The sequence below is a fragment of the Lathyrus oleraceus genome, chromosome 5, assembly GCF_024323335.1.
Source record: "Lathyrus oleraceus cultivar Zhongwan6 chromosome 5, CAAS_Psat_ZW6_1.0, whole genome shotgun sequence".
Taxonomy (NCBI): Eukaryota; Viridiplantae; Streptophyta; class Magnoliopsida; order Fabales; family Fabaceae; genus Lathyrus; species Lathyrus oleraceus.
Genome location: NC_066583.1, coordinates 134,929,136 through 135,073,314, shown reverse-complemented (window position 1 = coordinate 135,073,314; position 144,179 = coordinate 134,929,136). Strand labels below are relative to the sequence as shown.

Below are 144,179 nucleotides of genomic sequence, written 5' to 3'. Positions count from 1 at the left end.
TGAGAAGGCTAGCTGGAAGCTTTTACTTGAATAAGGATGATGTGTTGTACAAGAGGAACTTTGATATGGTTCTGCTCAGATGCGTGGTTAGACACGAAGCAGACATGTTAATGCAGGAAGTACACGAGGGATCTTTCGGTACCCATGCTGGTGGTCATGCAATGGCCAAGAAGTTGTTAAGAGCCGGTTATTACTGGATAACCATGGAATCTGATTATTTCAAATACGCTCGAAAGTGCCGCAAATGTCAGATCTATGCAGATAAAGTGCATGTACCACCAAACCCTCTGAATATTATGAATTCTCCTTGGCCATTCGCGATGTGGGGCATCGATATGATTGGAAAGATTGAACCTGCTGCTTCTAATGGACATCGCTTCATCCTAGTCGCGATTGATTACTTTACCAAGTGGGTGGAAGCAGCTTCTTATGCCAGTGTTACCAGACAAGTGGTTGCTCGATTCATTAAGAAAGAAATTATCTGTCGTTATGGGGTCCCTGAGAGAATCATCACTGATAATGGTTCGAATCTCAATAACAAGATGATGAAAGAGCTTTGCAAAGACTTTAAGATCGAACACCACAATTCTTCTCCTTACAGACCAAAGATGAATGGTGTTGTAGAGGCGGCAAACAAGAATATTAAGAAGATTGTGCAAAAGATGGTTGTGACGTACAAGGATTGGCATGAGATGTTGCCTTTCGCATTGCATGGGTACCGTACCTCAGTACGTACGTCAACCGGGGCAACTCCGTTTTCACTTGTGTATGGCATGGAGGCAGTCTTGCCAGTAGAAGTTGAAATCCCTTCTTTGAGGGTGATGATGGATGTAAAACTTGACGAGGCTGAGTGGGTTCAAGCCAGGTTTGATGAGTTAAATTTAATTGAGGAAAAGCGATTAGCAGCTGTGTGCCATGGACAACTATATCAGAGAAGGATGAAGAAGGCCTTTGATCAGAAAGTACGTCCTCGAAGCTATCACATAGGTGACTTAGTTTTGAAGAGGATCCTTCCTCCCGGTACAGATAACAGGGGCAAGTGGACTCCGAATTATGAAGGTCCATATGTTGTTAAAAAGGTCTTTTCTGGTGGAGCCTTGATGCTTACAACTATGGATGGTGAAGATTTTCCGTCTCCTGTGAATTCAGATGTAGTAAAAAAATACTTCGCATAAACTGACCCGCTGGACAAAGAAAGAAAGTCCAGGCAAAAAAGGGCATCTCGGCGAACCAAGAGAAAAAGAGAAGAAAAGGTTCGGGCAAAAGTTAGGGATAAAGATTAAAAAAATAATATGTACACCCGGTAAGTCGAAAACCTGCAAAGGCGGCTTATGCAAAAATGGGTATCCCGGTGGATTGAAAACCGGAAAAGGTGGTCCAGGCAAAAGAGGGATTAAAGCGAAGACTACAGTCTGAGTTATTTGTACTTCATCGCGTTTCAGTGTCTACCATCTTGAAGGATATGATCGGTCCAATCACTCTTCTCAGAAAGCAAAGAATTTGGGGAAAAGTGAAGATCTATGAGTCATAACAGAATTGGAAAATAGTGGAATGTCGTGTTCACATTGCCAATAGGATAGTTTATTTCCTCTTTTGGCGCAATTACCTCTTCCTAGGAATTCCTTCCTGACGTATTTGCCTTTATAGGCCATTTTCAATCAATAAAAGTCGTTATTCAGTCAAATTGCTCTCTTGTTTTTTTTTTATTCTACTATTTTGTTTGCAAAAAAAGTCCGAATTTTTGATAAACATTGCATCTAAAAACATGAAGGCTAGACAATGACGTGCGGAAAGATAAAACATCTGAAAATCATTTTGAATGTTGAGTACACTTGAGTATATTTTGTCCATACGATCCCCTGGGGCATGTATGTCTTGCCGTTTTGCAGGTTACTATCTTTGATTGATGGCTAAAGCAGATGAGCCAAGGTTTGTTCGAAGGAAGACCCTGTTGTTTCAACACTGTCCAGTCGTGTAAGAAGTTGGGTCGTCTAAGTCGAGTTCAGAATTTATTTCCCCAGTATGGTCGAGAGGTTGGTGTTTTCCCAGCAAATGACTCCCCAGTTGAGTTGGTTTCTCTACCGTTCCGAGAATGGCAGATCAGTAAGTATCCTCAGCAGAGTTGTTGTATGTCCCCACAGAGTTGGAAGATCGAATCAGAAATTGTGTGCTCAGTAAAGTGATCATTTGCTTTCCCAGCAGGAGTTTTCCTCCCTTTGCATCTTGCATGTAGTAATCATCATTTGCATTCGCATTCTCAAGTTGCGTAGCATTTCCATTCAGTATGGAGCATTACGCCATAAAAAACTCACACATATGCATACATGTATTAAACCAGATTGGATCATATCTCCGGAAAAGGCAGATCATTTTTCAACATCAGTGTAGCACGTTTGCAGCAGTTGCTCTTGGCAACATTCAGAATCGATGATCCCAGTGAGATTTATTTTCTCACCAGTCCGTGAAAGGAAAGCTTGATTCTCTTCCGATTTAGTCACCAGTAAGTGTCTGCCTTATTTTGACATATGTAAATATCATCCTTGTGATACCGGTAAGTGTCGTGTTGATCACCGTAAATGTTTGTGCTTTTCTTTGATGTCGGCGAACATCATTGTTCGATGTCGGTAAACGTCGAATTCCAATCGTTGGCCATCAGTAAGTGGCATGTCTCTCATGGTGTCTACAAAAAAAATCGCTTTGTCAACACTCGTGTGTGTCCTTTCCTTTTTTTTTGGTGTCGGTAAACATCATTGTTCGATGTCGGTAAAAATCAGCCGCTTGCTAACCATCGGTAAATGGTTTTGTCTTTTAAGCAACTGTGTGTTTTCGATATCCGTAAATATCGAGTGTTCCATTTTCGCCATCGGTAAATGGTTTCGTTTCATAAATGTGTTCTTTCCTTGGTGTCTGTAAACATCTTTGTTCGATGGCGGTAAACATCGAGTTCATTCCCAGTCATCGGTAAATGTCTGGTCTTGTTTCACTTATAAACATCATTGTTCGATGTCCGTAAACATCAGCCGCTTGCTAACCATCGATAAATGGTTTTATCGTTTAAACAACAGTGTGTTTTTGATATCCGTAAATATCGAGTGTTCCATTTTCGCCATCGGTAAATGGTTTCGTTTCATAAATGTGTTCTTTCCTTGGTGTCTGTAAACATCTTTGTTCGATGTCGGTAAACATCGAGTTCATTCCCAGTCATCGGTAAATGTCTGGTCTTGTTTCACTTATAAACATCATTGTTCAATGTCGGTAAACATGAAGTTCCTTCCCAGTCATCGGTAAATGTCTGGTCTTGTCTCGCTTTCTTTGATATCGGTAAATATCAAATTTGTTTTGAAGCCGCCATCGGTAAATGGCCTCGCTTTCTTTGATATCGGTAAATATCAAATTTGTTTTGAAGCCGCCATCGGTAAATGGCCTCGCTTTCTTTGATATCGGTAAATATCAAATTTGTTTTGAAGCCGCCATCGGTAAATGGCCCCGCTTTCTTTGATATCGGTAAATATCAAATTTGTTTTGAAGCTGCCATCGGTAAATGGCCCCACTTTCCTTGATTCGTCACCTACAAAGTGCAAATTCTCCGTTTCTTTTGGTATTCAATCCCTATTTACCTTGAAAGTCTGATAGCCGCTGCTTTCATCCGTTCAGGTTCACAGTTGATTGAATAGGGGCAGCTGTAGCACCTCAAATTTGCCCTCCTCATTCATGCATTCATTTTAGGTCATTTTACATTTCATATTGCATTTCATCATGTCAATCAGAATTAGCTCCAAGAGCTTATCTTCCAAGAAGCTTGGATATCATCTGAGTCACTTTGTGGGTTCTATCTGAATGATCGGTCAACTTTGGTCTACTGAAGCGGTCAAAGTAGGGATCCTCAAGGATTGAGATGCATTCTTGGTTTGAAGGTCTCGTGGATGTTGTGTAGAGCTCTTGGGAGCTAGGGTTTCATTTTCAGAGGTTTTCTTCAAAGGATCAAGCTTAATGAGCTCAGTACAGTTCAAAATTCAACTGTGAAGTCGAAAGTCAACTGTTGGTCAACGGAGGGTCAAATGGCTAGGGAATGACTTGAGATACTTCCAACATGTTCAAATGGAATCTATTCATCATTCAAAACATTAATCTTGAAGGAACAAAGGTCTGTTCCTGAGCTGTCATGTTCGCTAGGCGAGCAGAATGGTTCGCCTAGCGAGTCCCAAGATAAGCCACCAGAGTCACCTGCGCCCAGAAGGAACTTCCTGAATTGTCATGCTCGCTAGGCGAGCAACCCTTCGCTAGGCGAAGCCCACGCTTCCTCCTTCGCTCCAGCGAACCTTGATGATGTTGCTACTAGAATTGCTCGCTACCTGCTCGTTGGATACTCGCCGAGCGAGTAAGTGCTAGTTGTGTTTTTATCCATGTCTGGGAGTGTTCGCTGGAACCTCGCTGAGTGCTCTCCTAGCGAACCCTTCGCTACCTCACTCGCCTAGCGAGCTTACTGATATACCAAAAAATCATGGGCCTGAATTGCCTTCATTCTGAGCCCACCAAGCCACCAAAATCAGAGTATAAATTCTAAAAAAATTCATTGGAGTAAAACCCTATATATTATTCCTAATTTGTGCAACCTCCATACACACTGAAGAACTCACTGGCACAAAATCACCTTTATCCATCCCATCTCACATAAACCCTAACATTGCTTTGCAAACCCAACCGTTACATTTCAATTTCAATCGATCTCTCCAATCCGGTTTGCCATCTTTCCATTACTTTATGCTTTCAATGTGAAATTTCTGAAGTATGAAACAGTATGGGTGAATTTGGGAGAGTGGGTATCATTAGGTTTTGCATGTGGGTTTAGATGTGCATGAATGTGTAGAACAATACCTTGAATGTTTAATCACTCAGTTTCTGAAATGGGTACCATAGGATTTAGGGTTTTCTGAAATGTGGACTGTTGTCAAGGAAGAACCCAGAACCCGTAGGCATTCGCTAGCACCTCGCTAGGCAAACATGTAGCGAAGCTTCGCTAAGTCTTCGCTAAGTGAAGCAGTAGTGATCATGACAGTAGTTGGTTTTTCTGTTTGCTCTATAATCTGTTTTGTGTGACATGTTTTCTATCGTATCCGTGCACTGTTTACCTGACATTGTGGTTGCTATGATTCTTTTGTTTGGTGCGACTCTTGATTGTACCCCATCTTGTCTTTCTAACTTGTTTGGTGAGTTTTTGTGAGGGCTCACATGACTCTTGAAGAGATAGCTTGCTTGGTATTCCACTTTATTTGTGGGATACCATTTGGAGATTTATCCTGATTGCTTTGTTGACTTTCTTTCTTTGATGGTGCTAGCTTTAGAGATATCTGGGTTTCTTATTTCTTTAGTTGCTGTTACTTTGGATCTTTATCTGTGTGGTAGATCTTTCGATCCCTTTTACCTCTTTCCCACATTTTACTGCTTTCTTAGCTGGAAGACCTCGATATGAGGCAATATTTTTGTGTGTTTACTTTTGTGCCCAATGACCTCCAAGAAGAGGCACCAGTGCTAAAGACCTCCATAAAGAGGCAATTGACGGATAAAAGGGATTAGTAGTCAATCCCCCGTTATTCAGTGTTTCGTTCTTTATGCTCGCACTACGTGTCGATGCTTCAGAACAAAAGCCCAAGATCTTTTGTCCGGTCAGTCAGTGGAGAGGGTTCCATCTTTCTGAACCCCCACGCTTTGTCATGAGCTCACCCTGTCCAGGGTTAAGAGATATGAGGTCTTATCCTCATTACCCTTTTGATCTGCTCACCCTGACGTTCAATGTCAGTGGTTAAGAGCCCATTTGATTACCTTTCCATGGCTTGTTTGTCGAGGTTGATATGACCCCTCTTGACTAAAGCCCTACCCATGTATGTTTGAGCCCCCTTGTTGGTATGTTTACTTTATGCTATATGTGTGGTGTGATCGTCTCCCCATAGGATTGTTAGGCTTCGTATAGTCTCTCGTTTGCATGTCAGTTAAGGTAGCACGGTTCCTTCGTCTAGGACTTCCTTTTTGCATGAGCATTCCTAAAACACAAACAAACTCATTGATTTTTCTTCTCCTAAGAACACGTTAACTCCTTCTACTACAGGTGATTAAGTCTCCAAAGGTCTAGCATCCGGTAGATTGCGCAGTAATGTCGTTCATCTAAAAAACACAAAACAAACAAAAATAGGTTAGCCGAGCTACGGTGCTCTGATTCTCAATTCTTCCTGAGATACGTATGCAGCAGGGTAGGGCCTGTGCGAGCAATAACTCTTTCTTTTCCCTACATTGATTTTCTCTCTTTCGCATCGCATATAGGACTTTTTATACACACACTTTAGACATAAATAGCAAGTGTGGATCCTGTGGAGTACCACAGACGTGAAGGGGTGCGATAACCTTCCCTTCACGTAATCGGCCCCCTTACTCAGTTTTCTTTGGTTCGAGACTTTGTTTTATCCGTTCCCTCTTGGTTATGCAGTACTACCTTTCCCTCCTCTTGGGACAAAAGTACATAGCTGGCGACTCTACTCTTCTTCCGCGCCACTCTTTTCGCGTTTGTACTTGGATTCGGGAAATCCGGGGAGCGACAGCAACATCACTCAATATTTAAGATATCTTCAAGTTTACTCAAGCCCTAATCAATATTTCATCAAGGGACGCTCATTCTATCATCATTTTGGCCTAAGATGCAAGAAAACCTCAAGTATACACAAAGTGTGCAAGCTGGTTTAACCTAATGCCATGCCTTTTGTCCAAACTCCATAACTCCTTCAATTTTCATTCAAATGCCATGATTCTTTGATCCAAATATGCCTTTTGGGATCCTATACAACTTTGATTCAAGGGTCAAACATCAATTCATCCATTTAAGACTTCATTTGTATGCAAAGGACCAAGTTGCCAAAATAGGCCAAAACCTTGTCATGGCCGCTACTTTCCACCCTAGCCATTTCCAGCTCAAACATTCTTTTGATCCCATTTATTTTGAATTTTGTTAATCTTATGTCAAAGATAAATTGGTCCAAGTTTTGCTCAAAATGCATGAGGGAATCAAAAGTTATGGCATCATGAACACTAGACCTCAAAAGGACCTAGCATGCTGCAATGTGCTTGACCAATTGTCCAACCCAATTTTCAGGTTACGACATCAACTTCACAAGACCACAACTTTAAACTCAAATCTCCTCTTGGATTGATTCTTTTTGCATCTTATTCCACTCCATGAAGTGATCATTTGTCTCAAAGAAAATCACAAAACACGCGAGTGGATTGGATTTAGCCTAAGCTTGAACTTGGTGACCTAACTCTGTTTTGGTCTGTGACCTATAATGTTGAAACTTGCACAAATCACTTTGGTACCACTTCTCACACATGCAAACCAATTACCCATGACCAAATGCATATGAAGACAACTTGAAACGACCTGAAAAACTCCAAATGCACGAGTTTGGCACCAATTTTCCCACACTCGAGATCTGAAATTTTTCAACTCAATTCACACGAATTCAAGCCAATTTCACATGTATTTGGATCCCATTTCATTCCCTATAAGTAGCGGAAGATATTGCATTCATTTTCAAGCTTTGAAATCCAAAGAAACCCTGCCACCATTGAAGCCTGATACCTCCAAAAACCAATCAAGCTACTTTTCGATTCAAGCTCTTTTCCTTACATTTCTTTGCCCAAAATCCTTCATTGGAATCCTCTGAAGGTGTTTGAATATTTGATTTAGTTTGAATCCTTATGCAACTTAGCTTCTGGATCCACCATTGTTGACTTCGGAAGCTTCCTTCGAACATGTAGATACGAGTTACAATCTTGAGCAAACAAGTTACCATTCATTTCGTGAGGTTTCACTGATCAAAAGCCCTAACCTACTTGTCATTTATTTTCAGTATTAACCATTTAATTTTACTTTGAAGAACTAGGGTTCTTCGAGTTTTTGGGAAAATTCTCCCTGCTCAGGGCAAGGAGTTCATGATGAAGTGTTTCGCATCTGAATCCATGTTTGATTCATGTTAAAAACACGAGTTCATGATGTTGCAAAATCATAAGTTCTGAGATTGAAGATGAAGTGCTTCGCGCGTGTTGGAGCCTAATTCAAATGATTCACCCAATCAGAATGCGCCACCTTGCTAGTCGTTGCATTTGAATTGTTTTTTACTTTCTTTTTTATTTCATTCTATTTCATTTTATTCTAAAATTAATTTTAAATAGTTCCCTTATTATTTTTTAATCCAAATGTTTTCCATAATTCCATAAAAATATTTTCTACCTCATACCATTTTTTGCATTTTTAAAAAAAAATCATTTTTGCATTAAATTCTTATTTTCTTTTGTTTTTCATTTAATTTTCTTTTGCATTTTTTATTTTAATTATTTTTAAATACTTTTGACCGCAACTTTTGAGGTCAAACTCCTCCCATTTGTGTTGACCTTCCACATTTTTCTTGGACTTGTATTTGATGCTTTGTTCTCTCTTTGAGATTTTTTTCCTTTTATTTTATTTATTTAATCAATATTAAATCCTTTTAATTCATTTTATTTTGATTTGTGTTGACCAGTTGATATTTTGAGTTAACTTGATTACTTTGTTAATGATTTCTTCCTCATCTAAAATCATTGATAGATGAACTTGGGATTGATCAACCTCCTTTGATCCAAAACTGTTGATCGATGATTATAAATCATCTTCAATACTTTGCATCAATGATAGTGTCATACCCCAAAATTTGCCCATTAATATTTCAAGACATTTTTCAGGGCACTCCGACTCATTTTATGACACTGATCTTAAAGGAACGAAGGCCCAGCTCACGAATGACCCAAACTGGCCTGTTCGCTACACACTCGCCTAGTGATAACATGAAATTATATCATATTTTAGGATTTGATTCAATTAAATTTTATCATTATTTATTTCAGTTCACTTTATGTTGTTAGATATTACGCGGTATTTTCTTCCTATTTGTCTCAGGTGGCTTATTTGGAAGCACAAGTAAAAATGGAGGAAAAGAGGTGCAAAAAGGAGAGAAAGCGAACCAAATAGCAAAGCCCAGCCCAAAGCGCAAGACACAAATGTTGTGCTTGTGACGGACGTCACAGAGGGCGTGACGAGCGTCACGCAAAACAGCCTTGTGACGGACGTCACACATGGTGTGACGAGCGTCACACCACTCCCCTACTTTTTGGGCGCAAGTAACGCCTCAGAGACTTGAAGAGACGTTGAGGAGTGTTGGGCCCTATATCCACGCCATGAAATTAGCCACGTTGAAGACCTCTTGGCAGCAAGTAGTTACTTAATGGTACCAATATAAATAGCCACAAGAAAACCTAAAGTGGGGGGGGGGGGGGGGTTTCCACATTTTTTCCCTTTTGCCGTTTTCGCTTTTGCATAGTTTCTTTTCCAGCAGCTTAGGCATTGTTTATTACGAGTTCTACACTACTTCCCTTGCAATTTCCCATTTCCTTTTAGCATTTGGTTAATTCTTTTCGCACAATAGTTTCTACAACGGAAACTATTGTGTACCTTTTTACCGAATCTAACCTTACGTTAGGATCTAGTTTATTTCCTTCGTTTTAATTTGTTGTTTAATTGAAAAATCCAAAAACAAATCCTACCGGCTTGTGGTGGAGTGTTCAGGACTACTGTTTAACTTACTCCGGGTAACCCTAAAGGAAACCCTGAAGGAAAAGCCGGCGGCTCCGCCCAACTCAATCCGGCATCAACCCTAAGAGTGCCAATTCAAGGTTGCAATTCAATTGCAAACAGGTTTGCGTTACTATCGCCGCTTTATGTTCCGAATTCACATGTGATACCATAATTGAATTCATAAATATATTTGAGGTTTTGCATGTGGACTTAAGTATGCCTGGATACCTTGAATTGTTGTAATGGATGCCGCTGTTTTTCGCTCTGTTTTGATCTTTGCCCATCTGACCTGTTTTATTATAACCATGCTTTGTTTACCTGATACTATTACTGCTTTGGTGCAACTCTTGATTGCACCCCATCTGGTATTCTGACCTGTTTGCGGAATTTTGTAAGGGCTCACATACTCCCGAAGAAGGTGGCTTGCTAGGTATTCCACTTTATTTGAGGGATACCCTTATGGAGATGGATTCCGAACTAATTAATTTTAATGGGGAGATTCATCCTAATTGCCTAATTAATTTTAATGTGGAAATTCATCTTAAATACTTAATTGTAAAACATGGCCTTTGAATATGTGACCTTGGACCTCTCTTTGTTGCCTTACGGTATTACGGTCATGTCCCGCGAACGTGGGGATACACTTAGCAAAGACCCTTCGATTAAATCATCATAACATAAATCATAGTCCCTCGGATGTTGCCCTCGAATGATTTTGCCCCTCGATGACCCTTCGGTGTAGCCTACGGTTAAATGATGATCGTCCCTCTGAATGCTAAGGTATCCTTACAAATGTTGCCTTCAATGACCAAGCGATGACCCTACGATGTCCCTTTATATCCAAAGGATAAAATTACTTACTTCTCAATAGTAAGGACAGTTTTACCCTCCTCAGGATAGGAAATGCCCACAAAGACCTTAGGAAGGTATAACTCTCAATTGCTGGATCATAACCTAAAACATTCCCCACCCCTCACACTTCGCAAATCCTAGAAAATCACCACTTGGTATACATTCATACTAGAATCATTACCAAGTTACATTTTTCTAAACTGTTTTTTTCTAAATCAAACGAGATAAATACTTTGTATACATTCATACGAGAATCATTACAAAGTTAAACTCTCTTTTCGAAACATTTTAAAACAATTCACCAACACTTTTCAGACAAAAATATAAGTGATCCAGCAATTAAGAGCCCATGGATAACCATGGATACAAAGGGTGCTAATACCTTCCCTTTGTATAATGTACCTCCCGAACCTAAGAATCTAAATTAAGGTCTTTCCTGTTCTTTTCCACCTTTCCTTATTGGATAAAAGAAAAGTCGGTGGCGACTCTTGCTATCCGCGACATTGCGATAAAAAGCAAAATACCCCAAGTCAGTTCACCGTATGACAGAACTGGCGACTCTGCTGGGGACGATTACAAGAGAGGTTACCTTAAAAAACAAGATCACTTATTTAAAATTGTCTGATTTACTTTTAAGGGATTGCTTGGGTATTCTTGAGTGAAAGATCCTACACCCGGATCTAGTGTACCTTAGGTAAGTAGCAATAGATCATCGCGACTATCCGGCGTATACTGGAATGGTTAAAATGATGGCTACGGTTAATGTGACACTTTGGATGTCCTGATGTTCCTCATGTTTACTTGAGGAAAAATTTGGCATCTGCGTGGTGTCATTAAAGCATTAACCAGACTTTTAGAACCCTAATTGACTCATCCTGGCCATTAGAAAGTAGTGAGATAACTGACTTCGGTTCCGACTGGGGTTGGTTGAGACTCGATACTACTCTCCTTGAGATTGGACTTTAGGGAAGCTTCGGTCAACCACTTGGTGTTGCACTGAAGTGGACTTAAAGGAAGGTCAATGATTGGAGATCCTTCTAGAACCCGGTTACTATTCTAGGACAGGTTGAACCAACCAAACTTCAGTGGGGAGGGTACTTACCTATAGAACTCATGCAAGCCTTAAAACCTAGGAATGATGGTTGTGTGACTTGCTTGTGCTTGTTATTTATTTAACCTCATAACATCATAACATCATGACATCATAACATTGTACTAACCATTTCAAGGACTTAGGGATTTAACTTTGCTCTGTTTTGAAAAAAAAAAAAAAAAAAAAAAAAAAAAAAAGTCTCCTTTTTTGGTAGTCTATACAAAGTTAAATTCCAAAAGGCCTTGAAAACATTTCATACATTGCATAGCATGACATAACATTGCATAACAGGTACTCTAAAGGGATCAATGTTCTCACGGTTTTCCTCCACACAGAAAAATGGACCTCGAACGAGTTGTCAAAGATCTCCAGGCTCAGAATGCTCAACTCCAGAGGATGATCTTGAACTTATCCAGGGGGCAGGAGGAACTGAAGGCTCTCTTGCTCGAAAAGGAAAAAGACAAGAAACCTGTGAGTCACATTAACCCGGGAAGAAGGCAGTTTACGAAGATCAATATGACTTTAGCACAAGCACTGCAGGGTATGCTAAAAGCAAATTTAATTACCCTCAGAGATCCTCCTGCAAAACCCAACACTACTTCTCCTCGTTATAATCCCAATGCCAGGTGTGCATATCACTCCGATAGCCCCGGGCATGATACAAACAATTGTTGGTCGTTGAAGAACAAAATTCAGGATATGATCGACACCGGAGAATTTGAATTTGATCCGCCTGAGACTCCTAATGTCATCACTGCTCCTCTGCCTAATCCGGACGAGACTGTCAATGCTGTGGAAGATACTGATGACGATTATGACTTGGATAGCTGGATTTCCCCAACAATTAGTGACGGACTCGACAATTGGAAGGCTGAAGACACTATCCCGATTTCCTTTAGTCAGGAGTAATTGTTATTGTCTATTTTAGTGTTGCAAATTTTTGTTTTTTTTTACAATTGAACTTCTCCAAGCGTTGTGTCTATGCCCGGGGCACAATAGCTAATTTGTTAAGGGTTTTGTCATCTTCATAAGCATATTCATATTCAATAAATCAATGGACTTTTTGCATTCAAATATTGCGCTCTTTATCTTTTCTATCATCTTCCAAACGAGCTATGTTTTCTTGCACACACTCACGTAACAATTTGCCGATCCATATCCACTCTGAATCCTGTTGGTAATGACTCTGCTACTGTTCATTATGACTTTGAAAATCCAATCTACCAAGCCAAGGATGGAAGCGAGGAAGATTGTGAAGTCCCTGGAGAACTTGCCCGACTACTGCAAGAAGAAAAGACTATACAGCCGCATGAGGAATCAACTGAAATTGTAAATCTGGGTACTGAAATAAACAAGAAAGAAGTCAGAGGTTTCTTGGGGCACTCGAATTACATTGCCCGATTCATTCCACACTTGACTGCTACCTGCAAACCCATCTTCAAATTACTGAGAAAAAAATCAAGAGATGGTATGGAATGATGAATGCCAAGAAGCTTTTGACAAAATCAAGAAGTATCTCCAAGAACCTCCAATTCTGATACCACCAGTTGAAGAAAGACCTCTCATCATGTATTTGACCGTGTTAGAAAATTCAATGAGGTGTGTTGGGGCAACATGACGAGTCTGGTCGAAAAGGGCATGCCATATATTGCCTTAGCAAAAGGTACCGACTGTGAAACAAGATACTCACAGCTCGAGAAAGCTTGCTGTGCTTTGGCTTGGGCTGCTCGCCGACTAAGACAGTATATGTTGAATCATACCACTTTATTGACTTCTAAGATGGATTCTATCAAATATCTATTTGAGAAACCTGCTGTCTCCTGAAAGAGTTATCACTGACAATGGTACTAAACTGAATTCTGCATGCAGTTCAAAATAAAACACCATAACTCTTCTCCGTACCGGCCAAAGACGAACGACGCCGTGGAGGCTGCTAACAATATCAAGAATATAACAGTAACGTACAAAGACTGGCACGAGATGTTACCTCTTGCTCTTCATGGTTACCGCACTTCGACAGGGGCAACCCCTTTCTCTTTAGTCTATGGAATGGAAGCCGTTTTACTAGTGGAAGTTCAGATTCCCTCTCTAAGAATCATGAAAGAGGCGGGCTTAGATGAGGATGAATGGATTCAAGCTCGACTCGATCAGATAAATTTGATTGATGAAAAGAGACTTGCGGCTGTTTGTCATGGGCAGATATATCAGAAGCGCATGATCCAGGCATTTAACAAAAAGGTCAAGAGACAGGTATATCAAATTGGCGACTTGGTGATCAAGCGTATCATTCTACCACAAGGTGATCCCAGAGGCAAATGGACTCCCACATACGAAGGGCCGTTTGTGGTTAAGAAAGTATTCTCTGGTGGAGCCATGATACTTGCTACAATGGACGGCGAAGAGTCCCCGCATCCTGTGAACGCTGACATAGTTAAAAAATACTACGCATAAAAGAGACCCGCTAGGTCGACGTACCTTGGCAAAAGTAAGGGCATCCCGGCGAACCAAAAGGGTTCGGGCAAAAATTAGGGATAAACATATAAAATGTACACCCGACAAGTCGAAAACCTGAAAAGGCGGCTTGGGCAAAAAAGGGTATCCTGGTGGACTGAAAACCTGAAAAGGCGGTCCAGGCAAAAATTAGGGATTAAAGCGTAAGACTATGTCCCATTCTCAGGCAGCTTCATCCAAGTTCAAAGGACTGAACAAGCTAATCACCTCTATCCGACAGCAGGAGATGAGAGGCTTGAAGACATAATGGCAGTAGGGGAGTTAAAGTCAATAGGACGTTTTCGGCATAGCTTTCTCTTTGTTTTCTTGACAATTTCCTCTTACTAGGATTTCTGTCTCCTTGTACACAAATTGCCTGTTTATAGGCCCTCTTTCAAAATCAATACAATTTCATTTCCAAAAAGATGCTTTTGTTTTACCTTTTCTGTTTTGTTTGCGTAAACGTCCATTGATTTACTTTGAATTGATTTATGCATTTGAATATGATCAATGTTTACAAAAAAATGCATGCCTAAAATGGCAATAGCAATTACGAAAGGACTTTAGGATCGAGGAGAAGGTCTAATCACGCTTCCCAATGAACCCGTTGCCAATTCTATTCCCCGGCTAAGCCAGCTATTCCCCAGAAGAACTTGGCATCACTAGACTGGTCATCTCTTCTACCCCCAGCCAGGCTCTGTTGAATATCTCTGCCATCAGATAAAGGTCAAATACCCCTAGCTAAGGAAGGGTCATCAATACAAATATCTCCGACCAGAGGACTGAGATTTATTTCCCCAGTAGAGTCCCCTAGAAGAACGTTTCAGACACATAGTGCATTCATTACATCATTTCACATCACATACCTACATACAATTTTCGTTCCGCATCATATACATTACATCATTTCATAACATATACATGTATACAATGCTCTCATTTATTCCAGACGCATAATTCACTCATTACATCATTTCACAGCACACGCATGCATACAACATTTGCATCTCATGCATCATGACATGGCATGAAGCTAACTTTATTTTTTAGGTTAATTATCCTCTTGATACAGTCAAAACAAAGGTCCATTCAGACGGACGTCTTTATCAATTACATTCAAGAGTCAACTATAACCCTCAGATACCGCCTAGCGTACGGTATATTCCGAGGTGTAGTCTAGCGTACGACTACTTTCTTCTTCAGATATATCTTTCAGATATACTCCATGTCGACATTCATTCTGACATCCTCCTAACGATGGCATCTATAAGCCCATCCCAAATATTCATTGCCAATACAACATATACAAATACTAGCAGATATAGCCTAGCGTACGGTTCATTCTGATTCAGCCCAACATAGGACTCCTTCAACTCAGATGCGATCTAATGTACGGTCCATTCTGACCTTCAACAACTCCAATACAGTCTAATGTACGACCAAGTTAGACCGTCAAGTCCTCGGATTCTGCCCAGATACAGTCTAATGTACGATCAAGTTAGACCAGATTCTGCTCAGTGACAGTCTAATGTACGACCAAGTTAGACCTTCAAGTCCTTAGATTCTGCTCAGTGACAGTCTAATGTACGACCAAGTTAGACCTTTAAGTCCTCAGATTCTGCTCAGTGACAGTCTAATGTACGACCAAGTTAGACCTTCAAGTCCTCAGATTCTGCTCAGTGACAGTCTAATGTACGACCAAGTTAGACCCTTAAGTCAGATTCTGCAAATATAGTCTAATGTACGACCAAGTTAGACCTTCAAGTCAGATTCTGCAAATATAGTCTAATGTACGACCAAGTTAGACCTTTAAGTCAGATTCTGCAAATACAGTCTAATGTACGACCAAGTTAGACCAGATGCTGCTCAAATACAGTCTAATGTACAACCAAGTTAGACCAGATGCTGCTCGAATACAGTCTAATGTACGACCAAGTTAGACCAGATGCTGCTCAAATACAGTCTAATGTACGACCAAGTTAGACCAGATGCTGCTCAAATACAGTCTAATGTACGACCAAGTTAGACCAGATGCTGCTCGAATACAGTCTAATATACGACCAAGTTAGACCTTCATCTCCTCAGATGCTACCTAGTGACAGGTACATTTCTGAATTGTAGTCTAGCGTACGACTACCCCCTTTTATCATCAAATTCAGCCTAATGGACGGCTCATTCGGCTCAGACACGGTTTAATGTACGACCCAGTTAGACCTTCATCTACTCAGATGCTACCTAGTGTACGGTACATTTCTGAAGTATAGTCTAGCGTACGACTACCCCCTTTCATCATCAGACACAGCCTAACGGACGACTCATCCTGCAACTCCAATACGGTCTAGCATAAGACCCATTTGGATCTTCAACTCAGATACGATCTAGCATACGATCCGGTCTGATCTTCTATCCCCAGCGAAATCACCCGCTTAATGGAGGTTTCGTTCCGCAACTCAGAAACGATCTAGCGTACGATCCATTCTGATTTTTCATCCTCAGCGAAGTCATCCGCCCAATGAACAACTCACTCTGGTATTCAGATGCGGTCCAGCGTATGATCCATTCTGATCCTTTATCCCCAGCAGTGTATGACTCATTCAGATTCTTATCTCATCTTGATTCGGCACAGCATACGACTCCTCCAACAAAGTCCGATACGGTCTAGCATACGACCCATTCGGATCTTCATTCCTCAGATACTATCTAGCGTACGGTACATCCCGAGGTGTAGTCTAGCGTACGACTACTTTTCGTCAGATACAGCCTAACAGACGGCCCGTTCTGCAACTCAGATACGATCTAGCGTAGGATCCATTCTGATCTGTTATTCCCATCGGTGTATGACCCATCCTAACTCCCCAGTGAAGTCGACGGCCTAATGAATGACTCACTATACGGTCCAGAGTATGACCCAGTGACACCCATGACTTCAGATATCTTCTAACGTACGACGCACTCTGAAGCTCTCATCATCAAACTTCCTGGATGGCATCTTTAAGCCCATCTCCATCAAGACTAACTAATTGACAAGTGCAAATTTTTGGGGCGTTCTAAGTGTTCAATAATCTTCCACCTCCAGACCACGAATGGCGTACATACCATTCTGACTCTCTCGGTTCAAGAATATTGAACAGGGGCAGCTGTCATACCCCAAAATTTGCCCATTAATATTTCAAGACATTTTTCAGGGCACTCCGACTCATTTTATGACACTGATCTTAAAGGAACGAAGGCCCAGCTCACGAATGACCCAAACTGGCCTGTTCGCTACACACTCGCCTAGTGATAACATGAAATTATATCATATTTTAGGACTTGATTCAATTAAATTTTATCATTATTTATTTCAGTTCACTTTATGTTGTTAGATATTACGCGGTATTTTCTTCCTATTTGTCTCAGGTGGCTTATTTGGAAGCACAAGTAAAAATGGAGGAAAAGAGGTGCAAAAAGGAGAGAAAGCGAACCAAATAGCAAAGCCCAGCCCAAAGCGCAAGACACAAATGTTGTGCTTGTGACGGACGTCACAGAGGGCGTGACGAGCGTCACGCAAAACAGCCTTGTGACGGACGTCACACATGGTGTGACGAGCGTCACACCACTCCCCTACTTTTTGGGCGCAAGTAACGCCTCAGAGACTTGAAGAGACGTTGAGGAGTGTTGGGCCCTATATCCACGCCATGAAATTAGCCACGTTGAAGACCTCTTGGCAGCAAGTAGTTACTTAATGGTACCAATATAAATAGCCACAAGAAAACCTAAAGTGGGGGGGGGGGGGGGGGGGCTTTTCCACATTTTTTCCCTTTTGCCGTTTTCGCTTTTGCATAGTTTCTTTTCCAGCAGCTTAGGCATTGTTTATTACGAGTTCTACACTACTTCCCTTGCAATTTCCCATTTCCTTTTAGCATTTGGTTAATTCTTTTCGCACAATAGTTTCTACAACGGAAACTATTGTGTACCTTTTTACCGAATCTAACCTTACGTTAGGATCTAGTTTATTTCCTTCGTTTTAATTTGTTGTTTAATTGAAAAATCCAAAAACAAATCCTACCGGCTTGTGGTGGAGTGTTCAGGACTACTGTTTAACTTACTCCGGGTAACCCTAAAGGAAACCCTGAAGGAAAAGCCGGCGGCTCCGCCCAACTCAATCCGGCATCAACCCTAAGAGTGCCAATTCAAGGTTGCAATTCAATTGCAAACAGGTTTGCGTTACTATCGCCGCTTTATGTTCCGAATTCACATGTGATACCATAATTGAATTCATAAATATATTTGAGGTTTTGCATGTGGACTTAAGTATGCCTGGATACCTTGAATTGTTGTAATGGATGCCGCTGTTTTTCGCTCTGTTTTGATCTTTGCCCATCTGACCTGTTTTATTATAACCATGCTTTGTTTACCTGATACTATTACTGCTTTGGTGCAACTCTTGATTGCACCCCATCTGGTATTCTGACCTGTTTGCGGAATTTTGTAAGGGCTCACATACTCCCGAAGAAGGTGGCTTGCTAGGTATTCCACTTTATTTGAGGGATACCCTTATGGAGATGGATTCCGAACTAATTAATTTTAATGGGGAGATTCATCCTAATTGCCTAATTAATTTTAATGTGGAAATTCATCTTAAATACTTAATTGTAAAACATGGCCTTTGAATATGTGACCTTGGACCTCTCTTTGTTGCCTTACGGTATTACGGTATTACGGTCATGTCCCGCGAACGTGGGGATACACTTAGCAAAGACCCTTCGATTAAATCATCATAACATAAATCATAGTCCCTCGGATGTTGCCCTCGAATGATTTTGCCCCTCGATGACCCTTCGGTGTAGCCTACGGTTAAATGATGATCGTCCCTCTGAATGCTAAGGTATCCTTACAAATGTTGCCTTCAATGACCAAGCGATGACCCTACGATGTCCCTTTATATCCAAAGGATAAAATTACTTACTTCTCAATAGTAAGGACAGTTTTACCCTCCTCAGGATAGGAAATGCCCACAAAGACCTTAGGAAGGTATAACTCTCAATTGCTGGATCATAACCTAAAACATTCCCCACCCCTCACACTTCGCAAATCCTAGAAAATCACCACTTGGTATACATTCATACTAGAATCATTACCAAGTTACATTTTTCTAAACTGTTTTTTTCTAAATCAAACGAGATAAATACTTTGTATACATTCATACGAGAATCATTACAAAGTTAAACTCTCTTTTCGAAACATTTTTAAACAATTCACCAACACTTTTCAGACAAAAATATAAGTGATCCAGCAATTAAGAGCCCATGGATAACCATGGATACAAAGGGTGCTAATACCTTCCCTTTGTATAATGTACCTCCCGAACCTAAGAATCTAAATTAAGGTCTTTCCTGTTCTTTTCCACCTTTCCTTATTGGATAAAAGAAAAGTCGGTGGCGACTCTTGCTATCCGCGACATTGCGATAAAAAGCAAAATACCCCAAGTCAGTTCACCGTATGACAGATAGGTTAGCCCTTGATGCTCCATATTTTCAGTCCTTTGATTTAAGGATAGAATGATCCCTATGTAATTGGCTTGATTATCCCTTTCATTTATTTCCATCTTCATCTCTTTATTTTACTTTGATTATTATGTGACATGTTGTTTGAGAATAACTTTGTGTTATTTCTCTAACTTGTCTGACACATACATTGTTATTGACCAGCCTCAGGTAGGTATGGCTTCTACATAAGCCTACTTACAATTGCTTAACATAACACTAAATTGTCCTGACATCATTGACTAACCATTGACTCCTAACATTAATCATTGATCTCTACATTATTTCAATTTAATTCAAGTCATTTAATTTTATGTCATTTATTTAATGCACTTTAATTTCATGTCCCATTATCATCATATCACTTCATCTTAACATATTCATCTTTTGTTCTTATTTTATTTGATTGCTTACTTGTTAATCTTAATGAGTTCAAACATGATAAAGTAACTTGGACCTAATCTTAATCATATGCTTGATCTGGAGTATTGAAGACCTTTTGGACTTTGGACTTTGACCTAAGATTTAGGTAATTTGCTTGACTTGGAGTGACCTTGGCCCTGAGACCTTGTGGACACTTTGACTTACTTTTGTTCTTGGTGAACCCTTGGGCTTATGTGTTGTTTCATCTACTTTATGACTCTTGCCTCTTGTATTCATCTGCTTATGTTTAGCACACCCATACACCCACATGACTTTCTCTTGGGCTACCTAACAATGAGACCTAGGACAAACACTTAGAACCTACATGGCTTTCTCTTGGGCTACCTAAAAATGATACCCTAGGTTAGTTTTGTATGTCCATGCATCCTTATTTGTTCATCAATCCTACTCCCTTTGATTTAGCTTGATCAAATTCATTTTCATCAACTAAATCCCTTTATCTTCTACACTTCCCCTTTGTCTTTGTCAAGTGACCATAAGTCCCTTGGCCACTTGATAGGACTTGCTTATGTTACTTTGGAGCATCAACCTCTTAACAAGTTCAATCCCCTCAATGGACTACAACTTTCATCGACAATCTTTCATCTGACTCATCCCCCACAAGCATCTTTGGAACTTGCTTCAACAACTTATCAGTCATTGACTAGGCTTACATGCCATGATCCTTAAGCAATAGAGAATTATGAGAGGGGATTTTCCCTATACTTTTCTAGAATATCTGTGAGTACGGGACGAATGACCCAGTTGCTCATAGTACTTGCCTCTATTCATAGACTTTAGTGCAATTCTAGTTAATTCACTGTCAAGTCTGCAACTGGCCTTTGTGGCTTATCTCTTCAGATCCTTTTGGTTTAAACACCATTACGAATTTCCTTTTAGGGTTGACACCTTCATGTTTATTCCCTGGGTTGACACCTTTATAGTTATTCCCTCCTTTTAGTTTAAACACCATTGCAATTTCCTTTTTAGGGTTGACACCTTCATGGTTATTCCCTGGGTTGACACCTTCATGGTTATTCCCCTCTCTTGGTTTAAACACCTTTTCCTTACCATGTTAGACCCGATACTTTGGTAAGACCCTTGTCATGTGAGTCTCCGGCTTTGACAAGTTCCTATTTTTTCCTTACCATATTAGACTCAGTTCTTTGGTAAGACCCTGTCATGTGAGTCTCCGGCTTTGACAAGTTCCTGCTTTCCTTCCTTACCATGTTAAACCCAGTGCTTTGGTAAGACCCTTGTCATGTGAGTCCCCGGCTTTGACAAGTTCCATTTTTGTTGGTTTAAACACCACTGTGATTCCTTTCTTTTTGGGACACACCTTTATGGTTAACCCCATATCCTTTTCCTTTGGCTTAAACACCACTCTCAATCTTATCTTTTTCTAAGTCTTTGTCTTCCAAACTACTGAGCTCTGACTTTCTCATTGCACTATGAGAATACATAGGCACGAGGATGCGAATCCTTGGCGACCAATGTTCTTTCTTTTCCCCTTTTCTCTCTGGTTCTCTGAACTACGAGGCTCTGAATTTCTCATTGCACCATGAGAATACGTAGGCATGAGGGAAACAATCCTCCTCGAGCACCCTTTTTCTAACCCTTTTCTATTTTGCAGGTACATGGAGGTAGAAACACCCCTCCAAGCAAGAGCATTCAGGATGGGTCCCATGGAGTACCATGGATATGAGGGGTGCTAATACGTATGAAGATAAGAAGCATAAGGAGTGTTGTCTTTGATGAAGAAACTGTTTCTCACAATGATCAAGTCTTTGTACCTATCTTTGTTCCATAAATAAATCATGAAATAAACAATGATGTTATTCCTAACACCCTTTAAGAACAAGACAATACTGAGTTTTTTCCCCAAGCACCACCTATAGTTCAAACTCAACAAACTCAAGAGCCATCATTAAGAAGATCAAGTAGAGAGAGAAAGAGTGCAATTTCAGATGATTATATTGTATTTCTTTAGGAATGTGAGGATGGAATTGGTTTGACTCAGGAAGATCCTATCAACTTTAGTTAAGCTATGTGGAGTCCAAACTCTCTTAAGTGGGTTGATTCTATGAAGGATGAGATGAAGTCGATGGCTGACAATGATGTTTGGGATCTCGTTAAATTACCTGAAGAAAAGAAACCCATTGGTTGTAAATGGATATTTAAAACCAAAAGGGATTCAAAGGGTAACATTGAGAGATATAAAGCTTGTCTTGTCGCAAAAGGATTTACTCAAAAGGAAGGAATTGATTATAAAGAGACTTTCTCTCCATTTTCTTCGAAAGAATCTCATAGGATCATGATGGCATTGGTAGTTCATTTTTATTTAGAGTTGCATCAGATGGATGTAAAGACCATGTTTCTAAATGGAAACACTAAAGAGACAATATATATGGTGTAACTAGAAAACTTTGTATCAAGAGACCCAAAGTCTATAGATTGCAAACTTAAGAAATCCATATATGGCCTTAAACAGGCTTCCCGTTAATGGTATTACAAATTTCATCAAGTAATATCCTCATTTGATTTTGAGGCTAGTCCAGTTGATAATTGTGTATACCAAAAGTTCAGTGGGAGTAAATTCGTTTTCTTGGTATTATATGTAGATGATATCCTTTTGGCAAGCAACGATATAGGCTCATTGCACGAAACCAAGAGATTCCTCACAAATAAATTTGAGATGAAAGATCTTGGGGACGCCTCCTTTGTCTTAGGAATTCAAATACTTAGAGACCATTCTCGAGGCATTTTAGGATTATCACAAAGGAGCTATATTTATACAGTTCTGGAAAGGTTCTCCATGAAAGATAGTAAACCAGGAGACACACATATTTTTAAAGGAGGCAAGTTTTGTCCCAAATAGTGCCCCACTACGGATCTTGAAAAGGAATAGATGCATAAGGTTCCATATGCTTCAGCTGTGGGAAGTCTTATGTATGCTCAAGTATGCACCCGTCCCGACTTAGAATTCATTTTAGGAGTTCTTGACATATATCTAAGCAACCATGGTATGCAACACTGGATAGCAGTAAATCGTGTAATGGGCTATCTGAAGAGAACAAAAGACTTCGTGCTCACTTATCGGAAGTCAGATAACTTGGAAATCAGTGGATATTTTGACTTAGATTTTGCAAGATGCTCGGATAGCTGACGTTCCACATCTGGTTACATCTTTCTCTTGGCTGGAGGAGCCATCTCTTGGAAGTCTTCCAAACAGACTTTAGTGGCTCCCTCCATCATGGCAGTAGAGTTTGTGGCTTGCTTTGAGGCATCAAATCATGCAATCTGGTTGCGAAACTTTGTCACAAGCCTGCATATTATTGGGAGCATTGAAAAGCCTTCGAAGGTTTATTGTGACAATAGTGCAACTGTGCTCTACTCCGATAACAATATAAGTTCTACAAAATCAAAATGTATTGATATCAAGTATCTTATTGTGAAAGAAAAAGTTCAGGAGAAACAAATTTTGATAAAACATATAGGGACAAACTTAATGCTAGTTGGCCCACTAACCAAAGGTTTGACACCTAAGGCTTTTCATGGGCATGTTGGCCACATGGGTCTTGGTTTTGAGATTGTCTTTGATTAGTGGGAGTTTTTTTTTCTTTCTTATTTTTCTATGTTCTATGTTTTTGTTTTGTTTTGGTACAAACTTTATGTTATGTTTAATTTTCTGCAGAAATAAAAACTTATGAGATACTATTGTTATAACAATATCATATTTTTTGTTATGTGCAAATATTGTAATTTTGAATTGCACTTAAGGAACTTTAGTTTGATCTCACTAAAGAATCCAGTAGGACTAGTTGGAAATATGCATGATTTAGATATCACATTGAAGGTGTGAAAAACACAAGAAATGGAGGTTTGAATTGGATTTTTAAAAGCAAAAGATTTTTCCAAAATAAAAACTCTACTAACAAGTTAAATAATGAAGAGATAAAAACACAATGATTTTTATCCTGGTTCGCTTGAAACTCAAAGTTAATCCAGTCCATCCGCTAATGTGATTTGCCTTATACACAAGGACTTAATCCACTATAATCAACATATTACAATAAACACAAAGAATACCCTTCTTTGTCTTCTCAACAATCCAACTAAACCTTAGTCTCCTAAAGGATTCACAAAAAATAACTTTCTTTGTCTTCTCAAGGATAACCTCCTTAAGGAATCAAATAAATAGTTTGAATAAAAGTTTATGTGTTACAAGATGCTTCTTCAAAAGCAGATTTACACAAATGAATAATAAATACTTAAAGCACATTGTATACAAGAGATGATAGCTTTTCACTCATAAAATTAGCTTGTCAAAATACTTGTGTAGATCAATATTTTCTTCAAGTCTCTAATGCATGCTTATATAGTGTAAGCATGTGATCGTTGAAGGGCAAAATGGGGAAAACTCTTTGAGTGGCTGTCCACTAATGGATGAGAAAGGAATTATATCACATATTGTCCTTTCGCCCACATATTCAGTGACATGTGTGATGAATAGTACAATCCTTGTCCACGAAATCAGGTAGTGGAAAGGTTGTACGATTTGTACTATGTACTATTTGATCACGTTCCTATTTAATCTTATCTTCAGATTCATTGGCTTCTGATAAAAGATGATTGAAGCATGAAGTGAAGAAATAAAGAGTTGGATTCAAAAACTTCAGAACCTTGACAGTGTCAGTAGTCTGACTTGAGTTCTTCAGAATCTTCAGAGTCATCAGAAACCTCAGTCAGAACCTTGATAACTTCAATCGTCTGTCTTGAGATCTTCAGAATCTTCAGCTACATAACACAACTTCAAAAGCTTGTCATTCTTCAGAAGCTTGTTGATCAAAGTCACGTCCAGAAGCAAAACAACTGAGAGAATATTGCAACAACAATACAGAGTCTCCTCAGGAGCTTCTGATGGGTGAGATAACGCAGAAGTAGAAAGAACATTGCAACAATAATATTGACGTCTTTCAGAACTTCTAATTGCAACGCAAAAGCGAATTTTGGAACGCAAAGTTCAAAAATTGATGATGTTACACATCATGTGATCAGAATCAGAATTGTTTGTTAAAGCTACACAATAACAAACCATTAGGGTACCAAAATTGTTCTCACATAAATACAACATTGTTATCATTAAAATTCAAGGTATAGATGCAGAACCAAATCTTGTTCTAACACACATTGCATGAAATTTTCATGCCACTCATCCATATCGATCTATGTTATCAAGTACGTTGATGTGGTGGTCGTCGGGGTTCTATCACGTTATACGTTAGTGACGACAACCGCGATGGTCTCATGTATGAGGTGTGCCAGATTGTAAAGTTGAAATCTAAGGATGAATAGCATTTGGATGCGCGCCTAAAGAATTGTGATATAATTATTAAGATATATCGCCCAAGTGGGAGATTGTTGGAATATTTTATTTTAATATCCCAATGATTATTATATGAGCGTATATATATTTTAATTATATTAGCTATTTTATCAAATAAAGTGCCTTAAATAATTCAGTGATTAAATAATGTTAAAAGACTGTTTAGATTCATTTAGAAATTATTTAATTAAATAATTAGGTTTGGGCTCAAATATGAGTGTGTCAGGATGACCCATTTGGGAATAATGGGTACCCTAATTGACCATCACACTATATGTAGGCTATGGTCACAATATACCGTGCACAAGTAAATTATCTATTCTCCTCATCTGAAGAGAATTTGAGGCATAAGAAGTACTGATTTTAGGATTATCGGCAAAGAGATTTTTCTCAATGGGTCCAGGTATTCTCAATGGATCCAGGTATTTCAAAATTATTTTTATCGATCCTTTGATTTTATACATGATTGATTTCCACACCTAAATTATATATTATAATTTCTTAAGCATGTATGCTTTGATTAGTCATTATTAATCTAATTTCAACAGAAAAATGTAAAAAAGCGGAAGAGAACTCAAAAAGTTCAAGCAACTATAAAAAGAAGCACACTTCAAGCCTTTTTGATAAATAGCAAGGACACTTTAAGTTTTGGAATATGACGCCCTTATTCCTATTTTGATTAATTAAAAAGTTATTATGTTATTTAATACATGCATGTTTTGAGAAAATAAATAGGAAAATAATTTTAACTAATTAAGTCTTTTATCAGTATAAATTTTGAGTTTTAACAAAAAAAAAATTCTAAAGTAAGAAACGGTTGAAAAATGTAGAAGTAAAAAAAATAATTAGTTTATTAAATAATTTGTATTATTTTCAATTGTGGAATAAGCTTGGATGTAAGATTTAATTTAGAAGAGGAAACAATAATAAATTTGGATGTAAATTGTCATGTATGCATAATTTAACTTTTTTTCACACAATCTAATAATAAAAAAAACTAAGTAGTCTAACAGAATAATTTTTAAAAGACTAAGAGACTAAAGTAAAATATTTCATTAACTTAAGTGAAAATTAACTCATTAGATTGAATCAATGATTATCTTCTACTTAATTTAACAATATGAAAATTAATATAGATTGATATATTTTTGTTGTTGTTATTTTTATGGAAATTACTAACATGTATCATGTTAATTTAAAATTTTCATTGTTTTAAAATAAAGTTGGTAAGTTAAGTACAATATACTTTTTATTTAGAATTTTTATATTTAATTGTTATATTAATTTAGTTTTTTTTTCATATATTAATCTAGCTATAGATTTTTTTTTAAAAATAACCGTGTTTTTCGAAAAAAATACGAAAATAATCAAGTTTTCAAAAAAAAATCCAAAATAATCATGTTTGGGAGAGGATGCGCCAGGGGAGTTGGCACACCCCTTAAAATTTTAGAGGAGACGCCAATTGTATTGGCGTCAATGCATTGAGCTTCTAAAGGAGGAATCAATGCATGTGACGCCTGCTTGGCCTCCTAAAGGAGGCGCCAAGGGCAGTGGCGCCTGTGTGTGGTGGGTGTATGCGCCACCACATCTGGTGCATACATCCCCTCCTGTTATTTTTTTTTATTTTTTATTTTTTTATTTTTTTTAATTATATTTTTTTATAATATTTTTTGTTTTTAATATTTAAAATTTATTATTTAATACATAATAAATAATAAATAAAAATAAAATAACTTCATTAAATATATAATAATTGATTACATTAGAAAGACCAAAAACCTAATGACCCGCCCGATTATAACGTTCCACGGTTCCACATCCCGGTGCGTTAGGTTGTCTCCGAGGTCTCCCACGATTTTCTTGAGGTGTTTGTGGTCTTTGGGTGCTGACCTGATCGAGCGATGGCTGGTTGGAAGGTCCGGCAGAAGTTCCGGCGGTATTTGACAGATGTGTCATCATTTGCTCCCAATATCCGGAGGGACTGTGGCGAACGGCGCTTCCGTAATGGAGTTCGGTGCCCATGTCATCGTAGTTAGGGCGTTGGGGTTGGGTGAATTGGGGACGGTATAGTTGCCCAAATTGGGCGATTGAGTCGTTTTGAAAACGAAGCAATGGTTCTTGGGGCGTACTATAGTTAAATAGTGGTTGGGTGTTAAATGGTGGGGGGCTACGATAACGTGACCCATATGAATCATCTGTGCTATAGACGGTTGTGGTTGCGGGGTTTGGTTTTTGGTTTTGTGTTTGGGTGGGTGGTATGAATGGATTGCGACGTTGGATGGTTCGTTGTTAGGTGGTTGGCATGAACGGGTTGCGATGTTGGGTGTGTGGTTGTTTTGTGTATGTGGTCGGTTGATGTTGTGTGGTTGGTTGTTGGGTTTGGGTGGGTTCACATTGGTGTTGGGTGGTGAATTGATGTGGGACATAAGATGACGAAGCAAGTTGGCGCGGATCCATCAAATACCGCGGCTCAGATACGAATTGCTGAGTTGTTACAGACCTAAACCATGCCATATATTGTTGAGTCGGTCTTGCACCTTGGATGACTGGTTCGTTCAGGATGTGTTGTCGTCGATTCCTCCATTGACGACACATGTCTTTTGCAAAGTCTCTCCAGTCAGAATAATCCCACTGTGCATCGACCCTTTTTTTATGCCAATTCCCCAAACACATGGGAGATTCTGGAATATGTTGTAGCATTCCGAACTGCAGTTTGACCCGGTCATTTTGGTGCATTTCAATTGTAGTGAATTGGATAATCGATGTCTTCGCTGTCCAAACTGCAGCATCGTCATGGTTCACATCATGATTCAGACCCAGATATGGCCTCCAAACAAACTGGAAAAAAATACCAAATCGTTAGATGGAAAATAATTTGAGTAGTATTTTTAGATTAACTATAGTTTGGTAGGAGTATTACATCATCATGTCCAATGTGATCCAATAGATTTCGATAGACTACAATAGCGTGTTTCGGACACCTATTGTAGTTCATTCCCCTTACTGACCACCTAAGATAATAAAAAGAAGTGAAAAATATTATTTACTGTTAATTTAAATAATAGATATAATTAACTAAATGGTGAATGGTAAAATGCTAGACTTACTTGGTTGCAAAGGGGAACACGAATGAACACTCATTTATCGGGGCGAGCGACGGCATCCTAGACCACCCCCAAGCTTGAAGCAAATAAGCACATGAAAAAAAGTACATGTATTCTTTTTTGCAGTTCTACACATTGCACTATATAGATGGGCCAACACAGCTGAACCCCAACTATAAGTGTTTACCTTATTGATGTTGCGTAATAAAGGTAAATACATTATATTCACAGAATTACCTGTACTTTCTGGAAACAAAAAGTTACCAAATAAAATCATAATATAACACCGAGCTTTTATTATTTTCTCATACTCGGTTGAATCTTCGGACAGTACTATACTGGCATAATATTGTTTAAGGTATTTTAAATTTATACCTTGCCCCCTTGCTTGACTGGATGTGTCTCCCTCAGTTTCGTCGTCTAACAAAGGGGCACCCAGTAATTCATTGCATATATTGTTGTCTTGGTTAACTTGCCCATTCACTGCCTTTCCATCTATACGAAGACCCAACAACATGTACACGTCCTCAAGTGTGATGGTACACTCACCAATCGGAAGGTGAAATGTGTGGGTCTCGGGTCTCCACCTCTCCAACAAAGCCAGAATGAACTTGTAGTCCACCGAGTACGAAACAATGTTTAGTAGATTTCCAAATCCACATCCTCTAATATATGGTTCTATTAAAGGATCGTGGGGTACATATTCATGTACACGGCATCTAAACCGCTTCGGGTCCTAATAACAAAACAAAAACGAAAATACAATTAGAAGAAGAAATACATACTCAAGAAATATGTATTAGATGTAATCCAGAAATAGAAACTAAAAAGAGAGAGATTTCAAAGGTATAACACAAAGAAGATATGTATTAGAAGTAATCCAGAAATAGTAACTAAAAGAGAGAGATAACATACAAATGCCAAGATATTCTCGATTGTGCCTCTATGTTCATCGCCCATAGTTAACAAAGACATGATTCAATTTTGCAAAGCTTGAGTTTGTTAGATGAAAGAAATATGGTAGAAGAAAAGAGTGTGATGAAGATAATTTGATATTGTTGATATGAGAGACTATTTATAGATGAATGAGTGAGTAGGTTTAGAAACCAAAAAGAGTGTGATTGGTTGCATGCAAAGGCAAGAGGAGACAAGTGAATGACAAAATTCAGCATGGAAGGTCATGTGAGGAATCTACTAGGCGCATGTGAAGAAATCACGTGCAAGGGAAAGAGGAGCCCTTGACTTTGGCGCCTACATGTGATTTTTCACATGCAAGGAAGAGGCGCCCTTCCTCTTGGCGCCTTTGTGTAAGGCATTTGGAAGGGGCGCCCTTCCTAGTGGCGCCTATGTTAAATTTTGTGAAGAGGCGCCCAACCCTTTGGCGCCCATGTTACTTTATGGTGCCAAGGGAATGGGCGCCTATGTTTACTTTATGTTTAATCTTATGGCACATTAGGGCACAGAGAACTCAAAGATTCTTTGATTCCCTGGCTATTGAGTATTCTTTTCAGTCTTCCCTCTGTGTATTCTTTTCAGTCTTTCCTCTGTGTGATAGATTCCTTCAACTGCATGTATTCTTTTCACTCTTTTCTCTGCGTGCTGGATTCCTTCAACTGCAAGTATAGTCTAGTCTGTACAGACAATTATCAATTTATTAATGCATTGGCCAACTATTTATGTTGTGCAGTTGAACAACTTAGCAATGCATTCAGTTTCAATTCCATTCAACACAATGTCTTCCACACAACATTATATGATCAGTGCACATGTTGAAGGTGAAATATTTGATCATCAGTTGTTCGGTTTTTATTTTCGAGACACACAGGTGACTCGTTTTACAATAAATCGGCGATCAAATTTTTCACACCTAAAACAAAGAATAGAAAAGAAATTACAGTGCAATAATGTGGGTCAGATCATCTATAAAAATCCAGTTTGTTTTGCAGAAAACCAGGTAAAATTTTATCAGAAGAAGATTCGAGATGATGATGATGTTCAACATATGTTTGGCAGTCACGAACAATCCGGTTACAACGATATAGAGTTGTATATATTACCACATCAACAACAGGAGTCCCAGTACATTGATCAGTCACAAGTGTTTTGTGAGACTGATGACGAACAAGCTGAGGTGAATGTTCCAGACAATGAAGAAGAGGAACCTGAGATCATCGTTGATTCGATGGTGAACGCTGAAGAGGAAGAGGAGCCAATACCAGCAGGTCATGTATATTGCCCATCCTAACACATGACAAGGTTAAATTTGGGTTCAGATGAACCTTCGGGAGATGTATGGTACAATCCTTACGTGCAAATGCAAGGATCTCTGAAACAAGGAGACACATTTCGCACAAAAGAGGAATGTGTAAAAGCCATTAAAAATTCCACATGGAACTATCAGCAGATTTCAGAGTTGACAGAACTGACGCATTGAGGTATAAAGTTTATTGTCCGAATGAGCACTGCCTTTTTAAGTTGTCAGCTTCGTACAGGAAGAGGAAGGAGTCTTGGGAGATTGGATCAATGGGTCCAGATCACACATGCATGCTGACAAACCCAATGCAGGATCATCGTAAATTAAGCTCTCAACTAATATACGATGAAATATTGTCTGTCATTGGCGATAATCTGTCTTTAAAGGTGAGTACAATAATCTCGCATATTAGGGCAGAGTACAACTACACACCATCATATAGGAAGGCATGGATAGTTAGAACAAAAGCTGTTGAAAAAGTGTTTGGAAATTGGGAGGAATCTTACAAACAACTTCCAAAATACATGTTCGCTCTAAAACACTATGCTCCCGGTACAATTTTCAAGATAGAAACATTGCCCGCATATACACCAGATGGTACGTGTGTTGTTGGAAATAGAATATTTCACCGTCTATTTTGGGCGTATCAACCGTGTATCATAGGTTTTTCTTTCTGTAAACCAATTATACGAATTGATGGTACATGGTTGTATGGAAAATACAAAGGAACGTTACTGATGGCAGTGGCACAAGATGGGAACATCAATATTTTTCCGATCGCCTTTGCCTTAGTTGAAGGGGAGACTGCTGAGGAATGGAGTTTTTTCCTAAGAAATCTCCGATTGCACGTTGAACCTCAACCTAACTTATGTTTGATCTCTGATAGACACCCCTCAATCATCAGTGCATATAATAACATTGACAATGGCTGGCAAAATCCTCATTCAACGCATGTGTTTTGTATTAGACATATTGCTCAGAATTTCATGCGAGAAATCAAAGATAAGACGTTGCGTAAGAAGGTTGTCAATGCAGGTTACGCATTGACAGAACCTTCTTTCAAACACTACCGCGAGGAAATAAGATTGTCGAACGAAGATGCGGTTCAGTGGATCGATAGTATTCCGTTGGAGAAGTGGACTAGGGCATACGACGGCGGACAACGTTGGGGCCACATGACAACAAATCTTGTGGAGTCAATGAACTTTGTCTTCAAAGGAATTTGTAACCTACCAATAACCGCTTTGGTGCAAGCTACATATTTCAGGCTAGGGGCGTTGTTTGAAACCAGACGCTCAAAATGGAGTTCCGTGTTGCAATCTGGACAGTTGTTCAGTGATGCTTCAATGAAATTCATCAGACATGAAGCTGCCAAAGCAAACACACACGTGGTTACGGTATTTGACCGAACAAAAGGTTGGTTTAGTGTTGTCGAGTCCATGGATCACAATGAGGGCATGCCAATGGGACAGTACATAGTCGAATTAGATAGAGGTTGGTGCAACTGCAGAAGGTTCCAAGCCTTTCGTACCCCCTGCTCCCATGTCATAGCGGCGTGCTCAAAGGTTCGAAGGGATCCATCCTACTTGCTATCTGAAGTTTACAAAGTCGCCAACCTTTCAAATATTTATAAAATTAGTTTTTCAGTAGTGGCAAAAGAGGATTATTGGCCAGAATATCAAGGGGACATCGTCTGGCACAACGTTATGCGAAGGAAGAAAAAGGGTCGCCCTAACAGCACCCGGATTCGAACCGAAATGGATACGGCGAACAAAATGGTTAGACTATGTAGTTCATGCCGTCAACCAGGTCACAATCGTAATAACTGTCCTAGTGTTGAATCGAGCACAACCAGATAAATTCAGATGTACCTCTGTTGCTATATATGGAAACTTAAATTTATTTCAAAGTACCTCTGTTGCAATATATGGAAAATTAATTTTACTTCATAGTAGACGTCTGTGACGAAAAGACAGTTGTTCATAAAAAATAACACAAACAATAAAAACAACTAGAATACAAAAACTATGCGATTACAACCATCAAAACAATTTTGAACATGTACTGCATCATCCTACGAGCATCTTGGTCGGTCTTAATATCCACTCATTCACACACTTCTCCGTTTTGGTTGAACGTGGACACAAGCCATTGTATTCTTCTAATCCGTTCACCCTCTCCAATTTCTCCCTCTGACCAACTATACAACATCCGATTAAAACGTTCAAACGTATCTGTGTTCCAAAGTCGAACCTGTATCGGAGCCGCAACGGCAGAAAATATTACATCAGCATTTCGTTTCTGAATGTATGTAGACATTGTTAAAACAAAGAAAATTAAAATTGATGGTTGGACTAGACTAGGAGATGAATTTAAGTGAAAATAATTGTATGCAGGGTGATGGTATTTATAGAGGCGAAAGATGAATTGGACAAAACACGTAGGCGCCGGTTGAAGTGGCAACCACATGACACACACACAGGCGCCACAAAAAGTGGCACCTTGCATACACACAGGCGCCACTGCCCTTGATGCCTCCTTTAGGAGGGCCATGTAGGCGCCACTACCCTTGGCGCCTCCTTTAGGAGGCCCAAGCAGGCTCCACATGCATTGGCTCCTCCTTTAGGATTCCAATGCATTGACGCCAATACAACTGGCGCCTCCTCTAAAATTTTAAGGGGTGCGCCAACTCCTTTGACGGAACCTCTCACAAACATGGTTATTTTGAAAAAAAATTTAAAAACTTAATTGTTTTCGTAGTTTTTTTAAAAAACATGATTATTTTTAAAAAAAATCCTAGCTATAAGTTGGCCAAGTCTTTTTGTACTGTGAAAACAAATATCTAAAAAGTAAATTAACACGTGACTATCACGCGGCGAGATTCATACCACAAAGTGAAACCCCAACAGCTGCAGTGACTATTTTGCCCACTACACACCAATGCATTAGAAAAACAGACAAGGGCAAAAAAGTAAAGAATGAAGCAAAACATCCTCAGTCACATACTAATAACAAGACAAGACACATGAATATTCTTATTATCGCACTAGCAAACTCAAACTCTACTTGCATTCAACCATGGCCGCCGCCGCCGCCGCCACCACCACCACCACTTCCAGATCTCCGTTCACTTCATCTTCTTCGTATTCCACTTTCCTTAAACGAAACTCCAAACTCACATTCCCTTTCTCTCCCATTTTCAACAAGCCACAGTCCATTCACACTCGTCCCCTCACTATCTCATCCTCCCTCTCCAACTCCCCCGCCGCACCACCTTCCACCACCACCACCACGACCTCCGATGATCAATACATCTCTCGTTTCTCCTCCACCGAGCCAAGAAAAGGAGCCGACATTCTCGTCGAAGCTCTCGAGCGTCAAGGCGTCACCAACGTATTCGCTTACCCCGGCGGAGCTTCCATGGAGATCCACCAAGCTCTTACACGCTCTAGAACAATCCGAAACATACTTCCCCGCCACGAACAAGGTGGAGTCTTTGCCGCCGAAGGCTACGCACGCTCCTCCGGTCTCCCCGGTGTCTGCATCGCCACTTCCGGTCCCGGTGCCACCAACTTAGTCAGCGGACTTGCTGATGCTTTGATGGACAGTGTCCCTCTCATAGCCATTACCGGTCAAGTTCCCCGGAGGATGATTGGAACCGATGCTTTTCAAGAAACCCCAATCGTTGAAGTAACGAGATCCATCACAAAGCATAACTACCTCATTCTCGATGTTGATGACATTCCTAGGGTTGTGAAAGAGGCTTTTTTTCTTGCAACTTCAGGCAGGCCCGGCCCGGTTCTCATCGACCTACCCAAAGACATTCAACAACAGTTAGCAGTTCCTAATTGGGCCGAGCCCATCAGGCTCACTGGGTATGTTTCCAGGTTACCCAAAATTCCTAGCGAGGCCCAACTTGAACAGGTTCTGAGGTTGTTATTAGAATCTAAAAAACCAGTTTTGTATGTTGGAGGTGGATGTTTGAATTCCAGTGAGGAATTGAACCGGTTTGTTGAACTGACCGGTATTCCTGTTGCTAGTACTTTAATGGGACTTGGTAGTTACCCTATTGGAGCTGAACATTCCCTTCACATGTTGGGCATGCATGGTACTGTTTATGCTAATTATGCTGTTGATAGTAGTGATCTGTTGCTTGCTTTCGGGGTTAGGTTTGACGATCGTGTAACCGGAAAGTTAGAAGCGTTTGCTAGTAGGGCTAAGATTGTTCATATAGATATTGATTCTGCTGAGATTGGGAAGAATAAGATTCCACATTTGTCGATCTGTGCTGATATGAAGGTGGCATTGGAAGGTCTTAATAGGGTTTTGGAGAGTAAAGGAGTTAAGGGTAAACTTGATTTTGAAGCATGGAGGCAGGAGTTGAATGTTCAGAAATTGAAATTTCCTCTTGGGTTTAAGACGTTTGAGAATGCGATTTCTCCGCAGTATGCTATTCAGGTACTTGATGAATTGACTAATGGAGATGCTATTATTAGTACTGGTGTTGGACAGCATCAAATGTGGGCTGCTCAGTTTTATGAGTATAAGAGACCTAGGCAGTGGTTAACTTCCGGTGGACTTGGTGCTATGGGTTTTGGATTACCAGCTGCTATTGGTGCTGCTGTTGCTAACCCTGATGCGATCGTTGTTGATATTGATGGGGATGGTAGCTTTATCATGAATGTTCAAGAGTTGGCTACTATAAGAGTGGAGAATCTTCCAATTAAGATATTGTTGTTGAATAATCAACATTTGGGTATGGTTGTTCAATGGGAGGATAGATTCTATAAGTCAAATAGAGGTCATACTTATCTTGGTGACCCTTCTAAGGAGGATGAGATTTTCCCTAACATGCTTGGATTTGCTGATGCTTGTGGAATACCGGCGGCTCGTGTGACCAAAAAGGAAGAGCTTCGAGAAGCTATTCAGAAAATGTTGGACACTCCTGGCCCTTATCTTCTTGATGTCATTACACCTCATCAAGAACATGTATTGCCAATGATTCCAAGTAATGGATCTTTCAAGGATGTGATCACGGAGGGTGATGGCAGAACGAGCTACTGATTTCTTGGTTCAAAATAAGATATGATATTCCTTCATGTTTGTTTTGTACAATATAGTTGCAGGATTTTCCATGTGGTAAGTTAAGCATTGTATTTTGTTGTAATTTTTGGTGGTATGTGTTTTTATAGAGTGAATATTATGGTGAAAGTTGATCTATGTAGTTGATTCCATTTAGTAGGATAAGACTCGGATGTTGTTGCTAATGTGTTTTTATAGAGCGTTATTTCTCTCGTTGCACCGATCTTATTTGCAGTAGTGAGATTGAGGCTGAAGTGATTGATAGTAACAACTCTTCAACTCTTAGAATTCGAATAAAATCTGATTTCATTTTTAGCATATAGCATTCACACAATCTAGCTAACATAATTGGACATGTTTGGTCTCAATGCCTTCATAAACAACATTAAGCATAAAAGGAAAGATCATACCAAAACAGAATAAGAGATCTTTGTGGCTGAGCCTATAGGGGAACATGCAATTTGGTACCTTCCAAATTGCGCTAAGATGTTTATATTAAGACATAAAATAAAAAGTCTTGAAAACCATTTATCTGATAAGAAATTATGGGTTTTGGTTAAAATAGACAAACCAAAACCTCGTTTAAACATAAAATTACAAATAACCCAGATGATTTAGGTATACATATGGATCCAAACCAGTAACCAATAAGTAGTATTCTATTTGTATGTACTAATTTATTCATTCTACATAGAAAGCCAGGAAAATTCACGGTTCCTTTCTGCATTGCAAACTTCATCTGTCACCCAAATAACATTCATTCAACTACCTGAGACGAAGCGGCTGAGGTGTCAAAGGATTCCTTTCTGATTAAAAGACAGGTGATTCTTGAAGGATTGGAATGAGTGTTGTTGGAATGAGTATTGTTGTCAAGACTACATATCACAAAATCGGGACGGTGAAGCGCGAGATGGAGCCGATCCTTTCCAACTACATAGGCAGATGCATCAAGTAGCACATGCCAATGGTTCCTATGAGCCTCTGAGATCCAATGCATTGTTCCACTAGCATCTGCTGGATAAGTGAATAGCCCTTTGGGGCTGATTTTACACCTTCTCCTAAAGTTTTGGCTCAGTTGAGACCCTTTAATCCTCAAGTCCAACCAAGTCTTTGGTGCAGGGATCACCTTTGACTCCTTAAAAAAAGCAAATTCCTTTATATAATCTTCTTCTTGATCAAGAATGGTCATGTAGTAGTTTCCCTTAACAAAAGGGTAACTTTCTCCTACCAACATCATCGCATCCTTGTAGCCCGGAGTGAAGAGAACAAGATACTCATCATCTGTCAAACCGTAATGTTTCAAAACCTTATTTTGAGCTTGGATTTCTGGGATCGAGATGAAGCTTCCGGGAAAAGAGGATTTCTTGTTGAGAATATCAAGTAACCTTGATGATTCCAATTGTATCTTGGCCCTATCAGATTCAGGTAAACTACTGCCAAATGAATATACAGAAGAATCTCTGGGACTAGGAGTTCCTCTTGGTGACTTTCCCTTTTCATCTAAAGGCTCCTCATTGATGATAAAGGTAGACATGTCTATCCCATTTCCATCTCCTTCAATCAACCTTGAATATTCTGGATACTTTGCTAGAACATACTGTTCAACATATTCCATTTCTTTCGGTGTGATTGGACCGGACCATCTAAGATCAATTTCGCGGATAGTTGATATTGCTTCAGCTATGATGTGAGCAGGAATCATTGCATGACCTTTCTGTTTTCATACCAGTTCACACCACTTTTTCAGCTTCAATTCAATGATACATAACACAAAGAAGTAAAAGTTGGAATGTCGTATTTACCTTTATGACCATACTGGTTGATTTGCAACTTTCTGCTGTAAATTTGTGGGTTGCACCTTTCCTACCGTCACTGACTTCATTTTCCACCATCTGATATGTTACCTAACATAGATTACCATAGATTAGAGTGTCTAGTTCAGAATTTTTGAAGCTTTAGAGGTTAGAAATTGAAATATAACTCGCATATAAGTACAAACTTTACCTCAGATCCTGCTTCTGAAATTTCATGCTCCTGGCTATTTGTTCCCATATCAATCTATTTTATCTTCACCACTTCAAAAACAAAAAAGATATCTACTTTTCAGTGCCTAATACCATATAAAATCTTTGGTATATATGGCAGAAAGATGACCCACAAAAAAAAAGGTCAAAATTTTCAAAAACTCTGTTGAAATGGGAAGTGGGTTTTGGAAGATTAAAAGAATGATGCAAGGATCACAGAATTGAACCAAACAAATACAATATCAGAATCAAACCCACTTCATAAACGTGTCTTAGTGAAGATGTGAATCCTATGATTACACAAACAAAGACAATAGCAATGGTTTTGATGATGAAATGGTGTTGTGTTTCTCTTTACTTATCCATGGTTTGCACAATATTCTCCAGATTATTCGTTTGGAGTTATTATTAATCAATTTCAACACTCAAAAACTAAAGCTTAATTAATATTTGAAGCTATTATTCTTAATTATGTTAGGGGAAGATTATTATTGAGGTGCAGCTTTCGAGTGGCAACAGCATCACCGTATTTGTTTATTGGATATGCAACGTCCCTCTGGGAATTATATATTCTTGATGGAAAATGACCATTATAGAATCTTGATGAAATGTCAACATAGGCTTGGCCTCATTTTGATAATTTATACTTAGCATAATTTCTAAGCATATTTTGGTGTCATTTTTTAAATTAAAATTTAATAACTGTGAACTGATTTAGATGTAGGAGAAACAATTCTAACAATAATAATCATCTAATAATTATGCCATATAAAGATGCCTTAAAAAGAATAGTGGATATGGACAAGGACAAGATGATCACAATAAAGTTTAGTATAATTAAACAAACATTGACATAAGGAAAGGAGTGAGTGCACAGTGGAATCATATATATTAATGGGATTGTTGAAGATCCCCATTAAAATATGACTTGCATGCTGGAATTGTTTAATTTTTTCAGAACTCTTTATCTCTTCTAAAAGTAATATTAAAAACTTTCAGAATATTTTCAAATTTTGGAGGGGGAAATCAGTTTTTCAAGAAAATAACTATTTTTTGCGAAAAACTATTGAGTAGTTTTTTTAAAAAAAAATTTATAATTGTAACTATTTAAAGTCAAAGTGGCTTTAATAATTATAATTAAACGAAGAATTTCATCAGATGCTTTCCTGAGCAAACTTCGTGATCAGTTTTAGAAGCTTGCAAATGGAAAATAACAACAATTCATGAATAACATGGATTGAAGTTTGAAAATTACCTAGTAACCCTCAATGATGAAACAAAATGCTGAATAATTTTTAGAATTAACCGATCTTCAAGATCCGAGGCAAGGCCCGGAAAAAGTATTACAGAAAAGGAACAACTTCAAAGAAAGACAAATGCAGCTTAACTTCTCGAAGCTAGGTACTGCACACTACTATGGATACATAAACGGGTTTAAAAACTAATTAAACATTTAGCAATTGCTCAAAAATTGTGCTTAATCATCTGGGTGCTATAAAGCTACCGTCATGGCAGGATTCAGACAGCACTCAACCTATTGCAGGTTATTTATAAGCAAACTTTACCTCCACAACCTTCTAGTCCCACTAGTTGACAGTGAATAAAAAGGATATCACTTAAAATGTACAATGGATTCCCTATGATCACAGTCATTGATGTAGAGCAACATCTCTCAGTAAATGCTTAATGCATGTACTGATGATGTACATATTTTTACTGAACCATTGTTGAAGTGGTGGGTCAATCTGCAGAGTGTAAGAGATGCTAAATGCATCGTGTTTCATTGTGTTAAGTCTCCAATGTAAAAGATACTAAATGCATATATACATTAAAGATGATTCCCCCAACATGTTTGCTCAACAGAAATTTCACCCACTTGCATGCTCAACGTCACTATCCATCCGCTGCAAAGTACAAACAAAAGGAACATGTTTAAATACTTATAGATTGACGAGTGAAAACAATTTTAATGTGCATTGCAGAAGGAAGGGCCTAGATAACAGATTAGCAATTTGGATTGGTGCTACAGCTGCAAATTCATTTTCTCATTTGCAGATTTTCTTTCAAATTTCACCCTTGCCAAGGCTATAGGACATTGTGTACTGTTTCCATGAAGCCATTCTAGAGATAGGCAACAAACAAAGAGAATGAGTCACAAACACTGTGTCTAGTTATGGCAATTTTAAGTTGAGTTAAAAAAAATGAAGAATCCATAGAAATAACTAATTACTCATCAAACAAACACATACTAATTAAGTTTGTTAAGAGTCCCACATTGGACAATATATGCCCTGAACATGTGTTTATGTGTTTATAAGATGGGACAATCCTCACTCTACCAACCGGTTTAAACCGGTCTTATAGGGTTGAGTTAGCCCCAACCACATTTCTTAACATGGTATCAGAGTCTCGATTAATATCCGGTGGACCACCTACTATGGTTTCCGTTATCAAGTCACCCACCATTTATTTCCACACTCCAGATGTCCAGTCCTGGGCGTGTGGGAGTGTGTTAAGAGTCCCACATCGGACAACATATGACCTGAACATGTATTTATAAGATGGGGCAATCCTCACTCTACCAACCGGTTTTGTAGGATTGAGTTAGGTCCAACCACATTTCTTAATAAAGTTAAAATTCATTAGAAAAGAATCTGTAGTTAATTGAACCGTTACACAAACCAGACATGCCAACTTACTAGCGTGTTATTGAAAATATTAGTTGTTTCGAATAGAAAATATAGATCATTTTATTGACTCTGTAAGTTGGCCCGTGGTTAGTTAGGCAGAAAACCATTTCAAAAAAATGTCCCACCGGCATACAATTGATACACCATTTTAGCCATGTTGGCCATATCAGTAGGACTTGCCCATTTTGCAACCTATTTACCAAACATGCCAGCATTGGGTTTGGCCATTTTAAGCCAGGCCATATGCAGACTGGTTTTGGCCAACAGTTATGAAACAAATCAGACCAATAATATTTAGAATGTAAAACGCACCATTCTTTTGCTAACATATGGTTGTATCTTGATTGGCAGCTCAGATTGAGTTTCAACATTTAACAACTCTTGTTTCTCCTTTTCAAATTCTTTTCTTGATTCTCTTCTGCTACCAGATTGCCAAACTCTACCAAAATTAGGAAGCCAGTTGGGATCGCATTCGTTCCTCACAATCTCCCCTCTCTTTTCCATCTCCATTTCAATCTTTCTCTTTTCGGCCCAAGCAGCTCCAACTCGTTTAGGATTCAACTTTTTGTGCTTCCCTGACTTGTTTAACTGGGAGACAAGGTCTCTTGAAACAGGCTTAGAATGTATCGGAACTCCCTCAGTTGTTTCAAACCAAGGTGGTGGTGCTCCAGAATGAACATTTCCACCACTATTTTCAGCAGGCACAATAGAGATTCGGGTGAGCATCTGTATACCTGAAAATGCAGAAAATCTTTATTATGCACACTGGATTACACCACTATACTCATAGCCTACTCTATGCTACCTATTTATGAGTGACTCATAATGCCACGGAAAAACTTTTTTTTCCTGCATTCATATTAGTGATTAGTCTTCAAATATTTTGCATACAAGGACAAATTCAATAGTGGCACGGAATCCCCAAATTTGTACAGTTACAAGAACTGAGAAAAAAACAAATAGAACACCTTGCTGACTGCTCTCATTGTTGACCACTTTTCCATTATCAAGAAGCTGTTACATGCATTAAAAAATAAAAAAGCAATACCTTTGTCAGTGTTGAAATTATATATTAAGAAGTTTCACAACAGAATAATGTTAAGAAAGAAATTAGAGAATATAAAATGTACAAGCATCCATTGTGAGAAACAAACTACAATCCTTGATCATCAAGTCATGAAATTTTTAGGTAACTTAAGGCAAAAACTTCAGATAAACTGATCTTGCAAACCAATGAAATCACCAGCCATAATTGCTGAAAGCCTAAAACCCAAATAGTTAGATTCTCATACAGCAGAGCCAAAGCCTAAGACACACTCCCCTCTTCCCCCCAACACAGAAACTTACCACTTTATTGCTCGTGTAGCCATCACTTGACCATTGCCCACCATTACAAGGGAGAGAATGGCTACTCCTTCCAACTGAAACACAACATAAGAACATGGAAGATAAGTCTCAACTCTAACAAATCCCACAAGTGAACGATGGTCGTAAACAATAAGAAATGACATTTCCAATAGACAAGGTAAGCATACCTGCAAAATCCTGCAAAGCAAGGGGATTTGCACTAGAGCCCGCTTCCGAAGGTAAAGAAGACTTATCAATATCTAATAGGCCAGTATTGCCAACTCCAGAGTGGCCTGAAGAGGATACCTGATACTTATTCGTGTGGCAGTGTAAAGGCAAAACAACATTTGATGGATATGATTTCATAGAATGGGAATAAATATTTTCAAAACTATCAATATTTCCACTGTTCAATTGATTATGGATATCACTTGAAGGTCCAAAAACTGCTCCAGGACTTCCCTCACTTTGCAATGAAGCTTCTTTTTTAAGGGCCGCACACCTCTTTTCCCACTGCACTCACAAAGAAATGGCAAATGATGAACAAACACATTCAATATCATGAGTTTATTTAATTCCCCTAAAAAACAAATATAAGATTTTACACGGCACCTTCGCAACGTCATTATCAGAAACTTTAAACAAGTCCAGCTGATCCATGGCGCCACCGTATTTCCAAAAGAAGTGCTTCAAATTATTCACATGTTCCACGCTTGCCAGGTGATGAATAGCACTTTCACTGCCTCGAGAATCAAGACAACAATCATTTCAAGTTACAGTTTAATTAAAGAAAACCTGGACTAATAGTTCATCAAATTGAAAACAGAAATTAGATACCAAGCAAAGGAACTATCAAGCTCGTTGATATCTTGGTCACAGAAAACACACCAGAAGCAATTACGGGAAGCAAGCTGAGGACTGAGAGGGGTAGGTGTTTTGAGGAAGGAGCGAACATCGGAGAGTTTACTTTGGAAGCGAGAGAGGAAGGTGGAAAGGGATATTTTGTGTTTAGGGAAGTACTTGTGGCGGATACCTTGGTTGTAATTTATATTGCAGATCTTGCAGAACTCAAACTCAATTTTCTTCTTCTCCTTTGTGCCTGTTTTAGGCTTGGCACTCCTGTTATCAGATTGCTCCCTCATTATCAATGGATTCTCTCTCAGTATTCCCTATGAACAAAAACACCTTAGTAAATTTATGTTTACAAGTCACTTTTTCATGTAGACAAGAATGCCATTTACAGGTGTGAATGGTAAAGTAACATATAAGAACAATAAAGTCTCATACCAAAACGAACAATGGTTCCTCTATTTCAAGTATCCTGAACTATAATGTCAATAGCAAGCGAAAATCGCAGAATTGCAGTGCGGAGTGGAGCTCTTCTATGATGCAATTCAATCATCGGTGCGCTTGCAGGAGCGGCAATCGCGGCCGCAAATCAGGGTGGAATTGCATCACGAGCGCGCAACAAGGAGACGAAAATCCTTAAGTATAAAATAAATATCTAAAGGAAAACCTGGATGGAGTTTATCACTATTTCCGACGGAAGATGAAAACTCCGACTGAGCTTTGCCGGAAAGTTAGGTTCAGCGCGACCCCAATTTGTTTACGAGGGCGAAGTTAAGCGGCACGGAGCTGTTGAGTTTTGTCGTTTTTGGCTTTCAAATCATTATTAAAACTAAAATAAGAGCCCATTTGAGATTTTTTTTTTAAATAACTGAGTTTATCAAGTTAAATTCTTAAATAATCCGATGTTGAAAATAAATATCAAAATAACTATTTTTTTAAATAGACGCGTCAATTGTATTTTTTTTTAAATAATTATTTTTAAATTAAATTCTTAATATAATCAATTGTTTAAAATAAATATCAAAATAATTACATTTTTAAATAAATGCATCAGTTAAATTGACACATCCATTTAACTTTCAAAGAAGGCGCCATTGGAACTGACGCATGCTCTCAATAGTCATGCATATAGGCGTCATGTCTCTTGGCGCATGCATGTATTCACTGGTGCATGCACCAATGCATCTGGCGCATGTTCATTTAGTTTTCTTTTTAATTTTAAATTTTAATTTAATAATTAAATAAAAAATATTGATTTTTTTATTTATTTATGTTATAATAAAAATTACATGGAATTGTCAAGAATTCAATGACCGACCCGATTGAAACGTCTCATGTTCCACATCCAGGTGCGTTGGTCTGTCTTCGAGGTCTCTCATGATTTTCTTGAAGTGTTTGGGGTCTTTGAGTGTTGACATGATCCAATGGTGGCTGGTGTGAAGGTCCGGTGGAAGGTCCAGCGGAAGGTTCAACGGTATTTGATAGATGTGTCATCATTTGTTCCTAATAGTTGGGGGGTTCTCGCCAACGGCGCTTCCGTAATTGAGTTCGGTGCTCATGTTATCGTAGTTGAGTCAGTGTGGTTGGGTGAATTGTGGACGGTATAGTTGCTCGAATTGGGACATCGAGTCGTTTTGGAAACGAGACAATGGTTCCTAGGGTGTACTATAGCTAAACAATGGTTGGGTGTTGTGGTGATGAGATGTTTGGGTGGTCATTGGTGGGAGGCTACGATGACATGAATTGTATGAATCATCTAAGCTATAGATTGTTGTGTTGGTTGCATATGGTTGTTGGTGGGTATGGTTTGATTCTTGGTTTTGAGGTTGGGTATGTGGCATGAATGGGTTACGGGGTTGGGTGTTTGGTTGTTGGGTGTATGTGGTGGGGTGATGGTGTGAGGTTGGTTGATGGGTTTAGGTGGTTTGACATTGGTGTTGGACGGGGACTTGTTGTTGGGCGTATGATGACGAAGCTAGTTGACGTGGATCAATCAAATACCTTGGCTCAGACACAAATTATTGCGTTGTAACCGACCTAAACCATATCATATATTGTTGAGTTGGTCTAGCACCTTGTATGACTGGTTCGTTTAAGATGTGTTGTCATCGATTCCTCCAATGACGACATATCTCTTTTGTGAAGTCTCTTCAGTCGGAATAATCCCATTGGGCATCGACTCTTTTTTGATGCCAATCTCCCAAACACGTCGGAGGTTCTAGAATTTGTTGTTACATGTCGAACTGCAATTTTACCCCGTCACTCTAGTGCATCTCCACAGTAGTGAACTGGATAATTGGTGTTTTTGCTGTCGCAACTGCATATCATTATGGTTAACTTGATGATCAAGACCCAGATATGGCCTCCAGATAAACTGTACAACAATACGATATGATTAGATGATAAATAATTTGATCATTATTTTTAAATTAAAATAGAGTTGTATAGGAGTATTACATCGTCTGGTCCAATGTGATCCAATAGATTGCGATAGACTACTATATCGTGTTTCGGACACCTATTGTAGTTCATCCCTCTAACTGACCACCTAGATCAAAAACAATTGAAAATATTATTTATAGTTAATTTTAATATAAAGTCTAATTAATTATATGGTAAAGTTTTAAACTTACTTTGTTGCAAACGGGAATATGAATGGCTTCTCGTTTACCGGCGCGAGTGACGACATTCTTGAACAACCTCTTATTTGTAGTAAATATGCGCATGAATAAAAAGTACAAGTATTTTTTTTGGCATTTTTACACATTGCACTATATAGATGGGCCAAAACAGATAAACCCCAACTATATACGCTTACCTTATTTATGTTTCGTAACAACGGTAAATACATAATATTTACCATATTACCAGTACTTTCGGGAAATAAAAAATTACCAAATATAATCATAATATAACATCGAGCTTTAATTATTTTTTTGTACTCGATAGATTCTTCTATCAATGTTATACTCGCATAATATTGTTTGAGATATCTTAAATTAATACCTTGCCCCCTAGCTTGACCGGATGTCTCTCCCGCAGCTTTGTCGTCACACAAAGGGGCACCCCAATAAATCATTGCAAATAGAGTTATCCTGGTTAAGTCTACCATTCATGACCTTACCATCGATACGTACACTCACCGAAAGAAAGGTGAAATGTGTGGGTCTCGGGTCTCCATCTCTCCAACAAAGCAAGAATAAATCTGTAGTCAACCGAGTACGAGACTATGTTGAGGAGATTTCCAAAACCACATCCTCGAATATATGGTTCTATCAAAGGATCGTGGGGTACATATTCATGTACACGGCATCGAAATCGTTTTGGGTCCTAATAAAACATAAGTAAGAAATAAAATAAGAAAAAGTAATATACAATAAAAACATAAATAAGAAATAAATATGAAATAAATATAAAATAAGTAAGAAGAAGTAATACAAAATAAGTAAGAAGAAGTAATAGCATACAAATGTCGAGATATTGTCGATTGTTCCTCGATGTTCATCACTCATAGTCAATAGAGACATAATGCTACAGAGGTTGAGTGTTGTAGAGTTTGAGTGTGGTATAGATGGAGTGTTGCAGATTTTGATTGTTAATGTTGCAGATGTTGAGTGTTGTGAGTTGATGTCCTATTTATAGATGAGTAAGTGTTGCAGAGGTTGAATATGTATGCAACATGTGAAGCATTGGATAGGGTGCATGTATGTGACATAGGTGTAGGCGCCTAAGGCTAGGGCGCATGCCTTGTTTTATGACATGCATGGCCACATGCGCCAAAACTAGTGGCGCATGCATGTCTTTTTATGCAAGAAAGGAAGAGGCGCCTAAGGCTAGGGTACATGCATGCTTTATGCGCCATTGGAATGGACGCCTACCTTGTCATATTAGGGCAAAGATTCCTTATGTGTAGGCGCATGCATTGTATTAGGGTAGAGAGAGATTATTTGTGTGCAGAGATTCCTTGCAGGTGCATGCATTGTATTATCTTGTCTCTGCAATGGATTCTTTGCATTGCACTGTCTTGTCTTTGTAGATGAATTGTATGATCAATGCATACATCGTTTACCCTATTTAATTGCATGCGAATAACAGATCAGTGCATTCACCATCAATACCCATACAGATCAGTAGAAACACTAAAGTTACATTTGAAAAAATGTCTTCCTCACCACATTACACGATCAGTACCCATACCAAAGGTGAAATATTTGAGCATCAATTATTCGGATTTTGTTTTCGCAACACAGAAATAACTCGGTTTACAATAAATCGACGATCAAAATTTTCACATCTAAAACAAAGAATAGAAAATAAATTGCAGTGCAGTCTTGTGGGGCAAATCATCTATAAAAATCCGGTGTGGTTTACAGACAGCCAGGTAAAGTTTTATCAGAAGAAGATTAGAGATGATGACGATGTTCATCATATGTTTTTCAGTCACGAACAATCTGGGTACAACGATATAGAGTTGTATATATTACCACAACAACAACAACAAGTGTCTTACTTCATTGATCAGTCATAAGTGTTTTGTGAAACTGATGATGACGAACAAGTTGAGGTCAATGTTATAGACGAGGAAGAAGAAGAAGCCGAGTTATTGGTTGATTCAACGGGGAATGATGAAGAAGAAGAGGAGTCATTACCAGCTAATCATGTATATTGTCCACCTCAACACATGACAAACTTGAATTTGGGTGTCGATGAACCTTCATCAGATATATTTTACAATCCTTATGTGCAAATTCAAGGATCATTGAAAGAAGGAGACACATTTCGCACAAAAGAAGATTGTGTAAAAGCTATTAAAAAGTTTCACATGGAAATATCAGCTGATTACAAAGCTGATAGAACTAATGCAATAAGGTACATAATTTGTTGTCGAAATGAGCACTGTCTTTTCAGGTTGCCAGCTTCGTACCGGAAGAGGAGTAATTCTTGGGAGATTGGATCCATGGGTCCAGTTCACACATGCATGCTCACGAACCCAATGGAAGACCATCGGAAACTTAGCTCTTAATATGCGATGAAATTTTATCTGTCATTAGCGACAATCTGTCGTTAAAGGTGAGTACAATAATCTGGCATATTGTAACACAATACAAATATACTCCACCATATAGGAAGCTTTGGATAGCTAGGACAAAGGCGGTTGAAAAAGTGTATGGCAATTGGGAGGAGTCTTACAAACAACATCCAAAATACTTGTTGGCTTTTAAATAGTATGCTCTATTGTTGGTGTAAGCCCTAGAGGCCAATACTTTTGGTACTTGTATCGAATTATTTATTAATAATAAAAGACTTTTTCTTTATTATGTTTGTTTAATAAAGTCCCTAGAATAGCTAGTCTGTTTAATGTATCAAGTATGACTTAATCATGAGATCACATTAGACATAAGGACACTATTCTTAAAGTATCCGTAGTCAAGCTTTATTGTGAAGTGGGATAACATTAAAGCATGAAGACTATTATGTTTAGAGACTGACGATCACATCTCATGGATCATGGATAAAGAGTTATCAAGTCTTAAACATAGGTATGAATATTAAGAGTAATATTTATACTGGATTGACCCGCTATGAGAATACTATATAGAATGTTATGGAAAGTGTCATAAGTTATTCTCATGGTGATAATGGTGTATACCATCCTTCGACCTGAAACCACTATGGACCCTAGGTGTAGAGTCGAGTGCCTTATTGCTGATCAAACATTGTCCGCAATTGGATGACCATAAAGACAGTTGATGGGTACTCCACGAAGCATGCTAACGGACATGAGTGACCTAGATGGAATTTGCCCATCCTGCCTAACAGGATAAATGTCTAGGGGCCCAATATTGAACTGGACAAGGATAACACGGTCTATGCCTTGTGTTCAATATAGACATAAGGGCAAAAGGGTAATTATACACATAATTATCATCATAGAAGGATTTGTCAGATCACATGACATTTTCGTGTCTTGGGTAGCAGTGATGTGTTGCTAGATACCGCTCACTGTTTATTATGTTAAATACGTGATTTAATATAATTGTCAATGCCGCGAAAACCTATAGGGTCGCACACAAAGGACGGATTGATGAGAGATAGAGTAATTAAGGAATACTGTAATGTACGGTGCCCTTAAGTGAATTATAGAACATTGTAAGGTACGGTGTACTTAAGTAGAATACGAAATATGGTAAGGTACCACACGCTTAAGTGATTTTGGCATATTATAAGATATGGGTCATATACACTTGAGTGGACTTTTTAGCTTGTAGCCCATACAAGTGGTTCTATAAATAGAACCCTTGTGTAGAAGCATTGTCACACTTGCAATTTCGTTTCTCTCTCTCTCTCTCTCTCACTCAAAGCCTTCATTCGTAGCAGCTAGCACTGAGATTGAAGGAATCCGTTCGTGTGGACTGAGTAGAGGCGTTGTCATCGTTCAACGTTCGTGATCGCCACAAGAGGTAACGATTCTATCACTGATCATGCCCATTCGTAAGGATCATTAAAGGAGAAATTTTAAATTCCGCTGTGTTTTGGATCACCCTTCTCCTTCACTAGGGACTATTGTCAAGTTGGAAACGTTACCGGCGTATACACCAGACGGAACTTCTGGGCATATCAACCATGCATCAAATGTTTTTCTTTATGTAAACCTATTATACAAATTGATGGTACATGGTTGTACGAGAAATATAAAGGAATGTTACTAAAGGCAGTGGCAAAGATGGCAACAACAACATTTTTCCAATCGCCTTTGCCCTATTTGAAGGGAAGACTGCTGAGGGATGGAGTTTTTTCCTAAGAAATCTATTATTGCACGTTGCTCCTCAACCTAACTTATGTTTGATCTCTGACTGACACCCTTCAATAGTCAGTGCATACAAAAACATTGATAATAATTGGCAGGTTCGTCCGTCGATGCATGTCTTTTGCATTAGACATATCGCTCAGAATTTTATGCAGGAGATCAAAGACAAAACGTTGCGGAAGAAGGTTGTCAACGCAAGTTACACATTATCAGAACCTTCTTTCAAACACTACCGCGAAGACATAAGATTGTTAAATGCATATGCAGTACGGTGAATCGACAGTATTCCATTGGAGAAGTGGACTAGGGCATACGACAACGGTCAACGTTGGGGCCACATGACAACAAATCTTGTGGAATCAATGAGCTATGTCTTCAAAGGCATCTGAAACTTACATATAACCGCTTTAGTGCATGCAACATATTTTCAGACTAGGGGCGTTGTTTGAGACCAGACGTTCCAATTGGAGTTCAGTGTTGCAATCTGGGCAGTTGTTCAGTGAGGGATCAATGAAATTCATTAGACATGAAGCTGCCAAAACAAACACACATGTGGTCACGGTGTTTGACCGTACTAAATGTTGATATAGTGGTGCTGAGTCCATGGATCACAATGAAGGCATGTCGATGGGACAATACAAAGTGGAACTAGATAGAGGTTGACGCGATTGTGGAAAGTTCCAAAGGATCCATCCTACTTACTATCTGACGTTTACAAAGTCATAAGTCTATCTAATGTTTATAAAATTAGTTTTTCAGTTGTTGCAAAAGAGGATTACTGGTCAGAATATCAAGGGGACATTGTCTGACACAATGAAGTTATGCGAAGAAAGAAAAAGGGTCGCTTAAACAACACCCGTATTCGAACCGAAATGGATACGGTGAACAAAATAATTCGATTATGTAGTTCATGCCGCTAGCCAAGTCACAATCGTACTAACTGTCCTAGTGTTGGAACGAGCACAACAAGATAGATTTACATGTACCTCTATTGCAATATATATAAAATATAATTTATTTCATATGATAACTTTGTGAGGAAATACCATCACAAACAAATACAACACATTCAACACAAAAGCAACACATAAACAACAACACAAACAACTAAAATAATTAAAATACCATTACCATAGCTAAGCCATTACAGCCATCAAAACAATTTTGAACATATTATGCATCATCCTGTGAACGTCTCTGAAACAAATCTATATTCCAAAGTCGAATCTTTATCGGAGATGCGACGACTGAAAAAATTAAGTCAGTATTTCTCTTGTGAATGGATTCAGACATGGTTACAGAAAAAAATGAAGGAGGTTGAAGTAGAATGAAAGAAAATGGGGTTGGAGGGTAAGAACTTGTGTGAAAAAATATGGGAGATACACAATGTATTTATAGATGAACCATGAAATACATGTGCCACACAGACAAGCACATGCATGCGCCAGATGCATGGACGCATGTGCTAAACTACACATGCATGCACCAACAACCATGGCGCCTCCATACAATGCTTTGAAAACATGCGACAATGGAGTTGGCGCCTCCGTTGAAATGTAAGTGGATGCGCCAGTTCAATTGTCGCATCTGTTTGGAAAGGTGGTTTTTTTAAATGGTTATTTAGGGATTTAATTTTAAAAACATGATTAATTTAAAAAAAAAATCCCCATTTGTTTTAGATTAAATTTTTTTTATATATTTTTTAAAATAATTTTTACAAAGATGTTTTTTAAAATATTATATTTATTTTAAAAATTAAAAAAATAATTTTGATATTTTATAACATAAATATATATTATTAAAAATCAACACATAATAAAAAATAAGTGAAATTTTGAATTTATGAATTTTTAAATTAAAATATAGTTTTAAATTTAAGTGAATTTTTTAAATTTTAATACTTAAAAAATTATTTAAAAAGTAAAATAACTAATTTTTTAAAAGAATTTTCATTAAATTTTTTTATTAAAATTTGTTTTAAAATTTTTCTTTTAACACAAGGAAAAAAGGACGAAAGTGTAAGGGGGTCGAATTTTTGTGCTGCTCTCTTTCTATTTTTCTTCACTTTGCTTTCCACTATTTTTTCTTTTTTTTTATTATTATACAAACACAAACATCACAAGAACTTTTTACAAAAGTAACCCACTTTTTCAAGGAAATTCCCAAAATACCCATGATTTTAAAAAAAAATCCCAAACTACCCCACTTTTAGGAGGAGGCGCCAATTCAATTGGCGACTCCTCTTAAATGCTTGAATGGAGGCGCCAATTGGATTGGCACCCATGTGTATAAGTTGATAGGAGGCGCCAATTGGATTGACACCTCAGTTTAAAATGCATTTTTTTTTGTAAATGGTATACATGATAGATAAATTTGAAATATGACCAATTGATATTAATAAATTTTTCCGTTTACACAAAAAAGCCTAATGGTGATGACCGGGATCACCTAACCGACCTCCGGTCCCACATCCTCTAGCTACCCTAACCTGTGGCCCTAACCCACGTTGATGATTCAGTACCAGTGTTTGAGCATCTGAGGGGCCAGGAGCGTCACTACCAACTATATGAGAAGGCCTGTTGAGGTAGTCATACAAGTCGGCATAGTCTTCAGTATGCATCGATGGTGTACAGCCATAGCTGAGTTCATGACCCATGCCAAAGAAGTTGGGTTGTGGTTGACTCATTGATGGGTGACCAGGACGGTTGAAGGGAGACATGGGTGTGAATGATGCATTGAGGAAAGGTTGGAAAGATTGTTGGAGTGTTTGGTAGAGATAATGTTGTTGGATGTTTTGGTTTCGTGAGGTTTGGGCTTCTTGGCTATGGTAGGAGGAGGGGCGATTGATGTTGAATGATCGTTGGATGTTCTGGCTAAGGCGACTTTGGTAGGGTGATGGGGTGGGTGCGAAGCAATGTTGGGTCTCAGGTTGATGGTCAATTTGTTGGTGGTGGTATGGGGTATGTTCTTGGTATTGGGGTTGGGTGTATGACATGTTTTGGTTGTATGTTTATGTGTTGGTTGAACGGAACGTTTGACGGACAGGGGGTTATGTGTATCCGGTCTGACATTGTTGTTGGGGGTTTGATGTTGATGTGTCAGGTGTGTAAGTCATCTGGCGTGGGTCGTACATGTACATATCCTCGGCGATGAACTGAAAACCAACCGATCTGTACCAAGCCATATAAGTACGACTTGGTTTTTCTTCAGTTGGCATGACTGCGTCAGTTAACACATGGTCATGGCGGTGCTTCCATTTGCGACACTCCGATCTTGCGAAGCTTTGCCATGGATTGGAGTTCCATTGGTCGTTAACTTTGCGCATATGCCATTCTCCTAGGCTAGCTGGGGGATCTGGGATGTTTAAGGGCATACCGAACTACAACTTCACACGATTACTGTTGTGCATCTCCACAGTTGTGAACCGTATTATCGGTGTGCATGCAGTCCATACGGCCGCGTCTTCGGCGTTGACCTCATGGTCATGATCCAAATTAAGGTATGGATGCCAAATGAACTGAAATGTGAAAGAAGATAGGATTATAATCTAGGTAGAAGAAGTTAACAAATTATAACGAAATAATTAAGTTATTATCCTTACGTCTGTCGGTCGAAGGTGATCCAACAGATTGCAATACTGAGTAATATAGTGTCTTGGACATCTGTTGTAACTCATACCACGTGCAGACCATCTACACCAAAAAGGTAAAAATATTAGTTAGAGATTAAAATCTTTAAAGAAGTAAGTAAAGATATAGTAATTTAAACAACTTACTTTTGTGCATACGAAAATGTGAAAAGGTTGTTGTTGACGGGTGCTAGGGACGGTAGTCTTGACCAACCCCATGCTTGTAGCAAAACAGCACATCCAGAAAATGTAGATGTGTCTTTGTGTGAGTTGTTGCATAAGGAGCTATAGAGATAGGCTAGACAAATAGATCCCCAACTGTAACTTCCTATTTTATCTATATGTCTAAGTGAAGATAAATACATAATATGCATGCTAGAACCACTATCTTCGGGAAATAAAAATGAACCAATTAACAGCATAATGTAACACCTAGTTTTTATTATTTGAGCATCTTCGGTAGAATGCTTATCTAAGTATAAACTATTATAGTACGACTTAAGGCGTGAAAGTAGTATACCTTGACCTCTTGCGTTATCATCTAACAAATCAGTCTCCAAGAGATCCATGCAAATTGAATTTGTATAGTTGGTTTTACCATTAACAACCTTACCTTCAATGGGCAGTCCCAAAAGCATGTAGACGTCTTCTAACGTCACGGTACACTCACCGGTTGGGAACCAAAATGTGTGTGTCTCTGGTCTCCATCTTTAGCATAAAGCTATAATGAATTTGTTATCTATGGACCAAGACAAAATCTTGCTTATATGACCAAAACCGGCGAGTTCAACATAAGGTTGAATCATCGGGTCCATATGGACATATTCATGGACCCGAGTCCGGAACCTTGATATATCCTATAAAAGAAAGAACAAAAAACTTGACTAAGTTGGTATGTTAAAATAAAATGGGGTTGGTGAAGATGAAACTACAAGAAGTTGTTGCAGATGAAAGAAAGAAAGTTAACAAAAGAAAAAACTTACATATGTTGCGATGTTTGCAACCGTTCCTCTATGTGATTCGCCCATTGTGAGGATAGACATTTTGTCGGGGGGTTGGTGCAGATGAAACTAGAAGAATTTGTTGCAGATGAAATTGTAGAAGAAGTATTATAGAAGAAGTAGTGAGGGTGATGGTGTGGAAGAAGTGTTGATGGAGTGGATGTATTTATAGGCAAATGAATGAGAGCATGAAAAGTTATGCTTGCATGGTGTCTCCACTTGAATTGGCGCCCATGTACAACTTGTACATGGTGTCACCATTCAAATTGGCGCCTCCATAGGGACATGCATGCAAGACCTAGGTTTGATTGCTTGGTTTCGAGGTCTGCATGCATGCTTTGACAAGGTGTCACCAAATGGATTGGCGCCCATGTGTAAGGAATGAATGGGGGTGCCAATTCATTTGGAGTGTGTGTCTTCATGTTTGACACATGGCTGTCCTCTCTCTTGCATGATGAACATGTCACTTCTTAGTAGCTTGCATGGTTGACACATCATTTGGGACTAGCTTGCATGTGCGACACGTCATTTCGAACTAGCTAGCATGTGAGACACTTCACTCCCTTATTTAAGTGTCTTACTATCAACTTCCAAGACACTTCACTCACATTCATCTGCAACAAGAAAATAGTTTTCATTTGCACAATGTCATCTTCACCAAAATACAGTGTCAACGTTCACCGCAACGGTGAAACATCTGAGTTATATGGTTTTTGTTTTCGAAACACTGATACCATTAGACTCACGATCAAGAACAAGAGATAATCTGAGAACAATATTACCTCATAAGATGATAGACAGAGAATGCACTCAAATGATCCAAAACTTTCAAAATATCGTTAAAATCAAATATAAAGAGTGCTTGCAACAACATATATTAGGCAAGATTTGAGATATCGAGAATGCCCAATTCCCGACGAATATTGAAAAATGGTTCAGTCGCAAGAGGTTTTGTAAAAATATCGGCAAGTTAATTTTTACTATCAACATGCTCAAACACGAAACTGCTTTTTCCAACATGGTCTTGTAGGAAATGGTGACATATTTCAATGTGTTTAGTACGAGAATGTAGCACAAGATTTTTGGTTAGATTGATCGCACTAGTATTATCGCATATTATCGGAATACATTTGAGTTTAATGTCGAAGTCAAGTAGTTGTTGTTTGAGCCATAAAATTTGAGCACAACAACTATCAGTTGCATCGTATTCCGCCTCTGCAGTTGACAAAGCAACAAAGACTCACTTCTTACTATGCCAACTAACTAAGGAGTTAGAAAAGATGTGGCAAGTTCCACTAGTACTTTTCATATCCGATTTGCAACCGGAAAAGTCGGCATCAAAGTAACCAGCCAAATTACAATCTCTACCCTTGAAAAATCAAAGCCCATACTTAGAAGTATCATGAAGGTTACTATGGATGTGCTTTATAACTTTTAAATGTGATTCCTTATGAGCATATTGATATCGAGCGCACATACATACACTAAACATAATGTCAGACCTGGATGCAGTAAGATATAGAGTGATCCAATCATACCTATATACCTTTTGAGTAAACTTCCTTAGCATTTTCATCCCTGCCTAAGTTTCCATTTGTGGGCATTGGAGTGTCAATTGACTTTGCATCTACCATTCTGAAGCGTTTAAGCAACCTTTGGCAGTACTTGGTTTGACACACAAATGTCCCTTCTTTGAGCTACTTGATGTGAATTCTGAGAAAGTAATTCAACCCCCCATTAGAATCATCTAAAATTCTCCCCGCATAAGCTTAGGAAACTCTTTGACCAATTGCATGTTAGTAGAACCAAATATAATGTCATAAACATAAATTTTAACTAGAAGAGAATGTTTTCCGTGAAGCTTAATGAAAAGTGTTGTATCTACCTTCCCTCTAGAGTATCCTTAATCAAGTAAGAACTTACTAAGTCGCTCATATCAAGCCTTAGGGGATTATTTGAGACTATACAAAGCTCTCTTTAGTTTAAAAACACGATTCAGATACTGATGATTTTCAAAACCTGTGAAACATACACTTCCTCATTTATATAGCCATTAAGGAAAGTACTTTTCATGTCCATTTGAAATAATTTGAAGTATTTAGAACATGAAAAACTCTCATTTTTCATGAATGAAATGATATATAACATGCTCAAACACGTAATGCATAAAAATGTAACTAATTTTAAGATGAAATCCATATGAGACAATATCATGAAGCCACTATACACTTATAGGTTGAAAAACACAGTTTTTCAATGATATTTTTGGAAGTGGACACACACGAGGTTGATCATATAACACATTTATCACACATTTTAGAGCACAACAAGAAATAGCATAAGACATGGCATACAAGTAGTATATGTAGTTTAAAATAAACTTACGCGCAAAGAAAAAAGTGAAACAATATTACCTCACGGACAAAAGACGGAGGAAGTAATCACCTACACTTCTTTTACTTATATAGCTAATGATGAAATCCCTTTGTTATCAATTTAATTTCATCCTATTTGTTTTCACAAATACACTTGGTACCTATATATTGATAATCTCATGAATGTAGGACAATGTCCCACACAATGATTTTAACTCAAATAACACGCCCTTAGGCTAATGCTAATCAAAGAGGACAACTTAGTGATTTAAGATAAGAATTGAAACACAATTCAAGAGATAATTGAAAATACTTATCTAAACGCATATAGTCACGCTTTTGGTCAAGTTTCCAAGATATTGTAGAAGACTTGTCTTCTCTCCTCCTTAAGTTCTACCATTTCTGGGTGATCAATCCATATTTGGTGACTTTGAGTATGTCTTCTAAATATTCATCTGCATCATGAAAAAGAAAAAAACATTTCCCGACGTTTCTCGGATATAATACATCACAAATGATGTATTCAAACTTAATAATAGTAATAATAATAATAATAATAATAATACTAATAAGTATTCTCAAGCAATTATAATATCAAAGATAGTAGTGAAAATGAGATTTACCTACACTACCTATTCCACAATTAGCACATATATCTGTTAACTTCATATGTTACAATATCCTTCTTCTTTGCCACAAAGTCAATGAATAAGGAGATATTAACTTTTGTATGCCTTGAGCTTCCCTTGTTAAGATCACACACCCGCTTCAAGGAGTCAAGACATTTTCCCTTCAAAGTCAATCAATAATGCTAGGTACCCAATTTTTATTGGATCCTTGAGGGTGAGTGGAAATATTGTTGCATTTCGGCTACCATTAAAATACACCTTTAGGAACCAAAAATCTCCTAATGGTCTTTCTTACAATAATAGTGATAAGTCAAATGATTATGTGAATTACTTTTGCTATTAGATTCCCTTACAACAAAAGTGTACTTCTTGTATGACACATTGAAATATCTTTTGAGTTTTGTAGGATTAATAGAGAAGGTGACCTTTGGTTCTAAAGTCTTGTTTAATTTGGCTTTTAGAGTATTAACCTCTTTTTGCCAAATGTTATAATTTTCACAACCAAACCAAGAAGAATTCTCTTCCTCAACATCAACTTTTGAAGCATCTAATGTGGATTGCTTAAGAGATTCCATTTGATTTTCAGTTTCTAAAACTTTGGCTTCTAGGTATGAAACAATTCTTTTATTTGAAGCCAATCTTTTAAAAGCATCTACGACTTCACCAGATAGATTTTCAAAAGAAAATTGTAATTCAGAATAAGACATTTCATCAACAGATTCAGATTTGGAATGACTTAGATTCTTTTTTTTTTGTGCTTGGTCATGAAGCAAAGATTTGAGATTTCATCACTTTCACTTGAGCTATCCACCTTGGAGGATTCACTATCACTATCCCATGTGATCTATGCTTTTCTAGACTTGCTAGACTTCTTTTGTTGGCCATTTCCTTTATGCTTCTCAAGCGATGGACAATCTGGCTTGTAATGACCGACTCTTCCATAATTATAGCACAAACCTTTAGATTTTTCCTTCTTATTCTCATCTTCCATTGAGGTATTTGAATGCCTTCCATAGTTGGTGAGATTCTTGTTGGAATGCTTTATTCCATTTTTCTTAATGTACTTATAGTACCTTCTAACAAAAAACCTTATTTCTTCATCATCTGACTTCTCATTATCACTAGTTCCTCTTTCACCATGCTCTTTTGTTGATGACTTTTGTCGCACCTCGAAAAAAATGGGGATACGACTTCAAAGCGAAGCGCGATCGCACGCTCGCAATGATGGACTGAACAGAGTCGCCATCGAACTTTATTTATTCCTAAAAGGAAAGGGGAAATATCGATAAAACCCAAGACAAAAGAAAAGGATAAGATATGGTCGTCGCAACCAATATCCGGGTTCGGGAGTCGATTACGCAAGGGGAAGGTATTAGCACCCCTCACGTCCGTTGTACTCAACGGGAACCATTAGGTCAGTTGTGTGCATTAATGTTAGTTTGAAATGTTAGGCTTTTCAATTTATTAGGTGGGAATGAAAGAATAGAAGATAGGAGAAATGTTTTTGGATTTTTGACGAAGGACTAAACCTAAGTTTTTTATTAGTGGGCCTGACAAGATTTACAAATCCTGCTCCTACGTATCTCAAAAGAGAAATCAAGGCTTACGTAGTTCTGGGTAGAAAAATGTTTGTTTGTTGGTCGATTTTAGCGAAGGCTATACTGTATTAATCGACGAAAACATCGTTTTACCCAAAACAGATGAGGAGTGGACGCATACCACACATCGAACGGATTTATAAATCTACATTCGGAAAAGCGTCATTTATCTCTACTCAACAATCGTGGCCGAAACATTGTTTTGTATCACTTAAGACAATATATCTTTCATTTATGAAAAAGATTTTTGATTAATCGCACGGCGGCGAGAAAAGAGTTTGATTGGTTGGAGGTATTTTGAGTGATGGCGAGAACTTGGATGAGCGAGATATACATCTCGAATCCTAGCCTCAGGAGTGCATGGTATACACCATGTTCCATTTCCATCTTTATTAAAAAAAAGTTAAGATAGGAATTAAGTATTTTGGAATTTGATTGAGAAAGGGTTTGAAGAAACCGCATTGACAATTTTAGACGATGGCGAGAGTTAAGATTGGCGAGGCATACGTCTCGAATCTTAACCTCAGGAGTGCATGGTATACACCATGTTCCATTTCCACCTTTATTGAGAAAGTGTTAAATAAGAATTAGGTATTTTGAGTTTTGTTGTGAAAATGACTTGACCTAGATCAAGTATTGATGGGCGTTTAAGAGAAATTTGAATGAGTGTTTGAATGAAAACAAAGTGGATGAATTTGGATGATGGCGAAAGCTAGGATTGGCGAGATATACATCTCGAATCCTAGTCTCAGGAGTGCGTGGTATACACCACGTTCCACTTCCATCTTTTTGAAAAGGTCTTAATTATGAATTAATATTTTGAGTTTTTATGAAAAATGGCTTGACGTTGGATCAAGCATTTGATGAAGTTTGAGAGAAATGGAATAGGAGGAGAAATGAGTTGGTTCGTTTATTGAGAAAGTACTCGACGTTGAATCGAGTCATATTTTTGTATTTTTGAAATTTGTTGATTTTATTCTTGTGTTAGTAGCTAATTAAACAACCAAACAATAAAAGAAATAAAAAGTACAAAATTATTACACATTGGGGAGTGGGGTACATTTGTCAAATGGGGATTAAACAATCATGAAATAAATAAAATCGGGCCCAAATAAATAATGCATGAGTGTAAGTGCAAGAGAACCGGCTCATTGTAAGAAAGCCCAAGAGTAAGCTATGTGAGGTTGACGGCGATGCTTAAAAGCAATCGACTTACAAGGGTGTGGAAAATGGGCTCGATATTAAATCGAGAAACGTATGATTTTTTTATTTTAAAATGGTGTCGAATATATGATGAAATTAATAAAGAAGCATGGACATAAAAAAATATTACAAGAAACAAAATACTAAAAGACAATAAAATAATAAAAAATAGAAGCTAAAAGAAAATGAAATACTAAAAAAATGCTACGTATGAGTATCGAACTCACTCCACCTAGGACTATGGAACTACCCCCTCTCCACCAGGCCATTTACCAACTAATTGTTATTTTAGTACTAATTTAAATATATAAACTAAGGTAAATTAAAAAAGAGGTTAAAATAAAAAAATAAAAAAACTAAATAGAAACAGAACGGTTAGCCTACTGGTGATTGAACCCAGCCGCATGGCTGTTGGGTTTTAGAGATTAGGAATTGGGAATGCTAAACAACAATTAATTACAGTTAATACTAATAAACCAAATTTTAATGACCAAAATGTATGGTAACATTCACCTAGTGGGATTTAAAAAGTCTGCTTAAAAAAAAAAAAAAAAAAAAAAATTAAAAAAGAAAAGTGGAGTCAAACGTCCTCCATCCTCACCTTCGTTCTCTGTACTCTCTCTATCTCACTTCGCACAATCCCTCCATCCTCAACCTCGCATCTCTATCTATCTCACTCACCCATCGCTCTTCTCTCGTCTCCCTCTCTCAAACGAAACACACAAAAAAATTCCGGTAGAGAAACGAATAGGACGGCTCACCTTTGGCAGTGACGGTGAGCTTAACCCTCTTCTCTCCGCTAGGTTCCTCCTGCAGTCAACAAGATCAAAGCTTCGCTTCCAAAAAGGTTCGTCTTTTTGCTTGGCCGGTTTTAGGGTTTTTTAAACTTTCGCCGTTTTTCTCCTTTCCGCCCCCAATCCCTCTCTGTTCTCACTCATTTCTTTTTATCTTTGCAAATTAGGGTTTCGGTTGGTGTATAAAGGCTCAAAAGAGAAAGCTTTCAGAAGTGCTTTCATGCTCAGAAGCGAGTTATCCTGTTTGATGCTATACTTCCGGAAACGGTACCTTGAACTCTTTCTTTCTCTCTGAATTTGTCCTTATGCTCAATTTGGGAAATTTTGGATTCTAATGCTTGTCAATTGTTTTTGTATTACTGCAGTAACATTGAACATTGGAGAAATGCAACAGCAAAAAACACTATGAGTTGTTATCTTGAATCTTCTGAATTGTTGTTGTTGGTTTGCAAGTGATAAACAACTCCAACTCAAACTCATCATCGCTTTTCTTTTTCTATTTTCTGTGTTTTCTTCACTCTGTATTGTTATTGGTGCTTGTATCAGTTTCTATGTCTTGGTATCGGTTTGGTAGAACACAAGAGAGAATCATCCGAAAATGACAACCTGCCGGAAGGAATTTGGCCTGCGACTCGGTGTCTTCTATTTGATACTGTTTAATATTTGCTTGCTTGCTGCTGATATCACTGTGGTTAATATTGTGCAGGAAATTGAAGATCAAGCGGTTGCAAGGAAATAAAACAGGTTGCTTGAACCGATGCAGTTTTTGAGGATGGCCTTGGATTTGCTTCCACTGTGGTATGAAACTGAAGACTTCTCCTTAACTTGTTTCTTTGCTGTACCAGTAACAAACTTCAAATATCGATGGCAGTTCATTGATCATACTGAAAAGGCGTCTCCTGTCAAATTGTCGAACCCGAACCTGGCTCCAAAATAGTAGGCAATAGCAAGTAACCATGAATCGCTATGAACAACAACTAAAGACAGCCAATCTTTTTCTGGCATGCTATCCCTGGCAAAGTTAATTCCAAGCACAGGCTCGGGAAGCTCCGGTGGAACTTCTTCAGCAGGTAAATTAACTTCCCACTGCTCACTAGGAAAGCCATATAAGCACAAATTCTCTTTATCAGGATCACATTGGTTATAGAAATCTTCAACATCAGTGGTGAGAGCTTTGATGAGACCAGCTCGACGACCCTTGAAATCCCCAAAAACTCTTCAACGGTGCAAGGATTATACTGTGCGCGCGAGTCCATTGTAGGTTCACGTGGCCTGGCAGTAGAAGAGTGAGAGTGAAGTAGGAGTGAGAGGAATATGCTGAGTTTGTTGTGGATTTGGAAGACCAAACTAGTTCAAAAGGTTACGGTGAGTTTTTTCTGGATCTTGTTATGTTCTTCTCACTTTCTGCTATGGCCTTTGTAACCGGAACAAGGACTATTGTGATGTGTTAGAAAACAAAACAGGGTTGTAATAAAATGACCATTTCTGTGTGTATTATGCAGGTTATGGCTGATGTGATCGGTTATGGACCGGGAACAAAGAAATTGGTTGTAAGCTTCATAATAATTTGCAATTCCTTTATAGCAGTCGTAGGCTTCTGAGAAATTGTTGCATTGTTTGGTTGAGTCAATTTGTCTTCCATTTGTGACGGTATCCGATCCCTTGTTTGGTGGTTTAACAGGTACCCACATCAAAGCATCACTCCCATGGGATTCTTCAATTTCTGGATATTTTGCTTTGAATACTGGTTTGAGAATCCAACTCCACAAGACATAACGACTGCCCATCTAGTGCCAGCAGTGAAGTTTGGTAAAAGTTTCCATTAAAACATTAATTATTACTTGATCATGATTTGGTTGATGCTGTTGTGATTTTGTTATGAATTCGTTACAGGATTCTTGCGTATCAAACTGAAACCGTACAGCTGCTGGATGCAATTCGCCTGGCAGCAACTTGCATTGGATTCTGACCTTCATTCAGGCTATGCGCCATCGTTTGTTGCTGCTGCTGTAGTTTGCATATTCCGACACCGTTGCGCCGAATGGTACCAAACATGTCACAACATTTGCCATCGCATTCTGAAGCTCAACCTCGTCGGTTTCATCTGCATCAACTTTGGATTTTAGTAGCCGAGAGAGTGTCTCTTCTGCAGGAGTTGTAGCAGCTTTCTTTCCCGGTGACGTCTTCGTCGATGTCTTTGCAACCTTTGCAGGCTTTTGCCTTGGACTTTGGTTTCACAGGTGCCTTTGACTTGGCAGCGGGTTTGGGCTTGATAGCAGCAGATTTGGGCTTAGCGGCTGTCTTGGCCTTCACAGCCTTTGCCTTGGACTTTGGTTTCACAGGGTACATCACTCTCAATCCCGACAGTATCGGACTATGGAGAATAACAGCTCTCAATTGGGGTAAACGAGCAGCAATATCCAAAGTAGGACCACTCCCAACGGATTGACCATAAAGGATTATGTCTTCCTGCTTAGCACCAAAGTTCTCCTCAAGATACTTATATACAGTTTCGATGTCAGCATAAGTATAAGTCTCACTCGGCTTCCCTGATGACTGGATTAATGTGTTTATTATTGGATTTTGTTTTTTCTCTTCTTTTTTTTTTTGGAATGAATTATTGGAATGTTATGAAATGAGTAGGTACTATTTGATTTGAAATGCACCATGGATGGATTTTGGATTTTGGATTTTAATTATAAAATGGATAATTGAGAAGTCGGTTTAAATATCTATTTAAATAATAATAACAAATCAGTAAAAACCAAATTAAAAATCAAATTAATTTATTATTCATTTAAAATTACTTGGATATCCACTCTAACATTCATTTGGAAATAAAAATCAATTAGAGTTTTAATCATTAGTAAAAATAAATAATTAAGATTAAATTGACAATTGGAATTAAACTTAATTTGAAATTAAAATCAAATAAAAGGTCAAGATATTAAAATCCGTTTTATACTGATGAATGTATGCAAAATGCAAAAATAAAAAGAAAAAACGGAAAAATTTCGGGATCAAAATCGGGGTATGACAGTTGCCCCTATTTAAGTATCTTCGACTAGAGAATATGAAGCGGTACACTCTTCATATGATCATAGAGGGAGATGATTAAATACTAAAAAGACCCGGATTTTGATCCTGAATCCCCATGACATGATGTGATATGATATGATATGCCATGATATGCATGGATGCATGATTCTTATTTCCTTTTTTTTTTATATTTCCTTTCCTGCTAGGGATATGGTGGACCCTTAGCGGGAGATGCTACTAGACAAACCAAACTGTGGGGAATGTTGATGATCCACAGGGAGACAGACAAATGGTAAGAAACAATCTTGTTGGGGAAACAGTCCTGCTGGAGAGTCAGACACACACTGGGAAGTATTCAAAGTGAGATTTGATAATCGATACTTAGAATACAAGGGATTTCGGTGGTAAGTTCACACATGACTTACTAAACCCGAATAAAGGAAAAGATGCTACAACAGGTTCATGTATGATTTGACAACGCTGGGGGATAATCAAGGAGAAAACTCTTCAGAACAGGTTCATGTATGACCTGATACCGGAATAGGGGTTCAACAAACAGGTTCATGTATGACTTGACAACGCTGGGGGATAATCAAGGAGAAAACTCTACAGAACAGGTTCATGTATGACCTGATACTGGAATAGGGGTTCAACAAACAGGTTCATACATGACCTGAATGGGTATTGAACAAAGAATCTTCAGAGCAGGTTCAAGTATGACCTGACCCCGGAACAAAAAGGTTCAATGACAGGTTCATACATGACCTGAATAGGATTGAACAAAGAATCTTCAGAGTAGGTTCAAGTATGACCGGACCCCGGAATAGAAGGTTCAATGACAGGTTCGTACATGACCTGAATAGGATTGAACAAAGAGTCTTCAGAGTAGGTTCGAGTATGACCGGACCCCGGAATAAAAGGTTCAATGACAGGTTCAAGATGACCTGAATAGGATTGAACAAAGAATCTTCAGAGTAGGTTCAAGCATGACCGGACCCCGGAATAAAAAGGTTCAATGACAGGTTCGTACATGACCTGAATAGGATTGAACAAAGAATCTTCAGAGTAGGTTCAAGCATGACCGGACCCCGGAATAAAAAGGTTCAATGACAGGTTCGTACATGACCTGAATAGGATTGAACAAAGAATCTTCAGAGTAGGTTCAAGCATGAACGGACCCCGGAATAAAAAGGTTCAATGACAGGTTCGTACATGACCTGAATAGGATTGAACAAAGAATCTTCAGAGTAGGTTCAAGCATGAACGGACCCCGGAATAAAAAGGTTCAATGACAGGTTCATACATGACCTGAATAGGATTGAACAAAGAATCTTCAGAGTAGGTTCAAGCATGACCGGACCCCGGAATAAAAACAATTGGACTCGGACCGTAAGCAATGGACTACAACCAGCTTTTAACGGACTTTGCCAACAACAATTGGACTTTGGAATGAGTTCTAGTAACAACTGAGCTTGGAATAATGCCTAGCAACAACTGATTTTTAGGAGACACCAATGAGTCTTGAAATAATTCCAGGGAATGACATAGGGGTTCTGGAACTTCATCAGAATAAAAGTGACATGTCTGGGAATTCATCAGAGAGTAAAAGAAACAAATTCTGGAAATGCATCAGAATTACAAGTGATATTCCGGAAATACAACAGAATACAGACACATCTGTTAATATATCAAGGAAATTCTGGAAATACATCAGAATATAGACACATCAAAGAACACCTCAGATAGATGGTGAAACATCTGGAAATACATCAGACAAGTCGTGGAAATACATCGATACACCAAGGAGTAATCCGGGAATTCATCGGATAATCCAAAAAGAAAATGAACCTTAATGGAAAATTTTCTAATAGGTGCCAACTGGGTTGGATTTGAAAATGACTGCAAAAACCGGATGATGGTTTAAGGGCACCAAATACAGACTGGAATCAAAGGTCAAAAGATCTAGGATCGACAACAAGACCTGGGTCAATGCAAAATGAGCACGAAGTACATTTCGGCTATGCATGATTTGAATTTCCTTTTATGCATGATATATGAATGATCATGATTATGAGAATGCTGACACCTGAGTGGACTGGGAGTTGGTAAAGGCTTTTTATGGAAGCTCATGATTCCTCAACACCGAGAACTCAACCAAATATTTTATGATAGATGTTGTCAAAGGAGGATTCTATCCAGTTTGATAGCCACAACTTAGCCAATGGATCCTTTGGAGGATTAATGAATCGTGCTAGCATAATTTTCGGGCACTCGTCTTGAACTCAATAGTTGTTGACGTATGGCAGAATTCGTTTGAGCAGTTTGAAAGCACAAAGAAGGAGGTTCTGCCCCAGTTTGTGGCTCACCTTGCCCCAGTTTTGTTGGGTCTTTGGAAATGTTCACCTTGAAAAGGGGTTTGGAAACAACTTTCCATGAGACTACCTCGAGATGGCTTGCCCCAAGTGTTTGAAACTTGCAATGGTCTGAACTTGACTAACCAAATGTTGGAATGGTAGACTCTTGATTGATTGTCCTTTGGATAGCTGGACTCATTGAGCTCCGAGGTGGCTTGCCCCGGACTAAGTCTTGAAGCAAATTACTCTTGGCTAACTGAACCATGGAGTGATTGGACTTACTGAACTCTGAGGTGGCTTGCCCCAGTCTGATTCTTGAAACAAATTACTCTTGGCTAGATGATCCTTAGGGTGATTAGCTCGAATTAACGGATGCTCAAAGTGATTTTCCCCTGACTAAACTTCTTTCACTCCATCAAGTTCCTCAACTGTATTTGGCATTTCTTTGATGCTAAGTGTTGACTTGCAAATAAGATTGTTCATTCAAAAATGGTAATTTTAATGCAGTGTTTATGCAAAAATTTGAAATCAAAGTTTATTGATATGAACGGGTGAAATACAGTGAACGGGTCAATGATAAGAATACAATGGTGATCAAGTCATTCACAGTATGCAAGTTGGTGCTATCAAATGATTAACAAAAATCGTTTGGAGTCAAGTTAACACAAACTTGTTATAGTATGCTTTCAAGATAAACCCTGCCTCAATTAGGTCTTTGAAGGGTTGTAACGTGGTCTGGTTCACGGTTTTTTGAAACAAAAGGATATAAGGCTCAAAATTTATTTTTACCCACCCCTTCTTCTTGATGATCTCCAGTTCCTACGTTCAGTTAATTCAATACACGCATTCGACTTCCAAGAGGGTTCGAAGGTGTGATGAGGATTCAAGACGAATTTTTCTTGAAATGGCGGTCACCTTATTTTTTGTTTTGTTGAGGGTTTTGGTGACCTCTTTTTGTTTTTCTTTGTCCCTTATTTTGCCTGGACCGCTTCTTTGAAGCTTTCGGTCCATCGGGATGCCCTGACTTTTGCCTAAGTCATTTTGTGGTGTTTGACTTAGCGGACTTTTATTTTTTATTTTTTAAAGGTATTGACTGCCACATTATTGGTGGATAAGGATCAACCAACACTAATTTTAGCTTTTCTTAACTTCTTCAACACTTCAACATGTGTGCGAAGGATAACACGTGGTTGAACCTAATTGGAGGGTGTTCATATGGACGATTTTTGAAAGATCGAATACATGATCAAAATATCTGAACACAACTACCCTGCCCCAGGTTAAGATTAAGGGTTTTAGATCCGAAATAAACACCAACTTCTAGGCTCAAAGTGGTTGTCTAGGGATTAACTCCTTATCACTCCAGTGTTTGGGGATTTGAAACAATGCCTTACATCATCGACAAGGTTTTACTCAAAAGCATACCACAACAATTTCAGGTGTTTCGTTTTCATCATCCTCCCTCCAATCTTCGTTAACACAACAGTTTGATAAACAAAAGTGAATGAGAGGAGTATTTTGTTTTTGTTTTTAACATAAATGAAAAACGAGTGAATACGAATGGATTAATTCAAAAGATGCATAAACCTTTCATTAATCTTACCAATTCAAAGAAAACAACAATGCTTAAAAGCAATTAACAATCAACATGCAAAGAAACTACAAAAGAAGTGTTGAAACAGCCAAATGATTGCCGACTTTAGGGAATTGACTTCTTCAAACTTGAAGGTTTGGATCAACAAGCTTTTTGACATTGACACGATGATCTTCAAATTCTTTTCCTTCATTCTCATCGTTGAACGCAACCCTCTTGGATCCACTACTCACTTCTCCTTTTCTTTCATTGGTATAGGTCGTGACATTGGAAATCCAAGGCGGTATCTCAATGCTCTTACCAGGAAACAATGATAGCTCACTAGCCACATCCCTGACATCTTCCTTGTGGTACAAAACCTTGAGGGGTCTCAAAGGTCCTTTCCCTTTCTCATTATCTGGCCCAGAAATCAAGGTATATGCACCTGAGCCTTCCTCCTTGAGTGTTGGTGACCTTATGTCAATTAATCCTTGCAGTTTGAGCTTAAAACTCTTGCATTCCTCGATGGAGTGCCCCATTGTTCCAGTATGGTATTCACACTTGATCTTCGGTTGATCTTCTTCAAAGACTAAACTCTTCTTGTTAATCAGTCCTCGTACCAAGGCTTTTAGCGCACAGCATGAATCTAGGTTATGTCCCAATGCCCCTTTATGGAATTCACACGTTGCATTTGGATTGTACCATGGTAGGTATGGTGACACAGGTGTGAGAGCTCGAGGGGTCACCAAAGCATTCTGGATCAGTAGCGGGTAAAGCTTGCTATATGGTACCGGAATCGAGTCATTGTGATCCTTGTTCCTCTTGTTCTGATTCTGATTTTTGTTCTGAACCTGACTTTGGTGACTTTGAGGAGAAATAGCCAGAGGATGTTGCTGATGACGCCTTGAGGGAGGTCCACATACTGGTAAATGAGGAGTTGCCACATAGAATTTCCCTTGACCTGGGGTAACACCAGATGGATGTGGCGTAGTAGCTCTCTTTGTTGCAGCAGCGTATATTGGGTGACCCTCTCTTCCCAACAAGACTTGCACCGTTTCCAAGACCCATCTCATTTGGCTCTTCAAAAGATTGAGTTCCCCCTTCAGTGCTTCTTGGCCTTTCCTTAGCTCGTCCATCATCTCCTGAGACATGGTTATTTGTTCTAAACGCGTGTTAGGAATCACTTTGCTGATCACGGACAAAGGATGGATGAGTTTTTTTGGTATTTTGTCTGGAAAATGACATGCGTTATGATGAGATGCAAATGCAATGGAATGCGAATGAATGCAATGCAAGCCATGCACATTTGTTTTTTCATACACGGGTTCAAAAGTATGAGGTACTGATGAATCTGATTGTTTTCCAAGAATAGGTTCTCACCGGGTAAGATCTAAGGTTTTGTTACAAAGGATTCCCAGAGTCATTGATTCACAAGAATGTTTGACGCTTACGGGAAATACTTTCCGGTCGTCAACTCCATCAAGGGAATCTATTCTGGGTGAGGTTCTCGTACCGACCCTTACGAAGTATTCACCTCGGGAGTCCGTACTACGCAACCATCGACTGGGTTCTAGACAAGGTACTCAGAGTCATGGATTCAAAAGACTGTTTGACGCTTACGGAAAATACTTTCCGGTCATCAACTCCATCTAGGGAATCTATTCTGAGCGAGGTTCTCGTATCGATCCTTACGAAGTATTCACCTCGGGAATCCATACTACGCAACCATCATTTCTAGTTGGCCAGAGTTTCAATGTTCTAAAAGGTTCTTAGAGTCATGGACCCCTTTGAAACATCGAAGCTTACGAGGTATACACCTCGGGCGACAATATTTGCAAAAGAATCTACTCTAAGTGAGGTTCTCGTACCGACTCTTACGAAGTATCCACCTCGGGAGTCCGTACTACTCAACCATCGTCCTATCTTATGTTTTTTTTTCACTCTAGACTCGGGTGTAGAGTCTTTCCCACATGGTTTGCAATCAAATACCCAAGTACCAACAATCGCAATAGAACCAATATACAACAGATATCAATATAACAATAAAGATATTAAAAAAAGCAATAAATAAGGAAAAGCCACACAATTAAACAAACAAAGGCACACAAACGTCCTAACTAGGCTTGACTCACTTAGGGATTTGAAATCCCCAGCAGAGTCGCCATCTGTCGCACCTCGAAAAAAATGGGGATACGACTTCAAAGCGAAGCGCGATCGCACGCTCGCAATGATGGACTGAACAGAGTCGCCACCGAACTTTATTTATTCCTAAAAGGAAAGGGGAAATATCGATAAAACCCAAGACAAAAGAAAAGGATAAGATATGGTCGTCGCAACCAATATCCGGGTTCGGGAGTCGATTACGCAAGGGGAAGGTATTAGCACCCCTCACGTCCATTGTACTCAACGGGAACCATTAGGTCAGTTGTGTGCATTAATGTTAGTTTGAAATGTTAGGCTTTTCAATTTATTAGGTGGGAATGAAAGAATAGAAGATAGGAGAAATGTTTTTGGATTTTTGACGAAGGACTAAACCTAAGTTTTTTATTAGTGGGCCTGACAAGATTTACAAATCCTGCTCCTACGTATCTCAAAAGAGAAATCAAGGCTTACGTAGTTCTGGGTAGAAAAATGTTTGTTTGTTGGTCGATTTTAGCGAAGGCTATACTGTATTAATCGACGAAAACATCGTTTTACCCAAAACAGATGAGGAGTGGACGCATACCACACATCGAACGGATTTATAAATCTACATTCGGAAAAGCGTCATTTATCTCTACTCAACAATCGTGGCCGAAACATTGTTTTGTATCACTTAAGACAATATATCTTTCATTTATGAAAAAGATTTTTGATTAATCGCACGGCGGCGAGAAAAGAGTTTGATTGGTTGGAGGTATTTTGAGTGATGGCGAGAACTTGGATGAGCGAGATATACATCTCGAATCCTAGCCTCAGGAGTGCATGGTATACACCATGTTCCATTTCCATCTTTATTAAAAAAAAGTTAAGATAGGAATTAAGTATTTTGGAATTTGATTGAGAAAGGGTTTGAAGAAACCGCATTGACAATTTTAGACGATGGCGAGAGTTAAGATTGGCGAGGCATACGTCTCGAATCTTAACCTCAGGAGTGCATGGTATACACCATGTTCCATTTCCACCTTTATTGAGAAAGTGTTAAATAAGAATTAGGTATTTTGAGTTTTGTTGTGAAAATGACTTGACCTAGATCAAGTATTGATGGGCGTTTAAGAGAAATTTGAATGAGTGTTTGAATGAAAACAAAGTGGATGAATTTGGATGATGGCGAAAGCTAGGATTGGCGAGATATACATCTCGAATCCTAGTCTCAGGAGTGCGTGGTATACACCACGTTCCACTTCCATCTTTTTGAAAAGGTCTTAATTATGAATTAATATTTTGAGTTTTTATGAAAAATGGCTTGACGTTGGATCAAGCATTTGATGAAGTTTGAGAGAAATGGAATAGGAGGAGAAATGAGTTGGTTCGTTTATTGAGAAAGTACTCGACGTTGAATCGAGTCATATTTTTGTATTTTTGAAATTTGTTGATTTTATTCTTGTGTTAGTAGCTAATTAAACAACCAAACAATAAAAGAAATAAAAAGTACAAAATTATTACACATTGGGGAGTGGGGTACATTTGTCAAATGGGGATTAAACAATCATGAAATAAATAAAATCGGGCCCAAATAAATAATGCATGAGTGTAAGTGCAAGAGAACCGGCTCATTGTAAGAAAGCCCAAGAGTAAGCTATGTGAGGTTGACGGCGATGCTTAAAAGCAATCGACTTACAAGGGTGTGGAAAATGGGCTCGATATTAAATCGAGAAACGTATGATTTTTTTATTTTAAAATGGTGTCGAATATATGATGAAATTAATAAAGAAGCATGGACATAAAAAAATATTACAAGAAACAAAATACTAAAAGACAATAAAATAATAAAAAATAGAAGCTAAAAGAAAATGAAATACTAAAAAAATGCTACGTATGAGTATCGAACTCACTCCACCTAGGACTATGGAACTACCCCCTCTCCACCAGGCCATTTACCAACTAATTGTTATTTTAGTACTAATTTAAATATATAAACTAAGGTAAATTAAAAAAGAGGTTAAAATAAAAAAATAAAAAAACTAAATAGAAACAGAACGGTTAGCCTACTGGTGATTGAACCCAGCCGCATGGCTGTTGGGTTTTAGAGATTAGGAATTGGGAATGCTAAACAACAATTAATTACAGTTAATACTAATAAACCAAATTTTAATGACCAAAATGTATGGTAACATTCACCTAGTGGGATTTAAAAAGTCTGCTTAAAAAAAAAAAAAAAAAAAAAAATTAAAAAAGAAAAGTGGAGTCAAACGTCCTCCATCCTCACCTTCGTTCTCTGTACTCTCTCTATCTCACTTCGCACAATCCCTCCATCCTCAACCTCGCATCTCTATCTATCTCACTCACCCATCGCTCTTCTCTCGTCTCCCTCTCTCAAACGAAACACACAAAAAAATTCCGGTAGAGAAACGAATAGGACGGCTCACCTTTGGCAGTGACGGTGAGCTTAACCCTCTTCTCTCCGCTAGGTTCCTCCTGCAGTCAACAAGATCAAAGCTTCGCTTCCAAAAAGGTTCGTCTTTTTGCTTGGCCGGTTTTAGGGTTTTTTAAACTTTCGCCGTTTTTCTCCTTTCCGCCCCCAATCCCTCTCTGTTCTCACTCATTTCTTTTTATCTTTGCAAATTAGGGTTTCGGTTGGTGTATAAAGGCTCAAAAGAGAAAGCTTTCAGAAGTGCTTTCATGCTCAGAAGCGAGTTATCCTGTTTGATGCTATACTTCCGGAAACGGTACCTTGAACTCTTTCTTTCTCTCTGAATTTGTCCTTATGCTCAATTTGGGAAATTTTGGATTCTAATGCTTGTCAATTGTTTTTGTATTACTGCAGTAACATTGAACATTGGAGAAATGCAACAGCAAAAAACACTATGAGTTGTTATCTTGAATCTTCTGAATTGTTGTTGTTGGTTTGCAAGTGATAAACAACTCCAACTCAAACTCATCATCGCTTTTCTTTTTCTATTTTCTGTGTTTTCTTCACTCTGTATTGTTATTGGTGCTTGTATCAGTTTCTATGTCTTGGTATCGGTTTGGTAGAACACAAGAGAGAATCATCCGAAAATGACAACCTGCCGGAAGGAATTTGGCCTGCGACTCGGTGTCTTCTATTTGATACTGTTTAATATTTGCTTGCTTGCTGCTGATATCACTGTGGTTAATATTGTGCAGGAAATTGAAGATCAAGCGGTTGCAAGGAAATAAAACAGGTTGCTTGAACCGATGCAGTTTTTGAGGATGGCCTTGGATTTGCTTCCACTGTGGTATGAAACTGAAGACTTCTCCTTAACTTGTTTCTTTGCTGTACCAGTAACAAACTTCAAATATCGATGGCAGTTCATTGATCATACTGAAAAGGCGTCTCCTGTCAAATTGTCGAACCCGAACCTGGCTCCAAAATAGTAGGCAATAGCAAGTAACCATGAATCGCTATGAACAACAACTAAAGACAGCCAATCTTTTTCTGGCATGCTATCCCTGGCAAAGTTAATTCCAAGCACAGGCTCGGGAAGCTCCGGTGGAACTTCTTCAGCAGGTAAATTAACTTCCCACTGCTCACTAGGAAAGCCATATAAGCACAAATTCTCTTTATCAGGATCACATTGGTTATAGAAATCTTCAACATCAGTGGTGAGAGCTTTGATGAGACCAGCTCGACGACCCTTGAAATCCCCAAAAACTCTTCAACAGTGCAAGGATTATACTGTGCGCGCGAGTCCATTGTAGGTTCACGTAGCCTGGCAGTAGAAGAGTGAGAGTGAAGTAGGAGTGAGAGGAATATGCTGAGTTTGTTGTGGATTTGGAAGACCAAACTAGTTCAAAAGGTTACGGTGAGTTTTTTCTGGATCTTGTTATGTTCTTCTCACTTTCTGCTATGGCCTTTGTAACCGGAACAAGGACTATTGTGATGTGTTAGAAAACAAAACAGGGTTGTAATAAAATGACCATTTCTGTGTGTATTATGCAGGTTATGGCTGATGTGATCGGTTATGGACCGGGAACAAAGAAATTGGTTGTAAGCTTCATAATAATTTGCAATTCCTTTATAGCAGTCGTAGGCTTCTGAGAAATTGTTGCATTGTTTGGTTGAGTCAATTTGTCTTCCATTTGTGACGGTATCCGATCCCTTGTTTGGTGGTTTAACAGGTACCCACATCAAAGCATCACTCCCATGGGATTCTTCAATTTCTGGATATTTTGCTTTGAATACTGGTTTGAGAATCCAACTCCACAAGACATAACGACTGCCCATCTAGTGCCAGCAGTGAAGTTTGGTAAAAGTTTCCATTAAAACATTAATTATTACTTGATCATGATTTGGTTGATGCTGTTGTGATTTTGTTATGAATTCGTTACAGGATTCTTGCGTATCAAACTGAAACCATACAGCTGCTGGATGCAATTCGCCTGGCAGCAACTTGCATTGGATTCTGACCTTCATTCAGGCTATGCGCCATCGTTTGTTGCTGCTGCTGTAGTTTGCATATTCCGACACCGTTGCGCCGAATGGTACCAAACATGTCACAACATTTGCCATCGCATTCTGAAGCTCAACCTCGTCGGTTTCATCTGCATCAACTTTGGATTTTAGTAGCCGAGAGAGTGTCTCTTCTGCAGGAGTTGTAGCAGCTTTCTTTCCCGGTGACGTCTTCGTCGATGTCTTTGCAACCTTTGCAGGCTTTTGCCTTGGACTTTGGTTTCACAGGTGCCTTTGACTTGGCAGCGGGTTTGGGCTTGATAGCAGCAGATTTGGGCTTAGCGGCTGTCTTGGCCTTCACAGCCTTTGCCTTGGACTTTGGTTTCACAGGGTACATCACTCTCAATCCCGACAGTATCGGACTATGGAGAATAACAGCTCTCAATTGGGGTAAACGAGCAGCAATATCCAAAGTAGGACCACTCCCAACGGATTGACCATAAAGGATTATGTCTTCCTGCTTAGCACCAAAGTTCTCCTCAAGATACTTATATACAGTTTCGATGTCAGCATAAGTATAAGTCTCACTCGGCTTCCCTGATGACTGGATTAATGTGTTTATTATTGGATTTTGTTTTTTCTCTTCTTTTTTTTTTTGGAATGAATTATTGGAATGTTATGAAATGAGTAGGTACTATTTGATTTGAAATGCACCATGGATGGATTTTGGATTTTGGATTTTAATTATAAAATGGATAATTGAGAAGTTGGTTTAAATATCTATTTAAATAATAATAACAAATCAGTAAAAACCAAATTAAAAATCAAATTAATTTATTATTCATTTAAAATTACTTGGATATCCACTCTAACATTCATTTGGAAATAAAAATCAATTAGAGTTTTAATCATTAGTAAAAATAAATAATTAAGATTAAATTGACAATTGGAATTAAACTTAATTTGAAATTAAAATCAAATAAAAGGTCAAGATATTAAAATCCGTTTTATACTGATGAATGTATGCAAAATGCAAAAATAAAAAGAAAAAACGGAAAAATTTCGGGATCAAAATCGGGGTATGACAACTTTGAACTGTAAGCCATAAGAGTAATTGAATTATTTTCAACCTCCTCGTCCTTGTTCTTTTCTTTCTTAATATTGTTCTCATGCTTCTCTAAACAAATGAGATCTTGCTCATGTTTTTCAAGCCTACCAAGCAAAGTAGTAATGTCCAATGTCAATAGGTTGTTAGATTCCTTGATGGCAGTGACCTTAGGCTGTCATTCCCTATTAAGACGTATCAAAATTTTGTTAGTAGCAATTTCATTAAAAATGAGCTTACCAAGTGTATTCAAACAATTTATAAGATGAATGAACCTCTTTTGCATATCGACAATGGTTTCACCATGCTTCATATGAAACACTTCAAACTCTTTATTTAAAGTATTGATTCTAGCTTCTTTGGCCTCATTTGTACCCTCATGGGCAACTCATAATGAGTCTCACATAGCTTTAGCGGTTTTACAATGACAAAAACAATAATATTCATCACCTCCTAAAGTGAAGATTAGAATATTCTTTACTTTCCAATCACATACCACTTTTTCTCATCATCTGCATTCCATTGTACTTCCGGTTTATGTACAACAACATCATCCGCATTGATCAGGGTAATTTCAAATGGACCATTTTGGATGACATTCCATACATTCCTATCAATATAATTGATATGTATACACATACAATCCTTCCAATAACCATAGTTTTCACCATTAAAAACTGACGCTTTATTATATGCCCTTTTAGGTTCGGAAGTCATAATCTAATAAGCGAATATGAAGCACAAGATAAACCGGTGCTCATGATACCATTCGTTAGACGATGAAAACTGGTATAGAGGGTGTGTGTGTGTGTGTGTTGGGGGGGGGGGGTGAATAGACCCTTAATTGAAAATTCAATTTTAAAATTATTTTCTATGGTTATGCGAAAGCGATTTCAGATCGAAAACTCGTCTATCCGAACCCGTTACCAAAAGGACCAAAAATGCGTTTAAAACGTAATGTGAAAAGAATAATATAATACCAAGATGAGAAATAAAATCAATATGATTTTCTAAAACACGTTTTAACATTATAACATTTTGTTAAGCTATTTACAATGAAACAAGTTTACCCAATTGACATGAGCAATTTGTGAGACACTTGGTGTGCAATGATCACCAAGCAGAATTTCTATGTGTTGATAGTGGTGAAATCCAATTGTAATTCTCTTCACAAAAGAATTTTAAATAGTCCAACACTTAGAAATTTTCTGCAATTAACTATTGCACACTTAATTAAAAACAATACCAAATATAAAATAGAGAGAAAGAGAGAAAGAGACACAAGATTTATTTAGACAGTTCTCCAATCGACCTCACTATGGGTACGTCTTTTCCCAATTCCAAACGGGAATTGAGATAGTTTACATAACCTTTTGCAAAATGTTATACAAGAGAAGAAATAGCAATGCAAACCCTCAAATTCAATATTTGATGTCGATCATATCTTCTTCTCTTCCCTTGATCTTAAGCTAGATCAAGTGACCCAAGAACTTCGAATGATCATCCAATTACCGCTACTCACTTGATAAACATCATCGTTCTTCAAGGCTTTCACTCGGATGAATCCAATCACAAGCTTCTTATGAACCCAAGCTCTATAAAACAATCCTCTAGTTACCGATACTCCCTTAATAGAATCCACCGTTCTTCAAGGCTTTCACTCGGTTGAATTCAATTTTGCGAGATGCTTATAAAAAAAAACCAAATCAAGCTCGATCTTGCAGGGAAAACCCCAATTGATTTTATCAACGAAATCCCAAAGATTCTCAACCCAATTAAGATTTAAAAACCTTAACTTAGACGTTATCACTCTCAATCTAGATCATTCCACAAGATTTATTATGTGTAAATATTGAGTGAATGCTAAGAAGAAGAATGAAGATGAAGAGCAATCTTTGTATCTTTCAGGTTTCAATTATTTGAAATGAGATGCATTAATGTATTTGTATGTGTGTGAAAATGAGGAAATGTAACAGAACATTCGTGCAAGACTAACAAGATTTTTTCGACAAAAATGAGTTATGAGTCAACTCATAAAATTCATGCATTGATGCATGAAGGACAGTGAGCAAATGATTTGTGAAAGCACAACCTATACATCGACCTGCAGAGCTGAGTCGACTCATAGAAGAAAATTTTCTTCTATGCATCGACCTATAACAACTATGAGTTGACTCATAATGTCCAATGATCATTCTTTTAAATTTTGAGTCTTCATGCATCGACTTGTAGCAGCAATGAGTCGATGCATACTGAGTGAAATGTTTTTATGCACCAATCTTTAGCAAATATGAGTTGATGCATGTTGACTGAAAATAATTTCATGCACCGACCCATAGCAAATATGAGTTTATGCATGTTGAGTGAAAATAATTTCCCACATTATTTATGAAATATGAGCTGACCTGTAGCATCTAGAATTGATGCATAAAATTCATTTTGACATAAAATCTTGTTTTCAACTTAGTAAATGACTCTAAACGTATAAGGATGATTATGCACTCCTAATTATGAAAATGCACACCTAAATTAAGAGGATATCATCCGAGGTACACAAATACTAAATGATCTGATTTTTGACATCAATCAAAACATACTACTAAAAGGAAAATGCACTTATACATACTACTAAAAGGGAAATGCACTTATACATCTTAGCAGAGACACAACATGCATTGTAGTACTACAGAATAGGAGGAACAAAGACACCGAATATACACAATAATTAGATTTTATTGTATAGTTTAACATTTTATATTATATTTTATACTTAAATTGATTATGATATTTTGTAATTGACATTTCAAACATGTATATATATACACAATAATTCTTCTATTTTATTCTAATTTTGATCTTATTATTGAATTACAAATGTTAATGATTTACTATGGGATTGATTTATAAATGGCTCATAAGATAAAGTTTATTAAAAAAGACAATTCTTCTAACTTACTGCCAAAGATGTAAAAGTATCGTCATGAGATTAATCCAAAGATTGAATCGGGAACTGTGACACAAGGATTGAAATCCAAACCAATTTTTAAGAAAAATGGGGTGCTTCAGTCATGAAGTCATTTGTTGTAGAATGAATGTGTTCAAATTTTGAAATTCAAAAGAGAATTTTGGAGCTTCCGTAAGATGTGTGATTCCTAGATTAGGTGTAAGTGCGTACCACCCTTGTTTTGTAATAGATGTTTTGGACTCGATGCACAACAAACAAAGCCGCATAAAGAAATCGCATGCGTCCTTGTAGCTAGCTGTCAATGTGGCCAAGTAATTTTAACATGTGAGTTGTTTTGCAAAACTTCCAAATAAAAGAGATGAATCCAAAACAATTTAGTTAAACCTGAAGTAACAAAATCCAAATGTTTTATTTATAATTTTTTTGAAAAAAAACTATAACCTACACTACACAGAATTAATGGCTTCAAGTTGCCTTCTTAGTTCATCGAGGTCATCATTGTCATTGATTGGAGCTTCAGGAGTAACTGGGTTCTGAAATTCGTCCGCAGTTGGGAGTTCATGAGTGAGACCTTCAGGAAGGGCATCTGTAATATATATGGGGACATGAGGTTACTAGTTTAAAAACTAATTGCGCATGAATAATAGAATTAAAAGAAACTAGAACCCTTAAACAATAAAGGTAAATGTTTCTTTAACCAAGAAAGACATAAAAGACACGTGAATTGGCAAAATGAATAACTGCTGGTAATGTTTGCTTTTGCAATGAAAACGCAATGCAAAAGAAAGATTTCCATAAAGGAGCTAGATGAAAGAGCAGTGTAGCTCAAAAGAAAGAAATAACCCAACATCAGGAACTTTACTTGTAGTAAATGGCAAACCCATTAAGCTTATCATTAGGAGACTTAAGGATATAATTAAATACCTGAACTTTTGGTATTGGTACCATCCGCCGGCTCACAATCATCAAGGACACTGAAAATTTAACAAAGTCATGAGTAAATGCATAGGCTAGAATTGCAAGACAACAAAACTATTTGATATTAGATGTACGATTAATGATTATATTCATTACATCTATGTAGGGCAGATCACATAGCTCTTGTGTAAACAAAACGACGTATATGAAAGGTATAAAAGATCATTAAGCACCTTATATTCCATTCATTATCATCATGCAATGGACCTTCTTCAATCGAGGGTCCTTCAGCTTCCAACTTTGCTTTTGCTGCAGCATCTCTTGCTGGCTTTGCAAGAATATACTCTCCCTACATAACATTAATAGTTCAATAATCACACATGATGCTTTGTTTAAAAAAAAAAGTAATAACCACACTGGATAATACACAACTTTAATCATAAAATCAAATGCTTGCAAGGTGGGCTTGACCAAAGTCCTTACCTGTCTTTTTACGCAAGCTGCATTTGAACATTGAGGGTTTGGCTTCATTTGCATAGTTGGGAAAAAATCCTTAAGAGAGTTATATCCCTACATACAAGAAAACAGATCATAAGACTATTTCTGTTCTCAATCTTTAAAACAAAAAGAGAAGGAATAATATGCATTTGTTCAATGAAAAAAGAGAACAAATGGGGGTGTTTCAGTTCTACTGCAGTACTTACCAAATAAGGAGAGACTTGGCCAAAACCTAACAAGAATTTTAGTGTGTTCTGGACAAGAAGCCCGGCAATAACCCCCTGGAAAGTGAAACAAAATTTTCCAAGTCCAATTAACATAACCATCAAAGAGTGTACCTATTTTCTCAACATTAAAAGTGACATTAAATAAGCCACTAAAAATAATAAATGCCATGTCATGGAGTGTTTATTAAAACAGTTTTGTCCTTTTACATGCTAATAAGCTACCCGATTCAAGAATTATAAGATTAATAGCTTCAGATTTATCTTAAATTTTAATCATAAAAAGATATAGTATTGTAATTCACCATGGTAGTTGGTAAAGATGCAGCACAAACCCCTTCACGCTTGAGTGTACGCTCATCAATCCCAGATGCTACAACCTAAGAGGAGAAAGAGGAAAAACATAATTATCTCCCATTCTCCGTAAGTTGGATTTAGAAGTATGCATGAACATATTTGGTTATGTAGTCTGCTATTAGAAAATTTACAATAATATAGTCCATATTTGAATGGAGTTCTGAAACTTGACAATATATCACTAGGTTAATTAAATTCAATCCTTTGAGGCATTACATCAATAATTGTGATTCATACCCAATTTCAAATGAAAACAAACTTACAAGAGGAGGAGCGCATGCAAAACAGGCAGTTTCGCCAGGAATAAGTAACTGAATATGACCAGAAACAGCATCCTCAGAAACACCTGCTTGAATTTTTATCCACATGAGTTTCTTCATAACTATACTTTCATAAGACAAGTATACCTAACATGAAGAATTGGCAATGCATCTAGCAGAATGCACTAGCACAATTCTCTTTGTATTTGATAAGTAATGCACATTGAGATAGTACCGAACACCCCAAAAATATATAAAAAATAAATGTTGCCAGCTAAATGTTCACAGATGTATCCACTTGTCAAGGTCTGGATACTTTCAATGAGGAAGAAAACATCAGTCAATTACAACTTCATTTACATTGTGAAATGTCTTAAAGAACCAAGTCTATTCTAGTTTACAGAGTAAATTCTATCACATTATTTTCACATTACTTTTCTGCACACATCATTATCTATGGTTGAGAGCCAATATTAAGCATTTTATCTTTATTAAGATACAAATATCCAAGAGTTTTATCACTTACAAGAAAAGAATGCTTACCCGACTCGAACCATGTCTGGCTTAGTTCATTACAAGCCTGCAGTATGTATAGAAAGTTGGTTACATACAGCAATCTCTTAGCAGAACTAAAAAGACGAGAATTGAAAACTTCAATTATGTTAAATTATAAATACCTGGTTAACAGCCATTCTTGCTTCATAATTATCTACACAGCTTAAGACAAGATCCACGCCGTTACCTTGTTTATCAGGAGAAAATGACTTATTTTTCAAAGAAGACATAAAGGTTTCAAAACCATCAACTGTCGTGATGTTCAGTGTATAGCTCTAAATGAAAAGAAAATGGGAATGTATCAGCACGGAAAAAAATACAAGATTCATCTGAGTAACACGATAGGCATATTGAATGAGAGGACACAAATATTAAAAAAATACTTACCTCAAGCACAACGTCAGGGTTTATATCTGAAAGCGTTTGTACAGCTGCATCTGTCTTTGTCATACCAGCCTGAAAAGCCAAAAAATCACTTTACTTCTGGAAGCTTTTATATGTAAAATCTATAATATAATATAAGGCGGTCAGCACATAAGTCTAGATCAAAATTTTAAATTGTAACTTTGTGTGCAAACCATGAATAGAAAATTTGTGAATAAATACTTATAGGACTTCTCCTTGAATGAATTCAAAAGACATCATGTTTGGAAATAATAAATGTAAACAACCACCACCACCAAGGTCTTCTTCGCCTATTAGGTAAGATTTGTTATATAGATTAAACAACGTCATAATATCTAATCAAATTTTGAATAGGAATTAGGAAATAAAAAATGTATACAACCTTTTGCTTTCGCAAAAATAAAAGTATACAAGAAGAGCAACCACAAATGTCTTTGCCCATTAGGTGGGATCGGTTACATAGATCAAGAAAGTTAAGATTTGGGTACTCACTTGATCAGGACGAAAAAAGAGCCTATTCATGTTTGCAAGTTCCACTTTGTCATAATCATACAACAATAGTCGACCTATGCCACATCTTGTAAGCATCTCAGCAGCTACACTTCCTACACCACCCACTCCCTGTGATTACATAAGAATTGGCAAAAGTGAGAACTTATTTATTGGCAAAAGTGAAACAAAAACCTAAAGAATTTGCAGAAATTTCTAAAATAATCAAAACTACATGTTCATCTAGTTCTTTTTTAAAACAATAATCTATTTTCCAAGTTTATGACCAAAAAGATAAATAAAGAATCTTAAACCTTTCATAAACTACTATGTTAAGATCATAACCTCTTTGGACAAATTATCTTAATATTTTGAGTATTGCACTCCTAGCTCTCAGTATTTAATCTCAAATGGAGTGGGCATGAAATGCTTTAAGGACTATATTAATTTGTGCAGAGCTTTATATGTGATCATATCTCCATTATGAAATATTGGAAGTAAATAATCAAACCTAAGTGCTCTAAAGTATAAATAAAACTTAGATATCCAGCAGTCATACCAACACAAGTTTGACTAACGATACTGTATTTATTTATATTTACGGGGCGCACTCCCAGATATAAACTGTGATTCTGTTCTTGTCAACGCCAACAAAGTCTTTATACCATAATCGAAAGATTGATATCACATCAATGGCTAACAAATACAAAGTAACAAACAGATTTTAAGGTCCACAGATCCAAATGGCATATAATTCTACTTTCATTTCAATAAAAACACCATAAATAAATAACATTAAGACTAATGTTTCTAATCACAAGTATTCTCCCAGATAAATTTGAAATTCAATGTTCTCCAATCCTAGAATTTGCTTTCTAAGATTAAACATTAAAATAAATGAGTACTTCAGCATTATGCTCGCATCAGTGTGAGTGAACAGTTACATGCACATCAATCATACCACAGATTTTATTCAACAAAAGTAATTAAAGGTGCAAGAGGAGATTAGTACAGACAACTATGGCAATGGAGAAATTCCTTATCCGTTCATAATTCTCCACAATTCCCATTCTCTGAAGCGCCATAAGCCGACTGTATGGATTGCTGTCAACAACCTCAGCACTCATATCCTGCTCAACACAGTGACAATAATTCAATTCAGTACAAATGCATCAAATCAAAGAAAACCAACACACGAATGTTTAACTAACCTTAACTTTGGAGCGGCGAACAGGTTCAGCCCTAACAAGATCAGCAATATGCTCAACACGTGATTGAATCTTCAAATCAAAAGATACAAATCGAATCAGGTCAATTCAAGCCAGTGCTAAGCAGAAATCATTATACATTGTAGATTAATGTCACTATCGCAAAAGAAACGATCGATTCACTCAGAAAATCATAGGATGAGACATGCAGAATTGGAAGAAGAGAAGAGATGAAATTACCTTGTGGAACGCATCACGGAGAGATGGATCTGGAAGGGATTGATTGAGAGATTGAAGATCGGCGATCAAGTCATTGAGCTCGATCTCCATCTCTCAATGTATTTCTATGGAATTTCAGATAACTTGAATGTGAAATTGAAGTTCAAAACTGAACTGAAGGCAACTTTTTGTTCCTTCTCCGATAATGCTACCATATATCTTATTCCCTCGCGTTAGTGTCCGGTAACACTGATTCAATCCCGGGTCGGGTCGATTAAAATGGGTCGTTCTGGATTATATGTTAATATTGGCCATTTTATTTACAATCAAGAAATTCTATAGGCCCAAACGTGTTGACTTGCTGTCTTATAAGAGAAATGCTATCCCCACCACCTTCTTTGACATCCTCATTCACTTCTCTCCTCCACTTTCTCATATCAAGCATATTATCACCAGAGTCTGTCCTAAGTTTTTGTAGGCCATATACAGATAAAGTACGGTTTAATTATGACAAAATAATTAGAGTTTTGTTTAACTATAATTTGTGGCAAATATTTTATAAGGTTTTATTTAAATAGAGTTTATAAGGTTTTATTTAAATAGAGTTTAACTATGATAAATTTTGAACACTATGTAATAGTTCACCTTGTATGTATTATTGCCAAAAGTTTTCTTCCATGAGTACCACTTCTCCTAAAATTTGAATGAGTTTAAGAATGTGAAAATGGTGGAGGGAGAAAGATGAAGATTCTTGAGGTTTTTCTTAACAAAGAACTGACAAAAGTTTAATTTAGACTTGTCATGGATAGTGTTATAGATATGTTAATATAACAATAGTAACATGAATTTTTTTTCCTCTAATTATAAGGGCTTTCTATATTAAATGGAAACTCAAGTACCATCGTGCATGTTTTTAGACTCAAAAGATCAATAATAAAATGACCATTAGCAACCCAACACAAATCCATCATATATAAATGATTAAGTAAGTCTACAATTCTAATTATGTAATAGGCTCAATAGTAAGATCTAAAGTTACAATATTTGAGGTGTTTACCTTCACATATCATTATACACAATTCGATGATTCACCTTTGAGTTAATTCCTGGAAACTTACACATTTATTAATTTGTTACCTAGAAGCACTTATGTGTTCCCACAATTTCGAACTATATGGAGGGCCTTTAAATCAGATAGTTTCCGCCATTTCTCTCAAAAATTTGTTACGGCAATAAGTCCTTACTTATCCATTGATGATCTCAGAGATCACTTTAGTGGAAATAACAATTACATGGAACATATAAGAGACCATATTTTCTATAAATAGGAGACTCACTCCTATGTATGATTACATAATCAATTTACTCCCTTTTATGTGTTAGCATATTGTCTTACTTTTGCATCTAAATGTATTGTGTAGGTACACATACGATAACTTCCAAAAATATGTTAAATATGTAGGCCCTTATTAACTTATGTTACAAGTAACTAAATGAAAAACCCCTAATTTATCTATGAAAATTGATAAAACATCTATTTGGATATTTTAAACGTGCATTGATTAAAAGCATACAAAAAGGATCAAGAAATCAATAATACAACACAAGAGAGCAGGCAAAAGGGCTTTCCTAATAAATCAAGGCTCGCTAAGCAAATAATACATGAACGCTTAGCGAGCAAAGATACAACCTTGATAAGCCAAGAAACACAGGAGTGCTTAGCGAGAAAAGGCAATTCAAAAATATCAATGTTAAGTTACTTCAAGGTGAAGGAAGTGTTTGCTGGCTAAGAAAACTGGGAAGGTTCGCTTAACGAGCATAAGCGGCAAGGCTAGTGGTAGGGTGAGCTAGAATTACTTAACCTAGAAGAAATTAGGCACATGAGTGAGCTTGGACGGTGTACTTAGTGAGCTCACCCTTTCCAACCCTATAAATATGGTGCCAGACAATTCATTAGGAAATAAATGTGAATTTGAGGTAGTTTCTCAATGAAATTAGGTTCTCACCATAAATCACAACAAAAGAGAATATGAGAGGAAGATCGAGAGCGGGAGCAGTGTTAGAGGAATCGTCAACAGGTGTTTTTCAACTTCTTTCTTACATGACTTGATTGTAAAGTTGCGATGAATAAGCGTAGATAATTTTCTCTTTTGTTGAGGTTAAATGTAGTTATCTTATTACTTATATTTTGATCTCGACCATGTCGTTCTATGTAATTCTTCTTAAGTTTTTATATTGATGGATTCTTAGTTCTTAATGTTTGTTTTATATTAGCTACTTAAAACATGTTTTCATGATATGACTTGATATTTGAAAGACACTAGTCATTACTAGATCCAAGTCGGTCATCTATTGGATGATAAAGTCTAGATATAGATTTAAGTTTAATATCCATATTTGCTATTGAAACTTAATGTCAACATATTGGTTAATATGGTTAGAGATCGTTTATTAGGTAACACGATCGATCTCAACTCTTTCACTCAGACATGAGCTGTGATGAGAGCTTTAGACGGTAATATTAATAACTAATTAGAATTTCATGTTACTGGTCAATGATGTTATATGAGAACGGGTCAATAAAGTCTAACCCCGACAAAGCTTTCTCAATGTTGAAACACTAAAAGTTTATTTTATGTTATTTTACATTTCAAGTATTCACTAAACAATCAATCTTATGATAAACAAAACTTAAAGTAATAGAAACTATTGAACGCTATTTGAAACACAATCAGTTTCTGTGGAGACGATAATTAACATTTGCTTTTGATATGCAATAAAAATGACGTTGTTGCTGGAGACTAGCGTTAGTTTTTGAAGACATTCGATAGTTTTATCATTTTAAGTATTTTATTTATATCTGTTAATATATGTGAATATTTTGTTTATAGTTAATAACCTACTATTTTTGTTATCTAGTTCTGTTATTACTTGTTTATAGGAGGTAAGGTTCCTAGAGAATAACTTTTGTTCGATCTCGATATTGAGCGAACTACACGCAGTAACAATAGTAAGAAAAGAAAGAAAAAGTTACAAAACCTAGAAGACTATTTTGTTTCAAAACAATAAATAATGGTTGATATGGATAACAATAACAATAATCGGGACAACAACAATGACAACAATGCAAATAATGAAAACAATATTGATGGAATGCCATGCGACAACAGTCTGAGACGTCAGACACACATAGCTAGGCCGTAAAGGAATGTCCCTCAACCATAAATGAAAATGGGATTGTTAAAAATTCTTTATGTTAACCTTTTTACAGGATTAAACCATGAGGGGTGTATACACGCCTCACGAAGTTCTACAAGATTTCTTGTATGCTAGGAGCTCTAGAAACTGAGGAGGAAAACACCAACCTTTTTGTGAGATGATCAGTGTGAATATGATTCTAATGATAAATTGATTGTTGATCTATACATGTTTTAAAATCTTACTTTAGAAAATCAAGTTTTTCATTCTCATGCTATGGTTTGATGATAATATGGATTATGTACTTGCATTATAAAGTAAATTATGTCATAAAACAATATTTTTTCAAAAGTTTTTGATCAAGTCAATCTAACTTCTTTTTGAAACATGAATTTTGAACTTATTATAAACTATTTGAATGGATTTTGTTTGAGGACAAACAAAAAGATAAGTTGGGTAGAGTTGATAAGTGCAAAAAAATATGTTAAATACATATGCACTTATTAACTTATTTTACAATTAATCAAATGAAAAACCTCTAATTTATCTATGAAAAGTGATAAAACGCATGTCTGGACATTTGAAATATGCATTTATTAAAAATAGCCAAAAAGGACCAAGAAATTACCAAAATAACACAATAGACCAAACCAACGTACTTTACCAACAAATCGATGCTAACTAAGCCAAGAATAAAGGCGCACTTAACGAGTAAAAGGTGCGAACTCGCTAAGCCAAGAAACACAGGTGCGCTTAACGAGCAAAGATGATTTAAAGATTGCAGGGTTAAGTTACTTTAAGGTGAAGAAATGGTTTGATGGCTAAACGAGCTTGAGCAGTTCGCTTAGGGAGCATGGGAGACAAGACTAGTTGTAGGGTGAGTTGTCATTACTTAATCTAGAAGAAAGTATGCACGTTAAGTGAGCTTGGGCGGTGCCCTTAGTAAACTTACCCTTTACAATCCTATAAATAAGGATGCCATGCAGTTCCTTTTGAAATATTGGTGAATTCAATGTAGTTCCTCAGTGAAATTAGGTTTTCACCCAAATCACAACAAGAAAGAATATATGAGGAAGATTAAGGTCGGAAGTATTTTTTGAAGAATCGTCAATATATTCTTTTCAACTTCTTTATTCTATCTACGACTTGATTGTAAAGCTATGACGAGTAAGCGTGGGTAATTTTCTATTTTATCGGGGTTATATGTAGTTGTCCTGTTACTTATATTTTGATCTTGATCATGGTGTTCTATATAATTCTTCCTAAGTTTTAATATTGATGGATCATTGGTTCTTAGTGCTTGTTTTGGATTAACTACCTAAAACATGTTTTCATGGTATGACTTGATATTTGAAAAGTATTGTTCGTTACTAGATCCAAGTATATCATCTATTGGATGCTAAAGTGTAGATAGAGATTTAAGTTTCATATATGTATTTGCTATTGAAACTTAATACCAACACATTGGCTAATAGACAGAGAGCCCATCTATTAGGTAATAGGAATGGTCTCATGTCGTTGACTCAGACATGAGATGCGATGAAAGCTTCGAGTGGTAATATTAATAACTGATTAGAATTGCATATTATTAATCAAAGGTACTACATGAGAACGGGTCAATGAATATAATCCTAACAAAATTTTCTCACTATTGAAACATCGGAAGTTTATTTTATGTTATTTTACATTTTAAGTATTCACCAAACAATCAATCTTTTAATAAATCAAACTTAAATTAATAGAAACTATTGAACGGTCTTTGAAACACAATCAGACCTTATGGAGATGATAGTCAACACTTGCTTTCGAGCTGGAACAACATCATCATATCAAGATAAACAATAATATAAGGAGCAAGCGAGGAGATTATAATAGTACAATCAGTGGCAAAAAGATCACATCAATCACTCAAGTGTTCCATCTTCTAAATTCATCCAGAAACATGACCTAATTTGAATTTTTTAAAACTATATCATTATTCTTATACAATTAAATAACTTAAAGAGGTGTTTGGGGTAAATTATTTTGACTAAAAAATGACATTCATTTATTCAAGTTGATAAAGTACATCAATAAAAAATAATATTAATTTCGCCAAAAATAAAAAGTATGCATTTGCAAACAAACTAACAACACCCATGTTAATAGCATAATTCAAGGTAAAGTTCGTACATAGATGACAATGCTAATAAATATGACAAATTGAAGTGTCTAGAATATTTTTGCCTTTAGATATGCAATGTTGTTGATGCCAAAGTAATTGATTCAATATGCATTGAATATGAAACAAAGATAATCGATTAATTTGAATCAAACAAACATCATAACAAGACAAGAAATGAGATACCTCCAAAATTATTTATTTCTCTACATATAATATAACTTTTAACCTCTTCTCATTTTTGTTAAACCTCCATCTTTGATACAACAATATCATGTGCTATTATTCGTCTTCACGAAATTCCTTTTTAAAGTTGGTTTTTTATTATATACTTTTTATAAAACAAGAACTTTGGAACTCCTCCTAGGAATCACATGTTTGAGAGCTCTTTCATCTAGGTATATGGTGGTTTTATTTTTCATCCATAAGTTTCTTTAATGCAACACTTTATACATTTTTTAAGATAAAGTACTTTTTTTGAAGTAAATACTTGATAGATCTTACAAGATAATATTGTTTCAACAATCTAAGGTATAAGTGGATATTTTCTATTGTCAATAAGGTTCACATTAAAACTAAACAAAATTTTAATTACTCTTCTTTTATTTTTCAATAGTTAAGTGTGTAAATCAAGAACTTGAGAACTCCTCCTAGGAATCACATGAATCACATGTTTGGGAGCTCTTCCATCTAGGTATATGGTGGTTTTATTTTTCATCCATAAGTTTCTTTCATGCAACACTCTATACATTTTTTAAGATAAAGTACTTTTTTTGAAGTAAATACTTGATAGATCTTACAAGATAATATGTTTCAACAATCTAAGGTATAAGTGAATATTTTCTATTGTCAATAAGGTTCACATTAAAACTCAACTCCATCTTTCATTACTCTTCTTTCATTTTTCAATAGTTAAGTGTGTAAATCAAGATTTTCCCCAAGGGGGCAACTCTTCTGCATTTCTATGTTCAATTTGTGGTTAGATATTAAAAAGTCCCAAATGTACTTTGAATGTATTAACCTTATGTTTATTTTAGTTTTGGGAATAGTTTATCTTACAAAAGTTTTTTTCTTTTCCTATTTATGAGTATGTATCATTTTGTCTACTAAGTAAGCAATGTATATCTATTCTTTACTTTACCATATTAGTTCTTGAAATCCATTTGTTAAATGTTATTACATCCTAACAAAATTTTATCTAACTTACAGTAAACTGTAAGAACTAAACATAACATAACATTACATTCATTAACATTCAAAAGACTATTATTCCATGAAATTTCATATTATCCAACATGTAAGATTTAACTCTAGTTGATAAAAAAAAATACAACATAATGAGGTCCTAAGTTACACATTTATAAATAAAGATAATGGAAATGATAAACCTAAGGAAGTACGTGAATCCCTTGCAATCTTCCAACTGCAAGTGATCTTGGGTGTCACATCTCACAATGTCAGATTCCTACAATACTGGACTTTGGAAAGAATTGACTATGAATGTTCTAGTTTATTTCTCTTCTTCTCTGCAAAATTTCCAACCTACAAACTCTATAAAACTTTCCAATTCAAGCTTTATTTATAGGAGGATTTTTCTTGTTATAAAAAGCTCCATTATTTGTCCTTATCAGACCCTTATAAATTATCCATAAACCTTGACCCAAGAATAAATCATATTCTTTTTTGATAGTACGTATACTAGGACAATACAATGTACATGAGAGACAACTCAAATCTTTTTGTAGTTTTTCATCTTTATTTGCTAACATTGACAACTCATCCTTAATCCAATCTTCTAGAATTTATTAGTTTCAACACTTGTTTTAGGTATAACAACATTATCAAGCATCTTCTTGAATCGGTTAGAGATCAACATTTCAGATCTGTCGTGACACCTCTCATTAAAATGACTAATAATGCATAATAAAAACAGGTGAAATCCAAAAATGGAGCATCTAGTATACTTAACTACAAAATATCACAAATCACCTAAAAACACATAAAATTAATATTGATCACCTAAGATACATGTGATGAATTTAACAATGCGGAACTTAAATAACTTAAATAAATGGAGTTGTAAATTACCAAGTTCCTTTATATTATTCATTTTTCTAGTTCATAATTGTTCTAGACAACAAGTTGCTCCCACCCTCGTTTTTCAGTAGTATCGTGTTATCTCCTTCAAGGTTGTACATATTTTTCATTTATTTTCTCTGATTGTGCTTCAAAATCAAGAAGCTCTAAATTTATTTTAAAACGGTAACATTTTAATCCTATTTAATTTGAAGTTTATTTAGATATATGTTAGTTTACTCTTCTATATTTTGATTTCCTTGATTTTGTCTCTAATTTGTGTGTGTTGTTCTTTGTAAGTTTCCACCAAATGGATAGGAAAACTAAGCAATTCATTCAACCGTTTTTTTTGTTCTTTTTTAAAATACGCTAGATTTTTTCTTTGAGAGATTATTTTTTCTTCGAATTTATACTTACTCATAACGTTGAATCTAATAATTATTGAGGTTCTACTACATTTTTTTTTCCGAAACAGATCTCATTTTTTTTTGAAGTATCTATATGTTGATTAAGTTGGTATGATTTTGCAAATTAGAACATCATATAGTTCTAGAACATTTCTTTAAAGGTATTACTTTACAATATTTTCTATGTGAAATTTCTAGTATTGCATCTTATCATATTTTTTCTTGCTCATTAACCGTTCAAGTTTATATTTTTGTCAAAATGTTCACTAGTACACAAAATACTTGTTAATTCGGTTAAAATGAATTGTTAAGCTGATTCTGTACAGATATATGAGTAGACATTGTAACAATTCACAACGTGTTAAGTCATAGTGAATTATCATCTCTTTAGAAAAAATTTCAAATTATCTTAAAGTGTACTCACAGCCTCAACCGCTCTAGAGAATTTTGAGTTACCTTTTTGTTTGTTTTTCTAGAATCTCTTTAAACCTCTTAAAAACCTGCACCATTTCATTTTTGATTTTAATCAAATATACTTACATCATTTTACTAAAATCATCCACAATGGAAACAAATATATGTATTATCTCCTAATGACACCATGTCAAAAGGACCACAAACATCATTATGTGTCATGCCAATTTTACCTTGGCCCTCATTCGAATCTAAGACATAAAATATTTCCTTGGTTGCTTTCCTATAAAAAAAACTCTTGCACAGATCTACAAGAAACCTAATCCTAGTAAAATGATGTATATTTCCCTTGAAATTTAAGGTACAAAGACTATTAAAATTAAAGTGTTCATACCTGAGGTGCCATAGCCAAACATTATTGCCAATCACGTAACTAGCAAGACATTGAGAATCTATTGCTTTGATATGAAATTGAAAAGTTCAATTTTGAGAAAAAAGAGCTCTCAAAATAGCTTTTTGATGTGCATAAAATACCTTAATGTGATTATTATCAAGGTGTGCAATAAATCTCTTCTTAAGCAAATAACCATTGCTTAACAAGTTACTCTTCATGCTTGAAAGATACAACACACCAATGATGAATGTTTGATTTTTTTGTCTTACTTTTATCAAGTTATCAATAAATCCTTCTGATATAATGGTTATGTTATCAACAAATATTGTATTTCTCTTTCTTGAATCATAAAAATTGACTAGCGATTCTCAATGACTTGTCATGTGATTTGAATTGTCTATGTCCAAATATTAGCCATCTATGCTTACAAATTCATCATTTGTTGTTTCCATAAGGAGGATAGGGCATGTGTCAAAGTCACTCTCACCCAGAGCCATATGTGCCTCATTAACAAGTATGACACTCAATGTTCTTTTTGTTTATTGGTTTATTCTCCTTCATATCTTGATGGACAATATTGTCTCTTGAAGAAGATTCAGGTTGATCATCTTTCTTGGAGTCATCTTGCCTAGACCTTCCTTTCTTGGACTTGTCATTTCCATTCTACTTTGAACCATAAACTTTCTTGGATGTTTGATCCAACAAAGTTTGATCAATCATTTTTTCTTTCGTTATTTCAAGCACCTTTTGTTCATGTGCTTCCAAAGAATATTGTAATTCCTCAACCTTCATGATAGATAAATCCTTTGATTTCTCAATTGTGAATGCAATATAATCAAATTTGGAGGATATAGTGCATATCAATTTGTTCATTATGGTTAGATCAGAAACAACTTCACCATAACTCTTCTTTTGATTGACCACATGTGTGATCCGATTAAAATACTCATTAACCTTCTCATTGTTCTCCATATACAATAATTCGTTTTGACTTATCAACGTTTTAAAATGAACTTTCTTGAGTTTGTCATCACCAACATAACCTTTCTAAAAAATGTCTCATGCCTCATTCGATGAAGTAGCATTCTCAATTTTTTTGAAGTTCACAATATCAACACATTAACGGATGAAGAATATTGTCTTGAAACTCTTCTTCTTTGATTCTTTACAACCACCAACCTAAATATCAAATGTATTGTTAAGAAGATACGGTAGACCTGTTTGCACTATATCCACCATACCTTGAAATTTAAAAATCACCTTTATTTTCTCGCTCCATCTATCTCAACTCTTGTTGTCAAGAATAAGGAGATTCCCACCAAAACTATTTCACTTAACAAATAAGCATAAATAACATCAAATCTTGAATGCTTTTGAAATGCAAGAGTCTGAGGGTTTAGATATCCCTTATTAAATTTATACACAACATAGAAGAGAAAGAGAGAAAGCATAATATATATATATATATATATATATATATATATATATATATATATATATATATATATATATATATATATATATATATATATATATATATATATATATATATATATATATATATATATATATATATATATATATATTACATCACATTCACTTTAATGTATTATTGCATATTTATAAATGATCAATAAAATGAGTTTTTACACTACTATTCGGGCTTAAAATCACCAACTAAGCCCAACAACCTAACCGCTTTAGTTAATCTTTTCTACAACAAATAATTTAACCAACATAATCTAGACTTTAACTACACTTCAAATGTCATAGCCAAAACTCAATAAATTACTATTTGACTTTGCTCAATTTAGAATTTGAAGTTATAGTTTTTTCTAGTGACGGATTCTTAGAGTGCATTTATACATATACATTTTGTTATAACTTAAATTACAACAATTACATTACATTACCAATTAAAAATATTTCATAAATTTAGATTCTCAAATTGCATTCTCTTACAATTTCAATATTTAAAAAAAGTCTTACTACTTTATAATTATGTGTACCACCTACTATCTTCCATACAAAACCCATAGGCTATGCGTGGATGTAGCCGAAACCAACCGTAGAATGAGGAGCAGGTGGGCACACCTAAAGCAAAATGAGTCAAGCTACACCCCATCTTATGCAATCTACCAAAATCTCAAGAACAAGTATCAACCAATTTATTCGGTTGGTATGATATACTATCTTGTTTCCCATCTTAATTTCCTCTTAGAAAAAAACAGATATGTACTCGACAACTTTCAGTCTTATCCCCATACATAATGCAGTCCACATCAATGATGGTTAATTTGCTCTATTATGAGATTGAAAACTTGAACTCTCCAATTGGTAGAGGAGAACACGACTTAGGAGCCCACAACGCATATCAGTATGCATGTACCACGAATACGATCCACTAAGCAATTTTTACGGAAAAGAAAATAATTGATCTTATATTCTTCATACGCTACCTAACTCATCTCCCTCCATTTTTCTTTCTTGTCAATTTTAGTGTTAAATTTTCAACTCTACTTATAATAGTGTCTAAGAAGTTTGTGTATTTATTATATTCAATCCTTTTCATTTGTATTCAATATGCACTATCTTACTATTTATTTATGTTCTTGTGAACTCATATTTACGCAAACACTACTTCTACATGTAGTTACAAAATTTCAATTATATATATTGCCATTTCTTAAAACAATGTTATCAATAAATAAAAAGGAAACTTGTTCTTTATTTGATTGAGAAATGATGATTGTTTTTTTTTTCAAAAAACAATTGGATTGGTAACCATGAATAATGTGTTGGAAACAAGTTTTAAGAAGGTATCTCTGGGTATCCCTGCTTGATAAAGTATAAACAGTTATTTTAAGAGGGTGTATTTAATTGTATTTTATAGAACTTTTTTATTATGAAAAGATCTTGTGATTTTAAATTAAATTTTTTATTTAATTTAAAATGAGTAATGTAATATTTAATTGGAATGATTTAAATGAGTAATGTGATGTATAATTGGAAGGATTTGAATGAGAGATGTATCTCATCTAATATGCATCGGTTAAATTAGAAAAGAGATCCAAAGATTGGCAAATACATTTCATAGAAATATTTAGTCTAAAATCGTTGCTTGGGTAGCTTAACTCTTGGGGCCGGCCAATCTCTCCAACACTCCTTTCTTTAGGATAATCACACAAGTGAAATTGGTATTTTTTTTTTATTTCTATAGAAATATTTAACTATATTTTGTTCTAACATGACGAGTGTAAGTTAAATTTGACATAAGATGAATCATTTGAAGTTTGAACATTTTATAACTAAAAATATTCATATATCCGATACTTTAAATTTTGAGTGAAGACGTGGTGTCAAATATCATGTGTAGTGTTATTAGTCTAATGTGTTAACTCAATCCGTAGTAAAGATTTTTTCTAAAGTTTCAATAGTGATATTAGAGTACAATATACTTTATGGGATGCAAAAAGATCCCAATGTTGGATCAAAGACGTGAATGGTTTCACGATTGTGAGTTAAAGTCTCACATTACATGAAATAGTTGAAGTTGAGCACCATATAAATCATATACTTAATTCATTACAATTTTGAGTGAATATATGATGTCAAATTCATTTATACAGATAATTGTTTTTAGTTCAATGTGTTAATTCTGTTGGTGCACAATGTGAAGAAGATGAATATGGAAGAAGAGACAGAAGAGAGAGAATTGAAATAACAAACTTCCACTACTCTTCTAAAACGGTTACAGTAAATGACGCACACACTACTATATTGACAACTACACTTGTTTATATACACAAACAATAATGCCATGTAGGCAAAAATGCTAACCTACACTAGCTAGGCTACGCTTAACAAAACTAATACTACTACTGAATATGAATTACTTTTAACACCATCCCTTAATTCGTATTCAACTAATCAAAACTAACAACACTAATTTCATCCCTCAAGTGGAGAAATTGATCAGTCTTGATCGCTTTCGTCAGAACATCCGCCAGCTGCTTCTGGGTGCTATAATGCATAACTTCTAGCACTCCATTATGAACCTGACTTCTCAGAAAATAAAACTTAGTCTCAATATGCCTGCTTCTCCCATGCAACACTAGGTTCTTAGCGAGATTGATTGCATACTTATTATCAATCATCAACTTCAGATGCTTATTTACCTTGATCTTCAGATCTTGCAATAAATCTTGAAGCCAGACGGCTTGACATACAACCATAAATGCCTGCAATGTATTCAACTTCACAGGTTGACAACGCGACAACTGGTTACTTCTTGGAACACCAAAAAATAAGACTTCCCAAATTCTTAAACAAATATCCAAAAGTACTTCTTATGTCAACTCTATCTCCACACTAGTTAGAGTCACATTCAGAATCATATTTTGATTATGACTCATCTTTAGAACCTTCGGATTCTGAAGTATCTTCAGAAGTTAACTCAGGTGTTAACACCATACCCGAGTTGGATTGAGACGTGTTCCAATCCCTCACTTATGATTCTTTCACAATGATATCTCTGCTGAGTTCAGCCCTATTAATGACAGGACAGTAGAGCTTATAAGCACATGTATTGTGGTATCCTACAAGCAACATAACTCTGCTTATGTCATCCAACTTCCTTCTCTTGGCATCTGAAACATGTTTGTAACAAACATAACCAAACACCTTCAGATGACTCACACTTTGCTTATCTCTAATCCACTTCTCTAAAGGAACAATTTTCTTCAACTTTTTGGTTGGACACCTGTTGAGCACATATGTTGTAGTCGCAATAGCTTATTCCTACAAGGTGTGAGAGAGCTTCTTCTCCTTCAGCATGCTCCTTGTCATATCAAGCAAATTTCGGTTTCTTCTTTCAGCAAGACCATTGTGTTGAGGAGTGTATGGAGCAATCACCTCATGCTCAATTCCATTCTCCTCACAGAACTTTGTGAACTCTGTAGAGTTATACTCACCTCCGCCGTTAGTTCTAAGAACTTTCAGCTTCTGACCACTTTGATTCTCAACAAACACATTGTGTTTGAACTTTATAAGAGATACCCACGACATACTTGTGAACTCATCAACAAATGACATAAAGTATTTATTCCCTCCAAGTGAAGGTACTGGAAATGGTCCGCACACATCAAAATGCACCACACTTAGAGCATTCTTTACTCTTGGAGGCATTTCAGATGCAAATGGAAGTCTTGGTTGCTTCCCTCTCATGTGCACATTGCATGACTTCTCTGGCTTCTTAATTGTAAGAATTCCATGTACCGACTTCTTTGAATTCAGATGCCTTAAGCTTCTGAAGTTCAGATGACTAATCTTTTGTGCCACAACTAACTTTCCTTCACAAGACTTGTTTCACTAAGGCATTGAGAGTCTATAGTTTTAACATTCACTTTGAATGTTCTATTCCTTCCATGTTCTGAATTCATAACTAGGTTCTGATTATAGTCATACAACTTCAAAAGATTGTCCTTCATGGTAACTGAAAATCATTTCTCAATTAATTGACCTACACTCATCAGATTGCTTTTTATGCCAGAAACATACCACACATTCTAAATCAATATAGTTTTACCATTATTTAGAACTACTTTGACATTTCACATTCCTTTAGAATTTAGATACTTATCATCAGCACATCTGGTCTTGGTCATCTTACCATAGTCAAACTCAACAAGCCATTTCTTATTTCCAGTAAGGTGATTTGAACAACCATTGTCCATGTACCACCAGTATTCCAAAGACGCACTATCAGACTCAAAAGCCATTAATAACTTAGGTTCATCATCAGAATATCCTCTGGGTATGTTTGCTTCTTCTGACTTTCTTTCCTTGTTTGACCAACAATCAACAACGAAGTGGTCAAACTTCATACAACAGTAGCAATGAACTTTCCTCTTGTCATACTCCTCCTTCCCCTTTTGAGCACTCTTACGCCTTTCATAAGTTGAGGTTTATAACTTCTGAACACCATCAGATTGCTTCCTGGCTTCTGACTAAGACTATTTTTGATATTTCTTACCAGAAGCTGCTTTCAGAGCCTACTACTTTACCTCCATTTCAGAGTTTCTCTCAGTCAGACGCAAATGTTGTGCCTCTGGAATGCTTTGCAGCTCTTCAATTCTCATGGTGCTAAGATCCTTATAATGTTCAATTGCTACAACAATGTAATCAAACTGAGGATTAAGAGATCTAAGTACCTTCTCAATGATCCTTTTTCAGTGAGATTTTCTCCACACGAATTCATTTCATTTGTGATAAGAATCACTCTAGAGATGTAGTCAGATACCTTCTCATTGTTCATCATGTTGAGATTATCATAGTACTTACATAGAGACTGAAGCTTAACCTTCTTCATTGATGCATCACTGATGTAGCACCGTACTAGTGTGTCCCACGCATCCTTCTTCGTCATAGATCAACGATTTTCTCAAACATGTTCGCGTCCATACACTGATGGATATAGAACAACGACTTATGATCCTTCTTCTTCAGATCATGCTAAGCATTCCTCTGCATATTTGTTGCATTTGCCGGAAGTGCAACCAGAATGTAACCGTCATTGATGAGATCAAGAACATCTTGAGTGCCAAACAACAAACGCATATGAATCATCCATTGATTCTAGTTCTTTCCATCGAACACTGGAAGCTTAGTACTCAGATTACCATTTCCATTCATCTTCAACCTTGTGAAATTCACTCAGATCTCACCAAACTGAAGGTGTCAAAAACACAAGAAGGGGGGGGGGGGGGTTCAAATTGATTTTTACAAGCAAAAGCTTTTTTCCAAAACAAGAACACCACTAACAAGTTAGTAACAAAGAGATAAAAACATAAGTATTTTTATCCTGGTTCGCTTGAAAATCAAAGCTACTCCAATTCACCCGCCAATGTAATTTTTCCTTATACACAAGGACTTAAGCCACTATAATCAACAAATTACAATAATCACAAAGAATAACCTTCTTCGTCTTCTCAAGGATCCAACTATACCCTAGTCTCTTTAAGGACTCACAAAGAACAACATTCTTTGTCTTCTCAAGGATAACCTCCTCAAGGAATCAAACAAACAGTTTGAATAATATTTTGTATGTTACAAGATGCTTCTACACAAACAGATTTTACACAAATGAATGACAAGTACTTAAAGAAAATCTGTGTACAAACAATTGATAGTTTTTTCACAAAGAAAATAGACTTGTCAAAATATTGTATCACCGACGTATTTCTTCAAGTCTCCAAGTCTCACTTATATAACATAAGAAGAAGACTGTTGGAGGGCAAAATGGGGAAAGCTCATAGAGCGATTGTCCACTGTTGGATGGGATATGAGTGATATTGCATACTGTCCTTCGCCCACAAAATGAATGACAGGTGTGATGTATAGTACTGTCCTTGCCCATGAAATCAGGTAGTGGAAAGGATGTTGTAGCGGTAAATTCATGACTATCAAGTTATGGATAAACTTAACGTTAATAAAACCAGAGTCGCCAACGCCTTTTTATTGTTTCCAAAGGAAAAGGGAAAAGTACAAACAAAACCCAAAGATAAGAAGTTTCCAAATCAAAACTAATAAAATGCCAGAGATTATAGGTAAGGGGGTTGGTTACACAGAGGGAAGGTGTTAACACCCAAAGTGTCCTAGGTACTCCTAGGGAGCCCTTTTTATGTGTGTATGTGTTTTTGGTATAAAACATGTTTGAGGAAAATAGAGTGTGGGGATGAGAAAATAATTTATTGATTATATTTTTGTGTTTGACAAGACATTCGGTATTGTGCCTACATACCAACATAGAAATGAGGGATCAAAACCTCATAATTTGTGGTAAAAATTTCAAAGTTGGTGAAGTGCTTTTAACAAAAGTTTAAGAAATATGCACAAAAGGCCCCACAAGTTTTAAATGAAGTTGTTAGTGCTTTTTGTCTTTTGAAATTTTAAGTCAATATGATTAAGTTTATTTACAAGTTTGATTTAAGAAAGAGTTTGAAAATTCATTGGCATAAGACCAAAGTTTCTAATCATCAAAACAAAGTCTAAGTTTGAAATTACAAGCCAAGAAAGTTTTTGAAAAGGGGGAGAGATTTTGAAATTTAAGAAGTGGGAGAAGATGAAGAGGCTATCCTAAGCATAAAATTAAAAGTTAAGTGTTGAAAAGATCTGACCAATGGGATGCAATCCAACAAACAAGAATCTCATATAGAAAACCTACTTTCCGTTTGGACTTTCAATCAAGCAATACTCAACAAGCAATTAGCAATATCCAAACATCAAGAAGATCAAGGCATCAAATAAAGATAGCCACATCCAAGCAAGAAACTCCAATATCTAGCAGTCTTCTTTGTCTTCTCATGTACCAGATAAAATATTCCTTGATCAACTCAGAACAAAGCATCAGACACAAGATCAAAATAACAATTAGCACAAAGACAGAGTAGCAGATGGATTTAAACAGAGTCCAAGGTTTGCATCAGATGAAGGTTTAGTTCAGAATAACTTGGTCCCTAAATGTTGGCATTGGCCAACTCCTTTTTGCACGGGAAACGTTGCCTAATCCAAAGTCCAATAGTTCAGATCCAGATCAATAGTCCATCAAATGTTTTTTTATGGTTTTTGTTATTATTAACTATTTTAAGGTCCTAAGACCACAAACAAAACAAAAATTCCCAAACAATATATTCAATCACAAGATATGGCTCAAATGAGCAAAAGGAAAATGACATAAACATAAAAAAGTTAAATAAAATATAAATGACAATGAATGATAAATGACTGGAATTTAAATTGCATAAAGTAAATGACTTGAAAGTAAAGCAATATTAATAAGAGTTAGTCAAATGTTAGTTAAAGGTTAGTCAAGTGTTAGTGGTGTTTTTTTTAATTGATTAAGTCATTCTTTGGAGAACACTCAACCATCCATTCACAAGTATGAATCCTTAAACCAAGACATCTTCCATGAGAAGGGCTCCAACTTGGATGATTCAATAATTATGCCACTAGCTCCCATGAAAGTAAAAAAGGTCAAGTCTCCATACAATACCATAAGAAATGAGAGACTTACAATCTCACTTACTAGAATGTTATGTTTTTAGGGTCAAATTTAGCTCTATGTTAAGCAATCATAATTGGACTTATGTAGAAGTCACAACTATCTGAGGTTGGGAAATAAAAATTTAGGTGTTTATGCACGTTAGAGATTTGGTATAATGAACCAAACTCCTAAAACATACCACACACTAAAAGAAAAGATCAAGAGGGGTGGACCTATCTTAGTCATACTTGTATTTGTTCATCTCACATAAGGTCGTTGATGAACCAATTAACCTTAAGACATTAGATATTTCATTGGTTAAATGAGGGAATGGGAAATAATAGGGGTGAAGATGAAGAGGGAGGGGAGTTAGAGAAACACAAATTGATCATGGGAGGAATTTTATCAAATTAAAACCATTCATTCATTTTGGGAGATGAAATGTATATTTCATCAATCCCCTAAATCCAATAGTTTTAATCCAACAAAAGTCAAATCAACCTTGACCGAGACCCAAACAAATAGTCAAACATCACAAGACCATAAAAATGGCTCAACATAATTTTTACATAATTAATCAATTAAAAATCAATTTAAAAATGCATTAAAATACAAATTAATTTGGTCAAAACCTAAAATCTCTTCAAAACACCAAATAAATGGCCAAGAGATTTATCCTAGGTCAAACAATGTCAAAGGATCTTAGACAAAAAAATTCATGATTTTTGAAAAGTCAGAAGTATTTTTAAATAATTAAAAATATGCATAAAAATATTTAATTCATGAAAAATATCAAAATTAATCCAAAAAATAATTTTAATTCATAATATGAAAGAAAAAAATATTTAAAGATTTTTGGTGAAAGTCCCATATTTTTTGGATTACAAATGAAATTAAAATAAAAATTGAAAAAACAAGGGCCATCAGATCTCCCTCATTAATTGAGGTGGAAGATCTGATGGCCACATGCGTGTGCTCCGTCATGGTCTCTAGTCAACGCGTGGGAACTATAGTAATGCAAACCAAAGGTTGAGATGAGATCCTTGGACCAAGATCAGATGGATGAGAGGAAACTAACTCACCACTGGAGCCCTAGCTCCGGTCATCTTCTCCGATGACCTCCACTGGACTGGTCCAACCTCAACTTAATGAAAAATGAAAAACAAAGACACTATTTCAACGAGAAAATGCTCAGGATTATGAATATGTCCTCAATTTTCTCCAATTCCAAATATATAAAAAGATACAGGGATTTGAATTTTGAGGATCATGAACTGAGTTGCTTCGATTTGACCTTAAAGCAACTCAATCTTGTTTTCTATATTGGTAGGACTTCAACCAACCAAAAATCACAAAGAATAGTGAAGAATTGAGAGAGAATCGAAGAGATGAAAATTCTAGAAAACCACCTTCGAGTGAGATTCAAACTTGCTTGATCTTGACTCTAATTGGTCTTGGCTTGCCTTCAGAAGCTTGTAAGAGATGAATTGGATTAAAGAAAAGCTTGGACTCTTGGAGTTTCAATCTCAAAATAGAATGAGATTTGAAGCTCAATTTTCAAATGAAAACATTCAAGATTATCCTTTAATGGTGAGGGTTTGGATTGCAGATTCAAAGCTTGGGCATGAGGTCCTTAATTCTGAGCCAAGAGGGTTGTATTTATAGGCATGACATTTGATTTTCACACACTTCTAAAATTGGCCAAAAATAGCAATCTTCTTGCATGCTTACATGGGCGTGTGATAGGCCCATGAAATGATGTATTTAGGTCCAAAATCAACAATGTGCAATGCTGAAATCATGTCATGTACTCATGCAATGGAGATTGGAAAGTGAATGTGAAATCCATCCAAATGAAACTTTGGAAAGAACCCATGCACAAGTCCTTTATTTCTTGGCCAAATGAGATGATCTTGGAATTTTTGGAAAGGTGAGAACAAGGGGAACAACTTTCATGTTGAACACTTTTCCATTTGAAGCTTAGATCATGATGAATTTTGAGGTGGAAGTTTGGGAAATCAAACATATTTGAAAATTTTCGAAGTACCAAGTCAAATGTTCACTTCTTCCACCTTGAATAACTTTTGCTATGGACTTCAAATGAAAAAAAGTTCCTTCATCAAAGTTGTATCTCTTTAAAACCCTCTTCAATTTGATCACAAATATTACCTTATTTGGATTTGGCATAAAGGAGATATGCATTTTAGAAGTTGGAGGAAAATCACTTATTCAATGGTAGTGGCGCAAAATGACCTATAATGTTTCCTCTTGGTACATGCATTTTCAAGTTGAATTTAAACTTCTTCCAAAAATAAAAGTTGGAGAGGACATCTTTAATTTGATCATGAAACTCGAATAAATTTCATCTCATAAAAATTGAGCAAGTTATGGTCCTTGGAAGTTGACCTCCTAACTAGGGTTTGGACAAAATGATCTATAATCTTTCACCATAAAAATGACTTTCCAAGCCAAAATATCTCTTTAATTCAACATGAAAGTTGTTTGTAATGTCATAAGGAGTAATGTTTCTCTTGTAATAATTTTCAAATGATAAAAATTGTAGGAGATAGGGTCTAGGGAACCCCAGTTTTAACCAGTTGACTTTCTCTGGTCAACCACCATGAACCAACTTGCAAACTTGAAGTTATATTGATCTTTGGGACTCATGGAGGATCATATATGTGTAAGGTAAATTAATATGAAGTATCCCTTGAAATATTTGATCAAATGATGAAGAAACTTGCTGAGGAAGTCACATAAGATACCTGGATGAATTAGGGTTTCCAAGGAAAACAAGCTTCAAACTCTTGATAAATTCTTGATCAAAATGATATGTGAATACCATAAGGATCCATATATGATGTATAAATTCATCGTGAACCATTTCTTGATTAGTCTCCTTGCACTAAGGGTCTCAAACCCTAGATATGACCTTGGTGGAGCATGGGTGAACACACACACTACCTACAAAAGAAGTAAACTATATATTGGCATATTTTTGGTATTTTGGTTAGTAAATAATGAAAAACAAAGTATGATACAATCAAATGTGCTTGGTTATCTCTCCTAAAGAAGCCCAATGAATGAGGGGTAAGGAGAATGCCAAGGCGTGATCCCAATGCTAATGCATATGATGAGATAGCATGAGGGATCTTAGGGTCAAAATTGGGGTCTTACAGCTGCCCATATTTAAGGACATTCTAATTGAGGATGTGAAAGTTAACATCTTCATATCAACTCAGTAGAATGTACTTAAATAACAACAATAGAAACAAATTTTGGTTCCTAAGAGTCCTCATGATGCATATGATATGAATGTTAAAATAATCTCTACGGGGAAAATATTGCCACAAAGGAAAAGAATCCAGAGAGAATGAAAGTCCATAGGAGAATAATGCATTCCATAAGGAAAAGCTCATTGGGGAGACAAAGACTGTAGGGGATAAAAGTTGTGCGTAGGCCAGACTACGATTTAAAAACCGCTAGAGACACGAGGGGAATTTTCATGAAAATAAAGCAATGGAAGGACTCGGCCAGGGATAAGGGAAATATGTAGGAGAAACAGGTAAATTAGAACAAAGCTGAAATACCTGAACCAACCAGGGGATTGGCGATTCCACTGAGGAAATACACACTCAAACTCAACTGAGGAAGAATGAACTTCAACACAGGAGTACCATAAATATATTATCTATTACCGGCTACTGGGTAGGAAGATAATATATTCTGACAGAGGGACATCCGTTACCGGTTAGGGTAAACATATCAGGGATGACTTGTTGAGAAAAATGAGGTGTATTCGTTACCAGTTACTGGGTAAGAATATCCTGCTGGGGAAAAATATCAAATAGGATTTATAACTACCAGTTACTGGGCAGAAGACCAAAAAGAGAACATCCGTCACTGGTTAAAGTGAACATATCAAGGATAACTCAAAGGAAGAATATCCGTCATCGGTTAGGATAAACATATCAAGGATAGATTATCAGGGAGAAAATATGAATTATATCTATCAGTTACTGGATAAAATACCAAAGAGAATATTCATCATCGGTTAGGATGAACATATCAAGGATAAACTCAATAGGGGAAAATAGGATTTACAACTATCGGTTATTGGGCAGAAGACCATAAAGAGGGGAAAATCCGTCACCGGTTAAGATGAACATATCAAGGATTAACTCTCTGTGGAATGAAAGAAGGATTACAACTACCTTTTGTTGGGTAGAAAACCAAAAAGAGGAAGAATATCCGTCACTGATCAAAGTGAACATATCAAGGATAAATTGCCTGGGGAAACGTGAAAACGAATCCGCTGGGGAAAACAAAGGAAGTAGATTACTTTTACCAGGTATTGGGAAAAAGTAAAGTACTCAAAAATTGAGAAGAACATCACCAGTTACTGGGTAATAGACTCTCAGGGGGAGTGGTTCCATCCCAGTGGGTAATCGATCTAGGTAATAACTAGAAAGAAACGGTCAAACAAAGACTCAACCCAGTGAGGATATAACTCAAGGGGAGTGATTCCATCCAGATAATTAACTGGGGAGGAAACTGAAATAATGATCATCCACGAGGAAATAACTCAGTGGGGAATGAGAAAGGTTAAACTCTTTCGGCTAAAAAGGGCTGACACTCTACAATTGAAGGATGACAGACGCACCAAATCTGCATGGAGAAATAATATCACAAAAACAGGGGACCAGAATAAAGAAATCAAATGCAATAAAAATGCATAATGAAATATATGATGTATGAATATGTATGTATATGATTGATGATTATGCTGACAAAATAAATCACAAAGGATACAAATATCACATATTTGAATCATCGTTGCAACACTTAGCTAATCTCAACAAGATGGAAACACCAACTTGAGAAAAAATGCTGAGGATGAACATAAATCATCCGACTCTGAATAACTCAACCCTGGCTGGGGAAAGTGAAAAGATCTGCTGAGGGTCTAAATTGTCAACTCTACGGAGAATTTTAGGTCAACACCATATCAAATAGGAGACAACCCTGCAGGGGATCAAACCAAAATACTGCTCAAAATCCAAAACTGCCGAGAACGAGGAATCTTCAATATCTGAAGATAAACTCCGCCGGGGAATACAAGAGATAAAACTCTGCACAGGGATCTGAACCAATAGCTAGGGATGTGACCCTACAACTCAGATGGGAAATGCCTGACGAACCATTGGGGAAAAATCACTAAACCAACGGCTAAGAGAAGACCAACGAGGCTTCGTATTTCAATACTTATCTGTTCTTAGGCTACATTGATATTCCTTGCTAAAATCGATTGTTCTTAAAGCGATTATTTTTATTATTTAAGAAAAATGGTTTTTTATTTATTAATTCATTTCAAAATTATCATCATAAAAATTCAATTTTATTTAGCTGAAATAAATAAGAGTAGAAACAATTGGATAAAAAGCTCAACTTTATTTAATAGAATGGTAGTCTGTAAATGACAAGACTCCATAGATCTTTACAAAAGTTGAAATTGATAATTTACATGGAAAATGGCTACATTGAATACAATGATCACTACTCATCCTACCAACTTCAACATCTGCTGTGCTCTTGGTTTTGGTCTAGAGTAATGAATCAGAATCAAATGACTTGCTAAAAGCTGCCTCCATGACTAGGACCAACCGAATGCAATTACTTGCCATAATCCCTAAATTTTGCCTAGATTTCCCCAAGGTGGGGTACTCAATCTACCGGGATAAATTTCTGTTTTATGTCTCTAATTTTTTCTTGGATCTCCCTTTCGGGTTTTCAATCCACCGAGACGCTCATTTTTGTCTAAGCCGCCCTTTCGGGTTTTCATCTTAGCAGCCTGTGTAGCGGTAAATTCATGATCATCAAGCTATGGATAAGCTAGAGATCAAATAACAAGAGTCGCCACCACGCTTTTATTGTTTCCAAGGGAAAAGGAAAAAAGTACGAACAAAACCCAAAAGTAAGAAGTTTTCAAATCAAAACTAATAAAAAGTCAGAGATTACAGGTAAAGGGGTTGGTTACACAGAGGGAAGGTGTTAGCACCCAAAGTGTCCTAGGTACTCCTAGGGAGCCCTTTTTGTATGCATATGTACTTGGTATAAAGTGATGTTTACAAACAAATAGAATGGGGGGATGAGAAAATAATTCATTAATTATATTTTTGTGTTTGACAAGACCTTCGGTCTTGTGCCTACGTACCAACATAGAAATGAGGGATCAAAACCTCGAAGTTCGTGATACAAATTTCAAAGTGGATGCATTGCTTTTAACAAAATTAAGTTTGAAAGGCACAAAGGCTTAAAATGTTTTGAATGAGTTAGTTCTTTTTTGGCTTTTTGAAAGTTTAAGTCAAGTATAATTACATTTATTCACAAGTTTGATTGAAGAAAAAAAGTTTGAAAATGCAATGGCATAAGGCCAAAGTTTCTATCTTTTTTACAAAAGTGGTCAAAGTTTAGAACAAAATAAGTTCAATCAAAGAAGGTTTTGAAAAAGGAGGAAGAGATTTTGAAATTAAAGAAACGGGGAGAAGATGAAGAGAATATCCTATGTACAAAATTAAAAGTTTAGAGTTGAAAAGATCTGACCAAATGGGTAGCAATCCAATAGACAAAAAATGTCAATAGAAACCCAGAATTCCCTTGGACTTTTAGAATCAAGAAACACACAAATGCATAATTATATTATCTTGAAGAGCAAGGCACAAAATAAAGATGGCCACATCCAAGCTTATCCATTCCATGATCTTCTTCAAAATAACCCATATAACAGATGAATTTCACAAGTCACAGATTCAAAATAACAGCTTCACAATGATCATGTTGCAGATGAACTCAAAAGGATCTTTAATGATGTATCAAATGAAGTTTCAAATTGCAAGCACTTGGTTTCTCAATAAGTTGGCATTGGCCAAGCCCTTTAGCATAGGAAGGTTGCCTAGATTCTAAGTCCATTTGTCCAAGATCAAGCCAACAGTCCACACAAAAGTTTTTTAGGGTTTTTTGTTGTTATTATGTACATTAATGGTCAAAGACCACATAAACAAGCAAAGTATACACAAACAAAATATATCATACAATATGGTCCAAATGGACAAAGTGAAAATTGCATTAACATAAACAATTAGAATGATATGAACAATGACAAATGTATAAAAGCTAGAATTAAATGACATTAAAGTAAATGACTTGAAATTAAAAGTTAGTAGTTAATAGGTTAGAAGTTAGTTTTGTTTTGTTTTTGCTTCTTAGACATTCTTTGGAGAACACTCAACCCACTTATCACAAGCATGGATCCTTGAACCAAGACATCTTCCAAAGGAAGGAAAAAAGGCCAAGTTTCCATACAATATCATGAAAGAGGGGAGACTTACAATCTCACTAACTAGAATGTTATTCCTTTCATGTCACAAATTTAGTGCTACGTTAAGCAATCGTAATTGGACTTATGTAGAAGTCACAATTATTTGAGGCCGGGCAATAGAATTTTGGTGTTAATGCATGTTAGAGACATAATATTATGGACTATGCTCATGAAACATACCACACACAAAAAGAATATACAAAAGGTGTAGCCTAATCTCATCCATACTCGTGTTAATTTTTCAATCAACTAGCCTTAGGATTTTGAGATATCATAGGCCAAATGAGATGAATGCATAAAGAAGGGGAATGAGATGAAGAGGGAAGGGAATAGATGAAAACTCAAATTGATAAAAGGAGGACTTTTACCAAATTAATACCATTCATTCATTTTGGGAGATGGAATGTACATTCCATCAATCCCCTAAATCCAATGATATAATTTGACAATGTCAAATCAACCTTGACCAAGGCCCAACAACAATAGTCAAACACCAACAATTCATCACAATTGGTCATCAAAATTATTTGGCAATTAATCAAATTAAAAATACTAAAATAGGGCATTTAAATTAAATATGGTTTGTCCAATTCCTAAAACCTCATCAAAACACCAAAGAAATGGCCATGAGATTTATCATATGTCAAACAAGGTCAAAGGACCTTGGAGAAAAAATTTCATAATTTTTGGACATTCAAAAGTATTTTTAAACAATTAAAAACAAATGCAAAATCAATTAAATCATGAAAAATATTAATAATGATCCAAAAAATAATTTTAATTCAGAATATGAAAGAGGAAATTATTTGAAATTATTTGGTGAAACTCCCATAATTTTTTGGATCAATATTAAAATTAATATGAATTAATGAAAATAAAAGGATTAAAATGAAAATTAAATGATCAGAAAAAACGTGGACCACTTGATCTCCCTCATTAATTGAGGTGGCAAATCAAGTGGTCAGAAGCGTGCAATCTAGGATACGCCTGAGTCAGCGCACCACATGAAAGGTAATTCAAACCAACACACGATATTATTTCATTTCAAAAGGATCACGTGGCTCTGAACACCCCAACTCACCACTAGAGCTACAACTCCGGTCTCCTTCTCAGGCGAGCCTCGCCGAACTGGTTGAGTCATAACCATCACCAAAATTAAAAAGAAGGACATGATTTCAAAGTAAAAATGGCATTGAGCACGAATCTGACCTCAATTTATCCTAACTCCAAGTATATTGAGAGATACATGGAGTTGAAATTTGAGGTACATGAACTGAGTTGCTCCGATTTGGCCTCAAAGCAACTCAATCTTCTTGCCTACATTGGTAGGACTTCAGACAACCAAGGAATCAAGAGAATTGAGCAAGATTTAGAGAGAATCGAAGAGATTAAAATTTATGGAAAATACCTTCAATGTAGGTATGGATTCAGCTGTTCTTGCCTTGGCTCATGCTTGATCTCACTCCAAATGCTTGCAGAAGAAGAATTGAATGCTCAAAAGGTCTTGGATCCCTGGAGTTTTGAATCTCAAAACAGTGAGAATTCAAACTCAATTTCAAGTGAAATTCTCAGGATTATCCTTTGGAATGTGAGGTTAGAGGTTTGGGATCAAAGTTGGCGTGAATGTCTGTGAAATTCCGAGCATATGAAGCTCTATTTATAGCCAATTCAGTTGATATTTACACACTTAAAATGAACTTCCAAAATTAGCAATGTGTGATGCATGAGTGCATGGGCGTGTGCAGGCCCATGAAATCACTCTATATGATCCATAATTGAGTGTAAGCAAGGCTGAAGTCATGTTGGAATGCTAGGCAATTGTGCATGGATGTTTGAAGTTCAATCTTGCCAAATGATGATACCATGTTCAAGCCATGCGCAACCTATTCATTTCTTGTCCAAAATGGATGAATTTAGGCTTTTTAGAAAGGTTAGATCAAGAGGAACAACTTTAATGTTTAACACTTTTCCATTTGGAGCTTGGAACTTGAAGAATTTTGAGGTGGAAGTTTGGAAATTTTAACATATTGAAATTTTTTCTAAGTGTCAAGCCATATGTCTCAATATTCCACTTTGCTTAACTTTTGACGTGAGCTTCAAATGAGAAAAGTGTCTTCATCAAAGTTGTATCTCTCGAAAAGACCTTCAAAATGGTAACCAATTTCATGTCATTTGGATTTGAAACGATAGAGTTATGCATTTTTGGAGTTTGGAAAAATCACTTGATCAATGATATAGGTAAAAAATGACCTATATTGTAACCTCATATCACATGCTCATAAAAGTTGAGTTAGATCTCACTCCAAACATAAAAGTCGAATTAGACATCTTGAATTTGATTTTGCAACTTGGAAATCTTTCATCTCATAAAAATTGAGCAAGTTATGGCCTTGGGAAGTTGACTTTCAAATTAGGGTTTAGACAAAATGACCTATAATGTTTCAACATAGAAAATGATTTTCCAAGCAAAACTAGCTCTAGGTCTAAACATGAAAGTTGTTTGGAATGTTATTTAGAGTAAGTTTTCTCATGGAATCATTTTTATATGGTGAAAATTGTAGGAGATAGGGTCTAGGGAGACCCAGTTTTGATCAGATGAATTCATCTGGCCAACCACCATCAACCAACTCGCTAACCTTCAATTCTCTTGACTTTCTAGGCTCATGGTAGATCATATATGAATAATATGATGAATTTTGAAGTTTCCCTTGAGAAATTTGATCAATTGACCCCTGAATCGGCGCGAAAGACAAAACTTTCTTGGCACGAGGTCACCTTCTCGAAACAACAGGCTTGCCTTCTTATCGAAGCTTCTTCATTCTCTGCTGATAAAACTGACCATGAACACCATGGCAGTTAATCGCTTCTCTTTCGAGGCAAATTCACCGGTCATAACGACTCTGAATCCTTCAGCACGCAACTTGGCTTCCATCAGACTCCGCATTGATGGGATCTCCACCTTACTGGGGAGAACGGCTTCCATGCCATCACAAGAGAAAAAGGGGTTTCCCCCTGTTGAAGTGCGTACAGACGTACGGTATCCATGCAAAGCAAATGGCAGCATCTCATGCCAATCTTTGTACTGACATCATCTTCTGGATGATCCTCTTGATATTCTTTTAGCAGCTTCAACAGCCCCATGTCATCTTAGTCTGTAAGGAGAGGAGTTATGGTGTGCAATCTTGAATTCAGCGCACAACTCATCCATCATCTTATTGTTCAGATTGGATCCATTATCAGTAATGATCCTTTTCTGGCACACCAGAACGCAAATCAGCTGGTTCTTGATAAACTCACAACCACCTGTCTGGTTACTTTGGCGTATGAAGCGCTTCAACCCATTTGGTGAAGTAATCAATCGCTACGAGAATAAACCGATGCCCTTGGATGCTTTCGGCTCAATCATGCCGATCATGTCGATTCCCCACATAGAGAAAGGCCATGGTGAGAAATCACATTCAGGAGTGTCGGAGGAATATATGATCTTATCCGCATAAATTTGACACTTGTGACATTTCTCACATACTTGCAACAGTCAGACTCCATTGTCAGCCAATAATAGCCCGCTCTCAACATTTTCTTAGCCATGGCATGTCCATTGGAATGAGTACCAAATGAACCCTCATGGACCTCAGTCATCAATAGGTTTGCTTCGTGTCTATCCCACGCATCTGAGCAAAACCATATCGAATTTCCTCTATACAGCACTTCCCCACTGAGGTAGAAACTGCCTGACAACCTTCTCAAAGTTTTCCTATCCTTCACAGATGCCCCAGGGCGGGGGGGTAGACCTGGTTCTGGAGGAAATTTTTGATATCAAATACAAGGCTTTGTCATCTTTCACTTCTTCGATTGCAAATATGTGAGCTGGTCTGTCCAAGCGCATCACAGTATATTTGGGACATCATTCCACCGTCTGACCACTATCATGGAAGCAAGCGTTGCAAGAGCATCCGCCATCCGATTGTCCTCTCGGGAATGTGATAAAATTCAACTTCTGTAAAGAATGTTGAAATTCTCCTTGCGTAATCTCTGTACGAATGAGACTTGGCTGTTTCGTCTCCCATTCACCCTTATCTGATTGATAACTAGGGCCGAATCACCATAGACATCAGATACTTGATTCTCAATCAATGCATTCTTCAAGTCCCATTATACAGGCTTCATACCCGCCATGTTTGTCGTGCATTTGAAAGTTAGCCTTGCTGTAAACGGAATGTGTGAACCTTGAGGAGTGATAATCACTGCCCCAATTCCATTTCCATATTGATTAACAGCACCATCAAACACCATCGTCCATCTGGAACCAGGTTCTGGACCTTCATCAAGTGTAGGCTCATCGCAATCTTCATCTTCAAATACAGAATTTCCTCGTCAGGGAAGTCATACTGAACAGACTGATGATCTTCAATCGGCTGGTGCGCTAGATGGTCAGCCAAGATACTACCTTTGATAGCTTTCTGAGCTCGATACTCAATATCATACTCAGACAACAACATCTGCCAACGGGCAATCCTCCCAGTTAAAGCAGGCTTCTCGAAGATATACTTAATTGGTTCCATTCTGGATATCAACCAAGTTGTATGATTTATCATGTACTGGCGCAAACGCTTAGCAGCCCAAGCTAAAGCAGCACGTCTTCTCAAGTGTAGAGTATCGAGACTCACAATCAGTAAACTTCTTACTGAGGTAGTATATAGCAAACTCCTTCTTCCCTGATTCGTCTTGTTGACCGAGTACACAACCCATCGAGTCTTCAAGAACTGTTAAGTACATGATCAGAGGTCTTCCTTCTACAGGCGGAGACAAAATCGGAGGTTCGGACAGATAATCTTTGATACTGTCGAAAGCTTTCTGGCAATCCTCGGTCCATCATGAGACTGATCTTTCCGGAGGAGCTTGAATATCGGCGCACATGGCAGTCATGTGGATATAAATCTGGAAACGTAATTCAAAACGGCCAAGAAAACCTCGGACTTGCTTCTCAGTTTTTGGTGCAGGCATCTCTTGTATTGCTTTGACCTTTGCAGGATCAACCTCAATACCTCTTTCGCTTACCATAAAACCCAACAACTTTGCCGGAACGGACTCCAAATGTACATTTGTTCGGATTCAGGCGAAGTTTGAACTTTCTCAAACGCTGAAAAAGCTTCAACAAATGCTCAACATGCTCAACTTCCGTTCGGGACTTAGCGATCATATCATCAACATAGACTTCGATCTCCTGTGCATCATGTCATGAAACAAGGTAGTCATAGCTCGTTGATACGTGGCTCCGCGTTCTTCAAACCGAAGGGCATCACTCGATAACAGAATGTTCCCCAAGGTGTGATGAATGTTGTCTTCTCCATATCCTCTGGTGCCATCTTAATTTGATTATAACCGGAAAATCCGTCCATAAAGGAAAAGACTTGAATTTGGCTGTGTTGTCTACCAACATGTCGATGTGTGGTAGAGGAAAATCATCCTTTGGGCTAGCTTTATTCAAATCTCTATAGTCAACGCACATACGGACCTTTCCGTCCTTCTTAGGAACAGGCACAATTGGCCACCCATTGAGGATATGTAGAAGTCACCAGAAACCCCGCATCAATTTGCTTCTGAACTTCTTCTTTGATCTTTACTGCCATATCTGGATGAGTTCTTCTGAGCTTCTGCTTCACAGGCACGCACTCAGGCTTCAAAGGCAGGAAATGTTTGCACTATCTGTATCTAAACCCGGCATGTCTTCATAGGACCAAGCAAAGATATCTGAATATTCTCGTAGCAAACTGACCAAATCTTCCTTGACAGACCCTTCGAGAAGTGCCCCGATCTTCACCAGACGAACACAATCCTCAGACCCCAAGTTGACTGTTTCCAAGTCTTCGAGATGTGGCTGAATGATCTTCTCTTCGTGCTCAAGAAGACGGGTAATCTCATCAGGAATCCCCTCAACGTCATCTTCTTCTGCCTCAAATACAGGGAATTCAAAATTGGGAGATGGCGTTGGATCATTATGTTCAATGGTTTTAGGATCAATCTGCATAATGATTTTGTTAAGGAAAAAACTCAGCATTTAAACAAGCAAACCATTATGCAGATGAAAAATGTTGTTTTTTGTTTTCAGGGTTTTTTTGTGATCACTGATTTCATGCAGAAAAGCAAAAAGTAAAAACAAAGGAAAAACAATGTTAAACAATGCATTAATTGAATGAAAACATCATTGTTATTAAATGCCGCCAACAATGTCATCACTTCTCCTTTTGGCATGGGAGAAGTTTTAAACAAAATGAACAATTTACTCTGATCTATGGATGACTGTAGGAAATCTACAGCGACCCAATTGTGGCAGACACCACCAGGATAACAAAATTGTTCAGTGTCCTTGCTTCCTCTTCAATGATGGCAGCAGCTTCCTCTTCTTCAGGTTGATTGGCGTGAATGACCCTCCACTCTTGAACAGCCTTGCTCATGCATGCATGCCCCAGAACCATAGCCAATGCCAGCCCGGGATTTGTTGTCTTCAAGTTCAATCACCTTCCCCAAACCAGCAACTGCACCACATTCAATGGCCAGCTTAGCATCACGGTAGGAAGTGAATGAAGGAGACTTCTTCTCGATTGGTTCATCAATAGATAAAGCTTGGAACTGAGTTCCAACTTCATCCTCTGCGTCAATGTACGAGAAAGAAGACAGATGGCTAACCAGGAGAGCCTTTTCTCCCCCTACTACACCAATTTCTTGTTCTTCACAATTTCAGCTTCTGGTGTAGGGTGGATGTCACGGCGCCAGCCTCGTGAATCCATGGTCTGCCTAAGAGACAGCTGTAAGATGGGTGGATATCCATTACTTGGAAAGTGACTTGGAAATCACTTGGTCCTATCTTGATAGGGAGATCAACTTCCCCAATCACGGTCTTTGCGCGACCCATCAAACGCCTTCACAACAACCCACTCTGCCTCATAGGAGGACCTTGATATGATAGTCGAGAGAGTGTGGATTTTGGCAATACATTAAGAGAAGATCCAGTGTCCACCAACACATTGGACATTGCATCAGATTTGCAATTCATAGAGATGTGCAAGCCATGTTGTGGTCTCTTCCCTCCTCTGGGAGATCAGCGTCACAAAAGCTCAAAGTGTTGCAAGCGGTAATGTTTGCAACAATGCTATCAAATTGTTCCAGGTGACGTCGTGATCAACATATGCCAGGTCCAAGACCTTCTGCAGATTCCCTATGGGTTCTGAATTCAGCAGTAGAGGAAGAATAGAAATCTTGGAGGCGTGTGTAGAAGCTGGTCTACAATGTTGTACTCGCTTTTTCTGATGAGCCTCAGCATCTCATCAGATTCTTCATCAACAATGCCACTTGGGCCAACTGAAGAAACAGGAGTCTTTCGTACGGATGAGGAGGTTTGGCAACATCAGGTGCCGGATTCTGAATTCTCACAGCGGTCCCAACCGGACGCTCAACATATCAGAAGCAGTAGCCTTTGGAGGCGCAGAAAATAACACGACCACTTCGGGTCAACCCACTGACGTCAGCAATGTTGGTGACGGAAGTGGAAGGTAAAGGCATTTCGACCCCCCTGGACAGCAACAGGATTGTATCTGAAGGTACAGCTTTGTCAGATGAATAGGGCACAGGCCAGCTGGTTTAATGACCAAGGAAGGGAACCTTTGGCTTGTTGCTATTATAGCAAATAACAACTGATTCAAGCAGCTTGAACACTGGTGAATGACGTTCACTTCAGGTTCGACTTCATCAACATTGCGATTCTGCAGAATCTCAATGGTACCTTCATTCAACAACTTCTGAAGTTCTCTGCGTACTTGATCGCAACCAAACGATTAACCGAACAAACGCGGCACTTGTCGTGGTTGTGCTCCAATAACTGTACTGACACAGCATCTTATGTAAATCAACCAACGACTGCCTGATGTGGCTGACATACTTGACCTTGTACCTCCCAAGGCATTCTTGAATCATGTTGACAGATTTCCCATGCGCAGGCAATGGGTTCTTGGTGACGTTCGGGCTTGAGTCCTCAAAACTCAGGATTCCACTTCTCATAAGGTCTTGCACCTTAGTCTTCAGCTGAAGCAATTCTCAATATCATGGCCCAGGAGCACCAGAATGATAGACACAGTGTAGGTCAGCTTATACCACCACTGAGGGTTGACCGTATAGCCGGAGGATCTCTCGGAGAAACCAACTTCCGCTCTATTAGAGAGGGATATAACTCCGCATACGACATAGAATCGGATCAAAACTGATCTTCTTCCTTTCGTAACCCATGTTTGCCTGATTACTCGTACTCCCACGAGGCTGATAAGCCTGTTGCTGTGGACGATTGTTGTTGTTGTTACTGCGGTTGTTGATATTGTTGCTGATGCTGATACTTTGTTGATGTTGAGGAGTATTGTCCTTGAAAACAGGTGCTACGTGAGCCACCTGGTGCTGATGACTGACATGTCGTGCAGGATTCCTCTGAACAGAGGTCTTCTGTGTTTGGGCTGAGATTGAACGGCATGTGCTTCACCTTCTTTCCTCTTAAACGCCCCATATCGTTTAGAGGAAGAGCTATCATCCTTAGCCAACCGTCCTTCACGGACACCTTCTTCGAGACGCATCCCATGTTCACCATCTCGGTGAAATCAGAGGGAGCGCTTGCTACCATCCGCTCATAATAAAATGAGCCAAGAGTCTTCAGAAAGATCTTGGTCATTTCCTTCTCTTCCAGCGGTGGAGTGATTTGAGCTGCCAGCTCTCGCCATCTCTGGGCGTACTCCTTGAACGATTCCTTGTCCTTCTGGACATGGACCTGAGTTGATCTCGGTCAGGCGCCATATCGACGTTGTACTTATATTGCTTGACGAAAGCTTCGCCAAGGTCATTGAAAGATCTGATGTTGGCGCTGTCCAAGCTCATGTACCATCTGAGCGCGGCACCAGATAGACTGTCTTGGAAATAATGAATCAGGAGTTGATCATTATCAGTCTGTGTTGACATCTTCCTGGCGTACATGACCAGGTGAGCAAGCGGACAGGTGTTCCCTTTGTATTTTTCAAAGTCCGGGACCTTGAATTTGATCGGTATCTTGACACCGGGAACTAGGCAGAGTTCGGCTGCAGACTTGCCGAATAGGTCTTTGCCTCGAAGAGTCCTCAATCCTTTCTCAGCTCAAGGAATTGATCGTTCATGGCATCCATCTTTTCATGAACGTCTGCGCCCTCAGATGGCTCGGAGTGATAGATGATGTCGTCTACCCTTGGCATGGTATGCACGACAGGAGGAGCGGCGATAGGACCGAGCTAGACGCCGGCATTTGAGCGAAGGTTGCGCAGGAATATCTGGCATAAAACCTGGGGCATGCCCCAAGGAAACCCGGGCGGCATGGCATTGGGCGCGTGGGTGCTGACTGCACTGTAGAAGTAGCTACCTCTGAAATGACTGTCCTCTGAGCAGGAGTTGCAGGCGTCGGAGCAGGTTGATTCTGAGCGGCAAGGAGTTGCTCCATCAAAGCGCCAAGTCTGGCGACCTCTTCCTTCAATTCTCTGTTCTCTTGTTCCAACTGCTCCATGATTCTTGCAGAGTTGACTCGTGTATAATACCGGTGAATCAGCTTGTCTTCAAATAAATGAAGAACAGAGGTTAGGACAAGAAGACCAGAAACAAAGGGTACCTGTTATGCAAGAATGATGCATGAAATGCTTGTGCAAATGCTTTGTTTTCAAGGAACCCTTAGGGTATTTTTTGCAATATTTTGATTAATTTAAGCATTTTTGATTCCTCATGGAAAATATTTCATTCAATACATCAAGACAAAAAGTACAGCATTTTAAATTACAAAGAGAAAAGGTAAATGACATCCTATGGATCCCTAAAAGCTCGGGATGCTGGAAGACGAGAAGTGCACAACTTCTTGATCTCTCTCTCATAGGCCGCTTCCATGTCAGCTTTCTCCTTTGCAAGTCGATCATACCTCCTCTTCCAGAATTTGGAAGACTGAGGAAGCAGAGAAGTCCAAGCGTCGTTCGGATCATCGATCACTCGGTGCTCGGAGAATTCAATCATAGCGTCCTTCTCCTTGAGCTGCTGCAGCAATTCCTCCCTCTCACGGATCCAAGCACGCGAAAGGTCTTCTTCTCTCAACTCTCTACACGTTGGGTAGGGAGGGTTGAAGGCCCAGCCACATCCAACGGTGTAGGTCTTGGATAATCATACGGCATCAAGTAGGTAGCAGCCCTCTGTCTGACCCAAGAGGTGTATGGCTCCAAAGCAATGCAGTTCTTTGGGCCCAACTCATTCCTACTCTTCTTGTGAACACTGCGCCATGCACGGACAAATCTGGCTTTCAGGCCTTGGGGATCTTTACCCTCCTGAAAGAACACACCTTCTAACAGAATGCTATTAGGTTTATCCTTTAGGGGGAACCCAAGCTGGCGACGTGCAAGTATAGGATGTAGCTGATCCCACCACATGTACCAAGAAGGGGCACATTAGGGAATTCACCACAATAGTCGATGATCTGGACGGTATCGTACACGCGATCATACCAAGTGATATCATCATTGGTGAGAGACATGAGTCTCTGAGACCACCGTAGACATCCCTTGTTCTCCTTGAAAGCAACTGTCTGCGGCAAGTGCGAAATAAACCACTTGTACAGCAGGGGTAAACAGCAGACAATGACTCCTCCATTCTTCATATTCCTCAGGTGCAAGGAGACATATGTATCACCCAACAAAGTCGGAACTGGATTAAGAACCGAGAAGATCCTAATGGCGTTCATGTCCACGAACTTGTCGAAGTTGGGAAATAGCACCAATCCATAGATGAGTAACAATAGAGCCTCAAAGGCATCCTCACTCATGGCCTTCCCATAAAAGGTAGCTTGGGCAATGAGGAACTCGGAAGGAAAACCCTGAATTCCGCCTTTGGTAGTCAGGTTAGCTCTAATCAGATCTTCATCTATATGCAACAAGCTAGCAATCTCTCGAGCAGATGGAATATCCTCTAAGCCACTGAACGGCACTTGATCCAGAATTGGAATCCCAATGAGATGAGAATACTCCTCCAAGGTTGGCAATAGCTGGAAGTCCGGAAATAAGAAGCAGTGATGCAACGGATCGTAGAACTGAGCCAGAGTACTCATCAACCCTTCGTCAACCTGAGTGGTGAGCAGTGGTAGAAGCTTCCCATAGCGAGCTTTGAAACCCAAGGGATCTAGTACATACGATGTCAGATTCCTTAACTCTTTTACATCGGGCTGTCTAAAGCTGTACTTTCTTTGTATGCCTCTTGGTCTTTCCATGTCTGAAAATTTTGCAAATAAACCCTTTTTTAAGTTCCTCGAAAATCTTTTTTTTTGTGATGACATGAATGCGGATGAATGCGTGAATGCATGAATGCAACAAACACACTCAAGGATCAAGCAAAGCACACCAAACAAAGGTCGTGGGAAAGCTCTATGTATCCCTAATATCAATCATCCATTTTGGTGGATTTAGGTTTTCACCTTATCGACACCCAAGTTCCATTGATATTAACGGTACATGAACCGGCTCGAACATCCTTAATATCAACCAGCCGCTTTGGTGGATTTTAGGTTTTACACCTGATCCGGATCCATTGATATTAACAATGTTTGAACGACTCAACCACGAATCACGGGTTTGTTGAGAGTCACGATCATGGAGTCTCGGTTAAGAACCACCCAAAGGGAGTGTACTAGGGTTTAAACCTGCCAGACATGTTCTATCAGAGGTTCCCATAATCATCGTTCCATCTTTCGAATATTATCGGAGGAACGAATACTCGTATTCCAAGAATATTCTCAAGAGAAACTCTCATGAGTGTAGTATCGCGTGACAATCGTATCAGAACTGACATCTGAACGACCTCCGCACTACGGTCCTAAAAATAGGCCAAGATGGGTTTGGTAAACTACGGTCCTTGGCTTCTGCGGCACATGATTGAAAGAATAATGCCTAACCACAAATGACTTGTGTGACATTATTAATCCAACATGACCTCCACCAAGTGAATGGGCTCGCAAGTCAACTGGCTAAGGAATACTCCACACCAGTCAACAGGACTATGCCATTCTCCTATCCTAGAGTGCACTCGAGTTCGGGTATAGAACTCATCTCACAGATCACCAAAGCAAACCACAATTGTATATCAAGCAATTCAAACATTACAATCAATACGTCATCCCAATTGTACAAAAATATGTCAAATAACAGATAACTATATAGCACAACAAGGGTGAAAATTAGGCAATACCACCAAGGATCGATATATCCCCAGCAGAGTCGCCACTTTTCTGTAGCGGTGTATTCGTCGCTATATGATTTATCGATTAAACCATAAGCAAAGCATACAATGATTTTCGAGTCGCCACCGCACTTTTATTTATCCAAAGGACTGGCTAAAAAGCGAACAAAAGCCTAAGAAGTTTTACACGTAGAAAACTAATAAAAGATCAGAGAGTCTGGGTAAGGGGTAAATTACGCAATGGGAAGGTGTTAGGCACCCACTACGTCCTAGGTACTCCTAGGGAGCCCTTTTCACACTTGTTGTACTAAATTGTTATTTGTTATGACATAAGCATTGTGCAAACATGATTGGGATGGTGAGAAAAGAATATACAATTTTATTATTGGGTTTGAACGGATGAACCCGCTGCCTACGTACCTTCCATCAAAGGTAAGGATCAAAACGCCGTAGTTCGGCTAAAAGATTTCCAAAAGGTTGGTGGATTCAATTTTAAACAATAGCACTGAGGCTTTTCATTATCAATGGGAGAAAACTCGACCAAGACCAACATCCACCATGTGAGGATAGCTTCGACGCACTAGAGGGGTTAACCCTGTTTTCAGTACGGAAGTCTTACTGTCGACTCACTAAGGATAGGTGAGGTTTACATCAACCACAATGATAATTGAAACCTATGGCTAATGCGTGAAAAGATTAACAATGGACAAAGCCAAAACAAGTGAATGGGTGAAGTTAATTGATTGTGATTATGAAAATGGAGTCAAAGTATGATTAAGATTATTTCAAATGAGTATTATGAAATGAAGTTTGAAAAAAGTCAAGGACTTGGGTCCAGGTTTTTAGTTTGGAAAACATGAAGATGTTTGCACAATATCTATGTCAAGTTTGAAATTGAAGTGTGAAAAGGTTTAGGACATAATGAGGATGAATGGATGGATATGGATTGTAAAACTTCTTAGAAGGTTCACTTCTTGAAATCATATGGGAGATGATTCAAGTGTGTCCTTTGGAATAGCAATGGTAATAATAATGTAAACAAACAGGTGATACCGGATGCCACTCAATGGTCTTACTCCAATCTCACAAACAAAAAGCAAAAAGCGGACACCGGATACCACTCAATGGATTTATACCGCGATCCTAAAACAAACTGGATATCAGAGGCCACTCAATGGACTTATACTAATCTCCTAAAACAAATGAAACTTGGATACCGGATGCCAATCTGTCTGGACTTATACCAATATCCAACATATGATCATAGGAAAGCAAATGCCAACTTGCAGGGACTTACAATTGCATCCTCACATAAACAAACGAAAGCAAAACATGGATGTTAGATGCCAATCTGTCTGGGCTTACTCTCACATACACAGTATGATCCTAGGAAACAAATGCCAACTTGCAGGGACTTACAGTTGTATCCTCACATCAAACACAATGCAACATGATCACAGGAGAGCAAATGCCAACTTGCAGGGACTTACAATTGCTTCCTCACAATCAAACAAACAAAACAAAAGCTATGAGTGACCAATGAGGTCTTACACTCTATCCTTCCATATCATAGGAGCAAATGGCCAAAAGAGATGGACTTACAATTGTCCTCAATGGGCAAACAACAATGATAGCATCACAAAAGCAAATGAGATGATCATGCATTAATGGCAATTGATGATGATAAATGCATAGCATACAGGCAAACAAGTGCATATGAAGCAATCAATCAATCAATGAATAGCAAACAGCACACTCTATAGCCAAACAATGGGGCTCACACAAGAGGGTTTGATTGAAAGTCCACTGTAATAGGGTCAAGGTCGCTCTTAACCTTGCCATTGAGAGGCTAAGGTGAAGCAGATGAAAGGAGATGAGGGGTGTGCCTCATTGCTTCTATCTCAGATCAGAGAGAGCATCAAATAAAAAGTGGGGGAGTTCAGAAAGATGGAACTCTTTCCCCTTTATTGACTCGATTAGATCTTGGGTTTTTATCTCAATGCTTCAACCATGTAATGGGAGCAAAGAGAGGACACACTGAATAGTGGGGAATAGATTGCTTATCCCTACCTTCCACCAATTGCCTTACTTGAAGGACTTTTCCTGCTTGGGACAATTTTAAACACACACAGGCATTGCCTCTTAAGGAGGACTTCAGACAGTTTGCCCGGTCAAATAACAGACCGGGTCTCCAGACTACATGAAGAAGAAGGTTTATACCTCAAAGCAATTGCTAAATAGCAAAGCAAAGCAAGTTCAAGGAACTTAAGCAACTAAAGTACCTGAAAAAGTCAAACTTATTAGTAGACAAGTTAACAGTTCAAATCAAAGGAAAATGAAACAACAGTCAACCACAGAGGGACCAATGTGCATAGCACAAGACTCAAGTATATGAGTCACACCTACAAAACAAGGGTTAGCACATGATATACAGTCCAACTCAATCAAATTTGAATGATCTTTGAGGCATTGGTGCTTAACCTGAAACAATAGCTCAATTGTAAGCTCAAAAGACCACTAGGCTAGCCTAGGGTCAAAGATGAAAGAAAAAAGTCAAACAGCAAAGGAAAGTCAACCCAATTCATGTTCAAACATTTAAGAAGCAATCTCAATTGGATTCATAATCAAATCATGCATCATTGTCATTTCATACACCAAGGAATGCAAAGCATGGCAAGAGAAGCATACAAAAAGGTCAACAGCAAGACTTCATTCAAAAGTCAACCCAAACAATCTCAAAAATTATCAAATAAATCACATTCAATCCTAACATCTAGCATGGCAAGAATGTCAAATTTCATTGCATTTGGATGAGAGGAAGGCAGTCAATTAAAATCAAGAAGTCAACAAAATTCAAGTAAGCATAATGAAAGTCAACAAGCATGGGTCAACTTCAAAAAATCATATCAATTGAAAACAGAAGAGAAATGAATGAGGTTAACACCAATGCAAAGGTCAAGATGTCTAGTTATCACATATGAAATTTCATGGTCATACAATAAGATTTGAGAATTTCACAAAAGATTTGGCAATGTGTATCACATAAAGTCCACAAATGACTAAGCATGGAAGAAAATTCACAATCAAATGGAAAACAGCATGATTAATTCCAAGAAAATTCATACACAAACTAGACATGTGATAGATCATTCATGCAAAATTTGAGATCATTTGGAGGCCAGGAGACATGTGAACAAAAATCAAGAAGATGCACATCATTGGTGTGACACAAATTGTCACACCCCAGTTCAAAAAATCATATCTAGCAAACCACAAATGATAAATGCACAATCTTTATACCAAAATGAAGATGAATGAGTCTAGTTTTACCACAAAAATTTCAAGCTCATTGGATATGTCATGACAATTTCACAAAAGGAATGGCACAATGTATCAATTATGCATACATGTCAAGAAAATAATTATCAATTAAAATCCAGCCAATGGAAAATTAATTAAAAATCACAATCAAATACTAGACATTCTTGTGAACATGATGCAAAAAAAATCAGAATTTTTGGAGTTGAAATGGATGAGAAATTAATTGTTGAAGTTGATGCACAAATTGATGAAACATGAAGCACATAGCAAGGCAAGAGGGTCAAAGCGATGGTCAACCGTGGCATATTTGTAATTAACCCCTCATTAATCAAAACGGTGTGTTTTGGGCAAGGCAAAGGAAATGTTCCTATTGGCTCTCAGCCAATGGAACAGTGCACAGGCCAACTAACTCAAATTTTCTGAGTTTTCAACATAAACCCTAGGGTTTAAGCATGGCATTCAACAAATTTATCAACAGATCAAACAACACAATGCAATAGCATGGCCATGGAAATCAATCACATAATCACAAGCAACAACATCAGCCAAACTCGTGCATACATAGAGACATGATTTCTGGTAAAGACCAGGGTTTCAAACTGCAGCAGCATTCATCATCATCATTCAAACATCAATCATCAAAACAACACTCGACCAGCATGGCAAACAGCAGGATATTCATCATTTTTATGATAACAGCAATAGACCAAAACATTCATGAGAAAATTCTGTGCATACTCATCATAACAGCAAGCATCATCATCTTTAATAAACAAAATTCGAAACAAGCATCATTCAAAAGCATGGCATGGGAATGGTTCATGCAGCATCAGATGACAACAAAACAAGCAAGATCATGTGAATTTTTCTGGGCAGAACAAGAGGGATTTTGGAACAGCAGGGCATCGTGCAGCCAACACCAATAGACCAACATTCAAACAAGCATCACACAATAGCATGGTATTGACTCTCATACAATTAAAGCAATAGTAAACCAACACATTCATGTAAACTTCTGGAAAACTATCTAGGGTTTAAACAGCAGCATCATTCATCATCATCATGCAAAATCAACATGAACAAATGTGCTCAGAAATCAACAACATGTATACCAATAGCTTCATCAAACTAAATACAAGCATTATATAGCAGTGGTCTTCACTGAATCAACAAAGAATAAGCAACTCGATGGAAAAAAGGTTTGAGCATGCAGAATAAAATCCAGATTTCTCCCTCATGTCACAACCATTTTAAGCATGCTTTAGTTCATTGGAATCAGCTCAAGAAGATCTTTCATAAATATATCATGGCATGGCAAAGGATTGAGTTCGAATACTTACTTGGTTTTGAAGCAAAATGTGAAACAGGGCTGCTTTGATGGTTATAAGTGCAAACAGATGCAGGAAATGCTTGGTAGTGAAGGATGTTTGAAGAAAATGAGCTCAATGGTGTTTGGAAGCTTCCATAACTCAATTTGCCATTGTAGATGCTTGGAGAAAACAGGGTCTGAAAATGAAGTTCCAGCTAAGACTTCACACTTGGAATGAGCTTGCAATGATGATGGATGATGAAGAGAACAAAAGAAAGCTCGAGGGTTTGGAGGATTTGACCGAAATTCCAAAAATGCAAAATGCAAGAGTGAGAGAATCAGAGTGTTTTTGGTCTGTGGCTGCTGCTTCTTTTTTCTCTCATGACAGAAACATGATGGTAGATATGGTATTGAGCCAAGCCAACTTTTGTTCTCTTTGGAGTTTTACAGAAAATTGGAAAATTGCCACAAGCCAAGTGAATGTTCCTATGAATGAGTTCTGTTGGTTAGGTTATGTTATGTTGGTTGCTAGCAGGTTATCCACATGATGAACAATTGGTGAACAAGGTTGCTGTTCTATGTTGCTTTCTGTTCATTTCTTTTGACAGAAAAAATGAAGTCCAGTTTGCTGCTAGGTTGCTTTGTGGATTGGCAAGGTTTTTAGCATGGTGAAAAATTGGTTGGTCATGTGTTGCCAAGGGTGTTTTTCTTGCTGCAGGATGCTGTGACAGGTTTTTTGAAGAATGGCCAGGGTGTGTGGTTTGTGTTAGGAAATGGTGAGAAAAAAAAATGCTGTCAAGCCAAGCTCAGTTTGTTATGTTTGGACAGAAAAATAGCAAGGTGAGGGCAAGGTCATCAATGATTTTCTGCTGCAGTGTTATGTTTGATGGCCCTAAGCATGGTCTTTTGTCCTTTTGAGTTGTGACAGCTTTTAAAATGCCAAAGCAAAAATCAAAATTTAGGGAGTGAGTGAAGGTAGTTTTCTTGCTGGTTTGGAGGTTGGCTGCAGCAGGAAATCATGCTTCCCTATGCTGTGTTCTGTTGCTATTTTAAGCAAAATCTTGCAGTTTTTTGTGGAGGTCCATGCCAAGTGAGAGAGTGAGCATTTGTGTATCAGTTAGTGTTTGGTTTTGTGTGCTATCTATTGCTGCTGCCAGTCCTCACAATGACAGAAAAATCCTGCATTTGCTGGACAGTACAAGGTAAGGTGTGGAAGCATGGAGGATATGGGGTTTTTGTACTTTTCTTACAATTCAAGCAAACAAGCAATGGCCTCATGTACTGCATAATTTGACTTGGCAAACATGTTTTAAATGATATTTCTGAGCTGTTCCAATTGGCCAAATGTTGGAAAAATGTTTATATCAAAAAGTCAAACATTGGTCAAACTTGCATTTAAATGAGAAAAGTCAAAAAATGCCATTTTGATTGGTGAAGTTTTGGCTCATGAAATTTATATTTTTGGAAAGAGGGGATCAAATGTGACTTGTAGGAAAAAACCCCACCAAAATTGGCCAAACGGTTTGAGAGATATGGCCTTTTGAAGTTCAAGATTTTCTGAAATCGATTCGATCATAACTAGCCAACCACACATGGGAATTGAGAGTTCTTGGACTTTTTGGAAATGGGAGAACAAGATCTTCAACTTTCATGTTGGGCAAAAATTCATTTGAAGCTTTTATCATGATGTAAGTTGAGGATCAAGAAGTTTCCATTTTTGGCAGTTAAAATTACAGGCCCAGTTTCCATTTTTGGAAATTTTTGATCTGGCTTCAAATTCTTCCATGATGAGGTTGGACATGACATATGAGGCTTATATAAGCATGAATGAACTCCTTCAAATCAATTCCATCCATCAAATCACTGATTAAATGGCCAGTTGACCAAGTTTGACTTTCTGTTGACTTTTCTAGGGTTTTGCATGATTGAACCACTTCTGATGAATTCAAACCCTAATCCCTTGAGACCTTGATTTCCAATGATGTCCCAAGTTGTATGAACTCTTGATTATTGGTCATGGTGCCCAAATTCTGCAAGAATGGCCACCATCCATTGCTTTGACTGACTGTTGACTGTCTTTGACCTAATTGCTGATAATTGCTTCAACTGCAAGCAACAAGGTTAGACTGACAATATTTTTGTACTTTTTGGATGATAAACATATGAAAAGCAATAATATACAAATGCAAAACATGCTTGGTGATCAAGAACCATACACACAAGGCAACCTATCCACTAGGAGGGAAGCAAAGGCATGCAATGATCCTTGAGGCTATGATATGAGATGATATGGGCCATGAGGGATCTTAGGGCCAAAATTGGGGTCTTACAGATGCCCCTATTTAAGGTCATGCTAGCCGGAGAAGTGAAGTTTAGAAATCTTCATCTCGACGCGGTAGAATGGGCTTAAATAACAGTAATGAGACAAATTTTGGTCCCTAAGAGACCTCATGATGCAAATGTATGTATGCAAAAGACACAAATTCTGTGGGGAATATGGTTAACACAGAAGAAAAGACGATCCATCGGAGTAATACACTCACCAGGAACAGAGACTCTGACAAGACTTTAGTTGGGGATAAACAACACTGACATAACGTGAACAAGACACGACTCTGATTAGAAGATAACAGAAAACAGACTGTAGGCCTCACTGGGGAGTGAAGGACTCACACTGGGAAAAGAAATCCAAAGGAAAATAAATCCATTGGAGAGACACAAGCTGACTCCTGGGGAGAAGCAACGGGAAAACTTCACTGAGGAAGCACCAAAGAATGAGGTGTTACCGGTATGAGGGTAACAAAAAATCAGGAAGGAACACCAAGGATACCGGGTTGTAGGTATGTAACAGGTGACCGACCAAAGACGTGAATTGGTGTGTGTTCCAAAACACTCATCATCCTGAAGAGAGCGAAAGCAAACTTGTTTATAGGATGGATATTTGATTCTGTAAAGAATGCAAATCTTACTCAGTTGGGGAAACAAACAAAGTGTTCGACAAGAGAGTGCATGAGATATATTATCTATAGCCGTCAAAACGTAGATAATGTACTCGCATGGAAAGTTATCCTGAACCGGGTTGTAGGTTGTTTGTAGGATAAAGTCCGAAATCGTGAATTGGTTTGTGTTCCAAGACACTCATCACCCTGAAGAAAGCTAGAACAGCAGACTTGTTTATAGGATGGACATTCGAATCCACAACGGGAAAACGAATCTTACTCGACTGGGGAAGATCAACAAAGGATTCCGACCAAAGAGCGCATGAGACATATTATTCATAGCCGTCAAAACGTGAATAATAACCTCGCATGGAAGATTATCCTTAACCGGGTTGTAGGTTGTTTATAGGATAAAAATCCGAAAAGAAAGGCATCAGGATACCAGAATAGGTATATAATGATGACCAATCAAAAGGAGCAACAGACATTACCGACAAAAGGGTAAATGAAAGGCGATCTGCTGAGGATTCACTGGTGAAAACCAATGATCCAGGGAACACAATCACTGACACAAGGTGAAAGGACCTACTGGGGATAAAATTGCTAGCATACGGCAATTGTCCACAAAAGACTTGCGAGGGATATAAGTACTGATCTGAGCGACTTATCCAAGCAAAGGAAAATCAACATCAAGAACTAGATGAAGATAACCACAAGGGAAATTGTCATCGGTTGAGATGAACAACAAAGTTAACTCTGCAAGTGGAGAAAACAGGGTTTATGACTACCGGTTTGTAAGTAGAAAAACCGCAAAGATAGGACTTACGACTGCTGGTTTGTAGGCAGAGGGCCAAAAAGGGTGGAGGTGACCACAAAATTAGGGTTTACATCTACCGAATACGGGATAGAAGACCAACAACTCCACGTGGGGATAGAACGAATCACAAATCCGCACGGGAAACCAAAATAGGGTTTATAACAAACCACAAACTGCTGGAGAGCAGGAAAATAGGATTTACAACTACCGGTGTTAGGTAGAAAACCAAAACTCTGGCTGGAGAATAAAAGGTGTATAACCACAAATTCTGTCAAGAAAGCCAGGAAAAGTAGGACTTATAACCACAGGTATGAGGGTAGCGGCCCAAAATTACTCCGCTGGGGAACAACCCACTGGGAAGCACAAGACATTTGACAAATAGCCAATTCGGGAATAATCCGAAAAGACAGACTGAATCAAGACACGTCCTAATGAGGATGTAACTCAAATAGGAACATCCATCCCAATATATGTGTTGGGAGGAAACAGAAGAAACCGTCATCCACGAGGATATATCTCAGTGGGGAACTGCAGAAGGAAAGGCAACATTTTTGCTTATGGGGTTGACTCTATATGGAGAGATTTTGACACCCGACATCTGCTTGGGGAGATCTATAAAGAGATCTGTATTGCCCATTGCAGGAGACACGACAAACAAAAGATATATGGCAAGAAATGCAACATGAATATCTGAATGTTTTTGAGTATGCATGAATATGCGTGATTTATGTTTGATGAATGCTGACAAAACAGACAATTCTAACACAAACAGGTTCAGGAATCAAAACGTCCGGTATTATACTTCCAGGGGAACAACCAGCTGGAGAACCAATCTGCGGAGATCTTCATGCTGTAAAGCAAAGATCTGCGGGTACTGCTGAAGAAGCAGAGGATCAGAGATATCAGGAAACAAACCAATCAGGGTACAGAAAGTCACAATGGGCAAAGCAGCCACCAAGACGAATCTGTAGGGGAACAAGAGAAGTCCCAAAGTATCTGCAGGGGATCTCAGTGTCAACTGAGAAACAAAAGGATGCATTGCACAAGCACGAACTGTTGTAGAAGCAAATCCACATAACTCCGCTGGGGAACAACCCACTGAGGGAGAGTGATATCATCCAAATAGAATCTAACTGCATAAGCAACTCTACTGGGGAAAACTGTCGGCTACTCTCTTGGGGAACAACCCACTGAGGGAGGACAGATCAAACAAGTAGATTCTGCAACGAACCACTCTACTTGGGAAAGAATATGCATAGCAAACTGATCACAACAAGTAGATTCTGCAATATAAGCCACTCTACTGGGGATCACAAACAGTCAGGAAATCAATCCGTTCTCTGGATGGTAGGGCCATCATCCGACCATACCGGGGATTGAAGGAGTACTCAACAGGCGAAATTGCCATAACAAATACTCTGCAGACTATGCTGAGAAAAAAGATGGTTGAAAACACTGGGATGTCGACCCAATCAACCGCTGAATAGGAAAATAAATCCTGCTCTGCTGAAGAGAACAAACTCTGATGGAGAGATAGCAACAATTCCGCAGACGACTTCGCCGGGGAAAAGGTAAAGTACCGGGTATCAAACCGCTGACTTACCGAGTCTTCAAAAGAAAACGATCGTGCTGAGGAAACAGACAACTCCGCTGGCAACTGCACTGGGAAGAGTGATAACAACTCTGCTCGCGAATCCGATGGGGATATCAATAACAGCTCTACTCATGACTGCCGAGGAGACAAATAAAGTCTGGGGCATACGACCCACTGGTGAAAGTGACGGGGCACCAAGATGACAAACCATCAACCGCCGAAACTCACAAGGAAACACCCATGCTGGGAAAACTGCTGCTGGAGAAAACGAAGTCTTCAACAACACTCTGCTTGCGACTATACTGGGGGAACAACCCCAACAACAACTCTGTTTGAGGAACAACCCCAACAAAGATCTGAAGAAAGAAGATACCACCAAACCAGGAATATGAACCAATGTCCTACCTGTTGGAAATCATGCCACCCTCGGGAGAGCACTGAGATATTCTTGAGTATCCTTTCAATCTTGTGAATGTTCACTTTGTTTAAAACAATTTTTTTTGAAAATTTTGATTTGTTTAAAACAATGATATTTTATCAATTTAAAACATGCAAAACATTTGTTGAATTGAAACAAATAAGAGTGCAAATAATTGGATAAAAGCTCAAATTGATTTGATGGAATGGTAGCCTGCAAATGGCAAGACTCCATAGATCTGTACAAATTTGAAATCAGTGATATATATTGGAAGAGGGCTACATTGAACATAATGATCCTTTCTCTACCAATTTGAATCTCGATGTATCCGAAGCTTCGGTTGACGACGAATCGAGAATCTTCTGACGAAATGACGACCGATAAACCAGAAAGTCTTGTCAGGATGCAGTTATTTGCCAAATCCCTAATTTTTGCCTAGATTGCCCCAGGGTGAGGTACTCAATCTAGCGGGATGCAAATATTCTCTTTTTTCAAGTCTCTAATTTTTGCCTGGATTACCCTTGCGGGTTCTCCACCGAGACGCTCATTTTTGCCTAAGCCGCCCTTTCGGGTTTTCAACTTAGCGAGCTATTCTGTTTTTTTTTCATTTGCATATACTTTTTTTTTTTTTAGGCAAAGTATCTCTTGACTGCATCTGAATTCACAGGACGAGTGAAATCCTCCCCATCCATTGTTGTAAGCATCAAAGCACCGCCTGAAAAGGCTCTCTTAACAACATATGGACCCTCGTAGTTTGGAGTCCACTTGCCCCTGGAATCGGGCGCGAAAGACAAAACTTTCTTGAGCACGAGGTCACCTTCTCGGAACACACGAGGCTTGACCTTCTTATCGAATGCTTTCTTCATTCTCTGCTGATATAACTGACCATGACACATGGCAGTTAATCGCTTCTCTTCGATCAAATTCAACTGGTCATAACGACTCTGAATCCATTCAGCATCAGTCAACTTGGCTTCCATCAAGACTCGCATTGATGGGATCTCCACCTCTACTGGGAGAACGGCTTCCATGCCATAAACAAGAGAAAAAGGGGTTGCCCCTGTTGAAGTGCGTACAGACGTACGGTATCCATGCAAAGCAAATGGCAGCATCTCATGCCAATCTTTGTACGTGACAGTCATCTTCTGGATGATCCTCTTGATATTCTTGTTAGCAGCTTCAACAGCCCCATTCATCTTAGGTCTGTAAGGAGAGGAGTTATGGTGTGCAATCTTGAATTCAGCGCACAACTCATCCATCATCTTATTGTTCAGATTGGATCCATTATCAGTAATGATCCTCTCTGGCACACCATAACGGCAAATCAGCTGGTTCTTGATAAACTTCACAACCACCTGTCTGGTTACATTCGCGTATGAAGCGGCTTCAACCCATTTGGTGAAGTAATCAATCGCTACGAGAATAAACCGATGCCCGTTGGATGCTTTCGGCTCAATCATGCCGATCATGTCGATTCCCCACATAGAGAAAGGCCATGGTGATGAAATCACATTCAGGAGTGTCGGAGGAATATGAATCTTATCCGCATAAATTTGACACTTGTGACATTTCTTCACATACTTGCAACAGTCAGACTCCATTGTCAGCCAATAATAGCCCGCTCTCAACATTTTCTTAGCCATGGCATGTCCATTGGAATGAGTACCAAATGAACCCTCATGGACCTCAGTCATCAATAGGTTTGCTTCGTGTCTATCCACGCATCTGAGCAAAACCATATCGAAATTCCTCTTATACAGCACTTCACCACTGAGGTAGAAACTGCCTGACAACCTTCTCAAAGTTTTCCTATCTTTCACAGATGCCCCAGGCGGGTAGACCTGGTTCTGGAGGAAATTTTTGATATCAAAATACCAAGGCTTGTCATCTTTCACTTCTTCGATTGCAAATATGTGAGCTGGTCTGTCCAAGCGCATCACAGTAATATTGGGGACATCATTCCACCGTCTGACCACTATCATGGAAGCAAGCGTTGCAAGAGCATCCGCCATCCGATTATCCTCTCGAGGAATGTGATAAAATTCAACTTCTGTAAAGAATGTTGAAATTCTCCTTGCGTAATCTCTGTACGGAATGAGACTTGGCTGGTTCGTCTCCCATTCACCCTTGATCTGATTGATAACTAGGGCCGAATCACCATAGACATCAAGATACTTGATTCTCAAATCAATGCATTCTTCAAGTCCCATTATACAGGCTTCATACTCCGCCATGTTGTTCGTGCATTTGAAAGTTAGCCTTGCTGTAAACGGAATGTGTGAACCTTGAGGAGTGATAATCACTGCCCCAATTCCATTTCCATATTGATTAACAGCGCCATCAAACACCATCGTCCATCTGGAACCAGGTTCTGGACCTTCATCAAGTGTAGGCTCATCGCAATCTTTCATCTTCAAATACAGAATTTCCTCGTCAGGGAAGTCATACTGAACAGACTGATGATCTTCAATCGGCTGGTGCGCTAGATGGTCAGCCAAGATACTACCTTTGATAGCTTTCTGAGCTCGATACTCAATATCATACTCAGACAACAACATCTGCCAACGGGCAATCCTCCCAGTTAAAGCAGGCTTCTCGAAGATATACTTAATTGGGTCCATTCTGGATATCAACCAAGTTGTATGATTTATCATGTACTGGCGCAAACGCTTAGCAGCCCAAGCTAAAGCACAGCACGTCTTCTCAAGTGTAGAGTATCGAGACTCACAATCAGTAAACTTCTTACTGAGGTAGTATATAGCAAACTCCTTCTTCCCTGATTCGTCTTGTTGACCGAGTACACAACCCATCGAGTCTTCAAGAACTGTTAAATACATGATCAGAGGTCTTCCTTCCACAGGCGGAGACAAAATCGGAGGTTCAGACAGATAATCTTTGATACTGTCGAAAGCTTTCTGGCAATCCTCGGTCCAATCATGCGACTGATCTTTCCGGAGGAGCTTGAATATCGGCGCACATGTGGCAGTCATGTGGGATATAAATCTGGAAATGTAGTTCAAGCGGCCAAGAAAACCTCGGACTTGCTTCTCAGTTTTGGGTGCAGGCATCTCTTGTATTGCTTTGACCTTTGCAGGATCAACCTCAATACCTCTTTCGCTTACCATAAAACCCAACAATTTGCCGGAACGGACTCCAAATGTACATTTGTTCGGATTCAGGCGAAGTTTGAACTTTCTCAAACGCTGAAAAAGCTTCAACAAATGCTCAACATGCTCAACTTCCGTTCGGGACTTAGCGATCATATCATCAACATAGACTTCGATCTCCTTGTGCATCATGTCATGAAACAAGGTAGTCATAGCTCGTTGATACGTGGCTCCGGCGTTCTTCAAACCGAAGGGCATCACTCGATAACAGAATGTTCCCCAAGGTGTGATGAATGTTGTCTTCTCCATATCCTCTGGTGCCATCTTAATTTGATTATAACCGGAAAATCCGTCCATAAAGGAAAAGACTTTGAATTTGGCTGTGTTGTCTACCAACATGTCGATGTGTGGTAGAGGAAAATCATCTTTTGGGCTAGCTTTATTCAAATCTCTATAGTCAACGCACATACGGACCTTTCCGTCCTTCTTAGGAACAGGCACAATATTGGCCACCCATTGAGGATATGTAGAAGTCACCAGAAACCCCGCATCAATTTGCTTCTGAACTTCTTCTTTGATCTTTACTGCCATATCTGGATGAGTTCTTCTGAGCTTCTGCTTCACAGGCACGCACTCAGGCTTCAAAGGCAGGAAATGTTGCACAATATCTGTATCTAAACCCGGCATGTCTTCATAGGACCAAGCAAAGATATCTGAATATTCTCGTAGCAAACTGACCAAATCTTCCTTGACAGACCCTTCGAGAAGTGCCCCGATCTTCACCAGACGAACACAATCCTCAGACCCCAAGTTGACTGTTTCCAAGTCTTCGAGATGTGGCTGAATGATCTTCTCTTCGTGCTCAAGAAGACGGGTAATCTCATCAGGAATCCCCTCAACGTCATCTTCTTCTGCCTCAAATACAGGGAATTCAAAATTGGGAGATGGCGTTGGATCATTATGTTCAATGGGTTTTAGGATCAATCTGCATAATGATTTTGGTTAAGGAAAAAACTTCAGCATTTAAACAAGCAAACCATTATGCAGATGAAAAATGTTGTTTTTGTTTTTCAGGGTTTTTTGTGATCACTGATTTCATGCAGAAAAGCAAAAAGTGAAAACAAAGGAAAAACAAATGTTAAACAATGCATTAATTGAATGAAAACATCATTGTATTAAATGCCGCCAACAATGTCATCACTTCTCCTTTTGGCATGGGAGAAGGTTTTAAACAAAATGAACAATTTACTCTGATCTATGGATGACTGTAGGAACATCTACAGCGACCCAATTGTGGCAGACACCACCAGGAATAACAAAATTGTTCATGTCCTCTGCTTCCTCTTCAATGATGGCAGCAGCTTCCTCTTCTTCAGGTTGATTGGCGTGAATGAACCCTCCACTCTTGAACAGACCTTGCTCATTGCATGCCCCAGAACCATAGCCAATGCCAGCCCGGGATTTGTTGTCTTCAAGTTCAATCACCTTCCCCAAACCAGCAACTGCACCACATTCAATGGCCAGCTTAGCATCACGGTAGGAAGTGAATGAAGGAGACTTCTTCTCGATTGGTTCATCAATAGATAAAGCTTGGAACTGAGTTCCAACTTCATCCTCTGCGTCAATGTACGAGAAAGAAGACAGATGGCTAACCAGGAGAGCCTTTTCTCCCCCTACTACAACCAATTTCTTGTTCTTCACAAATTTCAGCTTCTGGTGTAGGGTGGATGTCACGGCGCCAGCCTCGTGAATCCATGGTCTGCCTAAGAGACAGCTGTAAGATGGGTGGATATCCATTACTTGGAAAGTGACTTGGAAATCACTTGGTCCTATCTTGATAGGGAGATCAACTTCCCCAATCACGGTCTTGCGCGACCCATCAAACGCCTTCACAACAACCCACTCTGCCTCATAGGAGGACCTTGATATGATAGTCGAGAGAGTGTGGATTTTGGCAATACATTAAGAGAAGATCCAGTGTCCACCAACACATTGGACATTGCATCAGATTTGCAATTCATAGAGATGTGCAAAGCCATGTTGTGGTCTCTTCCCTCCTCGGGGAGATCAGCGTCACAAAAGCTCAAAGTGTTGCAAGCGGTAATGTTTGCAACAATGCTATCAAATTGTTCCAGGGTGACGTCGTGATCAACATATGCCAGGTCCAAGACCTTCTGCAGAGATTCCCTATGGGGTTCTGAATTCAGCAGTAGAGAAAGAATAGAAATCTTGGAGGGCGTGTGTAGAAGCTGGTCTACAATGTTGTACTCGCTTTTTCTGATGAGCCTCAGCATCTCATCAGATTCTTCATCAACAATGCCACTTGGGCCAACTGAAGAAACAGGAGTCTTTTGTACGGATGAGGAGGGTTTGGCAACATCAGGTGCCGGATTCTGAATGCTCACAGCGGTCCCACAGGACGCTCAACAGTATCAGAAGCAGTAGCCTTTGGAGGCGCAGAAAATACACGACCACTTCGGGTCAACCCACTGACGTCAGCAATGTTGGTGACGGAAGTGGAAGGTAAAGGCACTTCGACCCCATCCTGGACAGCAACAGGATTGTATCTGAAGGGTACAGCTTTGTCAGATGAATAGGGCACAGGGCCAGCTGGTTTAATGACCAAGGAAGGGGAAACCTTTGGCTTGTTGCTATTATAGCAAATAACAACTGGTTCAGGCAGCTTGAACACTGGTGAAATGACGTTCACTTCAGGTTCGACTTCATCAACATTGCGATTCTGCAGAATCTCAATGGTACCTTCATTCAACAACTTCTGAAGTTCTCTGCGTACTTGATCGCAACCCAGACGATTAACCGAACAAACGCGGCACTTGTCGTGGTTATGCTCCAAATAACTGTACTGACACAGCATCTTATGTAAATCAACCAACGACTGCCTGATGTGGCTGACATACTTGACCTTGTACCTCCCAAGGCATTCTTGAATCATGTTGACAGATTTCCCATGCGCAGGCAATGGGTTCTTGGTGACGTTCGGGCTTGAGTCCTCAAAACTCAGGATTCCACTTCTCATAAGGTCTTGCACCTTAGTCTTCAGCTGGAAGCAATTCTCAATATCATGGCCCGGAGCACCAGAATGATAGACACAGTGTAGGTCAGGCTTATACCACCACTGAGGGTTGACCGGTATAGCCGGAGGATCTCTCGGAGAAACCAACTTCCGCTCTATTAGAGAGGGATATAACTCCGCATACGACATAGGAATCGGATCAAAACTGATCTTCTTCCTTTCGTAACCCATGTTTGCCTGATTACTCGTACTCCCACGAGGCTGATAAGCCTGTTGCTGTGGACGAGATTGTTGTTGTTGGTACTGCGGTTGTTGATATTGTTGCTGATGCTGATACTGTTGATGTTGAGGAGTATTGTCCTTGAAAACAGGTGCTACGTGAGCCACCTGGTGCTGATGACTGACATGTCGTGCAGGATTCCTCTGAACAGAGGGTCTTCTGTGTTTGGGCTGAGATTGAACGGCATGTGCTTCACCTTCTTTCCTCTTAAACGCCCCATATCGTTTAGAGGAAGAGCTATCATCCTTAGCCAACCGTCCTTCACGGACACCTTCTTCGAGACGCATCCCCATGTTCACCATCTCGGTGAAATCAGAGGGAGCGCTTGCTACCATCCGCTCATAATAAAATGAGCCAAGAGTCTTCAGAAAGATCTTGGTCATTTCCTTCTCTTCCAGCGGTGGAGTGATTTGAGCTGCCAGCTCTCGCCATCTCTGGGCGTACTCCTTGAACGATTCCTTGTCCTTCTGGGACATGGACCTGAGTTGATCTCGGTCAGGCGCCATATCGACGTTGTACTTATATTGCTTGACGAAAGCTTCGCCAAGGTCATTGAAAGATCTGATGTTGGCGCTGTCCAAGCTCATGTACCATCTGAGCGCGGCACCAGATAGACTGTCTTGGAAATAATGAATCAGGAGTTGATCATTATCAGTCTGTGTTGACATCTTCCTGGCGTACATGACCAGGTGAGCAAGCGGACAGGTGTTCCCTTTGTATTTTTCAAAGTCCGGGACCTTGAATTTGATCGGTATCTTGACACCGGGAACTAGGCAGAGTTCGGCTGCAGACTTGCCGAATAGGTCTTTGCCTCGAAGAGTCCTCAATTCCTTTCTCAGCTCAAGGAATTGATCGTTCATGGCATCCATCTTTTCATGAACGTCTGCGCCCTCAGATGGCTCGGAGTGATAGATGATGTCGTCTACCCTTGGCATGGTATGCACGACAGGAGGAGCGGCGATAGGGACCGAGCTAGACGCCGGCATTTGAGCGAAGGTTGGCGCAGGAATATCTGGCATAAAACCTGGGGGCATGCCCCAAGGAAACCCGGGCGGCATGGCATTGGGCGCGTGGGTGCTGACTGGCACTGTAGAAGTAGCTACCTCTGAAATGACTGTCCTCTGAGCAGGAGTTGCAGGCGTCGGAGCAGGTTGATTCTGAGCGGCAAGGAGTTGCTCCATCAAAGCGCCAAGTCTGGCGACCTCTTCCTTCAATTCTCTGTTCTCTTGTTCCAACTGCTCCATGATTCTTGCAGAGTTGACTCGTGTATAATACCGGTGAATCAGCTTGTCTTCAAAATAAATGAAGAACAGAGGTTAGGACAAGAAGACCAGAAACAAAGGGTACCTGTTTATGCAAGAATGATGCATGAAATGCTTGTGCAAATGCTTTGTTTTCAAGGAACCCTTAGGGTATTTTTGCAATATTTTGATTAATTTAAGCATTTTTGATTCCTCATGGAAAATATTTCATTCAATACATCAAGACAAAAAGTACAGCATTTTAAATTACAAAGAGAAAAGGTAAATGACATCCTATGGATCCCTAAAAGCTCGGGATGCTGGAAGACGAGAAGTGCACAACTTCTTGATCTCTCTCTCATAGGCCGCTTCCATGTCAGCTTTCTCCTTTGCAAGTCGATCATACCTCCTCTTCCAGAATTTGGAAGACTGAGGAAGCAGAGAAGTCCAAGCGTCGTTCGGATCATCGATCACTCGGTGCTCGAGGAATTCAATCATAGCGTCCTTCTCCTTGAGCTGCTGCAGCAATTCCTCCCTCTCACGGATCCAAGCACGCGAAAGGTCTTCTTCTCTCAACTCCTCTACACGTTGGGTAGGGAGGGTTGAAGGCCCAGCCACATCCAACGGTGTAGGTCTTGGATAATCATACGGCATCAAGTAGGTAGCAGCCCTCTGTCTGACCCAAGAGGTGTATGGCTCCAAAGCAATGCAGTTCTTTGGGCCCAACTCATTCCTACTCTTCTTGTGAACACTGCGCCATGCACGGACAAATCTGGCTTTCAGGCCTTGGGGATCTTTACCCTCCTGAAAGAACACACCTTCTAACAGAATGCTATTAGGTTTATCCTTTAGGGGGAACCCAAGCTGGCGACGTGCAAGTATAGGATTGTAGCTGATCCCACCACATGTACCAAGAAGGGGCACATTAGGGAATTCACCACAATAGTCGATGATCTGGACGGTATCGTACACGCGATCATACCAAGTGATATCATCATTGGTGAGAGACATGAGTCTCTGAGACCACCGTAGACATCCCTTGTTCTCCTTGAAAGCAACCGTCTGCGGCAAGTGCGAAATAAACCACTTGTACAGCAGGGGTAAACAGCAGACAATGACTCCTCCATTCTTCATATTCCTCAGGTGCAAGGAGACATATGTATCACCCAACAAAGTCGGAACTGGATTAAGAACCGAGAAGATCCTAATGGCGTTCATGTCCACGAACTTGTCGAAGTTGGGAAATAGCACCAATCCATAGATGAGTAATACAAAGAGAGCCTCAAAGGCATCCTCACTCATGGCCTTCCCATAAAAGGTAGCTTGGGCAATGAGGAACTCGGAAGGAAAACCCTGAATTCCGCCTTTGGTAGTCAGGTTAGCTCTAATCAGTTCTTCATCTATATGCAACAAGCTGGCAATCTCTCGAGCAGATGGAATATCCTCTAAGCCACTGAACGGCACTTGATCCAGAATTGGAATCCCAATGAGATGAGAATACTCCTCCAAGGTTGGCAATAGCTGGAAGTCCGGAAATAAGAAGCAGTGATGCAACGGATCGTAGAACTGAGCCAGAGTACTCATCAACCCTTCGTCAACCTGAGTGGTGAGCAGTGGTAGAAGCTTCCCATAGCGAGCTTTGAAACCCAAGGGATCTAGTACATACGATGTCAGATTCCTTAACTCTTTTACATCGGGCTGTCTAAAGCTGTACTTCTTTGTATGCCTCTTTGGTCTTTCCATGTCTGAAAATTTTGCAAATAAACCCTTTTTTAAGTTCCTTGAAAATCTTTTTTTTTGTGATGACATGAATGCGGATGAATGCGTGAATGCATGAATGCAACAAACACACTCAAGGATCAAGCAAAGCACACCAAACAAAGGTCGTGGGAAAGCTCTATGTATCCCTAATATCAATCATCCATTTTGGTGGATTTAGGTTTTCACCTTATCGACACCCAAGTTCCATTGATATTAACGGTACATGAACCGGTTCGAACATCTTAATATCAACCAGCCGCTTTGGTGGATTTTAGGTTTTACACCTGATCCGGGATCCATTGATATTAACAATGTTTGAACGACTCAACCACGAATCACGGGTTTGTTGAGAGTCACGAGCATGGAGTCTCGGTTAAGAACCACCCAAAGGGAGTGTACTAGGGTTTAAACCTGCCAGACATGTTCTATCAGAGGTTCCCATAATCATCGTTCCATCTTTCGAATATTATCGGAGGAACGAATACTCGTATTCCAAGAATATTCTCAAGAGAAACTCTCATGAGTGTAGTATCGCGTGACAATCGTATCAGAACTGACATCTGAACGACCTCCGCACTACGGTCCTAAAAAATAGGCCAAGATGGGTTTGGTAAACTACGGTCCTTGGCTTCTGCGGCACATGATTGAAAGAATAATGCCTAACCACAAATGACTTGTGTGACATTATTAATCCAACATGACCTCCACCAAGTGAATGGGCTCGCAAGTCAACTGGCTAAGGAATACTCCACACCAGTCAACAGGACTATGCCATTCTCCTATCCTAGAGTGCACTCGAGTTCGGGTATAGAACTCATCTCACAGATCACCAAAGCAAACAACAATTGTATATCAAGCAATTCAAACATTACAATCAATACAGTCATCCCAAATTGTACAAAAATATGTCAAATAACAGATAACAATATAGCACAACAAGGGTGAAAAGTAGGCAATACCACCAAGGATCGATATATCCCCAGCAGAGTCGCCACTTTTCTGTAGCGGTGTATTCGTCGCTATATGATTTATCGATTAAACCATAAGCAAAGCATACAATGATTTTCGAGTCGCCACCGCACTTTTATTTATCCAAAGGACTGGCTAAAAAGCGAACAAAAGCCTAAGAAGTTTTACACGTAGAAAACTAATAAAAGATCAGAGAGTCTGGGTAAGGGGTAAATTACGCAATGGGAAGGTGTTAGGCACCCACTACGTCCTAGGTACTCCTAGGGAGCCCTTTTCACACTTGTTGTACTAAATTGTTATTTGTTATGACATAAGCATTGTGCAAACATGATTGGGATGGTGAGAAAAGAATATACAATTTTATTATTGGGTTTGAACGGATGAACCCGCTGCCTACGTACCTTCCATCAAAGGTAAGGATCAAAACGCCGTAGTTCGGCTAAAAGATTTCCAAAAGGTTGGTGGATTCAATTTTAAACAATAGCACTGAGGCTTTTCATTATCAATGGGAGAAAACTCGACCAAGACCAACATCCACCATGTGAGGATAGCTTCGACGCACTAGAGGGGTTAACCCTGTTTTCAGTACGGAAGTCTTATAGTCGACTCACTAAAGATAAGGTGAGGTTTACATCAACCACAATGATAATTGAAACCTATGGCTAATGTGTGAAAAGATTAACAATGGACAAAGCCAAAACAAGTGAATGGGTGAAGTCAATTGATTGTGATTATGAAAATGGAGTCAAAGTATGATTAAGATTAATTCAAATGAGTATTATGAAATGAAGTTTGAAAAAAGTCAAGGACTTGGGTCCAGGTTTTTAGTTTGGAAAACATGAAGATGTTCGCACAATATCTATGTTAAGTTTGAAAATTGAAGTGTGAAAAGGTTTAGGACATAATGAGGATGAATGGATGGATATGGATTGTAAAACTTCTTAGAAGGTTCACTTCTTGAAATCATATGGGAGATGATTCAAGTGTGTCCTTTGGAATAAGCAATAGGTAATAATAATGTAAACAAACAGGTGATACCGGATGCCACTCAATGGTCTTACTCCAATCTCACAAACAAAAAGCAAAAAGCGGACACCGGATACCACTCAATGGATTTATACCGTGATCCTAAAACAAAACTGGATATCAGAGGCCACTCAATGGACTTATACTAATCTCCTAAAACAAAATGAAACTTGGATACCGGATGCCAATCTGTCTGGACTTATACCAATATCCAACATATGATCATAGGAAAGCAAATGCCAACTTGCAGGGACTTACAATTGCATCCTCACATAAACAAACGAAAGCAAAACATGGATGTTAGATGCCAATCTGTCTGGGCTTACTCTCACATACACAGTATGATCCTAGGAAACAAATGCCAACTTGCAGGGACTTACAGTTGTATCCTCACAATCAAACAATGCAACATGATCACAGGAGAGCAAATGCCAACTTGCAGGGACTTACAATTGCTTCCTCACAATCAAACAAACAAAACAAAAGCTATGAGTGACCAATGAGGTCTTACACTCTATCCTTCCATATCATAGGAGCAAATGGCCAAAAGAGATGGACTTACAATTGTCCTCAATGGGCAAACAACAATGATAGCATCACAAAAGCAAATGAGATGATCATGCATTAATGGCAATTGATGATGATAAATGCATAGCATACAGGCAAACAAGTGCATATGAAGCAATCAATCAATCAATGAATAGCAAACAGCACACTCTATAGCCAAACAATGGGGCTCATACAAAAGGGTTAGGCATTGAAGCCAACTGGAATAGGGTCACAGGTGCTCTTAACCTTGCCATTGAGGGGGCTAAGGTGAAGCAGATGAAAGGATATGAGGGGTGTGCCTCATTGCTTCTATCTCAGATCAGAGAGAGCATCAAATAAAAAGTGGGGGAGTTCAGAAAGGTGGAACTCTTTCCCCTTTATTGACTCGATTAGATCTTGGGTTTTTATCTCAATGCTTCAACCATATAATGGGAGCAAAGAGAGGACACACTGAATAGTGGGGAATAGATTGCTTATCCCTACCTTCCACCAATTGCCTTACTTGAAGGACTTTTCCTGCTTGGGACAATTTTAAACACACACAGGCATTGCCTCTTAAGGAGGACTTCAGACAGTTTGCCCGGTCAAATAACAGACCGGGTCTCCAGACTACATGAAGAAGAAAGGTTTATACCTCAAAGCAATTGCTAAATAGCAAAGCAAAGCAAGTTCAAGGAACTTAAGCAACTAAAGTACCTGAAAAAGTCAAACTTATTAGTAGACAAGTTAACAGTTCAAATCAAAGGAAAATGAAACAACAGTCAACCACAGAGGGACCAATGTGCATAGCACAAGACTCAAGTATATGAGTCACACCTACAAAACAAGGGTTAGCACATGATATATACAGTCCAACTCAATCAAATTTGAATGATCTTTGAGGCATTGGTGCTTAACCTGAAACAATAGCTCAATTGTAAGCTCAAAAGACCACTAGGGCTAGCCTAGGG

General features: G+C 38.1%; 4 protein-coding genes and 2 pseudogenes across 10 annotated transcripts; 1 reads left to right on the top strand and 5 right to left on the bottom strand.

The window, feature by feature from the left end:
* The first annotated feature begins 33,808 nt into the window (after positions 1 to 33,808).
* On the top strand, positions 33,809 to 36,084 carry LOC127078355 (acetolactate synthase 2, chloroplastic). Its single transcript, XM_051018805.1, has one exon. It carries the CDS (start codon positions 33,858 to 33,860, stop codon positions 35,841 to 35,843), a length of 1,986 nt encoding a protein of 661 aa, XP_050874762.1. The 5' UTR covers positions 33,809 to 33,857; the 3' UTR covers positions 35,844 to 36,084.
* Positions 36,085 to 36,306: 222 nt separating this feature from the next.
* LOC127078357 (uncharacterized) lies at positions 36,307 to 38,864 on the bottom strand. Its single transcript, XM_051018813.1, has 3 exons — positions 37,866 to 38,864; positions 37,664 to 37,765; positions 36,307 to 37,575 (listed from the first exon to the last, which is right to left on the bottom strand). The coding sequence occupies exons 1-3, from the start codon at positions 37,911 to 37,913 to the stop codon at positions 36,619 to 36,621; spliced, it is 1,107 nt and encodes a 368-aa protein (XP_050874770.1). The 5' UTR covers positions 37,914 to 38,864; the 3' UTR covers positions 36,307 to 36,618.
* Positions 38,865 to 39,157: 293 nt separating this feature from the next.
* On the bottom strand, positions 39,158 to 43,607 carry LOC127078356 (TITAN-like protein). Of its 7 annotated transcripts, none has more exons than XM_051018812.1 (8): positions 43,210 to 43,606; positions 42,811 to 43,091; positions 42,535 to 42,665; positions 42,111 to 42,435; positions 41,923 to 41,996; positions 41,544 to 41,592; positions 40,888 to 41,309; positions 39,158 to 39,789 (listed from the first exon to the last, which is right to left on the bottom strand). In XM_051018812.1, exons 2-8 carry the CDS (start codon positions 42,875 to 42,877, stop codon positions 39,754 to 39,756), a joined length of 1,104 nt encoding a protein of 367 aa, XP_050874769.1. In that variant the 5' UTR covers positions 42,878 to 43,091; positions 43,210 to 43,606; the 3' UTR covers positions 39,158 to 39,753. The 7 variants fall into 7 exon arrangements, with proteins under 7 accessions (XP_050874769.1, XP_050874768.1, XP_050874764.1 ...); XM_051018811.1 differs by having other exon boundaries at positions 42,535 to 42,661; XM_051018807.1 differs by having other exon boundaries at positions 42,535 to 42,661; positions 42,760 to 43,091; positions 43,439 to 43,606.
* Positions 43,608 to 61,524: 17,917 nt separating this feature from the next.
* LOC127079248 (PHD finger protein ALFIN-LIKE 4-like) lies at positions 61,525 to 62,112 on the bottom strand (annotated as a pseudogene).
* Positions 62,113 to 62,916: 804 nt separating this feature from the next.
* On the bottom strand, positions 62,917 to 73,630 carry LOC127079247 (PHD finger protein ALFIN-LIKE 4-like; annotated as a pseudogene).
* A 5,078-nt stretch (positions 73,631 to 78,708) lies between these two features.
* On the bottom strand, positions 78,709 to 83,772 carry LOC127078354 (ubiquitin-like modifier-activating enzyme 5). The gene is made up of 14 exons (XM_051018804.1): positions 83,551 to 83,772; positions 83,314 to 83,382; positions 83,119 to 83,232; positions 82,106 to 82,234; positions 81,596 to 81,664; positions 81,331 to 81,483; positions 81,197 to 81,233; positions 80,657 to 80,739; positions 80,342 to 80,416; positions 80,019 to 80,093; positions 79,798 to 79,884; positions 79,548 to 79,663; positions 79,321 to 79,370; positions 78,709 to 78,982 (listed from the first exon to the last, which is right to left on the bottom strand). The coding sequence occupies exons 1-14, from the start codon at positions 83,638 to 83,640 to the stop codon at positions 78,843 to 78,845; spliced, it is 1,287 nt and encodes a 428-aa protein (XP_050874761.1). The 5' UTR covers positions 83,641 to 83,772; the 3' UTR covers positions 78,709 to 78,842.
* Between the last annotated feature and the right edge of the window lie 60,407 nt (positions 83,773 to 144,179).

What these genes read in the sequence shown, in the direction of transcription:
- LOC127078355 (XM_051018805.1), top strand. Translation starts at nt 33,858, where the DNA reads ATGGCCGCCGCCGCCGCCGCCACCACCACCACCACTTCCAGATCTCCG.
- LOC127078356 (XM_051018809.1), bottom strand. Translation starts at nt 43,064, where the DNA reads ATGAGGGAGCAATCTGATAACAGGAGTGCCAAGCCTAAAACAGGCACA. An exon ending in TGCTTTGCAGGATTTTGCAG is followed by an intron (nt 41,997 to 42,110) that starts GTATGCTTACCT and finishes GTTGTGTTTCAG; the next exon opens with TTGGAAGGAGTAGCCATTCT. An exon ending in CATATGTTAGCAAAAGAATG is followed by an intron (nt 40,007 to 40,887) that starts GTGCGTTTTACA and finishes GCCTATCTCTAG; the next exon opens with AATGGCTTCATGGAAACAGT.
- LOC127078357 (XM_051018813.1), bottom strand. Translation starts at nt 37,913, where the DNA reads ATGGGAACAAATAGCCAGGAGCATGAAATTTCAGAAGCAGGATCTGAG. An exon ending in TTTCAGAAGCAGGATCTGAG is followed by an intron (nt 37,766 to 37,865) that starts GTAAAGTTTGTA and finishes AATCTATGTTAG; the next exon opens with GTAACATATCAGATGGTGGA. An exon ending in CAACCAGTATGGTCATAAAG is followed by an intron (nt 37,576 to 37,663) that starts GTAAATACGACA and finishes GTATGAAAACAG; the next exon opens with AAAGGTCATGCAATGATTCC.
- LOC127078354 (XM_051018804.1), bottom strand. Translation starts at nt 83,640, where the DNA reads ATGGAGATCGAGCTCAATGACTTGATCGCCGATCTTCAATCTCTCAAT. An exon ending in ACCCTGACGTTGTGCTTGAG is followed by an intron (nt 81,484 to 81,595) that starts GTAAGTATTTTT and finishes CTTTTCATTTAG; the next exon opens with AGCTATACACTGAACATCAC. An exon ending in GCCAAGTCTCTCCTTATTTG is followed by an intron (nt 79,885 to 80,018) that starts GTAAGTACTGCA and finishes TCTTGTATGTAG; the next exon opens with GGATATAACTCTCTTAAGGA.